Below are 119,952 nucleotides of genomic sequence, written 5' to 3'. Positions count from 1 at the left end.
ATCTGTATTGATATTTACATGACTTGTATATACATCCTCTCTTCTTCCTCTTCCCTATTCTTCCTCCTCCCCAAGTGGGAAAAGCACATCGTATTGATACAAACAATGATGACAACAACTGTGCTGACCACCTGCTATGCCGGGAAATATAAATTTATTTACATGTAGAGTGTATACTATACATAATTTGGCACAATAGTTTAACATGATTTAGTAATGAACAAACGTTATTCAATTTCTATAAAACTGCAGTTAATTTTTGCATACATCTTTATTACCTGGCAAAAAAGAAATGTCCTCCCATGGGAAGAGACACCCTCCTGCTTTTCATCTATTTCTGTCCCCACGTATGCTTTTGCAACTTTTGAAAAATTAACTTATGAAACATTGAGACTATGCTCAGTATTATCAAAGATGGGCGTATGTAAAGATATGCATAAGCTTATACTACCAGCTATATGTTTATGACTTTCTTTCAATAGTCGAAATATATGCTGATCAATGTTATCATATAAAAACGGCACCTTTTCAAATTGACTCTGACAATTCATCATTTTCCTTCTTTTGTAAACAAATAAGCATGATTTGATGCAGAAATAATTCTTTGTTAAATCAGGTAAATCAGGCTTGATATGAATATCTCGGTATTGTCACTCTATATTAAAAAATGTGACCATCCCATTCCAATAACCCAGAATTACTAGTATTCCTCTTCCAGCTATTTTCTACATTCACTTCTGATCTACATTTCCAACTATTTTTTCTTGTTTGCACAGAACGGGAACATATTGTTCTTACCGTCATACCATTTTTGAATTTTGCTGGAGCAACCCTATTTTTGCAATATGTCAAAAAGACCAAGGAGCAGCGTCATAGTATTTTGATGGGGGGGGGGGGTGACAAGATGACTTGAAGGTAATGTCATTTTGTTACATGATCCAGTCCCCTCTGCTTGATACTGTTATTTATTTCCTTCCTTCCTCCATGTCCTCCTTGTCGATGAGGACTAGGGAAAAATGCCCTCACCTTTTACTTCTTTACCATACCAGCTAACTGAACCCCTTTTAAAATAAAGTATCATTAAACAAATTAAACACGAAGATGTAAAAAGAAAAAAAGACCCCACCCCCTTTGTGAAATTTGTAACAACCATAGAAAAAGTATGCAGGTATGTCACATAGTACTTTTTATTGTAAAGAATATGTGGCTGAAATGATGTCGGTTTTATAATATAGGCCTTATTACGACTATGGCAATAAATCATAGTTACATGGAATACGGGGGGGGGCACAGAACATGTTACGTTTTTAGGAAAACATGGAGAAAAGGGGTTCACGAGGATGTTTACACTTTCTAACCGTGACTTTGAATGATTTCCTATGCTGTTGTCGGCGAAAAAATTATTTAAAATTTGAAACAGAAAAATACCATTCACACATTTTTATATGGGAGGGGGAGGGATGGGCAACAAAATTACCCAAACCATCTGCTTTGCACGCTGTATAATCTGGTGTGTGAGTGTGTTCGTGAGTGGGTGTGTGTCAACGTTTAAGGGTACTTGGTCATGTAATTTGGCCTATCTATGACATGTATACAAGGAGCGTGTAGGTGATTTCATTCCATCATATTCATTTTTGCTCATTGGCTTACATACGAAAGCGAACTGAATATGCAGTCATATTTCTAGTGACATATATTACTTTCCAATTAATATTTAGGTGAAAATGATTGATTTCTAGTGATGTAATACTCCCGTGCACAGTTCCTAAATGCCTTATTATTATTAATTCTCATGTAGGATTATCACATATTTGTGGATATTTTCACATCATTAACTTTCAACCTTTTAGATGCTGAACGGTTGATTTGAAGTAACTCACAGTAAACATGGTAAAGCAGACAATATGGAACATCCATGTGAATCAAGAACTGTAAAACCCTTTCATATACACAATGGTATCAGCATATTGCATTTTAACAGGAAAGTGATTTCATTGACGTATATCAAAGGCGGAAATTGGTCTGATCTTACTTACACTGTTCACTACAATAGTTCACTATTAATCGATGGCATTAGGTCATTTATGAGACCCGTCATTTAGACTTTGAATACTAACGAGAATGAAAGTGTTACCTAATAAAAATAATGCCACATGAGGTCATTGAGTCAATTACATACAAAGAAAGTATCCTCTCATGACACGCTATCGGTTTCATTGACAATGCATTTTCATTATTTGTAACACAATTTATGTTTAACCATGGATCTATAGCTCCCTATAGCTCCATTAATTAACGTTGGAAATCAGTGGATTAATGAGCCAAGAAATGAATAGACAGGGCAAGATGTAGCGTATCGGACAGTTTGTTGAAAATTGCGAGCGAGCCAGCCAAAATTTTGATACCTTTATCACAAATATCCAATTTTGTAAAAGATTTTGACATAATGTTCAGAAAATAATATCATATTTCACCTTTCTGTCTTTCATTTCCTCATTATTTTTTCTTGGTCGTGAAAGTTTTTTTTTTTTTTTTTTTTTTTTTTTTTTTGGGGGGGGCGCTATCTTCTTCTTTGAAGCTGGCATTAAGACACAAATCATCATACTCTGTAAGTTATATAAACACACATTTTGCATTTCATGCAGACATCCGAACCTCATGAATGTGAATGTAAGTACAATTCTGAAGGGAGGGTCTACCAAAGAGTAGAAAATTTGATTATTACAAGTAAAGCTTGCGTTTTCCACAATTCTACGAAACTCATTGTCACTACAGAACTCCCAGCCTTTGAGCACACAGTCAGAATTTTCCTTTGACGCACCACTCTGTTTGTTGAATAGTAAATCCATGTATGAAGACCTTTGTCAGTTTCATCTGATGGTATGGCAGGCAGCCAGCTAAACAAATGGCTTTAAGTTACGTTTCATTCAAAATATCAAGATGGAAAACTGCCACTTTGCTTGTTAATAGTACTGTGATTAATCCAAACTATGATAGGGTACTATAATGACGTCCATGCATAGATCTCATCGTTTTCCTTGTTTAAGATAAGTAGGGCAACAACTCCAACGTCCTTACAAGGCTGCTTCTTTTCAGAAAATGCATGCAGATATATTATTGCTTTAGGCTTTTACCAGCGCTAACATTTCTCCAGTCACTAGCTGTCTGGTATTTTCGATCTCCTGATTGTTTTCGCTCCCCAGCGTACTTCCATTCCCCATGCGAATACCTCCGAATACCAGACGGAGATCCCCGATCACTCTTCGTCTCCGATTGATCTCCACCCGAAGACATCCGATCGTTTTTCAATTTTTGATTTGCAGTCGAGAAGCGCTGGTTACTTGCACCTTTCTCACCGGAATATCTCCTGCTGTCTTTGTTCGAATTATATTCGGATGTTCTCGGAAGCGATGATACCGATGTCATTCGTGACATCCTCTGACTGAACGGTATCGATGAGCTTCCACGAGAGTACCTATGGAGTGACCCTGAGGTATTACAATGACACAAACACGTAGCCCACATAGAATAGACACGACGGTTAGCGATGAAAGCAAGAAAGATGTAGAAACCTTGGAGTGAATTCAAGATGATGAAGATATACCAGAGAGCACTGATGTTTGCAAAGCCGGCAATGAATCCAAAGGACCAGGTGAATCCCAAAGAGTGTTGAGATCTTTTATAAAAAGAAAAATAAAATGAATTAATTGTTAACGTTCTTCAAGTTTCCCATTGAAATCACAAGAAGAATAAACGATTTTGAAAGAGATATGGTATGCATAATTACCATGATTGTGATTTAGTACAAAATAAAATCCCTCTTTAAATATCACCCACCGTATTTTCTAGTGTCCACGGCATGTCCTGATCCCTCACCAATGCCAAGGTGTGCTAGAGGACATCGTAATAGCTTTTCCAGCATACTTGCATAAAAATGTGTTGTTAAAGTGAACATTTTGAAAGCTAAACGATTTAGGATAATGCAGTCGAATTAAGCCTATTTCGTACAAGTCTGTATTTTGATCGATTGATATTACATAATATGATGATTTATATGGGTACGGAGATAACAAAGGCAAGTTAGTTTAGATAACCTCGCCCAAGTGTAAGTGTTCCAAAGGTTGCATTCACAAGATATGAAAATGTAGGACTCACCTTTAGATACACACGGAGATCTTTAGCAGAAGCCTTGATGCTCTCGCTTTCGACAACCATACTCCTTCTTACTTTGGATGCGTTCCTGATCCCAGCTACAGTATGAAGAAACAGAATTGTATTGATGATAAGAAATGCACCCAGAGGACATCCAAATGCAATGAGATTGGCCGCATGGTTGACAATCCAACAGACGTTATCATTTCCATAGGAGAAATTAAGATCCTCTCCAACTGTAAAGTGGATAGCCAAGCAACAACCGACAATGATGGATGCAGTTAGTACGGTAAAGAGCAAGTAGGACACGATAGCCCTCGTACTGTTTGTTGATACAGTAAAGCTATCACGCGATGCAAGGGTCCGATTTAGTTCGAAAGCCAGACAAGTGGTTATGGCAAAAACACTTATCCACAAGAAATGTGAAACAGCTGATAGAGACGTACAGAGTTCAGGAACAGATGTCCAAAGTCCACTTATCATCTGCAGAAGCTGTGCCAGGAAAAGGACCACGCACAATACCATGATGAGTTTGTTGCTTACACATCGTCGCATGTGAGGAAAGATGCAATAAGTAGCAAATGTAATCATGAGGGAAAAGAGAGATATGCTTACTCCTACAAAGCTGAGAATCACCTGTGCTTCGTCGTAATCGAATATGCGGACTTCAGTCGTTTGGTTGAGAGTGGCGTTTCGTCCAAAGTTTTCTGGAGCACAGTACTGGACGCTGCCGTTGGAAGTAAGTACGTAGTCATCGAAGCCTAGTATTTGTCCTGTCAAAGTGTTGTTGAGGCTCAAATCGTCTAACGGCGAAAACATACTGGCTGGTTGGGTAATTCGAGAACATGTTCGCAGTTTCATCTGATCACATACTTGGATGTTTAAAGACTTGTTATAATTAATTGAAGAAACCGGAGAACTACTTTGATAGGAAGCTGTGAAAACAGTTTCATATGAATGATAGATCATACCAGTGTTTTCATCTTGTACAATAGTATAGTTTTGCACATGCGATACGTTTGGATTTGTAAGAAGCTTGAGTCCACCTGGACATTCGCTCAAACCTGAAATAGAAATGCATTGCTGGGAAACAGTTAAAGACCAAACGTGATACTCTGAAGCATCATTATATGGAGCGTGTTGAAGGAGTGTTTTATCTGTAAGTTCTTCGAGCTGAGCGAATGTTAGAGACGTTTCTTCAATCTCATAATCCATTCTAAAAGAATTATTGAAAAGAGACAGGCATTTATCCTCGGACATCAAATTAAAATCGTCATTACCACCATTTTTCGATCCATCAAGAGTTGTCAGTTTTCCTGAAGGAAGATTTAACATGTGTTCAATGTAAAGGGTGATATTCCTATCCAGCTCATTTGAGTTACAGTTCATAATATCCAGAGGATTTCTGAGCCCAACTTTAGCTGAAACTGTCATCATAAGATCAGAGTCATATGAACCACAAGTAAGATTTAGGGGAGGAGTTAGCCTGTGACATTCGTTGTCTCGTAGTTCATATCCACTTGGGCAAGATAATGTCAAGCATTGTTGAACGAAAGGATCAAAAACCTCCCAACTCTGGCAGGAAATTTCTACTTCCTTGATGACGTCTGCTGAGTGGACAACCTGAACTCGACTGTTCCTGGAAAAGTCCATGACAATAGATAAGGGCTGAAGAGCATTTCCACTATCGGGATTGAGGATTCCTCGATCCCCACTCAATGTTGGAGTTACCGGCCTCGGGTTTCCTCTCCTTGGGGTGGGTTTTGTTGGCTGTACGGCTTCGGGAGGTGCGGAAGTTGTTGCAGTTTCTGCCAAACAGATATCTCCAACCTTTCCTTGACATTCAGCAGAAGTAATATCGGGACATGTGTCGCACAATTTGCAGTAGGGGTTTTTAAATGTTGTGCCGTTCTCACCTCTGACAAAGTCCTGGTAAGATTGGCACAATGCACTGACACTTTGATCGGAGCCTGTTGGACAATCACTTATGACCTCTGATGTCAAACATTTCCTTACAACAGATGGAGGCGAATCCTTTGGAGGTTTAATGGATGACGTGCATTCACCACTTGCCAACAAGTCCGATAGAGAAGCATTTCCAGATGATACCATGGCTGTTAGGCTCTCGGGGCAAAGCAGTCCCAGCTCCCAAACAGTGATCTCATTCAGATTCAACCCGTTACATAACGCACAATAGACATTTTTGTAAGTGAAAAGTCCGTCAGAAACTGGAAGGTTGTAAAAATCGAAATTTGACTTCTCGTGATAGTCAGATTCGCACTTCGTCTTATCGAGACCGTTTCCTGTGATATCAACAGGACAGTATGACACCATCAAATAATGATTCTTCTCTTTAGGCAGGCTCACACAGGTTATCTGAGATCTATCATACAATCTCGATGTATCTTGAAAAATACTTGGTTTGTTTTCTTCAGAAGCCATCGATCCGCCTGGAGTTCCCTGCTTGCAATAGGAGGTGTAATCTATACAACAGTCCCCGAAGAATTCACAGCCATAATCGCAGCTACATGATGATACAGGTACACCAAATGGGTTACCACAACCAGTTGAGTCACAGGTAGAGCTGGTGCAAACCGGAAAAGTCAACTCATCTCTTGAAATCATGGTCGTCTGACCTATAAAACAAGAAATCATTTGGAGGAAAATAAGGGATGACTTTTGAAGAAATAAATCATATATTATTCTATGAAGCAGAAAAATCAATTTAACCCCCAAATTTTTGAAACATGATTGTGGCAAAACCAGAACTAAGTATTTTAAGTTTTAATATTTTATTATTTACTTAGCCATAAGCAGCGAGGGTGAGTGGGTTCTGACTGTCCCCACAGAAATTTTGAAGACTTACATTTTCTTTTAAAAACTTCACATAATTCTCAAAAGTGTGATCGAAATCCTTCAATTTCACTTAAGAAAAATACAAAAGCGCCTCCATGACAAGCTCGATCACTTCACTCCCTCGTCTGCATTGTTTTTCTTTTAACAGAAAAATAAAAGTATGTATAAAGATTGCCATCTACGTCACGTCTTACTATGCAAATAACATAAACAACTAACGGTGGGGCTTATCAATATCTCGATTACAAAATAAATTGCACTACTACTACTACTACTACTACTACTACTACTACTACTACTACTACTACTACTATTACTACTACTACTATTACTACTACTACTACTATCATGATAGTGATTAAAATAAAATGTTATGATGATAATGACGATGATGGTGATGATAGTAATAACAACAAATAATAATATAATAATAAAAATAATAATATCAATATTAACAAAGTAACAAAAATAATGATGACTAGAATAATAATGACCAGAAACAGTATTTGATTATATTCATGTTAAGTTAAAAGTATAGCGATGCAATAATGGTGATAAACGACAGTATGGATATAAGAATATGAGAAACGGGATAGTGATGATCCCATTACTTTCTCTTTTTTATAATGTTCTTCTTAACTGTGCATTATGAATTCGACTATGTTAAAATTGCTACACTTACCAACTACAGATGTTCGTGTGAGATAATCCATTAATATCCAAACCAATACCCAAACCAGCTTCATGGTGATGTGTCTGCTTTAAACCACAGAGAAAAACAGTAATGTGTCAAGTTGTGAATTGAAAACACTTATAAAGTAAGTAATAACTTAATGGAAGCCTTGTTGCCCGGAAGTGACGTATGTCAGAGACACGGTTATATCTGTGGACGTGGGTTGGTAGCAGTGGTGGACGAATAAAGTTACAGGAAACGTATTGGGTATTTCTACCGGTGTGTTGTTATAACCTTACAGACGCCGGAACCAACAAGAAATAAACTTTGGTCTTACTGCGCAGCTACCAGTCATGTCGATTTAATTCACTTTTGTTTTCTTGCACTTTTCAAGAAGACGAAGTATAATAGAAATTAATATGGATATGAATAAGGCGAGACAAAAAAGAACTTTTATAAGCAGCTGGCGAGAGGAGAGAATAAACTTTAAGACCTTCAATGGATAATGATACATTAAAATTAGTAGCAATATTATAAGCAATTGGACTTCGTTTTATAAGTCGAATAATGGCTTAAAGTCTAAGTAAATTTTCAGACCCAAATGCAAGGCAATTGCTATTTAGTTAACATCTCTTTATTCGGTCAAACATCTGCGGTCCAGAGATATTTCGTTTTTTGTTGACAGATTCACTTGATTCCATGTCATTCATTGACTTCGATTGATTTTACCGCCAAGTTACATTTCACAACATCTCAAGACGACGTTCTCGATGACACCCGTTTATCTAAGTTTGACCATTAGTCATTTCGTTTAATAAATTTTTCTTGGTAATCAATCATTCTACCTACATTTAGATCATAGTTGCCAGTTATCACACCCGGATGACCTAGACCAACTCGAGATGTGATATAACGTCCAAACATACGGTTAGGGCTATGCAAAAGTAAAATATATATCCGTACGGAGGGGAAAATGTACCCAGCAGCGAAATAAAAAGATGACTACCCGCAAGTGCCGAAGACAGTTTTTTTTTAATTTATTTTTTATATGATGATGATGTGAGGCAAAAAACATGAAAAGGAAAATGACTTTTTTTTTGTGGCAGCATGGAGGTGAAATCATTGCTCTCCTATTTTCTCTCTGTTTTTGTTACTTCTGTTGAGTTTTCTTGCTCAAGTTGGCCAACAGGTTATTTGGTCTGATCCACTGATTTGACTGGACAAGCATTTATCTTCATTTTGGTCGCGTTTGGTGAGTTTTGGGCATATACTTTTATGTAACTTTTAACTCTGCAATGCCTGTGGCTATGTTCTGTGATATTCCATGGACACAACACAGGTTGGATATCATGGTCATATGCAAATGGGTTTCACTGCAGATGCTGGAATTCAATTAACATGACAATGAGAAAGTGTATGCTGTATGGAATTCTTTTTATACTACTATTCATCCATTTACTGTCCTTCCCAACAGACTCAAGAAACACTGATTTGCATTTAAATGGATCGTTCAGCACCTTTTTGTTACACAGCAATTTTGAATTTGCATATGGTACAAGGAGAGACTTTCATGAGAATTCATGTTCGAGAAAAGTAATTGGTAAGCGATGTTTGTATTACGCAAACTCTTGTGCAACTTTTCAAATTCGTATATGCTCTGGTGATGTACACCCTAATCCTGGACCAGATAATGAAAACTCAAGCAATATATCTCAACATTATTCTGTCCGAGAAAATTTGAAATGTGTTCTACTCAATGCACGCAGTCTTGGAAACAAACTTTTAGATATACAATGTCTAGCCGTCAATGATAACATTGATATTTTCTGTGTTACAGGAACGTGGTTAGATAACTCAATACATGATGGGGAAATCCTTCATAATTATCAAATTCTCCGAAAAGACAGAAATCGCCATGGCGGTGGGGTTCTTTTTGCTTACCGGGATGATCTTCTGGCCTCCCGTCTTCCACAATATGAAATTCCGGCTGAAAACAATCATACGAAATACTGTGAGATATTGTGGACTCAAATTATACCGGGGAAAAATATGCAAAAAATATTGTTTGGTACTGTGTACCGCCCGCCGTCTTCTCCAGTTTCGAAATTTAGAGATGCTCTCGATTATTCTTTCCAACGCATCTCGCCAAACTTAACCATTATCAAGCCGTCATCTCATCTGGCGATTTTAACCTTCAGCTGACCGTAGGTGGCGTAAATGAGGGTCCTCCTGCTGCGTTGAACCAGGGCACCTCGGATGTTCTCGAACTTACCGCATCGCTTGGCCTTTCTCAGCTTGTTTCATTTCCTACGCGTCGAGGTAGCAATCAGCGAGACTCCATCCTCGATTTAGTTTTCTGTAACGATGATGACCTCATTACAGACGTCACTAGAGGTCTAGGTATTGGTGCCAGCGATCATGATGCAGTCCATTTTGTAATTAATGTTCAAAATCAATTTAAATCGCTTCCGCGTAATTTTCACGCTTTCCATAAAGCAAGTCGTGAAGATTTTCAACGCACACTGGAATGTGTTCCGTGGGATCTTTTCATCAATGAGGATAATATTGAGGAAACTTGGGATAATTTTACACTTGTTCTAAATGCAGTTGTAAAAGATGTCGTTCCCATCACGCAATCCAAAGGAAAACGACGCGCACCATGGATTACTTCTGATATTGTCAAATTATCAAGAAAGAAGAAACGTGCTTATAGAAAAGCAATAAATAACAAAGAAAATGAAGACCTATGGAATAAGTTTAAGCAATTGCGAAAGGAGATGAAACAACTTACAAAAACTGCTTATAATGACTATCTCCAAACATTGGCTATGAATTCTGCTGCACATCCAAAAAGATTTTGGTCGTTTGTAAATACTAAACGCAAAAATCATACTATGACAACATTTATGCATAATGATGTTTTATTAGAATCTCCTACAGATATTGCTCGTGCATTCAATTGTCATTTTCAGGGTAATTTTACTCGCTCAGATAATAACTTACTCAATCTTGATCTTAAAGATTGCCAGTGTCACTCGCACATTGATTCATTATCGAAAATTGAAGTTACTAGTAAGGAAGTAATGCAAGAAATTATTCGTCTAAAGAGTAGCAAGCCACCAGGGCCTGATGGGATATTGCCTAACTTTTTAAAATTTGGTGATGTTTCAATTGTATCAATTCTTACACGTATATTTAATATTAGCATTAAATCAGGGAAAGTTCCCCAATGTTGGAATCAGGCTTTTGTTGTTCCGTTATATAAATCTGGCAAACGTGATGTAATATCAAATTATCGCCCGATTTCTTTATGCTCTGTACCTTGTAAAATGTTAGAGCATATAATTGTAAATAGACTAATCAAACACTCTGTAAAATATGGTATCATACCTGACTCACAGCACGGGTTCTTACCCAAACGTTCTTGTAATACCCAGGCTGCCAGTATGTTTTTTGATTGGGCAAAACTTTTAGATCGTCCTAATCCACCCAGAATTGATGTTATTTTCTTGGATTGGGCGAAAGCTTTTGACAAAGTTGATCATTATTTACTGCTGACCAAATTGCATAATTACGGTATTTGTGGTGGAGTACTTTTTGGGATTAAATCTTTTCTTTTAAACCGTAAACAAAGTGTGTTGTTTGAGGGCGCTAGATCTGACTGGGTACCAGTCAGTTCGGGGGTTCCTCAAGGGTCAGTGATTGGCCCAATCCTTTTTAATTTATACGTTGCTGACTTGCCTGATTTTGTTGATTCACCTATTCGGCAGTATGCCGATGACACTGTAATATATCGTTCAATTATTAATTCAAATGATGTTGCCATTTTACAATCTGATCTGTCCAATATCATTCTATGGTGTCAAAATAATTACATGTCCCTTAACATTTCTAAATGTAAAGTAATGCACATAACCCGATCTAGAAAAATAATTAATGTCACTTATAATATAGATTCTCAACTTCTTGAAAAAGTCAACACTTATCAGTATTTAGGTTTTATCATTTCTTATGATCTTAGTTGGACTCATCATGTAAGAAGTGTTGTCACTAAATGTTCAAGATTATGCGGATTTATACGTAGAGTTGTTATGTCTAGAAATCCGTTAATTTTAAAGAAATTATTTTGTTCACTTTGCCGCCCAATTTTAGAATACGGCATCCCTGTCTGGTTGCCCTACCAAAAGAACCATATTCAATCACTTGAGGCAGTACAAAGACGCTTTACTCGTTTTTGTTTTTCTTTCGAAAGGGCAAATTCTCTATCATATCATGAACGTTTAGTTATTTTGGACCTGCCGCCTTTATATAATAGAATGATTTATCTTTCTGTTTGTTTTGTTGTAAAGAGTTTGCATTGCCTTAATGATATTCCTTGTACCATTTTACCAAAGCCTAGTTTTAGAAGGACTCATTTTCTTACTTTTACTCATGAATTTGCTAGAACCAATTGTTTGAAGTTCACATGCTTGTATATGTTCCCTCGTTTTATGGATACACTCCCCCGTTCTACTTGTGATTTATGTCTTGATGTTTCTGTTTGGCCATTTTTAAATGCTTTACGTAATATTTTGTTTGATATGCCCCCAATTATTAATGCATATTGAAGATTTCAGTTATAATCTAATGGTCTTCAGGCGAATGCCTTAGGCTTGTCCTTTTATATTTTCCTTTCTTTTTATTACATTCTTTTCGTGTACATGCTGACCATTGTGTTTGTATGAATTTTATGACAACAACCAATGAGGAGAGCCTTTATACAGAAATTATTATTTCTTTTAGGTAATCCCCAGGCATTGGTTGTTGTTTATGTTATTGTGTATATTGTATATTGTTAAGTTTCATATGAGAATTTGTTATGTTATTATGTTATGTGTTCCTGGAAATTAAATAAACATAAACATAAACATAAAGTTACATTTGCTGCATTTGAATATAAAAAAATCCGAAATAATCAGAATCTGAAGATGTTATTAAACGGTTACACTTCGTAATTCCGAAGCTTCGTAATTCCGAAGGTTCTTTATTCCGAAGGTTCGTAATTCCGAAACACGTAAATTGCCTATACCTCGATGTTCGTTAATCCGAAAACGAAAAAGGGTTCGTTAATCCGAACATTTGTGGCGTTATTCCGACGGTTCGTTATTCCGAAGGTTCGATAATCCGAAAACGAAATAAGGTTCGTTGTTCCGAAGGTTCGATAATCCGAAAACGAAATAAGGTTCGTTGTTCCGAAGGTTCGATAATCCGAAAACGAAATAAGGTTCGTTGTTCCGAAGGTTCGTTAATCTGAAAACGAAATAAGGTTCGTTAATCCGAAAACGAAATAACGTTCGTTAATCCGAAAACGAAATAAGGTTCGTTAATCCGAAAACAAAATAAGGTTCGTTAATCCGAAAAATGAAAACCGGGAAAGCAGAGGCAGAGGCAAGGGGGAGGGGGGGCGGGGGACACTGTTGCCGTTCAATTGTTATGAGGATGGGAAGGCAAGGGCGGCCGAACGAATTTTCTTTTGGGGGGTAAAGCCAAAAAAGTAAACTCATACGTCAAAATGGACACTTTGGTGAAATTTTCCCCTTAAAGGAAAATGAAACCTTTGGAACATATAGACTTGTGTAGAAACAGAAAAATCAAAGAATAAGAATTAAGAAAGTTTGAGAAAAATCGGACAAATAATGAGAAAGTTATGAGCATTTAAATATTGCAATCACTAATGCTATGGAGATCCTCCTATTGGCAATGCGACAAGGATGTGTGATGTCACTGATGAACAACTTTCCCTTTGGTGGACTATTAAATACCCTCAAAATGTCTCTTTTTGCTTTTTCTTATGATGATACAAACTTCTTTATCCATGATGTATTTAAAAAAAATATGTATTACATGCCCTCATGTAGAAAGAACACATGATCTATGGATAGATGTGATAAAAGAGGCAATTCAAGTGAAATATATACTAAAGTAATGGGGAGAGTTGTTCATCAGTGACATCACACATTATCACACATCCTTGTCGCATTGCCAATGGGAGGATCTCCATAGCATTAGTGATTGCAATATTTAAATGCTCATAACTTTCTCATTTATTTTCCGATTTTTCTCAAACTTTTGTTGTTCTGTTTCTTTGATTTTTCTGTTTTCACACAAGCTATCTTGTTCCAGTGGTTTCATTCTCCTTTAAGATTATCATCTGCTTGAAGTCATTGTGTGTTTGATAGTGATTAAGTAGAGAAAAACCTTTTTTGAAGTGATTTCTTATTATGGCAAGACGTATATTTAGGCTTTATATTTCGGGAGAGAGTGTAATGAGCGTAAAACAAATTCAAAGTTGAAGTTGTAAAACGTTTTTTGGGGTCAATTATTCTTAAAATGGCATAATTGCGAGGTGTTGCGAACGTGAATCACAAGCTAAAACTTTAGGGTATTTCAATAAAAATTGAAAATAAGTTTTTAAAAATCCGAGCAGATTTCTGCTGTCATTAAAAAGATGTGCATCTAACTAAAAAATTAACACGAGCGCAAAACGCAGCTTAAACATACTGACCAGAAAAGGAACCTGTTAAAGAAAGCATTTAGTGACCTCTTTAGGATGCATATTTTACCAATCGAATGAGAGTGCGAAGCGCAAGCTGAAAATTTGCAATATTCCAACCTGAAAACTTAACTTGTATACTTTAAAAAGAGTATTTTATTTCGAAAAAACAAGAAAAACCGCATATTCATTTTTGAAAAAGGAACTTTCCCATTGTGGAAAATATTCATTTCCCTGTTTTTTTATTTCATTTTGGGGGTGCAAGTGCCCCCTGCATCCCTCCCGGCGGATCCAACTTTCGTCAAATAGGGGGGGGGGCAATATTTTTCCTCGATCGGCAGCTTAAAGTTGATTTTTGTTTGTTTCTTTGAAAGGGTAGTCCTAACAGTCAATAATTAGCTTTATAATAAAGTAAATATGTAATAACATGATAAACCCTTTTTAAATATTGCGAGCGCGAGCTATATATATTTTTTTAATATGATGGGCAATATGTTTGTGATCTTCAAAACGAGATGCCTATGTAACTAAATTCAGATAATAACTGCGAGTAAGATCGCAAACAGAAATTTAAAATATATAAGCTCTGACCTCATCTGAAGGGGACATTTAAAGAACTTTTTGCAGTTAGCCATGAAGACGATGCGTGTTTCAACCAGTGACGGCGGAATATATTTTCCTTGGGGGGGGGGGGCAAAGCAAAAAAAGGGGCCAATAGGGGCAATTTGGTGCAAACGTATATTTTCACCATGAGATTATCATCTGTGTAAAGAGGTTGTGTGTTTTGTAGTAATTGAATTGAGCAAAAAAAAATTAAGTGATCACTGATTGATAAATTATATATTTACGTTTCATTTCTGCGAGCGTAGCGAGCAAGCGGTTTGGGGGGAAAGAAATCAAATCTGAAGATGTAAAATTCGCCTTTTTGGTCAATTACTGTTAAAAGGGCATCCTTGTGAGATGTTGCGAGCGAATCACGTGCTCAAACTTTTGGAAATTTCATGTAGGCCTAGAATGATAATAATGATATAGATATTATTTACCCAGGGAAGCCACTTCAGTTCTGAAAACTGTTCTCCCAGCTATTATTATTTTTTTACAAGAATGCTTAGAATGTCCAGTTTTCAGGTTGGAAAATCAGAAAATTTTGGCTTACGTTTCTCGCTCGCATCAAGTATTGTTTATTGAGGAACTCATTCTATTCCTGGTTACAAAAAATATGAAATGTCCAGTTTTCAGGTGGAATATCACAAATTTTAAGCTTGCGGTTCGCGCTCTCATTATTTAGTTCGTGAGATATATATTCTATTCATGAGTCACTAAATGCAGTCCTTAAAAGATTACTTTATATTATATTTCAGTATATAAACAAATTACAGCTCGCCATCGAGTTAATTCTTTAGAAAGATACACATCTTTCTCACGATTAAAAAACTGCTCAGAATGTTTAAGTTCACGTTTTGTTACATGAAATGTCTACTAGTCTGAGCTTGCCATTCGCGCTTTCAACATCTCACAAAGATCATTATTAAGTATTATTTTTATTACCAGCAGAAGCTGTTATTAAAAATGACATCCCCTCCAATACAAATCCTATTATCTAGAGGTTACTCGCACGCGACCAACACACTTGATCCCCTGCATCTTTAAACCATTTGCTTAAGCAGCAATTGCTCAGATAATAATCGAAATTAGCCTATGCTTGATCAGGGCGCCTATTCTTAATGACATACATGCTTTTGGCCACAACACATGCATGTATCATCGATCGTCGTTGCATAATATCGTGTAATCTTGTAATGACAACACCGTTTTTGTTACCAAAATGAATAAATTTTCATTTTCGGAAATACGAACCTTATTCAATTTTCGGATTAACGAACCTTATTTCGTTTTCGGATTAACGAACCTTCGGAATTACGAACCTTATTTCGTTTTCGGATATACGAACCTTATTTCGTTTTCGGATTAACGAACCTTCGGAATTACGAACCTCATTTTGTTTTCGGATTAACGAACCTTCGGAATTACGAACCTTATTTCGTTTTCGGATTGACGAACCTTCGGAATTACGAACCTTCGGAAATACAAACCTTCGGAATAACCGAACCTTCGGAATTACGAAGCTTCGGAATTACGAATGTATGCGCTATTGGTTGGTTAATGCTCATTCCCATGTTCAGGGAGGAATAAATCGTTGTTTCACTTGACAAGGAGGAGGAAAATAGAATATTCCTTATTTCATATAATAAAATATAAAAGAAAGGGTGAGTGGATGACTTCATCAGTCTCCTCATTTGCATACCCACCAGGATGTGCATATAACTATTTTGTGAAATTAAGCGAAACTTTAAACTGTCAGAAGTTTCTTATTATACATCCGATTTTGATGAAATTTTCAGTGTTATATTTGTTGGATTTTTCTCTTTATATTCAAATCAACTTTTTGTTGGGGTGGACTTGTCCTGTAAACTCATCGCCGAAACCCGTATCTGCATGAGATTAAACTGAACTTATGAAACATTTCTGCCAGTTCGGATTTATTTTCGTCACTTTATTCAATATTCAGGTGCTTCGCACCACTTGAGGGCATTCAATATTATATCATTTTTTTAAATTCAAACTAAATTAGAAAATGTGTGTTTTACTTCCAGGTAGTCCTCATACATCTCTCTCTCTCTCGAGTTTACCTCGCTTTCTTACGTGGCCGATGTAGCGGCAGATCTGGCTAGCAGGTATATCGTTCTTTAACGGCAGATATCGTTCTTTACTCAGAACCATATCTGCCGGGTTTGACCGGGGATTTTTAAAATGGAAGGTCCTATATAATTTTGAAGGAAATGGGTACCGTGTGCATGCAGATCGAGAAATGAGGGCAAGAACGATATCTGCCGAAGGAAAAATGGTTTTGAATCCGCCGGAGTTGGAACGCAAGCATTCCTTATTTTACGCCTGTCCAAAACTGTGGAATAACTTGCCAGTCATCATACGGGAATCGTCATCTTTAAATTTATTTGAATAAAATCTTTAAAAAACATCTCAGGTCGATTGACAATAAAGGTTTACGCTGGCACTTACTACTTTGTTAAATTTATGTATTTGAATGTTTGAATACCATTGAAATAATCTCTCTAATTATGCAATGTTTATTATTGATGTTTTCGCAATTCAGCTTTTATTGCATTTTTGCATATGTCATGTTATTTTGAATGTTTTTATCTGTAAATATTTTCTGTTATTATATTATTGTGTATAGGGGCCCCATGGGAGATCAACTGATGTTGAATGGGCTACCCTTTATTGAATAAACAAACAAAAACAACACGATCCGTCGGCAATCTAGGAACACTATCTTCCTATCACCAGATCAGCCGCTACACCGGACACCATTAGCGTAATGACCCACAATTTTGAGGGCACCAGACATGGAGTATGGGGCAATTTTTTTTAATGTTGCAAGCGAATGATAAAAAATGAACTTTTAATACAAAAGTCATTTTTTTTTATATGATTTGACATATTTATCAGCAAATAGTATATTTCATCATTCCTCTTTCCGTTTCTTTCTTTTTCTCTCCCTTTTTCCAAGTCAAGAACTATTATAATTATCATTTCTTTCTTTTTTTCAAAATTTATTTATTTTATTTATTACTTTTTTTTTTGGGGGGGGATCCATGCCCCTATCTCTGGGGCAGTGCCAGACACTAATCTCTCTCCCTGAATAACTTTAAGCTCTAAAGAAGGCATCTGATCATAGGAATTACAAGAGGATTTTTTTATAACAAAAAAGATATTTGCTTATCTGACTAAGAGTCAACGTAAATAATTTTCATTTTTGGATTACTTTATTTATTCATTGTTATTTTGGGGGCCATTTTTATATTTGGCACCAATTAACATGGTGCAAACCTCTTGCCAGCCCACCACTTTAGAAAAGAAAATGGGATAATTCATCTTAGTTCATCCGAACTGTCATACTGGTGAAAACTATTCGAGAAAATCAAATCGAATATTTACCATATATTTCCACCAATTTATTTATAGGGCGAATGCCAATGGGGAAAATTTCTTTATAAGAAACCTCTTTTTACCATTGCCCAAGTGCTCCTCTCTCAAGAACTGTATACGTTAGAAAGCATGAGGACAAAGCAATGCATAGTATGACTCTTTGACAATTCATGTGAACTCATGTATTTAATCAATTGCAGATGCATTTCTTGAAAATGAATAAATAATAAATAACATATTACATTTACATTTCTTTCCTGGTAATGCTGTTAGACATATGATCAGAACAATATAAAGAGACAAAAAGTAAAAAGACAGTAATTATTGTCTTTTACGTTGTCTGGCTTAGTATATGTTGTTCGCAATTTAAATTTTGAGGCATCTTGAGTGTTGTGTCAAACATGCAAATAGGCCTAGTTGTGATATCAAATTCAAAATCTTAAAGTCATCAATAAAGAATTCTGAATACAGAATAATTTACAAAGTAGCATGCTGTATGTGAAGTATGTTGCTATCTTTGGGACCACTACTCTTCCAGGTACAATGTATTGAAAAACTAATGATATAGAAATTCAAATAAAGCTGCATAAGCTGACTTTAATCACCTCCCTCAAAGTATTATTTTAGACCACATTATAAATATATTTTCCTCATTCACATTTATTCTAAATCAAGTCAAAGAAAAAAATCTGTAATCTGAAGAGAGATTTGCTTAATAATAGGCAGAGTTACCGGTACTTATAAATAGCCATTTTAACTACATATAGGATATTTCATAATGAGCAAATTTCCTGTTTTGCATGAATAATAGTGTACAGGTTGATAACAAAAATAACTTCTTGGAGAATATAAATAATCTAAATAATTATAACCAGGTTTTTGCAAAAACAACATATGAACCAATACCAGAGCTGTATCTCTACAAAGTACCAAGTCTGCCCTCATAAATTTTTCTTTTGCATAAATTTCAGTGTTTTTTAAATTTTTGTCGAGCATGATGAAATGCACCCACAGCAAAACCTTAGAGGGAATTGGTACATGAATGCCAAGACATGACCTCATGCATACATGATTAGTTTAGCTCCACTGAAATCAATGTATTATTCTCATTATTCCAAATGTAATGGACCAGCCAATTTACATCAACTTCTATGGGGCTAACTATGCACACATGAGGTCCTATCTTGGGCCCCCATTGACTGATTCCCACCAAATTTGGGTTGTTGATATATTTTTTGCATGCTCCATCCAGGTATGATATATAAAAAAGCTGAAATTCTTTTTTTTTTTAACATCATCACTTCAGAATTCCATACAAAGGTTGATGTAACATGCATTTGGAATCCAATATAATGCCAGTTTCAAAATGTAAACAAAGAATTAATATAGTTTCTTATTTAGCCAGTGAGTAGCAAGATAAAGGCAAAAATTATCAAAGTTTCTATCAAGTTTGCTTCTCATCAAGATGAAAAAAAAAACAGAGGCAAAAGATAGATGGACCTATTATAATGACCGACATTGTAACATAAAATGCATAGGTTAACAAATGCCCACTTACAAATACCTTTCAAGTAATCTCAGCCGAATCAGTATGAGATAAATTTGAGAGATGATGGACATCTTGATTCTTGATGAATGTTTTGGCACACCTGTGTTAGATATACCAAGTGCAATCAAAGCCATCTAAAAATTGCTCTGAGTTCAGGAAAAAGAATGAAATTGAATGATAATCACTATTGTAAAATGTCACATGCTTCCATGTGTGTCTTTATATTTCAGCTACAGTATCCAACAAGAGTGAATATGCTTTTTAAAGATTTTCTGATGATTAATAGTTTTCATTAAAACACTGTTTATGCAACTTTCCTTATGCTTTAAAAGCCAATACCATTTTACAATTTTATGAGCAAATTTGGCAGTTGGCTCATGTTTGAAGCAAACAAGAGATGCAAAGAGACTTTCAATTCAGTATCACATTAGTAGTGTTTTATGAGGCTGGGAATAAGTCTCCTTACATCAACTTCTATTAGTAACATCCCTGCCAATTTAATTTTTTTTCAGATGAGATTATGCAAAGTATGTGATTTCACCTAAATTTCAAACTAGAGTCTTGTGGTTCCACGAGATTCAACATAAGCAGGCTCACCTCATTTTAGGGTGATCCAGATTCTCTTGATTTTCATCTAAAAGCCAACCCTTGATGGTAACTCTACTCTGGATACTGTAAGTGCAAACCTTGCATCACAGCTTTGAGGGTTTGACGGGTTTCCCTGTGCATCTGTTGTTCTAATTCAACAGCCCTCTTGAGTCTCTCAATCTTTTTATTTGCTCTGAAATTCCTCATCCTGAGCATCCTCCGATCTTTCATCAACTTCTCCACCACTTTTGCATTCTTGAGTGCCTTGGCCTTCAAATCCTTCATCTCTTTGAGTTCTTTAAGATCTCTGGCGCTGTTGACATAGCTATGGTCATGGTGATCGGAGGTTGATAGTCTGGGGAGGCTGGTTAACAAAGTGGGGGAAAGGAGAATAAGAAATACATTAGACAATAGACACAAAGAAAAAGATATACATTAGCTGCAAAGAACAATACAGTGCGTATCAAAATAAAGTTTACAGTTTGAAAAAATCCTGTAAAATTATACATTTGTAATATCCTGAAAATTTTTCCACATTTTAACATTGGTACAGATCCATTAAAGCAAATGACGGTATAACTGTCGAAAAATATTTCCGCTTGAGTGAGCAAGAACTTACTTTTGAAAAGTTAGTAAAAAATGATTTGCGCAGAACTTTGAAATAGTTATGCGAATAAAAGTAGACCTTAATCATGAAGAACACACAGAATTTAGCTATTAAAATTGATTTGAAGATATCGTCTACCTTGTTTGACTTGTTTCTTTGCCCAAAACACTTCGAAGAGTGCATTTCGCCCCACCCCACTCCCCCACACACCGAGGCCATCGTGACGATATTTGCTTTACACTGAGCTGTGATTTACATGGAATGGCTTAAGCTTGATTTTCATTTTGTTAATCATTGCTAAGCTTGGGAAAAGTATGGAGAAACAAGTATTAAATGAAAAATGAAATGTTAACCCCCTTTCAATGACAAAAACTTAGTGAAAAAATGCAAATGTCTGTTATAAACTTTTGTTCAGATTCAGTTATGTCCTCAGATCCAGCTGACACAAATAGGGTAAAGGTTGTGCTTACTAAGTGTTGAAATTTCAATTTGGGTGGCAAAATTGTTACAAAATGCTTGAATGTATCCGTTTTATTTCAATTGACTAAAAGTGCAAGGGAAATGTATGAGAAATGTTTTGCAGGGTAAGTTTGATTTCGCCCTTTCCCATTGACACAGCATGAAGACGAGCATTTCTGCACAAACAGATTTCTGCGAGCTTTACAAAAATGGACAGTGCTCGCTCAAGTGCAACATTCTGACAAAACTTTTACTTTCATTGGATAGATGAGACCTAAACCCAAGATTATATGTGAAAAAATTACCCACATGTTGTATATTTTTAATTCTCAGGGCTTTTTCAAAGTGTAAATTTTTTTTTGATACGCATTGAGAACAATATAAGACGTAAAAGCATGAACCATTCAAATTAAACAAGTTCTACATATAACTTACATCCAATGGGTGTGTCTAAGTTGATAAGCTGTAAAATTGAACCATTAACCCAAACTCAGGGACTAGAAAATTGTAATAACTCAAAATCTTAGCTGTATTTCATCAAATCTATTTTTAGATTGTAAAAGCTTACCAGTAGATGTGTTCCAGTGTGTGAAGTAGTAAGTTGCCGCAAAACAAATCTTCTATACTACTTATATTTGAGACCCATAAATCTATTTAGTGTTGCAGCAAGGCTACTCCAATCTCACCATCTTTATATTTTACTAAACTTTTTACCAATGACATCTTAAGTCACTGAAAATGAGAAGCTATGCATCAATGCATATGAGTGACTTTAATCATGCAAATATCAGTATGACAGAACATATTAGAGCTCTTATCAGTTCTTCATGGAATTCTTACCTTCTTGATGGAGTACATTTCACTGTGACATCAACAGTACTTGAACTACCTTGGAGATTCAGTTTAGAGTTACTGGGATGTGTTTTAGCAGTGGCTATTGTAACAACCTGATTGGAATTCAAAGCTTTCTTGTTCATGAAAATTTTCCTTGGTGACACTGTCTTTGAAGCTGATCCTGATCTACTCACTGCGGTATTAGGAGTTTTAGGATTTTTAGAAGTAGGTTTGCTCTTTGCAGTAGACTTCCTTTTCTTTGACTTTGGAGGCTCCTTTACCAGAAGATCCTTTCTGCTTCTTGTTGCCATTCTTTGTGGAGGAGTCACTTTATATCTACTTGGTGGTCTATGACTGTGACTTGTAGGAGAGTTCTGCAATGTGTATGTTTCTTTAGCTGTGGTGTTCACTGCCTTCCTCTCACTTGCAGCTGGCTTTTTAGCCTGTGAGATGTCAATAAAGACAGTACCTGGCCCTGTTTTAACTGATTGAAGCATCGCAGATGGATCTTTGACTGATCCAATACTAGAAGCTATCCTCATTGATGGTTGTTGGGAAGCACTGGCTGCTGATACAATTAGAGTTACTGGGCCACTCTTCTTAGATGGAGGTTTGTCCGCTTTATCTGCCATGTTTTGAGTTCTTCCTTCAGTTAAAAAGATGCCATTCATTGATTCATGCACGATTTCTGGATAACGGACTTGTAGCAGTGCCAGTCATGCTTCAGAGGCAAAATTATCTGAAATCATACAACAAACAACCAATTATTAATCATTCGGATCAACAAAGTGATATTTCATTATAAAATGATTGCATGCCATACTAGTATAACTCGTGTTTTAATCAGCCCGCATTTATAATATTCCCACAAGAAATCGCGATTCAGGCACGGATCCAGGATTGGGGGGGGGGGTGCACAAGCACCCTGTAAAGTTTAGAAATATGCTTGCGCAGCATGCAGGGAAGAAATATCCACCAATATTTCTGATGACCCCCTTTTTGGGGACGGAATGTCTACCAATGTTATGGATGACCTTTTTTTTGCTTGTGAAAAATTTCAGACACATTAGTACCCCATTTAAGTCAGACCCTGGATCCATGCCTGTAATTAGTCATTTCAAACTTTCTGCTCCGATATATGAAACAATAAAAGAAGACCAAATGCAAGCTCATATTTGGTTGGCTTTAACATAAGCATGATTTTTCTCTTCCAAATTCATGACTTGATGTATATGTATAATATCACTTTGATTGAAGAAGGGGTAACAGAGACCAATGCAATGGTCACTGAGTGTTGGCATAAATGTTTAACAGAAATAAAGAAACACAATGGTAAGCTGTGGTCAAAAGTTCGCCAGGTGTGAGCCTGCCTGGCCTGGGTTAGCATTTAGGGAATTAGGTAGACCAAAAGCTTCAGTCTCTGTACATTGGTTGATCCCCTGAAATACGTTGGCACTAGGCCCGTTTCGGATACACGTGTACACGTGTACACGCACGGTCAAGTCAGTGCACGTGTACTAAATTCCATCACCGTGTACACGGTAGCATCTGCATAAACAAGCTCACAGCCTCACATTAAATCTTAGTTCTCAGACACTGCACATGTTTTAATTACTAATATGTCAACATATTTCAATTAATCCAGAGTGAGTTCACTTCCAAAATCGCCAATTTAATCCACATTCTTTCTGGAGACTCACGTTTTTGTACCACGAAATCGGCACGAAATGGGTCTGCTCCGGTCTCAAAAGCTCGAAAGCGTTGCTCAATCACACTCAGAGTCAATTTGAGAATCACCAATTGCGATAGCGATCATCGCTACAACTTACGTGTTATACGCTCGCACACAAGCCTACAAACAAACGCTCTTCAAATTGGCAACATAATAATGAAAATTAATCGATAACTTCAGTTACACTTATTCTGCAGCGATCTGTGCATGCATGTACGGTACAGTATACAAAATGCGCATCCACCGAGCGTCGGCGATAGCTAGGGCCCTGCACTGATTTTCTTTTGCATTCTTTATTAATTTAATGCGCTGCTAAGCCGAGTAAACTTTTAATTTGCACCAATTTTTTGTGGATTGATACTTCAAACTTCTCAGGTAAGCTTTAAAACCGTGACTTACCGTAGGCTATATAGACCCTTTTTATGACATATTGATGCGGGTCCGTGTCGACATGAAAACAGAACTCGCTCTCACAGTGTTTACAACGTGTACACGACCGAAAAACACGCCGTGTACACGTGCATCAAAAATGGACTTTCAAAACGGGCCTAGTTGGCACCACTCACCAATACAGAGACTGAAGTCATGGAGGCCAGTACGTAATGACAATGGTTTACTGAAAGTACTTTTTATAAGAAATAAATAAGATGATTTTATTAAACTCTAGGGCAATTTCATAATATATTCACGTCCGACCGCCTATATGTGGGACCTTCATGACCATTTTTGTCTCTGATTTCTTGTTCTTTAGATAGTCTGTAATGTTCTCAAATTGCCATGACTTGGTCAGTTTATGAAGTAAAGTAAAACTTGAGAAAAATGGGGGTTGGACGTACAAAAACTTGATTACTTAATGGAATTGCCCTCTATCGACCCCCAATCAGGAGTATGAGAGTCTCAACAAGAACACATTTACAATAATGAATTTGCATATAGGAATTTTCACGTTAACTGACATTACATGGCACAATTTTACACACCTTTCATTGTGTGTATCTCTAAGACAGCAAATGATGGGAGTTTGCTTTTGAAAGAGTTAATTATTATCATAATAATTATTCATAATCACGTATTAAATCTTAGTATTTGTTAAATAATAATTTTTATCTATAAATTGTTCTTCAAAACGGAATTTTGTAACATCGCTAATCGAAGGTATGTCATAATGAAGCGGTTCAAGGGTTATACCTAACTAATGTATTTGTCTTTGCTTTGTTGACAAACGAATCGAGGGATCTACACGAGATCGGTCTGGTAAGAAACCTCTCATTTTTGCCATTCAATAGTGAAATAATTTTTGTCCCTTCATACGCATTAGGCGTTTGAAGGTTCAAATATCAATAAAATTCACTTATAAACCGATTTCAACCTCTAATGGATTTCCTAGGGAAATACATCCGGGTGTGGAGGTCTCGCTTATGCATATATGGGATAATGGGAGGCGGTTCAAGCCTTCAAGGCTCCATGATGAAGAAGTATATGTCCAAATATTTAAAAATATCATCATATCATGGAGTCCTCAACTTCCTCAAGGCTAGTCACTCACACTCACAGTCCCACAGACACTGTGACTGATCGTTGCTATTGTTATGTTAAATTTAAAAAAAAAATTTTTTCCATATGATCATACTATTTGGATTTTTTTAAAAATACACTTTCACATAGATCAAGACCCATGCTTCCACTCCTAGAGATGCAAGATCAAGAGTCTTTCATCGATATAGTCGGCAGCCGGCAGTGGAGGTCCAACTGCGGCCCCGTATGCCCCAGGCCCAGCCGCGATGTGGGAGGCGCTCCTGGCCTGCCAACGCCGGCCTTTGCCCTAGCCGATGTCGTTGACCCTGCGCGTTGTTGGAATTGTCTTGAAATAATACCGACATTCTTCAAAACATTAATTTCATTTACAAGTCATGTGAAACATCATTTAATGAAGAGCAGAATTTTGAAATTAAACTATGAATATTAACATCATATCATATACAAAATAACAGAATTCTCACCCAAATATTTCACCATGATCTCTCTTGTATCAGCAATTATGGTGTCTTCAAAGAAGCAAATTAATTGGTAATTTTTATGACAGTATTCAGGTTAAATTGTCAATTCGTCTACTGCCAACCCGGCTGCCAACTCGCCTACTCACCACATGCATGGGCGGAAATCTGTCGCCAAAGGTGGGGGGGGGGGGGGACAAGGGGCTGGAAAATTTGACAAGCAAAAAAAAAAGGTTATCACCCAAAATGTAAGGTCATTTAGTCCCAAATGCATGTAATATTTCGATTGTGAATGATGTATTTTTTCTTCATCATAAAAGACGAAAAATAGTAGGGGGACATTCGATATTGTGTCCCCGGATTGTGTCCTTCTCTACTATTTTTGTTAGGGGGGACACATCCCCCTGGGATTTCCACCCATGATCACATAGTCTACTTTCATTTAGTCTAATGCCATTCCATCCATCAACATTGTCTGACAATTTGGTCCTATAATCATTTGGTCCAATCATCACTTCGTCTAATCACCATTTCTTCTCATAACCACTTCATTTGATTACATTTCCTATTCATTCATTTTGCATTAACACTTAGTCCAATTAGACTAAATGGCTATAGGACCATGTGGATATTAGACAAAATGGTGAGTGGAAAAATTGGCAATTTATGTGGATAGTAGTTAAGCTGATGGTAGACCAAATCATAGTAGCATTGGCATTGGACGGATTGAAAATAAACCATTCTAAAGCTAGTGCACAAGCTGCGAAAATGGTGCATATATGTATATCTATTTCAATGTCACAAAGTCAACACTGCTTTGTAAGGGTTTTGGTAAGTTCTGCCGCTGCACCATTTTCGCATCAACTCTCTTCCATCATAAAATTTCCCTCTGTCAACACATTCATTTCAGGGACTTAATTAACCCAAAGTCACCTGCAACTTCAATATCTGATTCAGGATATTTGGTCATGGTGTTGGTCTATGATTGAAATAAAACAAAGGTGAAATTGAGTTCACCTCAGCAAGATGATCTTGATAAAAAGAGAATTAAAACAAAACAAAAATTAGTATGCAACTATCATCAGATGAAGTATATGAAGGTGTTCTTAAGTTTCGCTTATTTTCACAAAACAGTATGTTGGACTGTATAAAAAATGGGGGAGCTGATGATGTCGCAAGTGCAATTACTATTTCTTTTGTATTCTTCACTGCAGATATCAGTAATCACACATTCCATTATTTAAGGAAATGTTGAATAAAAAAATATTTTGTGTAAGTGATGTAATAGACAGGTACTTACACTTGCAAACAAGAACTTCATTCATTATCAAATTTTGGGGAAAAACAGAAAGGTCTGATGTATCTTGTTGAAAATCCAGAGGCTACAATACATTTTTACAACAGAGATCAAAGAGATGAAAAAAAAACAATCACAGAATTCCATAATTCATATACTTTATTAGGAAAATAATTTGGAATGGTATTGGTGATACATATCTAATACTATAATAAAAAAATACACACACTGTATTGAACTCTGGTAAAAAAAAAATGATTTCATAATTAATGCACTTTGAGAAAATCACTGGACTGGATGCATACAAAAGAGTAACTACATGTAAGATTTGCTTAAATTAGAACCACAATCAATTAAGCTCATTCAAGCATAAGACTAGTAACAGGTTAAAAATGAAATTATTAGTTTTTTATGCTCTTGATCAAGTATATTTTATATTATAATAATAATAATAATTGGCTTTTTATATACCACTTTAACAATCTACGACTGCTCAAAGCACTTCAAAATTATTATTACCCAGTCACTGGATTCATAGTTTTTTTTGCAGCTTGTTAGGTGCTGTCATGATAAACCAAACACAATGACGGTTGTTTCCTACCAATATAATACCTAACTATATAAAACATCTAACCTAAAACAGCACCAAGAAATTAGCCTAGGAAATAAATACTTTAAAGTTTAAACATGTAATTATAATGATGAAAGTATGCGTACAGAGTGAATACCAAATTGAATACTTACATGGAGGAAAGCATCTCAAATGCTATACAGAGAGGATTTGGCACTGTATAAGTTGCATTATAATTATCATTATAGTTACTATTACTATCAAGTAAAATATGGCTTTCCTCAAAAGATGGAAATTTGAAATAACATGTTATTTCCATAAACAGTATATTGTATTAATAATAAATCAATCAATTGTGGAATTAAAGTACTTAACAAAATTTCATCATGTGAAATTGGTGATACATCTCAAATAATTTCTTGAATGCAGAGTGCAGAAGCAGCAGCTTGAGCTAAAGCCAAAAAGATTTCAAAATCAGTTTTCACAAGAGATTTCTACACACAGAAAACTTGAAAATCCTGTATAAAATGTAATTATGTTTTGCAGACGTTTTGGTAGAAAAGGAATGCACTAGCTGTGATTTAAGGTACGGAGTGCTCTTTGCCTTTCATTGCTTCCTACTTCTACCACTATCAATTATCAATATATTGGGTGATTTCAAGTACGGCGTTCGGTGTTGAGAGCGTGAAAAGGCTGCTGAACCAAGCTCCAACACCGAGCTGAGTTCAGAGGAGCAATACTGATCGCATTATCAATAGCCTATGACGTCACGCCTCTGCGCTGCTGATCACCTCAACTTACACAAGACGAAAAGAAATTGCAATAAAATTATAATTACTGCAAGAATCAAATTTTTTCTGTAAAATGTATAAAACTCTAATCATTTGCACTAATCTTAACTGTAAGAGATAATTTTACGGGGATGTTTCATCGTGTTTGCCGCCTATTCGTGAGGTAACAGTTCATTACCACCAACACCGAACTTGAAATCACGATTTTCCCAATCCCTGGGGGTTAGTGGTGCTGAATGGGGAAATTGCACATAGATCGTCAACGCAGTCCTGGGTTCAGCAGACGACATTGAACACCATCCTTCAACATGAACTGCCGGAAATATGTCATATTTTCCAAGGTCAATCCCAACACCAGCCTCATTTCAAGTACGGTGTTGTGGCTGGTGCTGTTACAAATCCAGCACCAGATTTCAACACCATAATAGAAATCACCCATTCTATCTTTTTTTTGTATTTGGGACACTGGCTCACAAAGTTTGCTTATCCAACAATTCTATTACTGGTATAACATTACATCTACTTATTTGATGTTATCATTATTACAGTATTTCAAAATACTTTTAAGTTTCTTCTAAGTTTTTCATGTAAAGATTCTGAGGTATGATTGTCTTGGAAAATTACTTGGGTTTGTGTCAGAAATTAAATCAAATGACAGAATTATAAGGGATTCAAATATAAATTCTGTAATATTAACATTTTATACGATTCTTCAGAGGGTTAGAATATTTCAGACACAAAGGCGGTGCTTCACAAAAGAGAATTTCAAAGTGATTTAAAATTCAAATAAGCTATTTCCCCATATGGCTTAGGCATTCATTTTTCAGTGTGTGTCGGCAGTGCTCAATGCAGAATGTCTTAGTCTGAAATTTCTAACAAGCAGGAAAAAAACTCAGGCAGAGGCGGCTTACAGAGACAGTGTCTCGCTTTACAACTAGTGCTACTCATGCTAGCCAACCTCCGTTGTGCAAGGGTACACAATGGCAACACCTACGGTTGTAACCAGGGCTTCAGATGCATGCATCAATGAAATCGTCAGCTTATTCGCTGATTATCAGAGTGAAATTTTGGAGGGGCTGAGCCTACTGTGTAGGAAATGATTATTATGATCCTTTAGCATCATTTATTTCCTCCCCGTCCCAATAGGGGGGAGTGCATTACTGGACTATGTGAAGTTCAGTAGTATTTATGATGAATAGAGCAATTTGTCACCTCCCATCTCAGATGATCTGGCTATGCAACTCTACAAGGCAGGTGACCCTTCTTCCCCAGAAAGAGACCCTTTCCAAAAGTATGGAGAAATACAGTCCCCTTTCTAATGCTGCTGCTTATGCCACTGTGCCCCAAGTTGAGTGAAAGGTGGGGCAATCTCTCCCCATCCCCCCCCCAAAAAAAAATCTAGAGCTTTATAGAATTCTCAAACCCCCAAAACTACAATGGAGTGTGTTTAAAAGTTTATTGCCATATGTGTACATAAACACAAATCTCATAAGAAATAGTTAAAGGTAAAAAGGATTTAGACTTTATTGTTTGAATGCAACTTATCTGAATGATTGTTTGATTGTAACTGATTTGAATGATTATTGTTTGAATGTTACTGATCTAAATGATTGTTTGAATGGAACAGGTCTGAATGATTTTAATATTGTTTGAATTTAACTGATCTGAAATTGTTTGAATATAACTGCTGTTCCTTCATGGATGCTTATGATATTTGATTGGTTCAGATTGATAACCTTATAATACCTGTTCTTTGATTGCTTTGCTCTATTTACCTAGAAGGATATATGCCTTCTTCATCCTCCTATTTCATAGCCATGAAGGGAAATAGGTCATTTGGATTTTAAATCACTCTGAAATTCTTTTGTGTGAAGCACTGCCTTAGCACCTGGGAGATGCCAACCCTCTTTGACTAGCATTTTATTATTGGTAGAATTCGAGTTATACTTCATTTTATTTGCATAATTTAGGAATTTTTCAATATTGTTTTTTAGACAAGGACTCTATATTTTTTAGATACTGAGAATGTTGTTATTATTCAAATAAAGCAACTTGCCTACAACCAAAAAGGTACATGTTTGTTTGCTGAAGTCAGATGAATTTCAATGTCATGGTTTTCAGGAAGTAAGCTGAAGATTTTCACATTTACAGATTGACTAGCTTCAAATATGGTCAGTCACATGATTCTTAGTCCATCCAGGGTAGTGTTTCTTGAAGCAATAATCAGTTATTTTCACTGACTAATTTGTTCTGAGCCAATAAGATGCAATGGTTTCAGTAGCTTATAACAGTTGCCAGTGAATATCACTTAATATTTGTTTCATGAAATATGCACCATTCGATACATTGAGAAAAATCAGTTTCAGTACATGTACAGTAATTAATGATGTGTCATGAAGCAAGAAAACAAAAAACAACTCTGATCCATCCATAAAGAAACATCATCCAGACAGAAGTCAGTTGTTTGGTCACTCAATTCACCAAGGTAATACTAGTAGTAAGGTGATGCATTACACTCAATGGACTCTGTTAACATTGAAGATCATGTGATTACACACGACACCATTATCAACTCATTGCAGTCTGCTGGGATCCACTGTCACATGATCCAATACAAAGTCAGGTGATAAAAGTTCTGAAGTGATGGATGGGGGCACTGCATGATGGGATTGGAGAGAGTGCTGTGCAGCGAGAAGTCCTGCTCTGAGACAGACATCAGGATCATTGCCTCTCAACATGTTGGCGATAGAAGCTGCTGCAAGGCTGGAAAACAAAACCAGTATAAGAGAGAGTGTTAATTCATCATGAAAGTATTTGCCATTACAAATAACCTATAAAAAATAATAATGATTGAATGTCAGACATTACTGGCTTTTTAAACGCTAGCATGTATCTTTTCCTCTAATTATCTTAAATATTGTGTTTTGTGTTTATACATGTCTTCATGTCTTTTTCAATTTAAACCTTACTTTCATGTGTCATGTCATTTTTGATACATTTTCACACACTTCATGTTATTTTTGACATATTTTTAGTGCCCATCAACATTGAATCCATGCCTCTCAAACTCAATCTTATTACAAATGAATACAACATTCTTACCAATCTCCTGCTCCTGATACTGAGGTGATTTGACCAATATTAGATGAGACTGTGTAGTGCATAGCTGAAAACATACCATCCATCTCAATGTCCTGAAAAAAGGGTGAGAGGTCATTGGATTAGAGACATTGTTACAATGTATTAAGTGCTTTATAAATACTGAGCATTACTATTTTGTTCTCACTTCCATCATCAAAGTCTCACATACTGCTAGGGGGGAATTATATACATGCTTGAAATTGAGGGAAAAAGGGATAGGGCTTTCTGCTTATTACTACAAGATGAAACTGGTATCATACTAATATGTTCAAATCACATTTGGGTAACTGAAAAACATGTGACAAGGTGAGATATAGTTGAACAGGAACCTTGACTGCATAGATGCTTTCTAACTTTTATCTTCTAAAGCACAGTAAAAGAATCAGTGTTAAATGCATCATTACATCAATATTGGTCTATCCTCTAAAAATTGGGAATTCATTCCTGAACATAATGAAGTTTGCTGCATATTTATCAGGACTGCACATTCTATTACAACCTTAACGAACAAAAATGAAACATTGTAAAAAGGAACAATCAAGCTTTTAAAGTCATATATGATGATGGAACAATATGAAATTCATTACCGCTCAAAATTGAGTTGACAGACTTTTTTTAAAAAGTAGTTTAAAATCGTAAAAAGTTGTTCCCATGCCAAGAAACATTGAATTAGAATTCACACTTCATATCAGTATTTAATTACAGTATTTGGACAACATATACCTGTAAACCTTGTTTGGAGATGACAAAGTTCTGATCAGGTTCGGCATTCCGACATATCAAGATACCATCCTCTCCTAGCGTTATGAACAAACAATAGATGTGACGTAACAAGACTCTACTGAGCTGGAGACATTCTCTCACTTTATCTGTGAATGACTGATCATCTGGAAAGAACAAGGAACGAGAAATTCTCTCACTATGGCACACAATTAATGTGAGAAAATACATGGAAAAAAAAAACTTCTTATACAGCAACTGAACATTGTACACATGATACTTGTTTGAAACATCGAGACAAGTTATAATCATACATTCTCTGCATTTACAATGCACATAGTAGGTATCTCTCTTTATGCAGAGCTGCCAACCTGAACAAAAACATTTCAGTATTTTTAAAGCTGAACATCAGTATTTTGGCGAGGAAATCAGTATTTTCAAAGAAGGACAACACATAAAACTGAAACTTGAGAAATCAGTATTTTGCATGAAACTATCAGTATCCTTCTCATTTTTCAGTACTTAATACGGAAAATCCGTACTACTTGGCAGCTCTGTAATATGGTTCAGTTTCAATGAAGGAGTAGTCATTATCCTATAGCACAGTGACATTGCCTATGTAGCAAATATGAAATTTGAGATTTTTACATAAAAAAAATCATAATCATCTTCTAACTGATATTGTTCAAACTTTTTTTGTGTAATTCTCTGATTTTTCTTGTTTATTTCAAAATAACTTTCCAGTTGGTTTGGGATCCCGATCAGCAGCTATAGTAGTATCCATCATTGTCATGCCCATAGGATCATAGTAATATGGATAAATCTGGCACATCATCCACATACCTTGAAAGTTGATAGTTTCTTCTCCTTCTATTGCAGCATACATTTGTCTAAGTTCCTTGAAGTTTGGTGAGGTGTATGTAAGAGACTTCCAGGTATCAGACTGGCAAACTTTCATTGCTTTCATTACACAGGTTGGCTCAAACCATACTGGAAACAACAGCAAAAGAAGTTTTAATCTTCAATTAGGCATAACAAAAGGAATGAAAACAGTTACATTGTGAAGTTTAAAGTAACTTACAACTACTGTACACTGAAATCCAAACCGTGACAAGACTTTTAATCAACACTTCCCTGCGCCAATCCTTGGCTCACAGGTCATTAAAGGAGAATCGAACCCAAATACAAAATTGTTTTTATAAGGAAAAGAAAAATCAGACAAGTTGATAGGTGAAAGTTTGAACAATATTGGACAAACAACAAGAAAGTTATGAATTTTTAAAAGTTGTAAATATTGGTAATCACTATACCCATGGAGACTTCAAATTGGCCGCATATGGGATGGCATAGTGATGTAAGGCAAGGACTATTCCTCCATGTACTCCAATACATATTTTGGCTAAAATGTCATTTTTCCCAAAAGTTTTATTTCAAATTATATTTTTCTTTCATGAGGCCGTAAAACAATATACTACCTGGGTTATATTTAGATTACTGCCCCAGGGGAATGGGTACTTTGGAGAAAACCACAAATCCCTGATAATAAAGTACATGGTCTATGAGAAAGTTGTCCTTGTCCCTTGTCATAATTTACTTACTGAGTTGCCAATTTGAAATCTACATAGTATTAGTGATCTCAATTTTAAAGCAGCTATAACTTTCTTATTTCTTGTCCAATTTCTTTCAAACTTTCACCATTCTGTTTAATTTATTTTTCTCCTTCCTGACACAACATTTTACGGCCAAGGCTGGATTCCCCTTTAAAAAACTTAACAACCCTCTTACATGACTCTCCAGTGTCATTTCCTCACCCTTATAAATTTGAACTAATCTTGAGGTAAAACTTCATTACCAATTTACTATTTCACTTCTCTTATATTGTTATATTGCTGATAAAATTTACCTTAAATAAAAAATTGTAGCTAGCATTTGACCATATTCCTGGATCTTGAGCTTTTATTGCTTTGAATGCATGCACTTTGATACCATGTCTTTATAAGTCTTGAACTGATTTCAATTTTGTTTGGTAAATTTCAGCCATGTTTTCTTGGATCATAATTCATTAATCAATGATTTCAAAACTTTGTAAAAACATGAGTTCTTGCATGAAAGAAGAAAGTACAATAAAGTCAAATTTCTGTCCATCGAAATGTACTTACATGGAACCCTGCTATCAGCACACAACCTAGAGATGAATTCAATGGATTCACTGGGAATGTTACCATCCATGCAAACTACAGGAGCTTCTTGGATTACAGATGCATGCTGGGATATCTGTTTTCAAAGTAAGAGTAATAGAAGCGATCAGAAGGAGTACATAGAAACAGACTTCATTTTGTTATTCAGATTAATTTATAAGTTTTACTACTACAGATATGTGATAAGACTTAAAATCGCAAGAAATTTTTACACTGATTGTACATGAGGGTATTCTATGTATTTTATATACTATATTCTTGCTATGTTTTGATATATAATACAAATATGAAAGGGTCCTAAATAAACTAGCTGGTAAATGTTGAAATTTCAATGCCAATATCAAGTTGTGAACATAATTGGTCACAATTTGTTAGGATACAACCTTACATGTACATAAAAAGACATGGCTCATTAGCATTTCTCTCATGATATGATTTATAGGTTTGTTTTTTGTTCCGTGCAAATACTTTCTACAGATTCACCCTTGGGTTTGTAGACAAATTGTGTGACAGGACTTGGCTTTTTTATTGTTTATAATCCTCCTAAGCAATTCATCAATTATAGAGTCTCAAATCCAAGAACAGTTTTATTCTCACGATCTTGTTGGTCAAATTTAAAATCAAACCATAGCTGATGATTGTGATATCCATCTACATATACATTGAAACAGGTTTCTTTCTTTTTCTCTAGGACGTAATTGAAATAAGATCTTTGATGGAATCCCAGATATGATTGCTATGCATGCAAGAAATGTAAAGACTTACATACTCAGGTGTGATAGTGTCATTGATATCCATATCACCGATTCCTAGTACCACTTCTCCTTTTTTATCCAGCACCACACAGTAGCTTGCTGTATTCACATCGTCTCGTAGTGACACACGGCTGAAATCCTGAAAATAAATTTGAACATCAAATGTTAACCAAAATTTTACATGCTTTGATTTGCAGGTGATGTTGAATGAGCTCAGCAAAGGTGGGTTTTGATAGGGGATACTTTCATTTTCTAAGGAAAAAGAAGATACAGTAATTATAATAAAATAGTCTTATGTAATCGAGGAAAACTCCATTCCAAAGTATGCAAAATTGAGAAAAGAGTTAAGACAAGAGCCAGAGTTAAAGAATGAAAGTTGTCAACAAATAAATAGATTTCAGCTTAGAACTGAAAGTCTGAAATGATGTAACTATTCTTATTTGCAATTATGAATTATTCAAACAGGTGCTGCTGTTGTGAAAAGCCATTCACTGAAGGAGACTCATGTTTGGGGATCCTATTTGCTGGTACCTATACTGGGGGGTGTTTCACAAAGATATAAGTATGACTTAAAGTTGCACTTAAATGTCTAGTTGCGCGCAGTATAAAAGGCATGACAGCATTGGTCAGATCATGCCAAGAGGACGCGCACTACTGCGTATTGATCAATAAGATTGCGCGTTGCATATCATGTACGCGTCGACATTTAAGTGCGACCTAAGTCATACTTAAATCTTTGTGAAACACCCCCCTGGTCACTAATCAGAGAATGACAGAGAGGGGAGAGGCTAAAACAAGCAGACATACTGAGTAGCAACTGACATGTGGATGGTACAGATAATAAAATGATTCAGAAACTTTAACATAGTCAGGAAAAGTAGTATGAAGACTGCAACAAGGCAACTGATAAGCTCTTTAATTGAAATATAATTTCGCTGTTGCGTGCCTATACTGTTCAGAAGTCTGTTGAATCATGGCATCGTAAAGTAAACGTATATTAATATCGTAGCTGTGCGAGATACTGATAATTCATGTAGCAAATTGCCATTAAAAAAAAACACATTTTATTACCATATGACTGCAGTTATTGCGGAGAGCTTGGCCAGCAAAGTCATTTCCAATGGCAGAGAGGAAAATAGGTGAGGCTCCTAGTCTTGTCAAGGCATCTGCAAGATTTCTTCCTACACCTCCATACCCAATCCTAAATGAACCACGATTCGTCTGTCCTCCATACTATGAATAAAAGATAAAATTCATTTCAAAAGCTTCTTATAAAAATTGCCTTTTGAATTGCTAAATTAAAAAAATTCAATTTTTATCAAGACAGATATATTATACCAGTAACGAGTCTGATGTCTGTATGATATTCAGGCTTTTTCAATTAAAAGTGTCAATTTGAAAATGAAAAGCATTTTCTCCACATGGATGCAAAAGAGAAAAGAAGCTAGAGATGAACTACTTCTGAATACTTCCCTGACTGGGGAGAACGAGATAACCCTGAAAGTTACCAAAATTTCCTTAATTTGAATAGACCAACAAAAATAATGTGATTTTCCATTTTTGTTTCCAGATCTAATTTTTAAAAGAAAATGTGAATGATGGATGAGTAAAATAAGCTGAAAAATAAAGAGGGAAATCCACAAGTTAATCACTCTTTGCAAAAAGAAACTTTACCAGAGAAAAATCTGACTTTTTTTTCTTTATACATTGAATTATCTTGACTTCAGTAGTTAATTAACTAAAAAAAAGTAATTCATTCAATTCAATTCAATTCGGTTTATTAGATATAAAACAGAATACAATGCTGTAGTCTGAAGACTAATTGTGCAAAGTTTACATTGAATATTATTTACATTTGAAGAGTGTATATATATATATATTAAATAATAAATGAAAACAAAATGCAATATTGTTGGAATTAGGCATGAAACAGACATGACCTGTTGTCTCAATCATTGTGCATCTCCCGCTATCAAACTGTCAAATACTGTTTTTGCCCTTCTGACCAGCAGGGCCTTCTCAACATGCTCAAGGTTGTGATTTGATGAGCCTGGTTAGATCATGGAGATTTCCCTGGTAAAATCAGGGAATTCCTAGTCAAAATGGTCAAAGGGGGTTGATATGCTAGAAAATGCAGAACACACAGCAGTGCCGCATGCATGCAAACTTGGAATGGGCTGAAAAGCACCACTGTTAAATAATAGACAGTGTATTCGAAACCACTGAAGTGAGACCATTGAAATTTTCACAGAAGTTAGAACATGAGATGAGCTTTCTAGTTTTATACATTTCATTGAGAATAATTCTTATTTTTGGAAGTAATTTAGCCGCATATCAGAGGGACATTTTTGGGGACGCGCAACATGATACAAAGCAGAACAAGTTTACCACAAGCTCTCCTCCATGACATGAAGCTGTATGGTCTACAATACTAGCTCCTATTACTACAGGAGGACTAGCAGATGATGTACATAGATGTCTCCTGACATTTCTTCTACTCCTGTGTCTGACAGCGTAAGTAGAATAGTCTCTCTTTGTAATGTGTGGAATATTAGAAGACAACCGGTTCCCTCTGCGTTTTCTTCTGATGGCAGCCAACTCAAGTGCTATCTTGCTTCCAACTTTTGCATTGTTTTTGACAAGGGCAATATCTGAAGAGGGAATATTAAGGAATCTATTTGTATGTTTGTGACATCATTGGTCACTATAAGTAATGACATCTTACATATCCTGTGTACCCGATCACATTATAGAGATAATACAATGGCTATTGCCAATAATATGAGGTTATAGATATTGGAATGTGATTGTTCTAATCTGTGATAAATTCAACCTTGGATATTCATAACAACATAACATGATTCTTGTAAAATTGTCCCTTCTAGCACTCAGAAAATGCAGAAATACCTGCAAGATAGTCATATATCTAACTTCATGAAATTAATCTCTGGCAAGCAAAGTCTGTGGCTGTACTGAAGACCCTTTTCAATATCCATTACAATGGCCTCGATTTTTGGGGGTACCTTTTTTATTTGTTTATATGTGCTGAATTAAAAAAAATGTGTACAAAATAGAAAAAAGGCCCTGTCCTACAAATATCTAAATAGGCCTGCTATATATCCTCCAAAATAAGGTGTCAGAACTCAGACTTTTATTTTCAATTAAAATAATTTGTTTCATGAGCAAGGTATCTGACAATATCTAACCAATCCACCACACACATACAATACACAATAGTAAGATCACAGCAAAGACTTGCATGTCAAGAAGTCTATAGTGAAAAGGATACTGGCTTCAAGGGATTTTCCTTGTGTTAATGCATTGACTCTGCTCAAGATAAATGGAGTTACTTCTTTCCCTCCGATTCCTTCATTACTGGAAACAAAAAGAGATTATAACATATATTTCATATTAAAAGAGCTGCACAATATCTAAAGTAATTCAACCTGAATCTGGAAAAAATAATCTGATTCACAAATGGTATTCAATGATGGCATTGAATACAAGTATGCAATAGAAAGCATTCCACAGTTCTGTTTGTGCAGATCTGACTACGTTTGTGAACCATCACAATCACTGCACATTTCCTCTATCAAGATATTAAACTGATCTTAGCCTGATAAACTGATCAGTTAACCTCATGATACACCTCTGCTATGCTAGGTTATTGGCTGATTGAAGAAATTGAGAAGCCACTTTTGTAGCATTTATACATTTTTGCAGTAGTGCTCTGGAATATCTTATGAAATCGACATGGATACTGAATGCATTTCTTTCTCAGATTAGAACTGGGATTGAGAAATGCTAACACACAATGGTTTGACCTCTGCATGCTTTGTCTGGTCAGAAGATTCTGGCCCCACTGATTCTTCCTTACTTATAGTAAACTTCAAAGTTCCAAAGAATGAAAATAAGCATAAGAGAACCTATAATTATTAACATTCATATTGACAAATCACAATTTGTGAGTAATTGTGTTGACTTCTCCTTCTTTTGAATTCAAATTTATTCCACAAGCCAACTAGGCTGATAAAAGCAATATTTATACGAGATACACATTTCAATGCATCGCTGTGGAATGTCCTTTAAAGATCAGATTGAGGTACTGCAAGTTCTTTGATTACAAATAAAAACATACTAACTTAGCTTCTGACAAGGCTGTTTGTATGGCACCCTCTATCATTTCACCATCAGCAGCATATTCCTCTGGGATAGGTACTCCAATCAATACACCACTTCCAAGACCAAGGGAAAGGTTCGTATCTGAAACATAAGTATAAGACCATGATTGGAATGTGCAATGCAATTCAGAATGTTGGATTGAGGAAATCAAGTGCAGGAGAAAATCAAGTGTAGCAGATAATAAAACATTCCCATGCTGGATTAAGTAGAGAGTAATGAAATACAAAGATACTTAGCATAACATACTGAGCAGAGGTAACAAATGAAATGCCAGGAGAGAGTTGGATATGACAGAGATAATGCTATGGACACCCCCCCCCCAATGAGCCTGAATCCAAGTAAGCCAACAGTCAATGAACCCCAGCAGGTCCTTTAACAGAAAATGACTGAGTTCTTCAAGGATAACCCTTTGTTCTATGATATGGGGAGAGAGGACTATAAGAATGAAGTGAAAAGGAGACATCTGTTGAGAGAGCTACCAATGTTTCTTGGGTTCAAATGTAAATTTTTAAACCTCTTCAGCCATCAGCTTTTGTTATAATTATCTGCATTGAAATATACACTGTTTGTTACGTATGTGTTCCTGTGCCTTTATAAGTACATTTTATATGCCTATCTTTATCTTTTGTTTTGTGTGCAGCCGAGATAGGTGAAAAAATCTTCAAGCATTTCAGAAACATAAGAATGGACTATCATAAGCTGCCAAGTAGAGACTAAGGGCAAGTCTGGTTTCGGGGCTTCCAAACCCTACACCTTTCTCCAACTGTGGAAGCTCCAGCGAAGTTCTTTTCTGCAGCGATACTACCATGGGAATAAGAAACTTTTGCCTTCCCAAGTCCTTGGTTTAGTAAGCATCTGCATTGGTTCAATTCTTTGCATATCTTGTCTTATTGCTTTTGATTTATTGTCCTTGCTTTCCAAGCTCCAGCTATAAGTCCTGGTCAACCTTGTGTCGGAGAGTAAGCAGGAACTGAATGAGTCTCAGGCTGCGCTTGCTCAGGTATTAACTTCACATAATATTAGTTGTACTACATCTATCTATCTATCTATCTGTCTGTCCGTCCGTCCGTCCGTCCGTCCGTCCGTCCGTCCGTCCCTCCCTCCCTCCCTCCCTCTCTCTCTCTCTCTCTCTATCTATCTATCTATCTATTTATCTTCCACATGTTTCATTATTGAGCAAGGTAAACAAACCAACTCACAATATCAGCTAGGCATATCAACGACCACCATACCTATGAGTTCAGCAGCCTCTCGAGCTGTCCCTATATTACAGGGAGACTTCACTCCACTATGTCTTGTAAAGAATGCTGGGAACTCTGATGAGGATCCATACGTTGCGACTGTTACACCTTGAGTTTCCTGAACGGATGTAAGAGACAGATTCAGAGTGGTGTCATAAAACAAATAACAATATGCAGATATATTTCATAGAATGCCAACAAAAAGAAAACAGACTTGATGAAGAACCCATTATCAACCACCAAACCATTCAGGAAGATGCAGGGTTATATGAGATTAAAAAAACCCAATATGGTAAATAGAAACCAGCCATCATATTACAATCGGCTGGTCTTTCTAACAATCATAATTAAGACCTGTCATTCCCAACAATACAACAGACTTTCTGTGTGTATGTAAGCTGTCCCATGACGGTTCATTGATATTTTTTCTCAACTCTTTACCACAATATAAAGATGATCACACATGCAAACATTTAATGCTACAGTATCTGGGAATACGTGGTACTGAAAAAAAGTTAGGGGTTTTCTTGACAATGTCCAGACTACATTTTAGTAGGAAATAATGAAGAATCCCACTTTATCATGTCAATAAAGAACAATAAAAGATAAAAGTAACAGAAAATGTAGCTACTGTAGAAAGAAGGGTGGTCACTGGATCAGGTTTCATTGTATAGGAGAATGATTAGCAAGGGTATGGTAAATAAGGAACATATCAATTACATGGTGATTGCATGATTTTGAAAGATTCAATACACTGTATCGATTGGAAAGAGAAGACATACCAGATATTCCAAGGTGCGAGGTATATCCAAAATGGATTTGATGCCAGCAGATACGACAGTGACAGGTGTACGTCCAAGCTCCTGTAAATCTGCACTCACATCCATACCTGACAACAAGCAGAAAAGTAAGAATCCCATCACGTTGGGGTTCACAGGCTTCAATTTACATATGCTCTGTATACGATTTTCCCTTGGAAAATCTACTTGTACTAAAGCCAAACTTAATACTTATGCTATACTGGACTAGATTGTCAGAATTTCCTCTAAAAAGTCTATTACATCCACAAACCTAACCTAATGCACAAAAAAGTACACAAATCTAGCAAGGCCAAATGATGCAGGCAGGAGCATATTTTCAGATGCTTCATATGTCGAAAGTAATAAGAACTGCAAACACAAGCACAGGGATTAGTATCGTTAACTTTTGCCTAAAAAAATATATTTTCATTTAATCATTAGGATATCATAAAAATAAGATCTGATATCAACAGACAATGTGTAATACTGAAAGTTGCCCATCACCAATTTGTTGAAAAAATAGATAGATATGAATGTTAATTGAAATAATTATTTATTCACCTTCAGTAATTTACAAAGTGTAGCATTACCAGTTACAAAAGAACTTTCCACAATGACCCTGTCCACATCATATAAATTTGTTATTAAATCAGTAATTACTCTGAACTCCTTGTATTGGCCTGATATTGATATTGTTTCTCAAAACAGTTTTACCTATGAATATTCCAAACAATTTTGATTATGGGACACAAAATTAATAAAGAGATAAATGGCTTAAATTTCACATACTTGTTTCACCTCCTCGATGAACTCCTCCAATACCACCGGTCACAAAAATAGGAATACCAGCTAGATGAGCTGCTATCATAGTTCCAGATACAGTTGTTCCTCCAGAAAATTTCTGCATTTAAAGAAATCATTGAATTAAGTATATGTAAAGTGAGTACCAAAAAACAAAACTGCGTAAAAATAGGTTGGGAATATTGAAAAAAATTAACCAATAATGCATAAACTTTATTTGTGTCTTGCCAACTTGCAAAAACAATAATGAAGATCATTTTATTTAGATGAATGGAAGAAAAGTTTAGTCACATTTAGAATTATAGGAGAAATGTTATGGGCTATATTAAAAATATGCTAAAAACAAATGAACATCGGCCTAAATAAAGAATGGATGGTATAAAAATATAAAAACAAGTTGCAAGTAATGAATAATTACATTACAATAACCCCCTACATCAATATGTGGAATTGATACATCGATATCAGGAGGAATTAGGCTATCGATTTGATGATAGATTTGGTGGTTCTTTCTCCCTATAAGATGAACACATTTACAAACCAGCATATTAGTTACATTAGTATGTGTTGCGCAATGACTGAATGAGCCATAATGAACTCCTCCAATACCACCAGTCACAAAAAAAGGAATACCAGGTACCAGCTACCAACGGACAAAACCATTATGCTCCTGGCCTCCGGTGGTCAGTGATGGATACATAATATTACAAGGAAAGAATAGGTTACCTGACTCAATACCCATGCAAGATCTCGCCTGGATGTCTTGACAGCATGTTGAGTTGTAGCCAAACCCTGTAATTGACTATCTGTGAGGCCTACACAAATCTTTCCATCTAGTACAGCTATTGTAGCTGGAGTAGCACCAGTTTGTATCACAAGTTTCTCCACTTCCTGTGCTGTCCTGTGAATATGAATTATGTGTTTATCAATAGTTATCTAAAGTGTATGATCATACACCATTAATTGCTGCAAATTTACTAGAAAATTATAATCTCATCTCCAGGCTTTGAGCAAATCTATTATTTCTGTCTATTATTTCTGTCAACACCACTGCAAATTGAAAATAGACAAACTTTATTTCACCAGCTTTTGCCCCAAAGCATCTGGTTTTACAAGATGATGCAGCTTGGTTTAACAGCATGTATCTGTTTGATCACACCTAGTATCAAATATCACAAAAAAAGATAGGAAGGAGGCTAATTTTCAGGTCATTGTTACACGTAAAATTTCTAGACTTAAATAATATATACATATACCTTTTACCTGAGGTTATGCGGATGTGGCATACCATGGGTAATGATTGTACTCTCTAAGGCAACTAAAGCTCCATCTTCATTCAATGCTGATTGTACACTAGGATGCACCTGTAGAAAATCTACAAGAATAACAATATTCTAATGAGATTAAATTCATTTCTTTCTTCATATCATTATCCTTAAGTTGTAATCAATTTCCTTCCTTCCTTCATTCATTTATCCATTTGATCATTAATTAATTTAGCATAAATCAATAAATAAATTAATTGACTAATAAATACATAAATCCATATTTTTATCAACTATCAATCAATTCTTTAATCTATCAATTAATTCATTTACGTATCTTTTTATATCTGTTTATCGATTTCCATACTTTTATTTATTCTTTATTTTTCAATTAATTTGTATATTTATATATATAATTATCTATTCATGCATTTTTTTTTTTGGGGGGGGAAGGGAGGTTTGATTACCTGAAATAGACTTTTTTGATGCCCCAATGTGAGCAGAGTGCCTCATATTTAACCAACTCCTCCATGTAATAGATGGCCAACCCAAGAGTCTTGTAAGGAGATGCATGATGACCTACACAGCTATCTTTAATAAAGAAAAAAAAGACAATAAGACAAGAAAGTGAATTCAATAACAAAACAATGGACTGCAATGAGTATAAAAATCTGGATATTACGGCATCATATTAATTTAGAAAAATTGTATAACCTACTCTCATAAATTGGAAATCAAAGGTGTAACATGGATGAGCCAGTATCGTAAGGAATCACACTTTGCCCTATCAAACTCAACTCAGTGTATCAATATTAGGTCAAAGGAAGAGACCACTTTTGGGATACGCATCTCCCGATTTGCTGATTCTATGTGGTGTAAAAGGATATCCTTTGGAACTTTCCAAGCCAGGCTTTTTGTCCCAAAAGCACAATTCAAACTGCCACAGCAAAACCAGGATGCTATCTTTTACAAGAAATACTCTCAGGAAAAGAAAAATCAACAAGATTGTAAAATAATAATTGTAGTTAGGCATCCAAGCTATGGCTAATCAACTTGTTTATATTTCTGTCTTCATTGTATTTTTTGGCAAGACTTCCACTACATGCAGTGATTACATGAACAAGTATCCTTCAATTTATTATATTAAACCATTTCATCTAGTAGCCTCCAAAAGACAGAAACATAATAGTTTGCTTCATCCTAGGAGAGGGGAGGGGGGGGGGGGACACATCAATACTCATACTTTCAAAAAGGAACTTAAAAGAATACATAAACATTCTTTCAACTAAAAGAGTATCCTAACAAGAACTTTACATTTTTCCCCAACAGAAATAATGCCTCAAATATGCCATTCATGAAATACTTTTCAAGTATCCCTTTTCCTGATTTCGGCAATTTTGATACCCTTTTTCATTGTATGTGTTGTAATAGTCTGGTCTGTTAGCAAAATTATGTGGACATGGTGGACAAAAAATGCCACTTGTCAAATATAACCAGCCACCCCAAAACAAAACTGCCAATAAGTCACTAGTGTAGGTTTGTTGTGAATAGCCAAAATAGTAATTTGGTCTAACTTCAAAAAGAAAAAACTAAAATAGCTAATTTGAAAAAAAGAGTTAAAATTTTCTTCTTTTTCATACAGGCAAGATTTCAAATCATGATAAAGATGAATAGAAAGCAAGATAAAATAGTTTCTTTGACACAAGTTTTTCATCAATTAGCATGATCAGCACAGTCCCTGAGGTGAGGTTTGATTTTGGAGCCGGAGGTAATCCCGGTCCATTAAATATAATTATCTTATCCATTGAACATTTGATTAGATTCGTGACAAGCTGTTCACAAGTACCGTACAAATTGGTGACATCAAGAGATTTTCAAAATAACTAATAATGATAATAATATTCCGCATTTATATAGCGCTTAATACATAGGAACGACGTCTCTAAGCGCTTTACAGACATATTATTACCCCGGTCATCGGATCCTTGCATGCCCGCATACAATGTATGCACCTTCTCCACTCCCTGGGGAGCATTCCAACAAGAGTTCCAAGACTCAATTGCTAGGCTTACTACATATAGGCTTTCACATCCTACCGGGTACCCATTTAACACCTGGGTGGAGAGTGGCAAAGTGTGGATTAACGCCTTGCCAAAGGACGCTAGGCCATGGTGGGATTCGAACACACGACCCTCTGATTACAAGGCGAGAGTCAGAACCGCTACACCACGATGCTAGCCCCCCATTTGGCCTCCAGAGAAGAGTCCACATTTTACCGGTGCAACGTCGCGTCTCGCCCCATCATCTCGCGTGTGAAGGATTCATATGCACCTGGTGCACGCGAATCTTTCAAACCCTATTTACTAAAATAACTATATTACATTATATTTTTATAGGCCTAGCTAAGATTTCTAATTGTGCTATGACACATACCAAACCATATGGATCGTTTGTTGACTTCTCTTTGATTTTTTGGTAATAAAATAAAAGCATTTTTTCTTGATCTTCACGTAGATGCCTCTTCATCAGCGTGGATATCAATTTTTGCCGTAAGAGGGCGCGCGATATTATTCATAAGCCGGTTTGTACTGTTTGTTTACAGTTCTCATTCTGCAGCTTGTAACTGCTAGCTGCATTCTAGTCGCTCAGCATTATTTTCTTGCTTGTTCAACCCCCTTCATCATCATATGTCAAAAGATGGCATACTTTACCTATAAGTACAGGTATATACATGAAGTGCAACCTGTTGATTTTTTGGTAATAGGCCTATTTCTTATTATGCGCCGACAACTTAAATCGAGATTGTTCGTTAGGAAATTCGCGTTTCAATTGTTGTTTGCGTGATTTCCACCGCAATACCTTGGACTAACAGACGGAGTGATCTTGGCCGAAATTTGGAGGTAAGCATTATTTACACAATCATTTTTAGTTTTACAAATAGGCCTAATTTCAAGTAAATTTATAAAATTAAGCAAGTTGTTTTTATTTACGTACCGGTATACTATACGAAATATGTTGAAATTTTTGGCGTGTTTCATTCCCTCAAAATCACATTCGTGTGATGAATGAAAATGTCAAAATCCACTATCATGACTATGAAATTACATGCGTTGTGCGACGTTAGTGCGCCCCATCCAGATCCCCGCGACTTCCACACGTTCTCAGTCTGTGCCCCGCCCCCCCCCCCCCGCCCCGATCCTCAAATTTGAGAACATCACACAAGTCAATACGATATGGGACTGTTACAATCGAGCAGCAGCAACAGATAGACTTACAAGTAGGGTCTTACTGATCGATGCCGATGCATCATGAAAACTGAAAACCAGCAAAATATACTAACACACATTTTGAGAAAGTTACTACGATAAAGTACTTGCCGAGTGCCGATAATGAAGTTTAAACTTTAATCTGGAATCCTCTTTTTATTTTTCGTAGGCCTGGCCGCGACTATTCAGAGACGAATAGAGTATCGCCGAAAAGTCCAAATTCAAAAGAAGTTCCACCACACACTGATCTGTTTACCAGAAGCACAGTATCAGATTTGTTTTGCCTGTATTACACAGCTTAATTTACTGCATTGCAGAGTTTAAATCGCGTCGTTGAAAATCAGACAAAATTTTAATTAAAAAAAAGGTCTTACAGAAGTTTTCACTTTTACTGAGAGGGGCTATTCCCCATAAGAAGGGTGCACATTCTATTGGCTATCATTTGGGCTGCAGGGGTGAAAGGGTGTTTTTTCCCCCATAAGAATTTCCAGAGGCAACAATGAAAGCAACAATTTCCCAAGAGAAAATAAAAATCTGAAAAATAAAAAGAATAGTCAAGCTCTCCAATATTTGGAGAGTAAATTGCACCTTAATTCCCTATCACCTCCTTTTCTTTCTTATTCTACCAGACATCTCTCCACTCTTTCTGTCCTTGCATACATATTCTGAAAACAATTGAGCAATGAAGACACAACATTATTCACAACTAAAACTGTGACCCACAAGCAAACAAATGAAAGTTTATTCCAATTGATGTGCTGTAATTTATCTGAGACCCAGGGGCAAATACAGGATTTTCCAAGGGGGGGGGCACATTTTGCGGAAAATTTACATGCACCTCCAAAAGGGGGGGGGGGACACAGGCCAGCTTTGCCACCCCCCCCCCCCCCCCCCGGATCCACCAGTGCTTAGACCTAATTCATCAAGGTGACTGGGTCAACTCCTGGATGACTATTTCTTTCAAAGAGGCAACTACAGTAGAGTTCATATTACTGTAGTGGGTACTTTTTTTACTTTATTTTCAAATACCCTGGAATTATCAACGAGTCCAGGGCTGTCTCCATAGATGCCCTTTCAATGGAGGACTCCATGATTGAAAGGGCATCTAGGGAGACAGCCCTGGACTCTAGTTACTAAGCTATGTTGCATAGATTTATCATTTTTCCAACATGTGTGCATGGCAAGGCTTATTACAATGAATGGTTACCTCTGGATACATTCTACTTGGTACATCAATGACTGACAAGTGATGTCAATACAGCAAAGATCTTTTGTATTTTGTGGATACAGGACCATGCAAGATTGTGAAAATGCAGCCCAAAAATATCCCCCAAATCAATGAAAGAATCATAATGAATAAATTAAAACAATAACAATAACCAAGTAGTAGGTATTGCACATCAAAAGGAATAAACTTGCATTGAAGTTTCATGGACCCTTTGTTTTATCCAGTTCTTGCATTCATATTTATACATATTCCCAGGAAGAAAAGACACATGTACATGAATACATTTTTATCCCATAATCAATATCTTTATATATTTACAATGTACATTGTTTCATAATCATACAATACACCACAGAAAACTTCCTGTGTATTTTACTACAATAAAATGATCTAAGAAAAATACATTATTTGGGTAAATAAATGAATAATTTTGCATAAACTGATAAAACAAAATATATATATGAAAAATCTATGCAGATATGTTTTTACATCCAAACACCAAGATATACTAATGCAATATTTCAATACCAGCATTGCTTGGAAATACTGCATTCTGGGGAATATAGATGATAAAGATATGTTTTTGACCCTCCATTAGAAAAACCTCTTATTTAACTAAACATTTTCAAACTCTTATTTTTTCCCCTTCAAATCAGGAGAGGTAAGAGATCAATGTAATCACCCATTTACAAAATTCTTGTACAAACTCCTGATTTTATCCTCTCCTTCTTTGCTTTATACAGTACTACATCCGTATGAGCTGGAGAATACTATTATTTTGGAGGCTTTACATCTGTAAATTGGCAAGTCTAACATTGATATATACCCACGGAAATCTGCTTCTGCACAAATCAAGTCATTTGATCATAATGGCAATTTTTCTAAAATAGAAATAATATATAATGCTACAAACAAAGAACCTTAAAAATAATCAACAGGGTATTATTTCACATACAACATTTGTCTGAAAAGAGAATGAATAGACTACAAGATAAAGTAACACTTTCAGTATTTAGTATATTGTTTATCACAGAGCTGCAATTGAAATCAATGGAAACCACCGTATCATATCAGGCACACAGACAGTTTTAGTATGTGGCCGTGTACAACAGTTGGGAAAAAAATACAATTTCATTACAAGTTAGGCCTATAGACTTATGATTTGTTAAACTTTACCATAAATAAGATCATATAACAGTAATCCTTGCAATAATGAACTTGCTCTGAATTACAAGGACAGGTACATGGGGGATTATAAGATTAAATTACGTTGTCTAAAAATTTGTTTACATGTAGCAGAAACGAACAAAAGTCAAAATATAATTTCAATGCACAAAATAACATTAAATGTTGAAGTATTTTTAGGGGAACAACTACATGACTATAATTGTTAAGCACAAGTCCCATATCTAGTATGAAAAAGAGGGCTCAACCAATGTAAACTGAAAAAAAAATTGGTCATATAGATCAATTTAATTTGGGATTCACAAGATCAATTACTTCAAATGCTAAATTTAAAGAGTGAAGATTAAGGGATAGGACTCAATACAATCTCCATAAATAATATTTAAAACTAATTTGGTCCAATTATAGACCTTATTCTTCATTCCAATTGTGAACAATTGCAAACATCTGATACAACCTTACTGTTGTAGGTGTCTATTTGATCGAAGAAACCAAACAGAGTGAAACTAGGGAGCTTGGAGGTCCCTGGTGAAACTAATATCATCTAACGCACACTGAATATTACAGTGTGTATACCATCATATCCTGTGTATGAAATGGTACATTTTGGTTAGTACATGTACAGTATGTGTGATGGCACAAATGTTGAATGTTTTAACTCACACAGGCTCACTCACAAGCCGAGTTGATGTAGTACGATGGTAATAATCTACAAGTGTGATTACTTTCAGTTGCATGCCCTGTTTAGCAAGAAGTCAAATATATCTAACAGTGAATATTCAACACAAAAATTGGTGATGCATGAAATCAAACATACCGAACAAAGAGGTATAATGAATCAAAATATACAGGTAATGTCTTGAGCTAGTATACAAACAGCGAAAAGGCATGAGTGCGATGGTGCGAGATTTCGCATGAGGTGAAAGAAATATGCTCTATTCAACGAGGCGTTAACCTAGTTGAATAGAGTGTCTCTTTTACCTAAGACAAAACCTCGCACCATTGCACGAATAAGAATATTTGCTATTTGTGTTGTACAATGCCTCAGAGTTTAGAGAAAATATGAAAAAAGAGAGTTTTTCCCTGTGCTAATCAATGAAAAGGGAGCAAAAATATTGAAAGTGAAAAGTAAAACCCCACAAGCACACATGACCTCGGGCAGCATTGCACATAGAGCCATCAGGCTATACGTGTATTTCACCTTGATTTTTTTACTGGGCGCAATGAATTAAATCGTATTGTGACATCACCTCCTAAAGCCATGCAACGGTACATTTTAGAAGGTAAATTTTGGATGGTACGTGTGTGCAACGGTACGAATGTTTGACATTCAGCCTCTCACTTGCTCGCTTACAAGCTAAGTAGGTGTTGTACAATATTGGTGATTGGTGATTTTTTTTTACCTGATTGCTAAGAAAGCATGAATGCTTGTAAGCAAGCAACCAGAGGACCGACGGCTTAAGGTCCCCTCCGAAGGACCTGGTACTGAGGAGTAATGCCTTACCAAAGGGCACTAGTGCACCAAGTGGGAATCGAACCCGGGTCACAGGAATACGAATCCCCCGCTCTACTGACTGAGCTATCGCGCCTCCATAAATCATTACATATAACTCATCTTGCTTTTAATAGATTTGTCTAATTCTGTTAAAAGTCAAATCTACAAAAATTTGTTTGACTTGGTTAGAATTCAACTTTGAATAACATATAAACAGTACAAAACTCATTCTTGACATTCAAATATAGCTGGCTCACAACTAAAAGCAGGAAGTCATTCTGCAAATTTAAAATATCTCAAATAATAGTCACTAGTATATGCAAACAGCTGAAAAGGGAGAAACAACATGACACAAAAAAATAAATCAATAATGATGAATTACTTTTCTTGCATTTGTTAAGCGTGACATTTCCAATATATTTCAAAGCTTACATTGACATAGCCTGCAAACCAATGTATTGAAGAAATTATACAAATGATTTAAAACAAATATGACATTATTTACAATCAATAAATTACTTTCTTTTATACATCACACATTATGATAATGACAATTCAAAATATGTTGTTTTTTATTTGGAAAATAACATTTGGTCTATGATAGGAAAGCAATCACCTCAAGAAAATTTGTCATTTCACTTAAAATGCTTAATAAAGGAAATTTACCATTTTGTAATTCAGGCAAAGCTAAGCACAATAAACAATGTGGTGTTCCTCTGGCTTTTATCTAAAGCAATTCACACAATTTTCAATTTTGAAAGAATTGAGACTGCAATGCCATGGCAGAAGACAAGCTCATTCCCCAAATCGACCTAGAGCTAAAACATTAATTTAATGCACAGTACTTATGTGTTTGCACAATAAGCATTGTGTACCTAATTAAAGCATACATGATTTGTTTAGGATTCAATACCTAACTCATACACCATTTGTTACCTGTTTACTTTCACAGAAAACATAAAATGCGTAGATGCACAAGCATTGTAAAAATTCCCAAATTATGCACAAACCTGGCAAATGGCAAAAGGTCCGATGACATCTGAACCTTGTTTTAAACAAAAATTGATTAGGGTAACATTGCCATTATAGCAATCATCATAAAAAAAACCTTGATTAGTTACGGAGATATGTTATGGCAGTTTCCACGGTACCAAGGCTCAAAGCACTCTGTGAAATGGGCCCTGGGACGCCATTCCATGATTGCTGTCATCAGTGACATTAACATAATTACAGTGCATCTCAACCAATCAAAACCAAGGATATCACTGAAAACATCACCTCATGGCAACTTTCACAAAACAGTGCCCTGGGCCTCCGTAACATAAAGCTCAGCGATTGATCGTTGGGGCTGAATTTTACCATTGATCAAACAATTGTAGAAATCAGCACCATGATCAATTGTTCAGCTTTGTGAATACGGGTTGCAGATCACACATTTGCACCTACAAAGCAGTGCCCTGGGCCCCCGTAACATAAAGCTTAGCGATCGATCGTTGGGGCTGACTTTCACGATTGATCAAACAATTGTAGAAGTCAGCACCATGATCAATTGTTCAGCTTTGTGAATACGGGTTGCAGGTCACACATTTGCACCTACTAGGAGCATTGCTTTCCGGGTGTTATTTCAAGTAATTCTATGATAATATGATCTAGTTTAAACAGTGAAAAGCTTAGATGCCATGAAGGTCCTAATGTGACAAAGGAGTAAATAGAGAGATGTCTTGGCTCTGTTCCCGAATGGCACTGGTATCCAGAAGCTCCTTATTCAATATGAAAACAAGAGACCATCTGATAGATATCCACAACTGGTATACTTGCTGCAGTAAGCTGCTTCTCAGGATGCAGGACAACTATTATCCACTGTGAGAACTGGTTCACACATATTCTCTTGTGCATTAGTGATATTGGTGATACAGTAGAGCAGCATATCAGATCTGCAGTTACTGTTTGCTTCTCCCTCCTAACTACACTGCCCTCATAAATTGCACAGAATCATCAACATCCAGCCACATGCATGCACTGTCTATGCAAGGTAGTCTGAAAGGGGGCTAAGCACCACATATAATTCACCGTTTAACACAAATGTCAGTACTGACTGAGGGAATATGCTCAGGTTGCGTTTGGATGCTTGCTGCGGTATAACAATGTGAGATCACCACCACTCTTCCAGATAAAATGCTTGATTGTCCGAAGGTCCATGTTGGGATCCAGTACCTAAAAAAGGAATAGAATCCATTAAGTAACAAAGAAAGCTATCATAATTGATGAGTTTAGTTTATATTTATCCATGAAAATTGGCAAAATGAAATAAAAAATTGAATCTAACTTTAATACTATTTTTTATGATTTATTTGAAAGACAGTTCCATATCCAACAATTTTGTTTGCAATTCTTGCCGTTAACTCAGAAAAGAAAAAGAAGCTTCTGAATTTCTGAAGTGAAAGTACAGAGCAAAACGGTATTAAACCAAGCTTACTATAATAACGAACTTAAGGTGAGGTTAAAGTATAGGAGTGTTATTCTGAACATAGGTTTAACTATGGGTAGCCAAATGATCTAAACTTTGTTTGCATTGCAATGCTCCTCAAGTTGTCTGGAATTCTGACTTCCTACTTGATCAACTGAAATATCACTCCCAGAAAAGATTGAATTTCATCACCAGAGATGTTTAATAATTGAACAATTATTTACAATTATTGTAGTAGATTTTCCAAGCACCCATATGAAAAGCTTGCATTCAAACTATGGTTCTGAACCAGCACCAGTCATTCAATATATTGGAATAGGAATGTATATATAAAAAAAGAAACTTACTTGGTCCTGGCATAATAACTCCACTTTCTCTTCAGAGATACTGCTTAGTTCAGAATCCCTGTCGCCTCCCTCTCCGTTCCCGTATCCATTTGTTGCCCCCGCTGGCGGTGATGAAGATGATGTGTACGCTCCCATCACCTTCTCATACACATGCTCTAAAACCTTTCTGGCCTGGAGCATGTCACTTGCTGATAGCCTATCCCTGTAATGAAATAATATGCAGATAGTAAATGCAAATGGGTGAGATAGTACAATTGACCACACATGGTAATAGAGGGAGGAGCATTTTTTTTCCCGATGAGGCAAAGCCAAATTTTAATTGGCGACTCCATCAACATGATGATGGTTGATAAACTGAAGCCTAAAATCATAAACAGCGATTTTGGGAAAAGTGATGTTTAATCAAATTCTACTTGGCAAATCTATCGAGAGGTAACAGCAATAGGAAATTTTATAGTTTATTATCAAGGCATTACAGTTTTGCAGAATCTGTATGAGATTGATATGGTATGAAAATCCCACAATGAGCAGAGGTGTTGTTCTGCAAAGTCTCCCTTCAATATATAGTAAGCATGTATGGATTTTGAAGATGAAATAGGTATTTTTAACTACATCATTGCCTGCAAGCACAGATTCATACTTAAACCAATTAAAGGTCAATAGTAAAGACTAGACACAAAGGACTGAATTCACAAAGGTGGTTTTGAAAACCCACGGTTGAATCCATGGTTTATGCAGATTTCTTGTATAAATGAAGCGTAATTTACCGCGTGTATAAAACATGTCCAATGCTGATGCGCGCTTTGGTCACAGAGCGCTAAATTTATGCCTGTTACCTTGGCTAGATACGCTATTTTATTCATGAGTCCTCTGTTTGAAGAGTGGACTCATGAATAAAAACAGTGGACTCATGAACAGCGTGGATAACCACGGCAGCAGGCGTCCATTTGGCGCACTGTAACAAAAGCCTGCATCAGCATTGGACATATTTTATATACGCGCTCGATGCGCGCTAAATTAAGCGTAATTTATACGGGAAATCTGCATAAACCATGGACTCAACCAAGGGTTTTCGAAACCACCTTTGTGAATTTGGGCATAAAGGCCTGTGCCTGAAGACTATCAGCATACATCCCGTGTCACTAAAAAGCAGTGTGCAATTATTTATTTTCTTATTCATCGGCAATCTACTCTTTATTTGTCAGCAAATAAAATATGGATATCAATACTTACTTTTTCAAGGTTCTGTTTCCAGATGGGTTGTGAGGTTGAAGAAAGAATGATATTTTGTTGAACTTTGGTTGGTTGTGCTGCAAAGAAAAAAAAACGAAAATTGCATGAAATATAGAGCTTTTACGCAGTAAAGTCTTTGAATCTGAAACTGCTGAAGATGAAGTAACTATTTGAGGTTCATAATCATTATAATCCTGTGTTGAAAAAAGGTCAAGAGGATCATTATGATTGAAACTGGTAAAGCTTCCAGAGAGATTGTTTGACAAATCCTTAAGTTGCACACAACTGTTGCAAATGACTGGTGACCTGCCCTTATGCTTATTTTCCAAAATCTGAAGAAAAAAAAAATCTGACAAAATATTTGCATTCAGATGTGCACACAACAAAAATTTCAATCTGCAAAGTTTACTAGTAGTTTAGTTCAATTTTAGCTGATAGGATCAATACGATTGCGAATCTGATTTACCAGTAGCACCCAAGAATAGATCACCAGTCATGTGAAAATTACACAGCTCTAAGAAAACCATCCTGGATTGATGAATATATCACTAAAGCAATGCTTCTGTGAGCTGTATTTGTTTCATCATATGTCCGTATTACTAGTTGACTTTATACAAGGAACATCCGGGGCCCGTAACACAAAGCGTGATTGATCATACATTTGACTTATATTCTTGATAGCAATCAAGCATAAAAACCAGTATGGATCAAGCGTTAACATTTGTGTTACTGGACCCTTCATCCTGTGGTCAGTCAATGGATTGATTTTTTTCAAAATCACACTGGTGGAAAAAAAGAGCCCTGACACAGAGAGAAGGAAGTGATAAATACAAGATCAAATGAGAAGAGAGCCTACCTCTACAGTGACAGAGACCACCCACTGAGGCACATTCTCATTGAGTAGCATCCTCTCTGAATCTCCACAGGCATCTCTGCACAGGAAACGGAAGAGGGTACGACCTCCAACCTCACTGAAGATGACAGGCGTGTGGGCAGAGACACTGAAGTAGCTGTTCCCCTTGTTGATGACGGTGTGAGGTGGGTTTGGAGAGGTCGGCGATGATGAGTTGACCGTCAGGTTAATGTCGTCTGTACTGGTGTCGATGCCATTCACTGTAGAATTATGGTGATCATTTGAGAAACAACTTTTCATAGAAGCATTCAACATTTGTTAAGTTATTTCTTTTATTTTTCATATCTTCACATTAATATGGAAAATATTCATCTTACATTTGTAATGTTGAAACAAACAATGAATTTAATCAGTAATAATCATTAGTCTTCGGTGGACCTACTGAACTAAATTAGGCCTAATGATAAAAGATTATCTCCCAATTCTTGAAAGAGGTTTTGATAATTTAATAAGTTCTTACCATGTCCGTTGATGCTGTCTGGATCATATGCATGTGTTCTTGGCCAGTGCTCCAATAAGGCCTGTAGGACAAGTCCTCCGTAGTTAACTGCACGAGACAAGAAAACAGTGCAAAAAGATATGTTGACATTTAGATAATCCTGTACAAGGACCAGAAACAGAATTTTAAAATCATTAGTAAATTTGAACATGTTAAATATCACATGCAATTTAAAAGAGCTCTATGGACCACTTTATTCAGACATGAAAGTAAATAAGAAGATAAGCCAAAATACAGAACTGTTCAATCAAGTTTTATTGAAGTATGACATTTTGCTTGATCAATATCAATCTATTCATTCAATCTTTTGGGGGACTTGGCCCTTGATGTCTTACAATACAGTAAGGTAAAATGTGCATGGAAGAAGAAATAAGTTCATTACATTAAAAATAAATGGAAAAACACAAAAGCCCGTATTCTGAAGTCAGGTTTAACTTAGACCATGGTTTAACTCTGTGCTAAAATTATGGGGAGCCAAAAGTTCAAAAATTCTGTTTATATTCTATATTTATTACGTTTACTATTTTGTTTCCTTTTGCTTTCACAATGAAGAAAAATACTTCAGTTGTCATTCCCAGACAATTTTGGTGTCATATCAGTTAATATATTGAATGTGTACTGTTAAGGATTTGTGCTCCAATTGGCTCTCCATAGTTAACCCTCAACTTTAAACCAGGGTTTAATGTAAACCAGAGTTCAGAATATGGGCCAAAGAATTTGGGAAAAAGGAAAGTACGAGCCCAAAAAAGTACATGTGGGTATGCTATGGTCTGGTGAATACAACTCTCAATCTTCAAACGAAGGCTTGTCGGTTCGAATCCCAGTGATGGGTCATGGCATGTTTTCCTTCAGCAAGAAATTCATTCACATTCTGCTGTACTCATTCCCACGTGAGGTGAATAGCTAGCTACCTGTCATCATGAATTCCTAGAATGCACTTGGTGCTGGAAGTTAATGCTAATCTTAATCCAGGGTAATAATAGTAATAATCATCAGCATCGATAATCAGTGGAGCATTGTGGCCCAGTGGATTAGTCTTCTGACTTTGAAACAGAGGGTCGTGGGTTCGAATCCCAGCCATGGCGTAATTTCCTTCAGCAAGAAATTTATCCACATTGTGCTGCACTCAATCCTGGTGAGGTGAATGGGTACCCAGGGCCAGCAGGATTAATACCTTGAATTCATGAGTGCTGAAAGTCAGCTTGAGCTAAAGCTGGGGTAATAATAACAACGTGCCTCTGAATAGAATATTTCTATATAGATGGCACAATATAAATGCCTATAATTATTACCGGTATTATCTCTGGAAAAGGGAAACTATAATCATCACTATTTTCTATTATTTTCGAGAGCCTGTCAATATCTACCTTTAATATCAGGAGCATCAGCTGGCCCTAATCCACTATCCTTTGAAGAAACCCATGCAGCAAAACAGTCTGACTCCTCTAAGTGTATGCACAGCATCTGCATAACAACAGATTTATAATTAATTATTACTTTAAATACCTGGCTGATAAATTTTGTCAACTTTCCACTACAAATACTCATACACACAAACTGTCTATTTGCTATATATCATTTGTAATATCAAAAGAATTATTCTAGCTATTATTATGGGGATACTATAATATCTGAATAAAAGCCCACCTTTATTCAGTTAGCCATCCAACATATAGAATACAGTGTTTGAAAATATAATTGTCAACTCATTTTCTGTTGTTGTTTTTTTAACTATACAATTGATCATGATTAAAACATTCTCAAATTTACAAGGGAATACAAATATATTTGTGGAAAAATATTGATCATGAATTGGAACCACAAAGATGTCAAGGCAATGAATCCTGGAGTGGGCTTTTGATGAATAAATTTTCTTCATTCTTTTACAAACTGAAGGATTGACAATGTACTTACTCCTATCTTGAGGTCGACTGCAAACCAATTTGGAACGTAAATCATCTGGAATCTATTCTTTATTTCCACTTCAAAATCTGCATGACCAAGGTCTTCCACTTTCTTGGCCTAAGGAAAAACATAAACAAAGTGATGTGGTTATTTCATACGATTGTTCAGGAATGCTCACCAGTATTGAGTAATGAGGAATACAGTTTCAGCAGAGGTTGTTGGAATGCCAGACCAACCAAGCTCTCACTGAGGTAATAAGCAAAGTGAACAATAACTGAGTTATGGTACAAGATTCACCAACTTTTCATAAATCTGTAACTTACTTATAACTTTACTCGCAACCAGTGGTCTGTTATCAGGGTAATAGGAAATTAATCCCACATGAAAACAACACACACACAAAAGGAATATTTCAATATCAAAAGTATTTCTTATACCAACAGATTCTGTCACTAGTTATGAATAAAGTCATGCAAAAAAGCTTTAAGAAAACCAAACCGGGGGTTCCTGCTTTAACAGAATAACAGAAATACAATGTAAATAATTTGCATCAAAATATGAAATCTATATGAAAAAGATAAAGCTTGTGCAGAAGATGGAATGTATGAATGAGAGATCTAAAGGAAAGTAGAACAAAAGGGAAAAGGAAAAACCTGATTAATTTAAAAAAAAAGGTGCCACAAGTAGACATAATGGGACTGTTTCATTAAAGTGTCGTTGTGGTACATTGCAGAAAGAATTTCATTTTTAGCAGGTCATAAGTGTGCATTAGGGACTTGTCCTTGATTCCCTTAGTTGCGTTTAGCTGCAACTCTTTCTGCAACAGCTCCCAGCTCTGTTAATTTCAATCAAATCCATGGTTTTGATTGTTTGAGAACTACTGGCCTCTAACTGGTTAATGTAAAAAAATGCCAACTCTCTGACAGTGCGAAAAAACATCATAAAATGGTACTTAGAGCATAAACAACATCTAAATTTCTGATGAATAGGCCTACCGGTATTCACTTCTTAGATCATAAACAAGTCAGATTGGCTCCATTTAACCTATCAATTGGATATTTAAAGTTTTGATAAATAAATCTCTTTAACCTTACCATTAAAACATCCCAGAGTGCCACTCTATCGTCGGTGTCTTTTGTCAGGATATGTCTCTTGTCATTGAGTATGTGGTACTGTCTGATGCTTGAACCTCCCTCTATAGTCATCTTTGGTTTAGGGCATTCATTTTCTGTGCCTACGTTGTCATAATCATCCACATTCCTGCCTCCTCTACTTGTTAGGCTCTGTAGGTAGATAAAATAAAATGAATACATTACTTTGTACATTTCCTCTATTGGTGTGTTTCTGAGGAATACTTCAGAAAAAATCCCTCTCTTAACCCCCCCCCCCATTTCACAAAGAATAACTGTAACCATGGTATAATGTAGCACCTATGCATCCTCAATTTATTATTCTTATCAAACTTGTTTATGCATCATACATCTATGAAAGACTTTTCAAACAAATCTAAAAATATCTTTATATTCAATATTGTACAACAGTAAACAGAAATTAAACCAATTTTGTAACAATCAATACCAAATTGTTAATGATGGAAAGACAAGTTGAAATTAAATTTGGTACTTACATGTAGATATGTTAAATTCAGCTGAATTAAAAAAAAATCTCATGAAAAAAAAAACAACAACTGTAAAATGGAAAAACATATTGAAACCCTGCACTGACCCATTGATTGAGTTGAGAGCTGGTGGTAGCCACCCAGATGGCATCTTCCTGTGGTACTAACTCTATCCTCAAGACAGAAGAACTCTCTTCACAGATCAGCTCGCTCGCATCCGGGTTCCTGATGTCTGTCTGGTAAACATAGCAGTCTCGACCACCAGAGTAGAACGTGGTGAAGGATTCATTGGCACGCAATGCCCACACACCTTCCTCATGGATGCGATAGGTGGCTATACAGCGCTGTTGACCCAGAGACCATAGGCGTATTGTACCATCTGAACTGCCAGACAGACACTGGTCAATGACAATTGTTTAAAAACAAAAGAAAAATTGTACAACCTATTTCATCAAATGAAGTACCTTTCCAACATTTGAAATTTTGTTTGTGCAAAACAATTTTTGTTTTCTTTCTTTTGAGAGCCTTTACTGAAAAGGTTTGTCTCATGTACTATATATCTATCACAAAGATGTTACCTTACATTAGAGCATGATATCTCTTGTAGCTTCAAACTTCTAATTTGCAAAGTTGATAAACATTTCAGTAGTTCATTTGAAATGGTAATTAATCTTTTAGTAAGCAGGGCTGGTAGGAGACTAAACAGTCAAATCAAAAGATGGCAATGAAAAATGTGGTCATCAAACAGTAACTTTAGAAGAGAACAAATTCTTCACATTAGTCAAATTCCCTACAAAGAAGCCTAACTTTAATGCTGTTCAAAATTAGGAAAAGGCCATGTGTAATCTCACCTACAGAAAGTTCAATGAACATTTGACTTTAAAATTTGGCAAAATTTAATTAATTTTCAGAGTTGTCCTGTGGCTTCAAGAGGTATACCAATGCTTTTAATTTAGTAATGCCCAAAATGCCCCACCCCCAAACAAATTATTTTAACAACGGTAAGTTTCGCAGAGCCAACTCATTTTCAAACTCAACTCACTGCAGCTAAACCTCTTACTTGTGATTTGAATTTTTTTCACGCTGCCTATTACACTGAAGATACTTAAAAAAAAATCTACATGCATTATGAATTCAAATCCATTGAACATTCATGAATAAGCATACTCTCCCATAAAGATGAAATGAAAACTTTCAAACTCTGAATGATTGACATCAAATTTTAGATACCTGAGTGCCATCTCTGTTAATGACTAATGCCTTGACATTATCTGTGTGTCCTTTCAGCTTCATGATCTTGGCACATGTCTTTGGATCCCATACTCTCAGAACCTACAATGAATCATAAAAAAATAAACCATTTAGTAAGCAGATTTGTAGCAGGGCACAGGGGCTGGTTCATAAAGCTGTTCTTAAAGTTACGTAATAGGGCACACCCAATGAATGTATGCAATGTGGATATTCAGAATCAGTCAGATACAATTGGATAAATATATAAAATTTATCAAGGTTATGGGATTGGAAATGGGGTGGAGATATAAATATCACTAGCTTTTTCCTGTGAACTAGCATACTTGGAGCTGCTAAACATACCATTATTAAAGGTCAGTCCACCCCCAAAAATGATGATTTGAATGAATCAAGAAAAATCAAAGTAGCATAACGCTGAAAATTTCATCAAAATTGGATGTAAAATAAGAAATGGCATTTTAAATTTTTGCTTATTTTTCACAAAACAGTGATATGCACTACTCCTTGACATGTAAATGAGACAGATGATGATGTCCCTCACTCACTATTTCTTTTGTTTTTTATCGAATTATATAATATTTCATTTTTTATAGATTTGACAATAAGGACCAATTTGACTGAACCGTATAGTAGTAAACAATGCTAATTCCACATGTTCAGGGAGGAATTAATCCTTAATTCACTTGGCAATGAGGAAAAAATTAGAATATTTCTTATTTCACGTAATAAAATACAAAAGAAATAGTGAGTGGATGATGTCATCACTCATCAGTCTCCTCATTTGCATAACAACCAGAATGTGCATATAACTGTTTTGTGAAATTAAGCGAAACTTTTAAATGTCATAACTTTCTTATTTTACATCCGATTTTGATGAAATTTTAGTGTAATGCTTTTTGGATTTTTCTCTTGTTATTCAAATCAGCTCTTTGTTGGGGTGGACTTGTGATTTAATAATATCATATTCATTCCAGATAATTAAAAATGTAGCAACAGATTGAAATAATAAAACTTGAATGAAATGTTCACTCCTCCATGTGATACCTTATATACATGTATTTTTAAACTGATTACAAATGAGTTGGTTGATACCTTTTCAGTTGATCCCGATATTATGACTGATCCTGACTGATTCATAGCTAGACTGTAGATAGAATCCTTCTGACCATTCAGAGAAGATGCTAATAGATAAATCAAATCAATGTGCACCATTAATGTTATTTACTTTTGGAAAGTAACAATGAAAATTCAAAAAAAGTAATACAAAACAAAAACAATGTACTCATTCACGGGTAACTTTGCCTAAGTTACATGTAAATCTGTTGGGACCTCAGAATGCTTCTGAAAAATATAATTTAGAAGAGGTAGCACATGTTTAACACAATCTGGTAAAAAATTGCTTCAACTTTGGCAAATATTCTACTTTTATGGATGGAAGGTCAACTTTCACTCAAACCTTAACCATTTTTTTTTAATCATTTTTTTTCTGCCAGTTTTACAATAAACTTTTTTTTGTCAGGGTAAACTTCCCCATTAATAACTTAAAACTGTATATTGCCAATCAGGTTATCTCTCTACATTAAATACTGGTATAGTGTATAAAGAAAAGAAAAGCATACAATTTCATCACTACTAAAGAGGAATGCCAGGAATTGCAGTAAATACTGATTTCATGAGAAAGTCTGTAAAACAAGGCTTAATTGTCAGTATATCATCGAGGATCTAGATCTGGTACAGTTACATAAACTGAACTTTGTGAAATCTTGAAATCTACGCTGAAAAATGTTCACACTAAAGATCACCAACACAGATAAGCACACGTGGGACAGTGTATAATTATTGCCATGAATGTCGTGCCCGATGCTTGACCCGAATCCTGTGCTTATTGGCTGATTTCTCAGCAATTACACAATTTCTTCCAGAATCCGTCGGCACATACGTTTTATTTATACAAACGGACACTTTGGTGGTCATTTCATTGGATTCTGTACGAACTCATTTTGATATCGTTACCAAAACTAGCATTTACCTTTAATTTACAAAACATTGTAACAAGCTCCCGAAAAAATGAAATTCGATAGGGCAAATTTAATATATTTTGATTGAAACAGAACTTAGGTCTAATCTCAATAGAGACTTACTTGTGACTGTATTATTGGTAGCTGTGAGTGCTGTTAATGTGTTCACATCCCAAAGGAAGATCTGTTTGTCCAGACCAGCAGAGGCTACCCACTCTTTATCTTTGGCATATGCTAAAGCTTTCACATAATCCTGAAATAGAATTATAACAAAGACAACATAATCATATAGAAAGAATTTCAGAGTAACTATCCAGTATTTAAGTTTTTAACCCTTAAGAACCAGTTCACAGATAATTTTAGACAATGGCCTTAGAAAGAGGTTTTCCTGATGAATTTCTTTTGTGAGAAGCTCTTCCCACAACATTTCATGAATAAATGAAAGATGGTTTTCACTCTTAATGATCAAAATCAATTCCATTTAGGTTTGTTACTGTTGTAATAATCTAACTTATATATATTATAAACAGAAAACTTTAAGGATTCAAAAACAAAGATTTAAATAAGAAATGGAAAATATTTTTATAAAAATGTGTACACAATTTTCCTCCCTTTTCCTTCCTACTGTTTTCAAAATGTCCATCTTTTAAAGAACTTGAGGATGAAAGTTTTGTATTTTTCTTACCTTGTGCGTTCTTAACGTTGACATACAGAAGCCTTTGTGTGCATTCCATACTTTCACTGTTGTATCTGAAGATGCCGATATCACTGTATAAATCATTAATAAAAAGCATCACTCTCAATAGTCAAATCTATGAGATTACCTTGTCCAAGTTACCAAATCCACACAAAAATCCAGATTGAATCCAAACAGCAAATTTTCTCATATTGAGTTTGATTCTGTTTGTCAATCCTTTTTCTTTGCTTTTCTCTATAGCAGTAGTATATTTAATCACACATTGATTCAAGCCGGAACAAAATTACCCACCCCCACCCAGAGTGGTCTTTCAATCCTTTGATAAAAAAGTCTTTTCAATTCGTATGTTGTTAAGAATACTATAAATCTAAAGACAATTTAAATTGTAGAAGCGTTGTGGCTGAGTCAATAAGTCTTTGGACTTTGACCCACAAGGTCTGGGGTTCAAATCCCACCGCAGCACTAGCATCCTTTGGCAAGGCGTTTATCTACATTTGCCAAACTCGACCCAGGTGTAGTAAATGGGTAGGAATGAATTCCTTGAATGCTCGAAGCGCCCGTTCAGAGTAGCCGTGCTAAAGCCGGGTTAATAGTATGCAGTGCTTAGAAACATTTGTATTAAGCGCTATATAAATGTTGCATATTATTATTATCATTAAATGAATAACATGAGGGTTTATTCTGTTTTACCCTGACCAACCACATCTACAATGTATCATCTTACACTGATGTGCAATCCCAATAGTAGTTAATTGGCTTACAAATAAGAATATGACTTTATCAAATAAGGTAATATGTGGCAGGTTCAAAAATTTCCTTTCAAGATTCAAGATTCATTCAATTCAAGATAATTTATTGTTATGCATAAGAATACACAAAATTCGCTTTCGGGCAATTTGTCAAATTGCTTTGTTTCGCATAAATCTGTTTGATTCAGACTCATCCTTTTTAATATCTACATGTATACATACATGTATATCTGCTGTAAACTGGAATATTTCTGAACCACTGACATAAATGTAGAATTGGCTAATATAGTAATAAACTTGTTACTCACATGTTCTTCCACCGCAACATAAGACTACATCATTCACCCAGTCAGTGTGATGCTCCATGGATTGAACATACTGCTCCTGTAATAATAACGGAAATGGGACACCTGAATAGATTTGTCAGTGATTACCACTGAAACTTGTTATAAGCTACTTAAATCACTGTATCAGACGGGACGAGAACTATCATAACAATTTTTTATTTCTGGCAAGATGCTTTATGAAAACTAGCCCATAATTCCACCGTTAGGTCGAAGTTTACTAGAGTAACTAGAGTAACAAATAATCCACAACACTCTCCCTTCTAGTATGATGTTTTCAGATGGTTTACAGTTCTAGGCAGGTTCTTAAAACTGAAGGGGAGTTTGTTTCGCAGGCTGATAAAGCAGCCTCAAAAGTAAAAGAGAAACATACATTTAGGATAGGAAGAAATATGAAATCAGCTTCTATTGCAAGTGGAGTGGATCTGAAAGTGGAAACCTATCATAATGCAAAACTTTCCTTCAGAAAGCTCTTCATCCATTTAGTGCTGCAATGAACTTAAGTGAGGTAATGAGGAAAGGGTGATGATTCATTCATTCCTTGAAACACAGAGCCATTTACAGCTGTTATACAAAAGACAGGGTAATCATGTAAGTTGCGGTGTTTCATACACATAGTAAAACTTCATTTTCCCCACAACTTAATAATACATGTACCTATGTATCAACAAACTTTCATTACCTGATTCCATACATTCATGTCTTTCATAGGGCTTTAGCCCTCTGCACAAGAGGGATCTGAGGTTAAGGCTATTGCCCCCTTGGACCATAAATCTATCAGTGTAGTGCATTAATGTAATGCACAATGACCACTTTCTTCTTTACCCCTCTTCTCTCGTTCCCCCCTCTCTCTCTATCTCTCTCCTCTGAATTTGTAAGGCCCTGCTGTTTTATTTTTCAATATATTTATGCTCCCCAGAAAAGTTGGGTGTGGTATATTGGGAAGGGAACAATATAGGGCAGAGCAGTGTAGAGATCGTCAGGAGAAGGAAGGGTATTTTCTGTGTATTGGTTTTTCATGATCACTGTCTTCCGTAATATTTTTATTAACATTGTTTGTGCCTGGTCTGCTATTTTGCTGTGCTAACGGATAAAAAGGTCTATAGAACACGGAGTAACTTCACTAATAACAATAACTAAGAAGAATATTGATATAGAGAGTGGACGCTATCCAGCATATGTTACTTCTTCGCCATTTTGTTACTATTACAAGTAAACTGTGAACTGCTTATACTACATATATTATATGAAGGACGCTTTCCAGACGTACATGATTATTGTGGACCCCATCTATTCCAGAACGTTTCCTGAGTTTCTTCTAAATCTTATTAGTTCATGCTTTTATGTATTTTGCTCAACCCTTGGAAGACTTTGAGTGTTTCATCTTCTTCATCCCTGATCTGCTTGTTTTTGTGGAAACCTGTGATTATTTTATCTTCGTTGTGTTTTGTATGTCTACCCTTGGAAATCTTGCTCGCGAGGACAGCTACTGTTAAGACATTATTCTTTATCATCGATTCCATTTTCCGCGGTTAATAGAGTGGCCACTCGCAAGTTACACAGACATTCTTAAGTATTTGGTTATTTTTCTTTGAGTATTAGATATTTAATTTGTGTCATATTTCTTTTTTTATTTTCATTTGTTTACACAAGTGTCAATTTTTTTTGTTGAAACATATATCTCTGTTAATTGAAACATAGTGATAGGATTTTAATAAACCTCTTGTCTCAAGAGCAATACGCATTTATGTTGCGTCTCTTTCAATTATCATCTCGTAGATTCTTATTGGTAGTTCGAACCCGAGGGCTAATTAAACAATACTGATTTAATTTATGACGCCTACATAATTTGGTGGCAGCGGTGGGATTGATATTGAAATAGGACAAGAGGTTTGCTTTTGTATGACAAGTGTTTAGGGTATAGTATAACATATTACACTACAAAGCTTTACTTTGCTTCGATATAATTGTTTTCTAATTGTAGAGATAAAGATAATATTAATTTGCCCAAGTCAAATTCCGTATTTTTTTACCATAAACTTTACTTTTATTAAATTCATCATGTCTCTTCCAACGCCCCAACATCCCGACAGTCGAGCTGACTCAGCCCCCAACCAAATGTTCCCGTTTAGTTATGTGCCCCTCTATATGACCATCCCCACATTCACTGGTGATAACGACGGGGTGGTGTTAAATCAGTGGATCGCCCAAGTCAAGGCTGCTTTCCAGTCTTGGCGGACACCTACAGATCAGCAGGTGGGGGTCATCCTCTACCACCTAGCAGGTTTGGCCAAGAGAGAGATCCTCGTACTGAGCGAAGACCAGCGAAGAACCCCAGAGCAGGTTTTCAAGGCCCTTGACGGTGCTTTTGGGGACAAGGAAACTATCCCCTCTCTTCTGGGCAGGCTACATGGAAGACGCCAGCACAGAGAAGAATCTGTGAGGAGGTATGCGCTTGCATTGCAAGAGATTGGGGGACGGATTAAAACGATTAACAAAGAATATATAAAAGACATGAGTGACCTACTCAGTAGCTGCTTTGTCGAAGGTTTACGGCAAGGCCAAGTGAAGGTTGCGGTGTCACGCTACTGGCGTCAAAACAGAGGTGGGAGTTTTGAAGATCTGAAGGATGAGGCCACAAAGATTGCAGAAGAGGAAGAGAAGGGAAATCAGGATGAGTTTTCCAAGGTGGAGAGTGCTGTCCTAGCTATGGAGAGTGAGAATCCAGCAACCAGGCAGGGGGAGAAGGAAACTCAAGAGCTCCTTCGCAATCTAACCAAGGAGGTTGAAGCACTGCGATTGCGGGTAGACCAGCTGACACCCAATAGGCAACCGCCAAGAGCAGGCCAATCAAACACCCCCAATCGATCACTACTTTGCTATAACTGTGGTAGGGCAGGACATATGAAAAGGGAGTGTAAGGAGCCTCTTAGACCCAGGGCTAGACCAACCCAACAGCAACAGGTTCTTTATCAGGAGTTTGCCCAGCCAACACCCTCCTCATTTAATCCTCATGCACAAGGGTCTTTCGAAAGCTACCAGCAATATCAGCCACAGTACCCACCCCACTTCCACCAGGGAAACTAAATACTTCCGGTTCCAAGGGTCTGATACCGGAAAAAGAATTTAATGACCCTCTCCCCCTCTTGGATCCAACAAAGACACCTCCAAAGAATCGACCCCCTCTCCTGGGTGGACATGTGATGGCCGATGCCGAAATTGAAGGGATGCTCGTTACCTGTCTTCTTGACACCGGCTCTCAGGTCTCCACCATTGGGAAGGATTTCTTGCTTGCCCTAAAGGGCAATGGACACACTCCAGAAAGCATACCCTGGTTGAAGTTAACAGGAGCAAGTGGGATGAGAGTCCCCTACTTAGGCTGTGTGATGCTGAAGATGACAGTTCTTGGACAGGACTTGGGACTTGTTAGCATGTTAGTGGTGGACAAGCCGACCTCGTCTAAGTGCCCCTGCCTTATTGGTACCAACATTATCGACCAGTGTAAAGAGCGGCTATTCAGTCAGGAAGGGAAGGGCTACCTTAGAAGTGAGTCTGCTAGAAAAGATGAGGCGTGGAGCAGAGTCTTGGCTGCGACCACAGAGTCTGATGCTATCAACAATGGTGAGCACATTGTAAGAGTTGCTGGTGGAAAGGTACGGATAAAGGCGGGCCATGAATCGATTGTCCGTGGGTATTGCCATCCTATGAAATCAGCAAGGGAGCTATTGGCTGTCATAGAGCCAATGAAAGAGAACAGACTGCCCAATGGGATAATGACTGCCCGCTCTTTGGTGATGGTTGATGGAGGAATTGTTCCTGTTCGGGTTGCCAACCATAGCCCACGTGACATCATTCTCACGAGATACACACAGCTGGCGATACTCAACACTGTGGAGAGGGGTGCAATCTTTACTAAGCACGATATAGAACTGGAGTATGTGGATGCCGAGACACTGCAGGTGACAATGACCAAAACAAGTCCTCTCCCAGCGAAGTTCCTTTCGGAGATTGATATCTGCCAAGATGGCTTAACTGATGATCAGGTTGCCAAGACCAGTGACTTGCTACAGCGACACGAACATGTTTTCTCAACAGGAAGTGGTGACTACGGTTGCACAAATCTCACCACACACAGTATCCCAACTGGAGATGCCCCACCCCAAAAACAAGCATTCCGGAGAATCCCTCCTCAACAGTATCGAGAAGTCAAAGAACACCTCCGTCAGCTCCTTGACGCAAATATCATCCAAGAGTCATACAGTCCTTGGGCATCACCAATTGTTGTAGTAAGAAAACGTGATGGCAGCATGCGACTGTGTGTTGACTATAGGAGGTTAAATGCCAAAACAAGACATGATGCATTCCCCCTCCCACGTATAGAAGAGTCACTGGATGCCCTCGGTCAGGCCAAGTACTTCTCGACGCTTGATCTTGCCAGTGGATATTGGCAGGTGGAGATGGAGGAAGCAGATAAGCCAAAGACAGCTTTCACTACGCCCATGGGGCTGTTTGAATTCAATAGAATGCCCTTCGGTCTGTCGAATGCCCCAGCCACCTTTCAAAGACTCATGCAACGGTGTCTGGGCGACCTGAACTACGAAACGTTGCTTATCTACTTAGACGATATCATCATCTTTTCCAAAGATTTTGAAGAGCACTTAGGGAATCTAGATGTAGTCTTTTCAAGACTTCATCAGGCTGGTCTTAAGGTGAAACCAAGCAAGTGTCACCTATTCCAACAGAGAGTGAAGTACCTAGGACATGTGATTTCAGCAGAAGGCATTGCAACCGACCCTGATAAATGCAAAGTACTGGAGACATGGCCATGCCCAAACAATGCCAAAGAGACTCGCAGGTTCCTGGGTTTCGCTGGGTATTATCGGCGGTTTGTTAAGAACTTCTCTAAAATCGCTAAACCTCTCTTCGCCCTTGTAGGTCAACCGAAGAAGGGCTCCCGGAAGTCTAGAGGTCCACCTTCACCTTTCATCTGGTCAGATGAATGTCAGGGAGCTTTCGACACCCTCCGTCAATGCCTTGTTTCTGCACCAATCCTTGCCTATCCTGATTTCAATGCACCATTCCGACTCTACACTGATGCTAGCAGCCACGGACTCGGGGCGGTGCTTGCTCAGAATCAGGAGGGCAAGGAGAGGGTAATTGCCTATGCCAGCAGGGGTCTCCGGAGGTCAGAGAGGAACGATGAGAACTACAGTGCGTTCAAGCTCGAACTGTTGGCCCTCAAGTGGGCAGTGACGGAGAAGTTTCGGGATTACCTACTTGGATCTCAAGTAGACGTTTACACCGATCACAATCCCCTCCTCTATCTTCGCAAGGCAGACCTCCGTGCCACCGAGCAGCGTTGGGCTGCAAAGTTAGCCAACTTCAATATCAAGGTCCATTATCGTCCTGGCCATGCTAACCAAAATGCAGATGCCTTATCCCGCTTACCGGTTAGCGAGGACTTCAGTCAAGAGCTGACCCAAAAACAAATGAAGAAAGATGAAGAGCAGGAGGATGGGGAATTATTGAACATACATGCTCAGACTATCACTGGACCTACTCACCGATCCCAATCGCTGTCTCAGAGGGTAGCCAACCTCCAGGCTGGAGACCCTACGACATCCTTCGTCGCCGAACTTGTGAGTAGTAACAGACGCCCATCAGCACAGGTACTCCAGACTGGAAGCAGGTCTTTTCGGAGGTTGATAGGGGAGTGGCCAAAGTTGACAGTCCTCAATGGAATCCTGTATCGCACTTGTTACAATGACAAGGAGAGAATGGAGTATAAACAAATGGTTGTACCACCTGTGGCTAGAAAAGATGTTTTCCAGCACGGACATGAGCAGGCAGCCCATATGGCTGCGGATAGGACTCTCGACGTCCTAAGGAGAGATTGGTACTGGCCATACATGACGACAGAGGTAACTGAATGGTGCCGCCAATGCCCGAACTGCTGCCTGCGGAAGGGAGGGGCCGGCGTTGCCAGAGCCCCATTGGTAAATATATCCACGACTTATCCTCTTGAATTGGTGATGATGGACTATCTGACGCTACAGCGTTCATCGGGAGGGTATGAGAATGTACTGGTCATCACAGACCACTTTACCAAACTAGCCGTAGCAGTCCCAACACGTGACCAGACTGCACGCACTACAGCCTACGCGTTCTGGAAACACTTTGTGATGGTGTATGGTTACCCTCAGCGAGTGCACACGGACCAGGGTGCGAACTTCATGTCCAAGCTAATGAAGGAAATGTGCATTCTATATGGAGCAGCGAAGAGTAACACCACTCCCTACCATCCACAGGGAAACGGCTTGTGTGAAAGATTTAACAGGACATTGATCGGGATGGTTTCTGCCCTCAATGAAGAGAAGAAAGCCAACTGGGCACAGTTTCTTGGAGAACTGATTTTCTCCTACAACAATACCATTCATCGGTCCACTGGATATACACCATTTTTCTTGATGTTCGGTCGGCATGGCCGAATTCCCCTACACTTCAGTACTCCCTCCCTATCGGTGGACCAAACGCCACCATTATCGACAGAATGGGCGAAGGACCACTGCTCGAAGCTGAAGTTCGTCCACAAGTTGGCTCAAGGGAGTGCAGCTCAAGCGGCAGATCGACAAAAGATGCTGTACGACAGAAAAGCAAAAGAGGTACTACTAGCAGATGGTGAACGAGTTCTTCTTCGCAACCATAACCCAAGGAAGGATAAGAAGATCGGTCCCTTCTGGAAACCAAACCCATACATCATAGTCTCACAGCCCAACCCCGATAATCCTGTCTACTGTATCAAGCCAGAAAGAGGAGATGGACCGGAGAAGCTAGTGCACAGAAATGAATTGAAGCCCTGTTGCTTTGAGACTTTTGACCAGGAACAACCAACCCCCAATCAGCCCCTTCACGACGAAGAACCCCTGCCTCTTCAACATGAACCATTCATGCTCTACCCTGTGCTCATCCCTCAAGACACCGTAGCTACATTAACCTCGTCCCCAGATACAGTTTCCCATCAGAGCTCTATTGGACCTCCTCCTGGTGAAGAAGAGGAATCCCTCCCTCAAAAGCCAAACCTTGCTAAGGAAACAGGTATACAAATCACTGAACCATCCCAAATCCCCATACCCCAAGCTAGGACCTCTTCTAGGTCGACCCGAGGTATGCCTCCAGCACGCTATGATGCATCTCTTTACCAAATACATGTAGCCCCATGTGCCAGATCAACCTCTTCAAATGGTGATCGCTGGTTTCACAAACCACTATCTGCCCTTTCCATGGTGTTCTCCCAACCAAAATCCACCCAACCCCCAATTACAAACATAATAGATGTATAAGACTAAACCCAGTCCTGGATGTGTACCTCATTCACAATAGTAAAAGTCTGGAGTACAATTTCTACTATCAGGTTGTTGTCCCTTTTCCTTGTGCTAAAAAAAAATATATCTTGAGTGTTCCTATATGGATTATAATCGTGAGGTTTTTAATCATTATTGTTTGGTGTTAAGTCAGAGTGGTAGAATATCGTGAGACAAACAATAATCTTTGCTCTCTTTGGGCCAAATGGCACTGTATATAAACATGAAATTCTACCTGAAGTTGCGAGTTAAAACATTTTTTACATGTACTGTGCTAACTACATTTGTAGGATTGGTGATGATCCTCGCCATGGGAGTGTAATGTATATCACGTGCGACTTCTTAATGTTTGTTTTAGTTGTAGTGTATATATGTATATTTCAATCATTGCTGTTACTTTTCTATTATTTTTTTCTCTTGTGTAGCCCTGAAAATATTCTGTTAACATTTTTTCTAATGAGCTTAGCTGTGTTTTGCTTTTACTTCTTTGTAAAAAAAAAAAAAAAAAAAAAAAAATCTTTTTTTTTTCTATCATGACAGTGGAAGTCATGATAAAACTTTGCAGGGGTGTGTGTAAGTTGCGGTGTTTCATACACATAGTAAAACTTCATTTTCCCCACAACTTAATAATACATGTACCTATGTATCAACAAACTTTCATTACCTGATTCCATACATTCATGTCTTTCATAGGGCTTTAGCCCTCTGCACAAGAGGGATCTGAGGTTAAGGCTATTGCCCCCTTGGACCATAAATCTATCAGTGTAGTGCATTAATGTAATGCACAATGACCACTTTCTTCTTTACCCCTCTTCTCTCGTTCCCCCCTCTCTCTCTATCTCTCTCCTCTGAATTTGTAAGGCCCTGCTGTTTTATTTTTCAATATATTTATGCTCCCCAGAAAAGTTGGGTGTGGTATATTGGGAAGGGAACAATATAGGGCAGAGCAGTGTAGAGATCGTCAGGAGAAGGAAGGGTATTTTCTGTGTATTGGTTTTTCATGATCACTGTCTTCCGTAATATTTTTATTAACATTGTTTGTGCCTGGTCTGCTATTTTGCTGTGCTAACGGATAAAAAGGTCTATAGAACACGGAGTAACTTCACTAATAACAATAACTAAGAAGAATATTGATATAGAGAGTGGACGCTATCCAGCATATGTTACTTCTTCGCCATTTTGTTACTATTACAAGTAAACTGTGAACTGCTTATACTACATATATTATATGAAGGACGCTTTCCAGACGTACATGATTATTGTGGACCCCATCTATTCCAGAACGTTTCCTGAGTTTCTTCTAAATCTTATTAGTTCATGCTTTTATGTATTTTGCTCAACCCTTGGAAGACTTTGAGTGTTTCATCTTCTTCATCCCTGATCTGCTTGTTTTTGTGGAAACCTGTGATTATTTTATCTTCGTTGTGTTTTGTATGTCTACCCTTGGAAATCTTGCTCGCGAGGACAGCTACTGTTAAGACATTATTCTTTATCATCGATTCCATTTTCCGCGGTTAATAGAGTGGCCACTCGCAAGTTACACAGACATTCTTAAGTATTTGGTTATTTTTCTTTGAGTATTAGATATTTAATTTGTGTCATATTTCTTTTTTTATTTTCATTTGTTTACACAAGTGTCAATTTTTTTGTTGAAACATATATCTCTGTTAATTGAAACATAGTGATAGGATTTTAATAAACCTCTTGTCTCAAGAGCAATACGCATTTATGTTGCGTCTCTTTCAATTATCATCTCGTAGATTCTTATTGGTAGTTCGAACCCGAGGGCTAATTAAACAATACTGATTTAATTTATGACGCCTACAATCATACTGCATAGACCAAATGCCAAAAACCTCCTGATAAAGTAAATGTTAGGTGATATAAGCAAAGACAATTTAGTTACCATTATCAAATATGCATTATGTTAAGCCAATGACGAGCCCATCTGACCAATAAAACTTTCAGTCAATTTTCTTCTTTTTCTACAAAGGACAATCATTATACACTAACAGAAAAATGTCAAATGAAATTTATACCATGCCTAAGAAGTGATGTGCATAACTTGAGTTATATAGAGCACTCAACACCAAAACTTGATTTGTGTCACTTATCGCCTGATTATTGAGAGATATGCATATCCTAAAACTACTACATTATTCTTTAATACTTTCTGAATTTCCTTACCTTTTCATCAGCTAGGTTCCATATTCTGACAATGGAATCCCTGCCTGCTGAGTAGAGTCTGTTTAGGACAGGGTCAAACTGAAGTGCATTGACTCCTGACCTGTGTTTTTTCTCCACTTCATCGCGGATCACATAAGAAACCTTTAAGAACAAAGCAAAAAGGGTCTATTTAGCATTTTACAGTAAAAATATTATCTGTTTTGTCCGACGTGAAATTTGTTGTAGTTCTATACCCGTGCTGTAATATCATGTTAATTTCAAACTGTGGTTAAAGATTTAAAGCTAGTTGAACTGGATGATTATTGGTTAAACCCGCACGGAAAAAAAATGGACACATATTTCAATGTGAGGTCAAGTCATAACTAAAAGGCAAGTCCACTCACCCATATCAAGTGGCTTGTTTTTCAGTCTTACATGTATTTAATGGAAGGCTTTGGTGTGATTGCTACATGTAGTGGCCTTCACCATCTCATCAGCTCAAATTGCATGAAAGATGACTGAGACAAAAATCATGTGTTCTAATGTAAAGTGCATTATGTAGGAAATAAAGTTTATATCTACAATATCTACATGTATCCTCAACTTCTGAAAAAGGAGCAAAATAGAACATCTTTATGTGCTGACCAATACAAAAACAGTGTGGACCTCGCTCAGCTGTATGCCGCAGGCATGTGCGCATGCACGTACATGAATCTCATGTGTAACGTTGTTGCACGCTCGCAAAAATCCATGAAAATCTGTGAAATTCATTATGCAAGCAGCAAGCCTATTTCTTGGTTTCATTCTGCCTTCAGTAATGCTCCTCAGCAATACTTCACAAACACACACAGAAACTTTAACAATTTAAGTTTCGACAACAATAAAAGAATTGGTAAACTTTTGAAAATTAGACCCTAAATTGATCAAGAAATGCAGCCAAACTTGAAATGAGCTTTCAAACTCTTCGAATTATCAACATATTTGAACTAATTCTGAACACATTTTGTAGGATGTTGGTGCTGAATCCGATATCAAAGTCCGTCTGAAATCCAGCCGGATTTGATGCCGCCATATTCACTGAACAGGGGTACAATCATGGAGGGGGAAATACAAAATTCTTCCGTCCTACCACACTCATGGGTGCATTGTTTGTGCTGTGCATATGAAAATCACAGGCACAACAAATGCAACAGCATCATGAGATTAATAGAAATTGGGATATTGTTCAAAGGCTTTAGAGAAATTTTATGAAACTTACTGAACAATATAAAGCCATTTCTTCCACCTCTTTATCCTTTTGTGAATTCTGGTGATTATCTTTTTCTTTATTTTGTAGAGGGCTTTGTTGTGTTCACATGTCAAATTCCAGGCATGTTAAAGTAAGGCACCCTGAATTTCACATAACTCCATTTGACTCGCAACGTGGCATTATTATTCACGAGCCAGCAGTCATCACCACAACACACACTAAACACATGATAATATGTACACAGGCATTATCACTCACCACAAGCAGGTCCCGATTTGAACCTTAAAAAAATAAACTTTTAAAAGTCAAAATTTTCTAATAAAAATGTGGAATCTGTGACATATTTCCAGAGCACACAGTGACTTAAGCTCAGATTTAAGAAGCGAGTTCGCAGAAAAATGAATTGAAGATGAAGAAATCTGTGCCTGTGGTTTTGTTCAGAGTTTGCAAACTTTCTTGGAAATTTAGGATTGACTTCAAAATGGCCAATCCAAAAGTCAAGTGAAAAAAATAAAAAACAGCATTGAATTTGCAAAGATATCAAGTTGACAGCAAACTAGCTGCAGGCCTCCATTCAAAATGGTCATGGGGTCCGAGCATAATGCAGAAGCAAGAGAGTAAACGTCTGCTTAGCTTACTCTCCCAGAGCCAGGGATTGCGTCCCATGTATGTGAGTAGGCCTACCGCGAAAAAAACTGAAATTTTCACCCCAAGATTTCTACTTTCCTTCTATTCTAAGATCTTGCCCTAAATCATGTAAATGGGATACAACTTCATTTCCACAATATTGATTTCATTTTTAAACAAGATTCAAGAATTCATTAAAAAATTGAGAAAAATATGAAAAGATGTAGGTATGTGACAAAAAAATGAAAATCATCAAATATGAATAAATTTGGTATCACTTGAAAGCTCTTAAAAAGACCTTTCAAATGATACCAAGAACTTTAATTTTCATCAAGAAATTATAAAGTTATTCCAGTTTAAGTCGCGCATATTCATCCAAATTTGTGGTCATTGTCTTAATGTAAAGTCAATGGAGTACAGAACCGATTTTTGTGACCATTTTGTGATCATTTTGAACCCAAGTCTTCAACAGGCTCTAACTTCTTTGTTTTTGAGCCCTATGAAGTAATTTAGGTATCAATGGAAAGGTGAGAGAAGGTTCAATTGATGTGTAACAATTCATCTTGTAATTTTTCTTATTATGTGTATAATAATTTCTTCTAATATCAATTTTAATTAATTATGCAAATAACACAAAATTACAATTACTCCCCTCTTTTTTGCCAAATGAAGGTGATCATGATAGATAATTTATATAATTTAGTTGGCATCAAAACAGCATCATGTAGATAATTTCCTAACTGAATTTGTCTAAAGTATTGTTTTTGTAATTTCTAATGTATTTCTTTGTTTTTCTGATATAAATTACAAGCTCTTTTTCAACTTTGTATTGTAATTTTGTATATGTGTATGTACGGGGGTACTTTTTTACGTATAAAAATATTCTTTTGTACTTTGTATGACCAAATAAAAATATGTGTGCTTTTTTCTGATGTATTTGATTGTTTCACCAATTCCTTATGTATTCTATTGTTTTAACAATTTGTTATACATGTATAATATGTAGCTTTTGATTTTAGAGACAATGGACATGTGATTTCATTTTTTTAGGAGGAATGAGTAGCTGAGTGTATGTTTGTAGAATTGTATGCAATTTATTTCAAGTATCAAGAAGGATAAAAATTAAGTTTTAATATATTCTATCAGTTGTCAATGTATTTCTTAGATTTGTATGTACATACATTGTATTACAAAGGCCCTGTTTGAGCTTTCTTTTTTTAAAGAAAAATAAATAAATTCAAATTATTAGTTGAAGCCAAAAGAAAAGGAAAAGAGTGGTCTATTTCTTTCAAAGCAAAACAAAAAACAACCAGGAAAAAATATAACAAAGCTCTAAAATACAACATAACAGACATCAAAGATCCAAACAAACTCTAAAAACAAGAGAAACAAAAGTGACACAAAAACTTATACCAATCCCATATATTTTCAAATTCAAAACACAACCCCCAACTGCACCCATAATGAAAAAAAAGAAAAGTAAATAAAAAAATAATAGTAAAATTGATAATAAAAAACATAAATACAGGAATTGGACCCATCTGGAAATGAAATATTATTTCCTCTTAAGTTTTTATATTTTCTTACAAGAGTGAAAAAATTACAAAAAAAAACAAACATATAGTTCGTGCATTTTAATAGAAATTCTCCTTTCAAAAGCAAATCCAGTCTCCAAATAATGAAACATGACAAAAAAATGAAAAAATAAACAATACAAAAAGTTAAAAAGAAACTAAAAAATATATATATAAAAAAGGAAACAAAAAAAATTCTTTTTAAATAAACATAATTTTTGAATTTTAATTAGAAAGTCAACATTTATGATATTCCCCTTTCAAAAGCAAATCCTGTCTTAAAATAATGATACATGATTGAAAAGTTTCAAAATATATTTTTTTCTACAATATAAAAAAAGAAACACTATAGATTTTGCATTTTAATTTAATAAGTCAACATTAATATTCCACTTCCAAAAGAATCCAGTTTCCAATTGATGAAACATGATTGAACAATCAAAAATCTCGACTCTATAACCCTGGGAGGAAAGAATGTTTTTGTGACAAATATTTAAATCAATATCAGCATAAAAATCTACGGTATGGCACAATATTATCAAGTAAAAACAATACATATCCAGTTCAATGCAGCATGAACGACTCACTATCGACCGCTGCCCTCACCAAGCCCTCCGCATCGGGTACCGGTAGCTTGACTGCCAAAAGACCGACAGGAGCCCACCGCATCGGGCAGCTCGACTGCTGAGAGACCGGCTGTGACAAGGGTAGCTGGCTCCTCTTAATATATCTGAACTGCTCCATGTCAGAATGGTATGATTTTAGATTTTTTGGCAATGTGAATCTATTTAAAATCAATTCTTATACATAATTGGAACTTTCTTCTACTTATCAATAAAAAATTTCGAACATTTACGCGTCCAAAAATTTGATGAACTTTCAAGCTCCGATATCCACACTTTTCAGGCAAGTATCCACATTAAAACTTATATGTACAGAAAGTGCACATCTTCAACTGTCTGTTAAAAGGCACGAGATTGCATCTACTATGTGCGCATGTGCATTAAACCCCATTTTCGATGAGCAGCCCAGACAGAGGCGATGCCACTTGCAGCAAAACCCGCGCGAAAACCGTGCCATCAAAACCAGCGCTCGCGATGCCCCGTATTCGCACATACATAAAAGATTGCCGCGATGTTTACGTCGCCATCTTGTTTTTTGCGAAAGTGACAGGACGCGGAGAAGCCAATGCAGTTCAGCGGAACAACCAAATACAGAGACTGAAGCTTTTGGTCCAGAGCTAATTCATTTGCTTGCCTGCGAGACGTAAACTTGGCTTGGGCCCTATTTTGTCTTTACCCAACGTGTACAAGCATTTGTGGGACTGAACAAAGTTTATGAGAAACCACTTGAAAATATGGGAATTTCACTAGATTCTACCTAAAAACTGTTATCATTATCACTGAGAAAAAACATGGACTAATTATTCCTTGGGTCTTAAATATATTATCTTAAACACCAATTCATATTCGTATAATATACCTGAACTTTTCGCCTAGAATTGCTCGGCTGCCTGTGGTGGACCGCCATTCTTTGAGAGCCCCGACAAGAATGACGTCATATTATTCTACACCAAATGCCTGATTCAGGTGCAGTGTATTGTTCGTGTACGCTACAACTCTACACGAACACCTGAGTTAGGTGCAATGTTGAGCTTAGTGCTTGTGTTAGGGCGGGTTGTTGACATCAGCACAGCACCAAAATGAAAATAAAAAGTTAGTAGACTTCCACCTATCAATAATGTGACTGGATAATTTTTGCAAACTCGGATTAGGTTTTTGTGCGGGGGGGGGGGGGGGCTTTGGGGAAACAGTTTTGGCTATATGTAAAGTTATCCGTCCTCAATCAGGATATTTTAGAACCATGACATTTGCTCCGGCGACGATGGCTCCCGGATGCGCGTACGGCGCGTTTCCGTTTTACACCCTGGCGAAGGTATTTTCCGGAAAAGTAGCCAAAAAGCGACTAGTGAAGAGTCTACGTCTACGTTTGTTTACATTATCTATATCAGATGGGCGCGCGATCCAAAGTCCGCACCGAAGTTGTCCGCACCGAAGTTATCCGCAGAACATACCGTACTTTCAAATGCAGCTGAGCTAATACTTTCCAGGTTCAATACGAATGTTTGCCTTGATCATTTGCCTTGCCGATTTGCTGATGTCTGACTTTCTCTCTATCTGTCTATATATCTATCTCTCAAATTCTATCTCTATCTATGTAACTGCAGTATCTATCTAATAATCTTCTCTGTCTCTCTCATTCTTTATCTAACATCTATCTCAAATTCTCTATCTCTCTCTATCTATCCATCCATCTGTCTGTTTTTCTCTATTTCTCTCTCTCTACCTACCTATGTAACTACAGTATCTATCTGTTAATTTGTCGCTCTTCTCTCTCATTCTTGATCTATCTGACATCTATCTATCTCTCTATCCATCTATCTATCCATCTGTCTGTCTTTCTCTATTTCTCTCTATCTATTTATCTATTTTTTAACTTATCTATCTATCAGTTAATTTGTTAATAATCTTCGTCTCTCTCCCTCTTTATCTATCTATCTATCTCTCATCTATCTATCTCTATCTATACATCTGTCTGTCTTTCTCTATTTCTCTCTATCTATATATCTATCTATGTATCTATCTATCTGTTAATTTGTCTATCTTCTCTGTCTCTCTCATTCTTTATCTTTCTATCTATCTAACATCTATCTATCTGTCTCTCAAATTCTCTATCTCTCTCCCTCTCTAGCATCTGTCTGTTTTTTTTCTCTCTCTCTCTTTGTCCGTCCATATTTTTATCTACAACATCTCTCTCCCTCTCTATCTATCCTCTCTCTCTCTCTCTCCCCCTCTCCCTCTTTATATCGACCTCTGTCTCTCCCCCTCTCTCTATGATCTATCTATCCATCCATCTCTCCCTCTTTCTCTCTCTTTCTATCTATCTATCCACCTCTTTCTCTCTCTCTTTCTATCTATCTATCTATCTATCTGTCTATCTTGTCTCTATCTATATATTTATCAGTCTTCTATATCTATCTTTCGGCAGCTTCTAAGTGTATCAATCCATCAAACTTCAGTTTGTCTTTCCATTATAAGTATCTGTTTATTTTTATTTTGCCTGTCATTCTATTCATTTAGTTAATAATTTATTTTTAGAAAAAAAACTATCATAAACAACGCGACTGCAAAAGCATGTTCGGATTTCACTCCTGACTGCCGCTCTCTCTGTACATGAAGTGCCGAGGAACTCTGTGCTCTGATCAGTAACTGTGCAAATTGCATGCGGTGGACTAGCCTGTGTCGCACGCTGCATGCAACCAGCGACGTGTGTAGACTCTTCACTAGTCGCTTTTTGGCTACTTTTCCGGAAAATGCCTTCGCCAGGGTGTAAAACGGAAACGCGCCTCCCGGATATCTGGACGTTAAGCAAACATACTAAAACCAGCCTCCAAATTATGTAAATATCATTATGCGCAAATAAAAGTGAAGGCGAACTCTAATCAACTCCTAAATGATAAATCTAACCATATATGCCCTCTAAAATATTGAGACCGGATTAAAATGTTGCAGGAGCAAATAGCGCCTCATAACCCAGACCCCTGGCCAAATCCCATCTCCCTCTCTAAGTTCACACTGACCAGAGAAGTGTACGCAGGGTTTTTGAAAGGGGAGGGGCAGGGTGACTGAAATGTTGACAACCTAGCTCCCCTCCCCCAAAAAAAATACATAAAAAGGTTTTCACAACAAATTTAAATCGGTTTGTTCTAAAAAACTGACATGCCCCCCAAAAGTCTTCACATTTTTTTAAGGGGGGGTGGTATATAAAAACAATTAGGGGGTTGATGGAACCCCGGCAAAGGTTGAACCCCTCTACCCGACTGCGTACGCTACTGATGGTGACCGTTTCATTTATTTCATCACGTTTACAAAAGGAAAAGCTACGTGTTTAGGGTCACTTGCAAGGGTATAAAAATGAAATGATTAATATAGGATGTACTTTTTGCCCCAACGCAACAGTCAACACACGTGTTTAGAGTACGATTTGCGCGAGGTGTGTTAGGAGAGGCTGTACTAAACCCAGTGATGTAGGTAAAGGTATAAAAACCGACATCCTTGACATAACAATTAAAATATCACTGAATATCTATATAGATCACTTGTTTAGGGTTCAATTCAGGGAATTGCTTGCCAAGGGTATCGTTTTGTTACCAATACTTGTTAAAGGGGAATCCAACCCAAATAAAAACTTGTTCTTAGAAGACTTAGGGGAATAAGAAAAATCAGACAAGTTGATAGGTGAAAGTTTGAATACTATCTGACAAATAATAAGAAAGTTATGATTTTTTTAAAGTTGTGAATATTGGTAATCCCTAGATCCATGGAGACTGCAAATTGGCCACATATGTGATGTCACAGTGATGTAAGGCAAGGACTACTCTTCCATGTACTCCAATACATAAAATGGCTAATATGTCATTTTTTCAAATGTTTTACTTCAAATTTTATTTTTCTTTCACGAGGACATAAAAAAATATACTACCAAGGTTATATTTAGATTACTGCCCCAGGGGATTGGGCAGTTAGGAGAAAACCACAAATCCCTGATAATTAAGTACATGGCCTATGGGAAAGTTGTCCTTGCCTCTTGTCATAATTTACTTACCCAGTTGCCAATTTGAAATCTACATAATCATAGGGATTTCAATTTTAAAGCAGCCATAACTTTCTTATTGCTGGTCCGATTTCTTTCAAACTTTCACCATTCTGTTTTATCTATTTTTCTCCTTTCCAACACTACATTTTATGACCAAGGCTGGATTCCCCTTTAAGGGTAGGGTCTCACACGCCCGTACTTGTTAAGGGGTGCATTTTCAGAATATGGAAAGTACTTGTTTAGGGTGCTTTTCGAGACCCCTTGGTCGGGCATGCATGGTATCCACTCGTCAGTATAAGTGCCCCCTCCCCTCCAGAGCTGGAATCCTTTCCCCCCCCCCCCCTTCGCCCTAGTTTAAGCCACTGACACTAATCTCACACGACCTAAAGGCATGGTCACACCGCCCGAGCGTTGTTGGAGCGGTCGTGGAGCGGAGAGAAAAAAATCATCACCGCTCGCTTCCGTTTACAATTTTCGATTTCGATTGTTGTTTTTTTGTTTTCGATTGCTGTTTTCGATTTCCCCCAATTTTGAGAGCGAAATTCGATCCTCTCTCCCTACCGCTCCACGACCTCTCCAACAACGCTCGGGCGGTGTGACCAACATGCCTTAAATAAATAAATCGAGCACAAAGCGCGAGCTGAAGTTTTTATCCTACTAATGTGCGTGTTCTGGGGGGGGGGGGGGGCTCAGAGCCCGGGACTCTGGGTAGGCGAAAAGAGGGAATTAAGGGGGGGGCGTCGCCGAATTGATGTTCGACGAAGGAGGGGGGGGGGCGCCAACTTGGTGTCCGCCGACCAAAGGTGGAGGCGCCGAATTGATTTTTTACTTAGGGACACCGAATTGATGTTCGACATGGGGGGGGGGGCGCCGAATTAATGTTCAACATAAGGGTGCCGAACTGATGTTCAACTTAGGGGGAGGGGGCGCCGAATAGATGTCCGACCCAGGGGCTCCAAATCGATTTTGACATTGGGGGCACCGAACTTATGTTCGATTTAGGGGGGTGCCGAGTTTAAATTCTACATAGGGTGCCGAATTGATTTTCAATCTAGGGGGTGCCAAATTAAAGTTCAGTATAGGGGTACCGGATTGATGTTCCACCTACGGGGGTGCCGTATTGATGTTCGACATATAGGGGCACCGAATTGATGTTCAACTTTGGGGAGGGACGCCGAATTGAAGTTCGAAATATGGGTCGCCGAACTGATGTTCGACTTAAGGGCGCCGAAATGATGTTCAAGATAGGGGTGCCAAATTGATGTTCAGCCAATATGGGGAGGGGGCGCCGAATAGATTTTAGACCTAAGGGCACTGAATTTATGTTTGTCCTGGGGCGCCAAATTCACATGGGGAGGCGAAAAGTTCAAGGGGCGCCAAAATTTGGTCGGGCCCCAGGGTGCAAAATACTGGATACGCGCCTGATACCGATCATACAATGGATCATTCCAAAGATTCTTTGTATGAATTCATTAAGAGGATTTATGCGTCTCTCTTAAAAAAAATCATGTGCACTATCGAATAGGCATATACAGTACGATCGCCAAGATCTATAGCTAAAATTTTGGGAGACCTAAAACAATGACAGTTGACAACTATTTTTTTGTGATCCTTAATCCTCATCATAAATTATGAAAACACAAAAACTGACATCTAAAGATTGCGATCTAATTGAATTTCTGCATATCATCTATCTTTTTCTGAGCAAATATTGATGTTTGATACGTTGTTTAATTCACACTGAAACTAAAACCCAATTAAAAGACAGAAACGGGACACATCAATGAATAAAAACTACTCAATTTCAATCTTTGATGGTTGTGTGATATACAAGCTATGGGGCTTACCTATGACCGCAGAACTACATAGTGGATACTGATTTAGGGGGCCCGCCAAGCGAACATGGCAAAGGGGATGATGGGGCTGAACATAGTATACATAAAATCACAATTTGCCCGGGTAATAACGCGAGGGTCACTTACTAGCTCATCAAATACATCTCTCCTTTATAATATCTTATTTTTCAGATATTTTCATATTCAATTCAAATTCATATAATGTTATTTATCTATAAAACAAAGATTGCACACGTCTGACTTATAATTTATGATTTTCATACAGATCGAGCATACTGATCTTATGATTTTCATTACAGATCGAGCATACTGATCTTAAACAAATAGGAGTAATGCCGAAAATTTGTTAAACAAATTATAATCTCCTCCTATAAAAGCCTCTTAATTTACTATCTATTGTCCACGGCGGACGGCATTTGAATAGTAATGAGTCAGAAAGAAGAGGATCGAGGGTATTTGAATTCCAGTTCATCGTGGCTTAACCGTGAACCAGAATAGCCTGGTGGTTGAGTCGCTGCCCGGCAAGCAGTAGATGGCAGGTTCGAATCCCACTGGTTCCAATTTTTTCTGACTTATGATTTATGATTTTCATACAGATCGAGCATACTGATCTTATGATTTTCATTACAGATCGAGCATACTGATCTTAAACAAATAGGAGTAATGCCGAAAATTTGTTAAACAAAATAATCTTCACTTGCAGCCCAAGTCTTTGCTGTCAAAATAAATATGCAATATTTTTTCTTTCGACGGTGTCATCCCCACTGGATAATATATTATCGTTCATTCATCCATTCCATTAGGTATTGTGAAAGATCTAAGGACACGGCCTATTACATTTTACAGAATTTGCGGTTTCATAACATTTTCTGACTTGAACTTCCTCCCAGCAAAGAAAAACATTTTTAAAAGATATCCTCTAAATAATGCATGGTGTATCATAACCCTTAAAAGAGATTAAGTTATGAATCTCACCTTTTTTTCGATATCACATTTGCAGTGAATAAGTAATCAAAATTAGGTATTAATAATAATGATAATAATAATAATGATAATGATAATAATGATAATAATAATAATTATGATAATAATAATAATAATAATAATATATTTACCCAGGGAAGCCACTTCAGTTCGGAAAACTATTCTCCCGGCGGGTTGAGTGAAGCGCAGTGTGGATAAATTTCTTGCTGAAGGAAATTACGCTATGGCTGGGATTTGAACCCACGACCCTCTGTTTCAAAGTCAGAAGACTAATCCGCTGGGCCACAACGCTCCACGGCAGTGGCGTAGCTACGGGGGGGCTGGGGGGGCACGTGCCCCCCCTGAGATTTGGGGTGCCCCCCCAGGTGCCCCCCCCAGAAAAAATTGGCAGAGAAAAAAGAAGAAAAGAAAAAAGGGAGAAAAGAAAGAAGAAAAAAAAGGAAAAGAAGAAAGACAGAAGAAAAAATAAGAGGAAAATAAGAGGAGGAAGACGAGTGAATGAAATAATGTGAGGGGAAGACTTGCAATAAAAAAAAATCTTTTCATGTTACTATATAAAATTTTTGCTGGCGCTTCGCGCCATAATTGCCTGTTCGATTGGATTCAGATTTTGCTCAATAGGCTGATGTGGAGCAAGTTTTGAAGTCAATATGCAAAACATATTTTAGCTCGGACATCGAGCTTTCATTATTATTTTTTTTCATTTACAAATTTAAGTGCTCTGTAAAATGTCCGTTTTATGGTCTACATATCAGCATTTTAAGCTCACGCTGCGTGGTCACATTGTTTGATTTGCCAAGTTCATATTGTCTACGTGTATTCCATAATGTTCCATTAACAAATGTATTCAGAATGCCCAGATTTTAGGTCTAAATATAAAACATGCGCAATAGCGTGCATGTTCTTTATTTCAAATGTACTTAAATTATCCAGTTTTACATCAGAATATCAATAATTGTATGCTCACGCTTCACGATCGCATTATTAATGACACCCAATTGACATGATTGACTATATCCTATTTGTGACTTACAAATTGTTTAGTTACATACCTATCCATTAATAAATACAAAAAGTGCTTAGAATTACCTTTTTTTTGTTAGGTCGGAATGTAAAAAAATTTGCTCGCGCTTCGCGCTCGCATCATTGAAATATATACCGTCTTCGTGGGTAACTGTAAGCAGTCCTTTACAGGTAGCTTTTCCCTTTTAATGCTAGAACAGTTGATAAAAATTTCTGTTCGCGCTTGGGGGTACATACGAATCTTGTTCAGGGTCACACATAACATTGCCCAGAAAATTAAATTTCAGGAAAAAATACATTAAAAGTTAAAAAAATCGCTGGCGCTTCGCGCTCGCACTTTTTATAAGGCTTATGAGATTATTTTATGTTTATGCTGTTTTATAAGAATAAAACTAACAAGTGACTGATATAGGTGAAGATAATTTCGGGCCCCGTCCCCTATTGGCGAAAGTCGGATCCACCTTGTGGACACGCACACCGGAAAAAATGGCCGGTGCCCCCCCTGAAAAAGCAAGGACCCCCTGTGCCCCCCTGGGGAAAAAATCCTAGCTACGCCACTGCTCCACGGTCCGATTTTTGAATCAGTGATTTTGCTCCAAAATCATTTGCAAATAGTCAAATTTGGATCCGATCAATCCACATGACATAATAATGCAACGGAAAGTGAGAACCTTCCAACTCAAGAATGAATATTAGCTTGGTGTCACCACTGGCAAGGGATTGAAATAATTTATTTTCATGAAAGCTATAACTTTATTTGGAACCTGTGTGTTACTGATTATATTCATGCGCAGGTTTAATTATCATTACTCATTATTTATTACCATTCATTTAATTTCATGCAGAAGTTTAGCCTAAATGATTAATGACTCTCTGAGAATGCATTGACCTATGCATATACGATTACAGTGAGCTAATAAAGCAAATTGACATTAAACTAAAATGTTACCGCATAACTAAATAATGTATTTGAAAAACAATTCTGCATGTTAATTTCACAAACCACAAATCCCAACTCCGAATCCTATAACTTTTATATATATATATAAATCCTTCTGTGAATAAACAGGAAGCAAATATGCAAAATAAAATCCGGATATTGATAATGTGCAGACCTCATATTCCATGTTTTGGGGACCTACAGCAAAGTTGCTATGTCACAGAACCTGGTAACTGGTTAGCATGAATTGAAGGTTGATCACTTTTAGTTTCGTTTTAGCTCCAGGAGGATCGGTTAAAAGATATCAAATAAAAGCAATTTTATTTTCGGATTGAAACGATTGATATAGCCTGAATTATAGTCCATTAAAATTGAGAGATAACATTTCGTGCATATTTACACCAACATTCAACATGATGAATAAAACACATGAAAGTTCATATGTTCTTAATGACTACATTCAACGAGTTATCATTGCTGTTATGTTCATAGTGATATGTATCGTCGGGATGATTGGAAACTCGATTGTAATCCTTGCTATCATCGTCTCTCGCAAGCTACGATCGACAACTAACTGGTTTGTGCTCAATCTAGCATGTGCTGACTTTCTGTCAAGTACTTCTCTTCCTTTCCACGTTGTAACTATGTTGGATAAGACAGACAGCGCTTTCCCAAACTGGTTTTGCACCTTAATATCCGTCATCAGACTCACTTGCTTATCCGTAAGCATGATCATGTTGGCAATGATTGGATTTACCCGTTGGTTTCTCATCACAAAGCCACTCTATAAATTCAAGAAAGTCTACCGACCTCGTAATCTAAAACTCACGATGACTTTTTCTTGGATATACTCCGCATTGTGGGTCGTCATTCCACACTTTGCAGGTCTGGGAACGCTTGGGTTCTCATTCCAATTTAAAATTTGCCAATGGGACTCTTCTACCGATCCATTCAAAGATTTCTACGCTCTTCTAGGGGGCTTTGGTGTCTTTTTCATGTTTGCACTTGTTATCATCAACTACCTATTGATTTATCGTTTCGTGGCCAGACACGGCAGGAAGATGAAAGCACTCATGATGGGACACACCCGCAGAGAACCAGCCCATGATGTTTCCATGGACAACGTTCAAGATCATGGAACCCCTTCGCCACCAATGACCGACGATCAAGATACACAAATGACCCAACAATCGCAAAGTGATGGGATGGTAGACTCAACTAATTCTGCCGCAACGAGAGCTGAAAAGCACGAGAATAAGAATCATGCAGTGATCAAGAAACAGTCAGTGGTTGTTACCAAGAGGCTCGCTGTCATCGTTTTTGTTTTCTTCATCTCTTTCATGCCATTCGGTATCAGCATTCTGGTGGCTCCGTGGCGTCCAGTGGTTCCCTGGACATTGCCCATCTTCTATATCAGCAACTGTATCAATCCCCTGATCTATGCCGGGACGATGCCCACCTTCCGGGAAGTTATGAGGTTCATCATCAAATGTCGCTGGACCAGCATTCCAGCTTCTATTTTCTAATAAGTCCAATTATGGAAAGGAGAATTTAACGACAGGTTAGATCTTCATGATCTTGTTTATTTCCCCCATGTTCTTAGAAGCGCTCCATTAACCTGTGGTCATCATTGGTGGCACCAAGGGCAACCATGGTGAACAAAGATCCCAACTGAGAGGGATATGGGGAAAATAATGAGGGGTCTTATAAATTGTACATTTTAATTATTACAAACCATTAATAGGTACTCGTTCCTCAAGTGTCTCGCAATTTATACAGCGAATAAGTCGTTTACTATATTTTGGTTTGACTTTGTAGTACCAACCGAAAAAGGCCCATTTGCATGTATCTTTTGATTCATAAGCACCTTTTCACATTTTAACAGTGTTTTAAGTCATTAGTCTAAAAATGTGTCCTCGCCTACAGACTGTCACCATGCATATATATATTTGACTTGTAAATACTATAAATAAATATCGTCTTTTTTCGTCATCAGTATTGTAAATAGGGCGTACAAAAAGTGTGTTCCTAAGAATCACTTTGGTAAAATATATAGTTCAAACTGTTGACGATTTTTTGAATTTTCAGAAGACACATGTCGACAGTGTAATTCTACCCCATGATTGACTTGACGGTCAAATTTTTTGTCGACGAAAAATTAGATATTAGACAGCGGATCCCTATGGACTTGATAAGTAGGCCTATAGCTACTTGCCAAATGCAAATGTCGTGATCTCCCGTTTTACATGTATAATGATTTTCTTTGTCGACAATGACTTTTGTGATTTAATGTATTAAGATGTACTTTGTTTAATGTAGTATTGTAAGAAATGTCCCTCATGCCAAATATTTTTTTTTTGCATATTTGCATCTTTTAGATGAATGCTTGGAACCCCTTTTGGTGCAACTTTTGCACCCAGACCCATTTCCACCTTCAAGTCTGCAGCACATGCAGTGGACTTCATTTTTGGAACATTTCATGATGCAGAGTTATACCCTTCAGGGAATGTGTGAAAAAGTATCTTTTAAGCTAAAGAAAAACAATGAATACAAAACTCCTGCACTACCTTTTAAAGCGAAACTGGCATTGGCCGCGTGCAAACAAAATATTAAAGTCTGTACTTTTATGTATTAAAATCTAACCCTTTTCATTTACTAGCATTGCCATTTTTCTTTCTTCTGTGCAATTTCATTTCGTCAAATCACCATGATCACCATCTCTTTTTTTCGAATTCTAGTTCTGTTAATATCATGGCCCTTGGAAGCGGGATGTCGAAGCCCCCCCCCCCCGATTTATCTTGGTGGTGCTGCGTGTGTTTTTTTCCATAGGCAGCACCCCCTGGAAATCTGGTAGAAATGTAACCAAAACGATCTATACTTTTTAAAAACCTAAACCCTTTTTTGTAGTCAAATTTAAACCACCACCCCCTTAAAAATATTTCCCAGGGCCCTGTTTAACATGCCTACATTCAAGGGGACTCCTATCCTCTGATGGATCTTCTTTGGATGCTCCGGGCTGAGAATAATATGATTTTAAAAGATAAAGAAAAATCAGAAAAACACTGAAAATTGGATCAAAATCGGACAGGAATAACAATGTTACGGCATTTTAAAGATTTGCATTATGCCGGTGAACAATTTTAGGCACGTCTTCATGAATATTCAATGCGCAACATGATGATATCATATCCCCACTTTTTCTTTTGTATTTTATTATATTAAATTAGGTTTATTCAATTTCTTTTCTATCAAGAGCTGAAAAAAATGCGATAGGTATATTCATTGCTGCAACTTATTTCATTATGAAGGAGACACATTATTCACACATGTCTGAAAAAATGAAACAATTATGATTTCATGTAATAACATAAGAAAAATAAAAATGGAGATGTGTCATCATCAGCCCACTTAATTAATATTCATGATGACGTGCATATAATTATTTTCGTAAAATATTGCTAGACTTTAAAATTTAATAACTCCGTTATTTGTTATCGATTTTAATGATTTTTTTTCAGCATTTAGCTATGTGAATTTTACTTTATTTATTTAGATACAATGTTTTGAGCCCGGAGCACCCCTTTAACGGAGAATATAATAAAACAACAACAACAGATCTTCCGATTTCAAAGTTTTGCCAAAGTTCTTCTTTTCCGTTAATCTTATTTTCCTCAAATCACATTTATATAACAAAATTTGAATAACTTTGTCAAGAAGCAGCCTTAATTGATTAAATTACATTATCATCTTGTATAGAAACATGTTTGATAGGGGAAGGCGGGATAAGTTGAGCATAGGGGCAAGTTGAGCCACCATGCAGCCCCAGGCCAATAATGAACGAGTCAGACATCGTGGTGGTGTCATGTATTGATGTCTCATTGCATAATACCTAACCCCACCACATTGTTTTCAACTTTTTTAGAGGGAAAAATACACATTTCATCAAAAAAGTAAAAAAGGGTGTGAAATAGATAAGTGCTTTTTACCCACACACGTCTTTAAATACAATAAAGACATAAGATAACATTGTTAGTCCAGGTATCTAATTCTTGTCATAGTCTTTAACATGATGGATCCAAAAGAAATGTGTGGATGCGAAATTATCGCATCAAGTATATATGAATATATATAAATATATATAGTAAAATATATAACTATAATAACATCTAAAAAAAACTTAGAAAAGCCATCGATATGCAGGCAGAAAGGAGCAAATTTACATGACTGTTCTTTTCCTTTTAGAGGATGTTAGTATTTATAGAGAATCAGCGAGTGAAAAGACATTAAATAAAAAAATGACATGCTGGTTCTTCCCCCATACATTTTGTACATAATTTTGTAGCTCAACTTACCCAAGAAGGTGGCTCAACTTACCCCAAAGATGGGGCTAGTTGAGTCATTTGACATCTCTTTTTAAAATGTGACAATGATTTTTAGTGCGGGGGTAGGAAGTTATACATAGGTGAAAAATATTTCTGAAGAATTAGATTTTAAGGCAAGGTACATATTTCTACAAGTTTTATAATCATATCAATTGTAACATTCAAAAAGCATAAAGGTCACAACTTATATACCCCGCCTTCCCCTACTCTTGATTATGTTTTTTATAATATATATATATATATATATATTAATGAAGCAAAGTGGTAATGCATTGTACTTAGTTCCAACTGAGTTTATTTTGAACTCCAAATTTTCGACGTTTTAACATACGTCTTCTCCCGGGCGTCTTCTTCAGGGATCCATACAAGAAAGCTCGCCAGAAATAAACTCAGTTGGAACTAAGTACAATGCATTACCACTTTGCTTCATTAATATCATCTATGTCCAACACGCGGAACGTAATATCGTTATACAAAAGACCCTGAAGTTTAATTTAGTGTACTATAGGTGACTTTAATAATGATAGAATTCTCTTCTTAATCATATTTTATGTAATCAGACGAGGAGAGAGAGAGAAACACCCACACACCTACAGACAAATAAGGAGGATAAGAGAGGATAGGAGTAAAATGATGTATATAGATGATGTCTCATATTGCAAAGTAATGACAAACACCTGCATGTTATACATTCATTTCCATTTATGCCAAAAAGTACTTTTCAACAAATTTGAATTTAAATACGTTGAACGGGAGTTCCGTGATTTAAAGCCTGAGAATGAAACAATAATTGTCGATTCCTTTCAACTCATTAAGGATTCACGTCGCACAATTTCTCTCTCTCTCGTCATGGACCTACACTGCATGGCGTTAAATTTTGAGCGCCACTTGTTTGCTATACATGCAGTCATATAGATCGGAGAGAATGACGATACTGAGAGGAGACTTATGACTTGGAAGAATTCTTTAATAACAGGTGAGAAATTGAGATATCGTGAGTGAACAGATGTATGCTCTACCTATGTCCCAATTGGACATTTATAAGTATTTTGATAATTAGAGCGAATATTAATGGACCGGGAAGGGGTGAGGTTCGTGTGAGTGGTATATGAGTTAGCAACGATTTGTTTGATGTATGGACTACTAGTATGGCAAATAAAATTCTGCACCCCAAAATAAAGGGATATGTTGGTAAACCGTTAGTATGCATTAGGCCTACCCAAAGTTATTCGAATCTAAATATCAAAAGCTAATCTGCCTATACTCCACTGACCCCACCCCTCGCAATAATGTGCCCACCCGCATTTGGTGCACTTATCATTGAGACAAATAAGGAATTAATTAAATCGTTTTTTTTTATATAAAAAAATTCATTGACGGGTTAAAATGGAAAGGGTCACGCGAACATGCAGGGCCACAGGTTTGGGAAAGGATACACAAGAAGAAAGACGTAATAACCATCTGATTATAATTTTCTTCTATAGCCCCAAAATTTCGGCTCAGTCCCCCACCCCCCCCCCCCACTTTCAAAACTGTTCTGCGTCCCTGATCTATGAGAAAAAAAAATAAAACTGACACTGAATACCAATGCTATTTAATAGCATGGCTTGTCAAGTCGTAATCTTCAGTGCGTGTTACGTAGAGGACATTATCTACTATACCCAGGCTTCAACAGTAAACGCTGCTGGGAACAAATTCCTACCGGGAACCAATTAATTTACCTAACTTGGGTCGAATATGCACTGTTAGAAATTTTATCCTTAAAATAAAAGAAGTTCCTGCAGCAGAGTCTCGAGAACACCTATAATCTTACCAGATTGCGTAATCTTACAGGACATTATATTGGTATTTGGTGTATGGAACCTTACAAATTTCCTTTAAGAAAACACCCTTTTCCCCCTTTTTTAAACAGACCTGTTCTGTTAAATTGCAGAATTATTCCTGTTCTATGAATTTACAGAACGATTTTGTTATTGCTTTCTGCAAAATCTTTGTTTCTTCCTGTAACATTCGTTTTTTTTTAAACGGTGTGGCAAATCTGGATAGTGTTGTCAAAGGGCGTTCATACTGGGGTGGGATTCAAACCAGAATCCCACATGTGGTCCATAGTCCAGATACATATCCTAAAATAACCATGACACGCATGATATACAGTTAGTATCATCAACGTCATCGACGTATGGCATGGATAGGAGTGTCTTCAACCAATAAATTGCAATATAATCTACAGTGTTTCCTCTTTTTACAATAGGTTTTGACAGTCATCATTTCAACGTAGTGGAAATGCGCATATAGGCCTGAAATCCCGGATATGGCAAGTACTATCGCCCCTCATCAGAATAGCTCTGAAAGTCTTGCAACTGAAGGTGGAAGTGATGGACAACTATACGTTCTTGAAAACCCAGTGCTTCGAATCATTATTGGTACACTCTTTGTAGTGATATCTATCGTGGGCGCCATAGGAAACTTGCTTATAATCTCATCAATAGCTCTCTCTAGGAAACTAAGAAGTGCCACCAACTGCTTTATCGGAAACCTAGCCGTTGCTGATTTACTCTCGTGCTTAAGCCTACCATTTAACGCGGTTGCCATGTTCAGTATGTCCGGCTGGCCTCTACCGGGTTGGATCTGCGCTCTTGTCTCCACAGTTGTCCTGAACTGTCTAGCAGCGAGTGTACTGACACTAGCCTTCATTGCTTTCAATCGTTGGTACTTGCTGGGAAGATCAAAAGAGATATTCCAGAAGTTGTATACTCCAAGAAAAACGGGTTTGATGATTGTATTCTCATGGTTGTACCCTTTTGTTCTAATTCTGGCCCCTCATTTCAGCGGGTTCATATCTATTGGATATTCTGAAGAATATAAAATATGTGCTCTGGACACTGGAAGTAAATATGCAGATTACTACAGCATGATGGGTGGACTTTTGGTAATCCTTCCAGCTTTTGTAGCACTTTTTGTAATCTATATCAAAATATACCGTCTTGTGACCAAACATGAGGAAACTATGCAAGCTACGATGGGTAGAGATATTTCAGACCATATCAACAGCACGGTTCCTGTTAATAGAGGGATTAGAGGATCTAACATTTCCATCTCTCCACCCGATAGTTCATTGCCTGGGATAGATCCTGGTGAAAAGAACACTCCAGTATTTCTAAGTCGGCAAGACGCTCCACCAGAGCGATTACAGAGTGGCAAATCTCTGGAAGTTCCATTTGATTTACAAAACAAGAACCTATGTGACAAGAATTTAGACAGCGCATCTACATCTACTGGCGCACCAGCAATCGCTTTGAAATTACACCGAGTCACACCATGTACAGACCTTCAGTTAGAGCAGGTTCAGCAAGGATTGCTACATAAGTCACCCAGACAGAAAAGGTTGCACAACAAAAGTCACATCCTGCCCATGGAGAAAAAGAGACAAAATATGAACAATAAAACGGTGAAAATAACCAAGAAACTAGCCATTATCGTCGTCGTTTTCGTCGTTTGCACCCTTCCTTTTGGCATAGGGACGTTGGTTCCTCCAAGTAGACCGGCCGTACCTTGGAATTATCTTCTGCTCTTTTTCAATAGTTGCCTCAATCCGATCATCTATGCCAGGACCATGAGGTCTTTCCGCAATGTCATGGGGTGCATAGCACGATGCAGTTTCTATAGTATTAAAGACCCAACAGAATTCGCCCGATTTTTAAGACGTTAGTTCAGATAATCTGTATGTGCGTACCCTTTAAGTGAAGGGTCTTTTATTAAAGGAGAATGAAACCATTGGAACAAGATAGCTTGTGTGAAAACAGAAAAATCAAAGAAACAGATCAATAAAAGTTTGAGAAAAATCGGACAAATAATGAGAAAGTTACGAGCATTTGAATATTGCGATCACTAATGCTATGGAGATAGCAAATTGGCAATGCGACAAAGATGTGTGATGTCACTTGTGAACAACTCTCCCCATTACTTCAGTAAATATTTCACTAGAATTGCCTCTTTTATCACATCTATCCATAGATCATGTGTTCTTTCTACATGAGGGCATGTAATACATATTTTTTAAGAATACATCATGGATAAAAAGTTTGTATCATCATAAGAAAAAGCAAAAAGAGACATTTTGAGGGTATTTTATAGTCCACCAAAGGGAAAGTTGTTCATCAGTGACATCACACATTCTTGTCGCATTGCCAAAGGGAGGATCTCCATAGCATTAGTGATTGCAATATTTAAATGCTCATAACTTTCTCATTATTTGTCCGATTTTTCTCAAACTTTCTTTATTCTTATTCTTTGATTTTTCTGTTTCTACACAAGCCTATTTGTTCCAAAGCTTTCATTCCCCTTTAAGAAATCTAAATTTGCACAATTTCCTTGGTAATGTCATGTTATACTCTAAAAATTCCAAACATTGGCGACATGCATGCACTTCAATTTTGATTTTACAGTATTCTAATATTTTGTAATAATTTCAAACAAACATCAATAATGTTGTGTCTATTGGTAGTATAAAGAAATAAATGATGAATGAATAAAGAAAATAAATCACCTAATAGATAATGAATTGCTTCATTCCAATGAACAAACTAATGTTCTTTTTATCATACGAAACAATGTCTATTAGATATTGTGCCTGGCATAGATTTATGTAAAGTTTAGGATGCACTGAATCATAGTGTTTAGGCAAAACAAAATATCGGCTGATATTTCAATTTCAATGACGCAAATAGTATGATAATTTATGATTAGCCTCGTTCTTGAGTTGAAGAGTATCGTGGTTGATTTATGTATTGATAATTGTGATGGTAAAGCGGCTGATGAGAATGAAAAGTAGTCAACATTTGTCAATAAACATGCAAAAAGATGTAAAAAATACAATTTGTTGGCAAGATCAGCCATCCACTTTAAAAACCATTCCACGGCCTAGGAAAATATGACCGCGTTTGGAGTGTAGAGAGAATATCATTCTCTTTTTGTAGACCTATGATATGGAGCATAAATCGACAAAAGTGAATTGTGCTTCAGATGCAGATTTTGATTTACAAAATATCATATTAACTTCACTTGAAGTAAACTGCATTGGAAATCTGATTTAGGACCCAGAACATATAGTATAAATATAATCATTTTCAGCATTTCATAACAATAAACATAATGATAACATTATGATTAACATAGTATCGTTCTAAGTCAGATATAAATAATACATGGAAAATTTTCTCTTGAAAATGTTGAAACATGTATATAAACTATAAAAAATACATAGAGTATCGAAAATTAAAATGTGGGAGACCTCCATCTTAAGCTTGCATGGAGCTTGAAATTGATGGAGCCCTCGAAAGGAAAAGGGAGAGAAAAACAGACTTTATACAGTGAAATAAATACAGTGCATGTTAGATTCATGCTTATGAACAGCCTTATTTTTTAATACCCCCAAAACTGTGTCTAATGCCTAATTCAGATCAACAAAAATTGCTTCAGTGACTAATCCGTTGTTCATGCCTCTAAGAATGTGATCAGTAACATGTATCACTTCAGTTCGGGTTGAGTGATGCGGTCTAAAAACGAGATATGTCAGTGGTTATTCTTTCGTTGATCAATTGTTTAATTTCAAAATTGCTTGCCTGATTTGGAAGCAGTTACTTATTTTGGGCCCTTCACAAATATGTGAACGTGTGTGGGTATGGTGTTTGTGGGAGAGGTGATGTGTTGTTTATGCATTATGTGTGGGTGGTTAATTGTGTCGGTATGTGTGTTTGGGTTGATATGTGCGTGTGTGTGCGCGAGAAAGGTTATGTGTAGGAGTGGAGGTGTGAGAGAGTTATGGGTTTTGTGTGTATGGATGGAATAATGGGTAGGTGTCTTGTGTTCACACAATTACCATTTTCACACTTTGTTTGATTCCTATATTACCCAGCAATTTGGCGCAACAGAGATTTTACGACCTTTTAGTGATTGCCTCGTAGTCAGTCATTCATGCAAAGTCGTAGGCATACCAAAAACTAAAAGACCTATACTTACATCGATTAGGGAATTCTTCGGGGCTCTCCTGGCCATTATTCAACGTCACCTCAATCATAAATTGTCATTCTTGAATGATTTCAAAATAATTTACTTAGGTCTACAAGAGATAAACTATAAGCATGAATTATAAGGGATGAGGCTAATAGGTATATCGAACGGTCGTAACTCCTATTATCAAGACTGAGTGTAGCATATTGAGATCATTCTAAATACAAACTTCAGTTTTGAAGAACACATATCTGGTGTATATTACAAAAGATATGCTTTATTTGAACTCTGAGGAACAACCAAAGAAATTGAAAAGTAAAACACGGATTATTGTCAATAGCTTTCAAAATGAATCTGATTAAATGCCTGGATATAGTAGAAGTTTAGGGAAACACAATATGGGCAGTATCAAACCAACCGAAAGTAGAATATGACAACAAATAATTACACCAACGAACCGGTGACAGCAAATCAAGTTTGCTGACGTCGATTAAATCAATCAAAGTTTAGACGAAACTTAAGTCAATACATGAAATTTGTTAGCTCATATCTCAAAAAAATGTATATATAATTATTGAACATGTTAAATCACAACATTTATAAACAATGCATATATAGGTACTTTGCGTTCGAGATCAGTAAAAGCCAGTGATTAATTATTGATGTAAATTACAAACATTAACGGCCCTAATATTGAGCCTTGGAGCACTCCAATGGTAACCGGACAAATGAAGACATAAATTCATCTATTTCCATGATTTTAGTCAATTGTGCTCTATTTGTGAAATACAATCTAAACCACTGCATCTCACGACCTTTGAAACCAGCATGATATAATTTTTCTAATATTATGACGGTCAACTGTGTCTAATGCTTTCTTCAGATCAACAAAAAATGCCCCAGTGACGAATCCGTCGTTCATGCCTCTAAGAATGTGATCAGTAACATGTATCACTTCAGTTCGGGTTGAGTGATGCGGTCTAAAAACCAGATTGCTCTCGTAACAATATTTACCTTCTTTGGAGAAATTTTTAGATCTGATTATGAACTGCACTTTCTCATATACAGCATGAACGACAGATATAGGTCTGTAGTTTCCGATGTCTTCTTATTCACCACACTTATGAACTGGAGAAACTTGCTATTTTCCATTTATCAGGAAACGTGTAGCTAACAAAGCATTTATAGTTTACTTTAGTTTATTCTTCATTTAAGAATCACACCCGTCAAAACCGACGACCGGCCTAAGAAGGCCTATGAGTGATGACATCAAAATGTATGAAAGTCACACACAATTACATGAAAAGTAAATCATAAGGTATTCACAAAGTAAACTTAATATTTCAGGTATGAATAATAGCACCTCATTAAAAAAATAGGTGGAAGTCAAATATTATTTCTTGAATATATCATTTCTTACGAACAATGAGAATTTCATATTCGCATATCTGGCTATTGAGCAGCAGTCAGTGATTTCAAAATAATAGGACATGCAGATTTTAGAAGCCTGTGTGATATTCCATCGATTCCTGTGGCTCTATCAGATTTCATAGCTTTATTACCTTTTGCATGCCATGCTCACTAGTGGTTAAAAAGTAAAATTATCCCCTAGATTTTCAAGATCGTCATCAAATATCGAATGATCGATTTCGTCATCCTTAAATCAAGTTTCTTTCCAATATGAAGAAAGCATTCACTAAACTCATGTGCCAAAAGTTGATTGGTATGTTGTATCGGTAAAGTGCTTAGACGTTCGATCGACATAGATAGCGCTTCTTTTGTTATTTCCCACAATTTTGTTGGATTGCCGTTATTTTATTTAATTCCATTTGAATAATATTGCCTCTTCGTGCATTTAGCCATCATTGTTATTTACAGCATTCCATGCCTTTTTGACAGCTTTTTAATGTTCAAAACTTGTTACTTTTGGGGGCTTTTGCACGCAATATATCTCTCTGCCTTCCGAGTTGAAATATTGCTCTAGTAACCCCTGGTGCATTGCGTATATTGCTACATCGAAATATTGTGTACGGTGCATGCTATAATGTAAGCTACAGAGAACATTATTCTCCCAAGCCTCCCAAGCTTCGTTTACAGTACTACTTAATTAATTAGTAAGTTTCCGACAACTTTTTGAGTTTGAGTAAGTCTGGCAAATTAAGTATTCCAAATATCAGGCCCATGATGTCTGAGTGTTTTTTTTTTCAATTCAATTCGATTTATTTCATTCAAAGTTAAATTTTATTTGTTAATTGTATCCTCCGATGATTTAAGTGACTGTAATTGTGAAAAGTTCGTGTTGGACATAAATGCAAGTTGTTACTGTATGAATAGAAGTCTGTAATTACGGGAGGAAGCATTTTGTAGTGATATTTAAACATGATAATAGTTATATGTATAGTAATTATAAAAAAAATTCATCCAAATCCTCTCGTGGCTGAATCCTCCTCCCTGCAAAATCTCGTGAATAGTGAGATTTTATTTCTCTAAGAATAAACTACTTTATCATCAAGTCAAATTAAATATCATTGCACGATTGGATAGAGGAAATGTTTCTCTTTCATATTGGTCTTTTTGTACAAAATATTTTGATAATAAGTAAATTTCAGGCCTGAAAATGTGCCCCAGAACTGAATTTACTCCCTCCGTTTTCTTCTGCAAATTGTGCAAAACTTTATTTTTAGCCTCAAAGATATCTATATCACCACAAAGCTAATCTCCTGTACTTTTTCATAATGTCACTCTTGATATACCGCACTTACTCCTTGACCGATTTTGATGACATTTTCAGTGTTGTATTTGTCTGATTTTTCGTCATCTGTTCAAATCATATTATTTTCAGCCTGGAGTACCACTTTAAATCAGTTGTCAATCCAGATGTTTTAATTCTTTGGAGGACAAAATTTGAATAAACACAATTTCATACAATAAACAAAAGACAAGTGGGGATGTGACACTGTTAATTTACTCTTTGAATATTCATTAAGATATGCATAGACCATGCGTAGACTTTCTCACCTAAATAATGCAAATCCTTAAGATGTATATTCCTTGTCCGATTTTGATGAAATTTTCAGTATTTTATTTGTCTGATTTTTCTTTCTCTGTTCAAGCCATATTATATTCAGCCTTAAGTATCTATTTAAACAAGATGAAACGATTACAGTATACTCCTTCTTAATAATAAGTTGTTCCTATTGAAGTGTTCAATGAATTAGTCTAGATTTGTCTGATTTATCTTTATGTAAATCATATGATTTTTTCACATGGTTTACCCCCTTTAAAATGGTTTACGCTGTTATATGCCCACGTCGCTGAGATCCCCGTACGTCGATCGCTGAGTGAAAACTCGCTAATTGATCATGTCAATGCATCACCAGCTATGGCCTGTCTTTAAGATCTGAATACATCCGACATAACCGATGATACAGATTCCACTTCATGAAAATGGCCAAAAGTACCTGGTCTAACCGTGAAAAACAATATATACCGTAATGAAATATTCTATCTTTGGAAAATTATTACATTTCTTTGGCTATGATAAAGATGACCACTAAATAGTCTGAAAAAGTGATACACTTGAGCAACCAACTTTATAGGCACCCGAGCTAACCACATTAACGAAATCGACTTAAGCATGCGATTGGATCGGGTATGTTTTTAAGGCGACAACGGATGATGGCCAGCATCACCTTGCGGAACTCTGGCATTGTTCTAGCGTATATCAGAGGGTTGATGCAACTATTCAGTGACAGCATCAAACCGGTCCAAGGGATACCAGGATCGCTTGGAGGAACAACAACGCTTACGCCGAACGGGAGAAGGCAAATGAAGAAGGCTAAAACAACGATGGCAAGTCTTTTCGTTACCGTGACATTGTATTTGTTCAGTCGTGGTTGTGTCTTCTTTTCAGATGCCTTTGGGTTAAAGAAACTTGGACGCTTCTCATTAACTTTCGGTTCTTCTGGATACCGTTTTGAAAGATCTCCAGGAATTTCAGGTGACGGGTTCTTTTTGAAATTCTCTTCATTGGCTATAGCTTTGTCATCCTTTGATGATTCGTCCAGGTCTTTCTCTGTTGTTTGTGATATGTCCATGTTTAATGTCGAACAGCTTTGTTTGGTTGCGTTGTCGGGTGAGAGGTTGCTTTGTGCAACCGATGAAACTTCCGATGAGCTCCTTTCTGTTTGGACATTTGGAGACTCGGGTACGCCTGCCTTTTTGAGCTGGGCCATATTTTTACCCTGTTTGGAAACGAAGAGATAGATCCGAATGTAAATCACAACTATGGCAATGAATACAGGAATAATGCCAGCTGCCCCTGCTATGAGGCTGTATAGGTCCGAGTTAGGAAGTGATGTATCTTGTGAGCATGATTTGTACTCGTAAGAATATCCCAGTCGACCCAATCCTGCAAAGTGAGGCACCAGGACCAAAAGAGCTGGGTAAAGCCAAGCACTGAGTACCATCAAGCATATGTTCCGGGTTGTGTAGAGCTTCTGGAAGCTTCCCATTAACTTGGTCAGCAAGAACCAGCGGTTATAGGCAATGAGAGACATGGTCATGACGCTTGCGCCTAGACATATCAGACTCACGGCAGAAATGGCAGCACAGATCCAACCAGGCATAGGCCAACCATCACGGCTTAGTACTGCGACAATATGAAAAGGTAGAGAGAGACAGGTTAGAAGGTCTGAGCAACCCAGGTTAACGACGAACCAGTTGGTGGATGAACGAAGTTTACGAGAAAGGATTACAGCAGTGATGACGAGAGTGTTGCCGATGGATCCAACCACAAAGACGATACAAAGGATGGTGGCTATAGCAATGCGTTGGTTGTAATCTTCAAACACGAACAGGTCTGAATTCCTACTCCCGTTCATGACTTTTGTCTTGGTTTGAGTTGTTGAAGTTATATCTTTATTTAGTATGTCGTCATCCATCTTCTGTTGTATCAAGTTCTAAAAAATCACAATTAGAGAAATGCATTATCAGTTCAAATATCCTCACTGTAAGCATGGACCTATTGTGTGGCGGCAGTTGAGGGGATTGATTTTTGTTGGGTTCTCTTTTTTATTCCCCTAAATTTCAAGTAATGTTTTCATTGTACATCATATAAAATAGACATAGGTATAGGGTTTGTAACATGATAATGATAACATTCTAAATCATAAAGCGTTTTAGACTAATGTTTCAAAGTGCAATTTATACAAATGTGAAAAAGGAATTCTTTGCAATCATAAGATAAGAATAACCTAATGAAAACACATAATCAATAAGAAACAACTTGAAAGAGAAGAATACATATGAACGCAACTACGAAGAATCAAATACATTGACGGGTAGATTGCAAAGCAAATGAAAACCGATACCACGGATACCTTATACCACAGGTTCATGCAGATGTTTTGTTTGAGTTTTGTTGATTTCAGTAAGATTAGAGTGAATTATTTGTCTTACATTAATATCCATCTCAGAATCAGTAGCGTACGCAAGGGGGGGGGGGGTATTACAGATTAACTCTATTTTTTTTATACCCACAACTCCCCTCCCTAAATGTTTGGTGAAGACTTTTTTTTTTTTGCTTTTCAACATTTCATTCAGCTTCAACCCCCTTTCAAATATCCTGCGTACGCTACTGTTCAGGATTAAAATGTACGAAATTTATTAACAATATTAATCAACGTAAAGGTTGTAACCAGTGTGCTCAGTGTTTTGACCTTCCTCTACACACCCACACACGTGTGCGCACCTACACCCTCACACACACATCTCCATCACTAATACAGGCTCCAACAACAACACTACCACATCCCAAACATGAAAAAAAAATTAATGTCTCCTTCACACATGGCACTGTCATTTAATCTGTAGCAAATTGCAACTTTTACTATTATTCGACCAGTGCCTCCGCCCCGCCCTTTTTGAGAGGCATAACAATTTTGTTATAGGGGAATATGTCGTGCATACACACCGTAGGACCCTCTCCTTTTTTTACTTGCTTGTCTTATTTTTCCTGGAACAAAAAGACGTAGGCTACATTTTGTAGTGAAAACCATTTTTTATGCCTGTTCAAGTTTTCCTGACATAAATCACCATAAAAGTCCCCCACCCTTTATGGAAATCCTGGATCCTTCCCTGAAATAAGCTGTTATTGCTCTGAGGCTGGGAGGAGGTGATTAGAAGATATTTATTTCATATCAATTTTGACACGATTGTCTGAGCAGCCTCGAGCAATATGAATGAATGAACTTCATTGACCCTCCTTGAAAAAGTAACATATAACAATATACATGTATAATTTATTGTATGCTAACGCATATGTCCAAAACGTTTAAAAGCAACAAATATCGATAATTAAAGGAAATTAATATAAAGACAATGTAGACGATGAGACCTTTGGAAGCCAGGCTTGTTATACGGTCATTCAGTATTGAAACAATATACTTCATTTGTTTGTTTAAAGCAAAAACTTGATTCTAGCTAAACTGGTTGATAATACTTAAAAAAAATACGTTGTACTAAGGTTATACAAGGATATACATACGTGGTTAAAAACTATTTACAGAAGAATAATGGATATGTTGAAAAAAAAAATAGGTATAAAAAATAGATAGATAGATAGACAAATAGATATATAGAATAACGGGGGAGCACGAAGTTACAAGATAGAAAATGGCAAGAGATAAGAGATTTATAACAAAAACTATAATTGAAATGACTACTAGTACTTAATGATAGGAGTACATGTACCAGTTGGTCGAGACATTTTACAGAATTTATATTGCTAATCACATAATTCTGCATGTATTTAAAAGGAAAACAATTATACATCATAAATGTACTTATTCAAGAATGAAAGTTTCAATTTCCTTTTAAAAACAATATCTAGCAGTTTATAGAAACAGATAGGTCGAGGTGAATTTTCTAGCTGTTCATTTCTTTTTCATTAATCTTTTGCTGTGATGACATTCATTCATCACGACACATATCTCATAATAACCACGTAAAAGTCTTAATAAGAAGAAAATCAATAAGATAATGATCTGATGACATGTCTTCGTTAGATTGGTCCGAGTATCCATGATCATTCATTTTCCTCATTATCATGAATTCCAAGCTCTCATTGTTGGCTATATTGATGGATTGATTCACCCAATATTATTCCGTTGTCAGTTGTAGATTAAATGTAGATACGAATTGATATCCTTTGACATATATTACATTGTTTTGTTTATAATGTTCAGAGTAAAATCATGACCAACCTACAACACATCAAGAGACATGTTAAAATGAATTGATGCCAATTCGGAATTCTACATTTGATTTGAAGTAAATTTCTTTATCGATTTTTTTGTTATACATCAGCCAATCCAGTTAGAAATACAAAAGCAAATAGAGGGTGAATTTCACTGACAACTGTTATATGAAGTTGCTAAATCAATGCCAGTGCATCTAATTGGCTCAAAACAAGGGCCTACCATTTGCCTCGCATGGTGCTAACCATTTCTCCTTTAACCAAGACTCAAATAATTAATTGGTATTTCTTCCATGGGTACTTACATGGTATAGAAATTAGCAGCTGGTTAAAGCAGAAGATCTTTGATTAGGTGAAGATACAGAAAGCACTTCCTGTAGTTGTAGGTGGTTCCTCTTGCATTATCAAACATGACTTGTACTACATAAGGTGTACGTGACCAGGAAAATAATTGCATGGGCGAGATAGAATAAGAATGGAAAGAAAAGAATATTTCAGAGACACAGAGGGAGAGAGAGGGAAAACCCAATGTGCTGTCTAGTATTACAAAGGCAACAAATGATTCATTGAACCGATCGATAAAATATGAATAATAACATTTTAATGTCATTCTCCAGTATTGACAGAGTTTCTTTTAAAACGTGTGTACACCCTCGCATAAATCAATAGAGTGTGAATCTGTCATAATATTAAAGTTTGTTTGAAATATCTTATCTGATGAAGGTTTGAATGCTTAACATGAAATTGTCAATATGACAATCGTGATGTTTTTAACTGCACTATGAATATGCAAAAAAATTCTTTGTTACATCTGAATGAGAGAAGCTTGTGAAATAATTTTCATGAGATTCGGGTACTTTTGCCGTCTTGACCATGATTCTAGTTTTACTGCAATCTCTGAAACATGGTTCAAACTTTATCCTCATTTTGATTCAAAATGTCGGTATAAGAAGAGGACTAGTAGAGACTTTTCGCTTCAAGACCCACGACGGCCAAGAACATAGAAAACATATTGCCCTTCATGACAAAGCACAACCAAGAAGTCTTTGTCGACAAAACAAAAAAAAATCAGTTTCGTTCTGGACTCTAGATAGACGACATATTTGCCATTTTTTATCAGCTCCGAAACTAAGGACGAAACTGCTGTTCTAGTGGTTAACCAATTTTCGACAAAGACCTCCCAGCATTAAACTGGCATTTTATAGATCATCCAAAATTCTCTTATGGGATTTCTTTCCCTGATGCAGTATGAGTGTTTTCATTGTGGTAACTATGTAATTCATGCATACTATTATAAGCAAAAAACAAAATAAAAGCACATGTATAGAATGTATACAAACTGGGGAGTGTAACGTAAAATATTTATAGTTAGGCTATATTGAACAACTGACCGTATATCATTATGGTTTATTTCTGAAAAGTAAAGTATGTTGAATAAATCGGTCTATATTCAATCATCAGTCGATATTCTTTATTCAATAATTTGATTTTTTTTCTTGTCAATTTGTTTTCTTCCGCCCCCCCTAATTTCGGGTGGACCCCCCTTAATTTTTTTTTTGTTTTGCTTGCCTGTCATTTTTTTTTAAATCTTGTGTTCATCCTTAATTTTCAGGTGGACCCCCCTAAATTTTGGGGATAGGGAACAATCGGGAGCAATTGGGAGCAATAACCTTTTTATCCCCCCTAAATTTCTTGGCTTCCGCCGCCAATGCGTACAACCATGAAAGGTACATACCCATCAGCACCCCAGCTTCAAATCCCAGGGCCGTGATCAACGAGGCGTAGTATTCATAAAACAGACCCTCATTGCAAAAAAGACTCGCCTCCCATTTCCCTGCTTGATGGAGGCTAAATACGAGTACATGTATTATAGATTTACGGAAGTTATAAATGCATTGCCGAACCTGGGTATAACATTGTTATTAAAAAAAAATTAAATTGCAACATACAATATACAAATTGGGACAAAATATTTAAACACAATCGTTCGTGACAACATTCTCTCTTAGATATTTCCCGCCCACCACCTCTCTTTGTTTCTCCACCCCTCTATTGTCTACTCTTCCCTTTTTTTTAAAGGTAAACCTCTACCGTGAAGCTTTCTATCAAAAGAGACAACCAGCCAGAAAAGAATGTTATACAAAGAGGAATGAAAAGGGTGCAGTTTCATTTTGTTTCTGATCAATTGAATGACGAAAATATTTGCCCTTTGATTCCATTTTAAAAGTCTTCTCGGTACATTCACCCTAAAAATTTGAATGTTAAATCAACGTAAACAGCATTGTTAGGCCGATGATATAAATGCTATGATAAACGCCGAACCATGAAATCCACTGCAGGTAAATTGAACAATCAAAAGTAAGACGCATGAAAAGGACCTCATATAGCTTTTTGTTTGTTTTGTTTTAAGGATAAAAAACATTACTTTAGGCGGGAAAAGATGTCAGTGGAATGACAACTTCCATGACTATTATAATTCTTAATAGAGATTATGCTACAGATAAAATAATTAATAACAACAAAAATATTCATCCACAACCTACTAAAATCATAAGTAAAGGAAGTCTTGTGTGCGGTAAAGGACAATGAAACCATTAAAGGGGAAGTTCACCCTGACAAAAAGTTTATTGTAAAAATAGCAGAAAATATAATAAAAAATATTGACGAAGGTTTGAGAAAAATTCATCAAATAATTAAAAAGTTATTAGAATTTCAATTATTTGATTTGTGACGTCATATGCGAGCAGCATTCCTACATAGCGAATGGTAAAAAATCAATGAAATGTCATTTTCTCAGAAAATTAAAAATGGTTTTCACTGTACCTATTGTATATCAATAGACAAATCATTTCACACCCGATCATGAATAGAAAACATAATTAAGTCATCAGGAACCATAAAAAATTTGAAATTCATGCATTTTATATTACATAACACATGAAGCAGCTGCTCGTTTATGACGTCACAAATCCAAAACTTTGAACTCCAATAACTTTCTTATTCTTTAACGGATTTTCCTCAAACCTTCACCAATAATTTTTACTATTTTTTCTGCTATTTTTACAACAAAGTTTTCTTTAGGGTGAACTTCCCCTTTAAAGCAAATTAGCTCGTGTAAAAGCATGAAAATCAAAAAAGGATCAATTAAAGTGATTGATTAACATTGGTTTGACTTTTAAAAAATCTGAGCTAGAAGGTCACACTTGTCACCTGTGTCTGTGATATGATCCAAAAATGAAGCCCAGAAAAAATTGCGTTCGAAAAGGATTATTTAATGCTTCAAAAATTGAAATATAAAGTGACCGGAAACACCATCTTAATTTCATCCCATACACTTATGTGTACTATTTAGGTGTCTATAAGACGCCTATTTACAAAATCGGGGTTTGCCTTGTAGTTTTAGCTTTTCATTCTCAATAATGGTTGTTTTCAGGGTTTATTAGTTCTAATTCATGCACTTGTACACATGTTTCATCTTGGTTTGAGAATTTTTTAAATCGGCTGCTCACAAAGTTAAACAATACCTTTAAGCTGAGTCAGAACTGGTCAAGAACAACATATGTCATGATCACTAGTGCTAATCTTGGAACGATTTTTAATAGGGGTTTGGAAAAAAATAAGCAAAAATAAAAGGGGGGGGGGTCGCAGCAAAATTAGTGATTTCAGTGTTCGTGAACGTCGTAACATACGAATCTGATTTCCAGGGGTTCGTGCTGCCTATGTTATATATATACGCAGTACCTTCAATAAGAATCTGGCTTGTGTCATCACATCGTATTGTCGCGTCGGGTCGGGTATTCACGAAGCCGGACGATTTGAGAAAAGCTAGGTCCCTAAATTTCCGAAAATGAGTTATAGTCCAATTACTGATCATTCCAGAAAAGTGCATCCTTATTTCCCGAAAGGTCAGGTCAAGTTTACCCGATGTTTTGTAAAAATTATAGTAAAATTCTCGAGTGATCGGGTAAACTGGACCCGACGATTCGGGAATTTAGGTGGCCCTCACATTTTCACGAATTGCCCGACCGACGTGCAAGCGCAAAAGGGACCCAATTGTCATTTCCAGGAGAAAGCGAGAAGAACAAACACGTTTGGAAGTGTTTTTTTAACTTTATAGGTGCAAGAATGCACCCATCAAAAGAAAGTGCTTCTTTTTTTTCTCAGTGTACATAATAAGCTCATGAATGATACACTCTAAAAAATGAAGTGCTAATTCAGCTCTTAAAGAGCGTGTATAGTGACTGCACGTCGGAGTGCTGATTTGTCTAGTTCAAATTTGAACGAGAAAAATCAGCACTCCGAAGTGCAGTCACTATACACGCTCTTTAAGAGCTGAATTAGCACTTCATTTTTTAGAGTGTAGGTCCCATTATATTCCTCCTATTGAAATTGAGTTATATAACTATATATTTACTCTATACATCTATTTGTAATTTAATAAATATATGCATTATTGTTGTCGGATTTGTATATAGCGCATATTACATTATAAATAAAGACTCTATGCCCTTCCAAAATGACTTGGATATTATTACCCCGGCTATAGTTCATGCAGCCTTTCAGCGATCAGGGCATTTCAAGGAATAAATTTCTGCCAGGTACCCATTTACTTCGCTTTGATAAATTTCTTGCTGAAGGATACTACGTCATGGGCTTTGAACCTACGACCCTCTGTTTCAAAGTCCAGAGACAAATCCACTGGGCCACAATGCTCCACCTATGTGAAATAAATGTCAAACAATGATAGGCCTAATGAAAATGAAATAAATGAAATATGCCTACAATAAGTAAAAAAAAAATACCACTATTACCTCTCTATAGGCCCTACCACCATTTCTGTCGAATAGTATATGTTTTTAACTGTGCATCTTGAAATTCTACATTTATTCAATTAAGGGATAAGGACATAGTCTACACTTTATGTACAGACATTGAATGTATTACAAAAATCCTATTCCATAAAAATAATCGCTGGTTGAAATTAACTGAGATGAACATAGAACTGACGGACTAGCGCAGTAAGTGAGCGAAATAAAATCCACATGGTTTTCCTAAGCTGAGAACAACCTACAGACGATTCTCATTGTGGCATTCATGTATTCTGTTCGGAGTTAGACAATGTCACAAATGACCTCTAATATTCAACGATTTTTTTTATGGAGAAGTCTGTTTTAGGCCTACTTATTTACATCAGACACTCACAAAACAACAAGAAGGTCTCGAAAATCGCCTTCGTCTCTCTATTTCTTTCTCTCACTATGATAATTTCATTTGTACTACTTATTATTTGTAATTATTAATATTGTATCATAATCACTTTGTCTTTGATTACTGTCACTCATTCGTTAAAACTTTTACATTCTGTAGAGTTTCCGTCCCCCAATATTGTTGTATACTCGTTTAGCTAAATAACTGAAACTAAGTTACAGGGCTTGCCCCTCATTCCAGCATGGCTTTTCTTGGTCACGAAGCCGGACGATTTGAGAAAAGCTAGGTCCCTAAATTTCCGAAAAGTTAGAGTCCAATTACTGATCATTCCAGAAAAGGGCATCCTTATTTCCCGAAAGGTCAGGTCCAGTTAACCCGATGTTTTGTAAAAAAATATTTGTCTTAAATTACTGTCACTCATTCGTTAAAACTTTTATATTCTGTAGAGTTTCCGTCCCCCAATATTGTTGTATACTCGTTTAGCTAAATAACTGAAACTAAGTTACAGGGCTTGCCCCTCATTCCAGCATGGCTTTTCTTGGTTCATTTACTTATCAGGCAAAATCATTATAGTTTACCTCAATTCAGTTTGTGATTTTCTATTTTATGTACATATATCATGAATGATATTTAATTGTTTGTGATATTCTGTTGTATACTTTGATTGTATTTTGTTAAAGGCAAAGTGAATAAAACTCTCTAAATCTGGATATTTCAATAACCGATTTGAAAAGTGAATATCTCAATACCTGGATATCATTGAATACTTTACGAGCACATAGAAACGAGCTATTCTATTCATCCGCTTTTTTCAATCAATGAAGCTCAAAAATTAGAAAAGTCTAAAGTGAGTGCTGTCTCTGGCGAAATAGTCCGCTAGGAATATATCAGAAGAATCTAGATTTTGTTACAAATGATATATATTTGCAAGTACTCAATTTTTGTCTCCATATATTAGCATATTAATAACTCTCAAAACTTTTAAGGACGTTTAGATGACTGCTATGCACTTACAATCAAAATGGCACTTTTTTTTAATGAAGAAGAGGAGAAAGAATATAAAAAGTAGAAGAAGAGGAGGAGGGGGAGGGGGAAGAGGAGGAGATGAATTAATTAAATCAGCATGCATGCAGTGCCCTTGATTCTGGACAAACGGCAATACAGTTGCAATTTTTCGCCAGCCCTAAAACTTAGGAACAAATAGTTGTTCCGAGTCACAAATTTTAGACAAAGAACCAACTCCCATGTTCTTTGTCATTTGACGGACATATTCAATACATTTACTTTTTTTTTAAATCCCCACACATCGCTTATAACATGAGCGAAATGCTTTTGGTGTTTTCCCTATCATTTTGCTCAGTTAACCTTACCATATCACATGCACCCACGATCCTGAAATTTTTTCTAAATTAAATATAAATTTGAGACATAACTGTTAAAAATGCCGACTGACACCAAGCGCATTCAAGGACCAGATGAGTCACAAAGCACCTTTTTATATAAGAAACGGACTGATAAACTGCATCAACCGGTAAGTAGAGATCGAGAATCGCTGGCTTTCTCACGTCGCCGCGTCGCGGAACCGCTCATCTTCATTGGCCGTGACTGCCTGCGTGGGTAACCATCGGAGTCGTGGTGAATTTTCAGTGCAGTTGCAGTTCGCCGCGCCGCAAAAACTAAACTTAAAGGAGAATGAAACCATTGGAACAAGATAGCTTGTGTGAAAACAGAAAAATCAGAGAAACAGATCAACAAAAGTTTGAGAAAAATCAGACAAATAATGAGAAAGTTATGAGCATTTGAATATTACGATCACTAATGCTATGGAGATAGCAAATTGGCAATGCGACAAAGATGTGTGATGTCACTTATGAACAACTCTCCCCATTACTTTAGTATATATTTCACTTGAATTGCTTCATTTATCACATCTATCCATAGATCATGTGTTCATTCTACATGAGGGCATGTAATACATATTTTTTTAGAATACATCATGGACATGGATAGAGAGTTTGTATCATCATAAGAAAAAGCAAAAATAGACATTTTGAGTGTATTTTATAGTCCACCAAAGGGAAAGTTGTTCATCAGTGACACCACACATCCTTGTCGCATTGCCAATGGGAGGATCTCCATAGCATTAGTGATTGCAATATTCAAATGCTCATAACTTTCTCATTATTTGTCCGATTTTTCTCAAACTTTCTTTATTCTTATTCTTTGATTTTTCTGTTTCTACACAATCCTATTTGTTCCAAAGGTTCCATTCCCCTTTAAACTTTAAAAGAAACATCCGTTGTCAAACGTTTTGATAATGATAAAATTTAAGAAATTACAGGGAAGCCATTTGCAGATTTCAAGCACTCTCTGCAATCATGGCAATGTTGGACTCGGAATGAAAAAAAGAGCTAAGACTGAGTCTTCAGACTAGAGTAAGAATTCAAGTTGATCATGAACATCATGAATTTGATGAAATGAATAATTTTTTAAAGTCCAAGGCCAAGTAGACCAAAAGCTTCAGTCTCTGTTTTTGGTTGTTGTTCTGCTGAACTGCATTAGCTTCTCTCACCAACATGACTGAAGTCAATGGAGGCCGTTCGTAAACGTTAGCAGTAATGTTAGATCTAATATTCGGCGGAAAACCGATTTTCGGATCGTTTTTGTACATTTACAAAGAAGAAATTACACCCAACTTGACAAGGAAGTATATAACATTAAGAAATTTAATACTTAGACCGCAGTTACTGCTAATTCCCTGCAAATGATGATAAAAACATAGTCATCCTCGATCCTTTCGTTGGTCATTGTAAATTGCCATCTTGCATGACATCATCCTTACAGTACATGTCATTACCAGTCGCCATATATCGTGATTTATGCAGCTGTGTTGCGCTTCTTGAAACTTGTCGCTCACATATATCGAAAAGTTTAATCGGATAGCCTTGATAAAAGCCTAACTCAACAAACAAAAGAGAAAAAAAGGAAGAAAAAAAGAGGAAAGAAAAGCGAAAAAGAAGAGAAAAAAAAGAAAAAAAAAATAAGAGGGAAAAAGAATAGAAGATTAATAAGAAGAAAAGAAAAATAACAAGAAAAGGAAAAAGAAGGGAAAATAAGAGAAAAAAAGAAAAGAAAAGAAAAGGAAGGGAAAAGAAAACAAATAAAAGGAAAAGAGAGAGAAGAAAAACAGGAATGGAAAAGGAAAAAAAAGCTATTGAAAATGAACGAAAGCTGTGGCAAAAATAGTCAATCCTGACTGGTTGCCAACCAAGGAAAGAAGAAGAAGAGGGCAGCAACACTGTACACTCCTTACTGTAGGTTAGTGGCCAAAAATAGGTTTTATGCTGGCCTCGCATTGTGTTTTCTTCCTGGAGGAGCCGTGGAAACATGTCTCATTGACAGACCATCAACTCGGCTGCCAGAAAATGTGAAGTTATCACTAATACTCTTATTGCGTATATAGGCTTCACTTCAGAAAATATTAAAAAAAAAGAAATTAACGATTCTTACCAGACTGATCGCTTAATTGCAGCTACAAAAATGCTCCCACACTTCATAACACAGTGGCATGACCTTTGACTCGCTTCGCGATGATGTAGGGACGATGAACTTGGTTAGGAGGCGCTGTTTGTAGCATAAGAAATTATTATTAAACAAAATAATTATTTGCATACAATTCACAGTTTAGTATTGTTAATTTTTACATAATTACTTACAACTGAAATGTGAATTTATGCAAATAATCATTTGTTGTAGTACTTGTATGGATTCAACCTGGACAACCTGGACTTGTTATAAATGTAAGATATGTATGTGCGGCAGTTGAGACCCCCATTTTCAGTTTCATTTTTAATTGATTCGGAGACTGCTGATTTGTTCATTGGGCAGAAACATCATGCCCAATTTCATGCATACTCATGCAATGCTCCTAAACACTGAATTTGTGCTGTCCCAGAGTATTGCATCTTTAGCAGTTGTTGATCCTAGAGCGGTTCCAGAGACCCCCATTTTAAGACCAAACTTTAGTTCCAGAGCCCCCTAATGGGCCCTACACGTATTTTCATTTTTGGTGCGACAAATAGGTATCATGTTGTAATTTGAGCCCCCCCCCCCCCCGCCCCCGGCTGTACAATCTTGTCATTTCTAGCTAGAAATTGGCATTTGATACCTTAATGTTTCTCTTTGATTTCTTAATTACCCAAGCTTCTAGAGGAAGGAAAGCGACAAGATGGAAGATCACCTGAAGAAATAAGACCAATATGTAAGTATTTGTTATTTATGATGTTTGTACTTAAGAAGCTTGGAAATTTTCAGAATATCCAATCGATAGATAAAGCATAGTTGATATTAATTGTCTTCTGGTCAGAAAAAAGTTGACCATCCCTCCCTGATTATCGTTAGAAACTGACATCACGTAGTTAATTCTGAGTATCTTGTATTTTCCTACTTCTTGTAATGTTTTCTTAAGGTCACATACAGTATTGTGTAAACACTTACATTGTCTTCCCACCTACCATTTTCCTCCTCATCTTTGATTTTCAGTTCTCAAAGCTGGGGTTGTTAGTCAAGCGAAAGGATCATGTTATATTGAAATGAAGAACACCAAGGTCATATGTGCAGTGTATGGACCAAGAGAGGTACCAAGGAGAGATGGGTTTGTCATCAATGGTCAGCTTCGGTGTGAGTTTAAATTTGCTACCTTTGCCAGTGAAGTGAGGCAAGGCCATTTAACTACATCCACAGAGAAGGACCTGGCATTACAGGTGCAGCAAGCCTTGGAACCAGCAGTTTGCTTGGTAAGCTTCTTTCAGTCAATGATAAGAGTGTGATTATGCCAATGTCTTTCAGCTTAGGGTGTTTATTGGTAATACATGTAGTGGTACCAATTAAAGGCCACTGCACACCTTACGACCCGACTGGTCGGCGACTGGCTTGCGACTGAGAGAGGGGAGATGAATCGCAAGGCAGTCATAAGCCTTGACACCGCACACCTTGCGATCCGATCTGCGACTCACGCTTGCACTTTTTGCTTTTTTGCATATCAACTGAGAAATTGCGCTTACTTATGCGTATGCGCGTTGTTTATCATAATACGCATTATGCAACTCTGCTGTCTGATTGGCTGGAGGTTGAATTGAGCTTGTGATCCAGTCATAAGGATTCGACATGTCAAATCCTTCGATTTTCCTTGCGACTTGTCTCTGACCGGTCTGCGACACTCAAGCTGACAAGAACTGTGACGTCACATCTCCCCTTACCCAGTCGCAAGCCAGTCAGCGACCGGTCGGGTCGTAAGATGTGCGGTGGCCTTAACATGTGCAGGAAGTATATAGGCATAGGAGATGTATGTGACTGCCTATGTGTAGTAGGTTTAGGTATACTTTGTATGATAATATTCAGACAGCATTTGTCATCTACTTTGGAAAATTGGTCAATTTTGATTGCTCACTCTGTTTTCAGTGAGCATCACAAGGAGTAGCTTCCAACTTGTGAATTTTGTAATGACCATTTAACTGGTCTTCTAAGGAGTCAAAATGTAGTCATTAGGGGTCATTATTTTTAATGCCCTAATTGTGTTGAGTGACATTTTTTATACTGAATAAAAAGTGTACATAATCATGACCTACTGGGGAAGGCTAGAACTGGTGAAAATTGTCAGTGTTTTTAAGTTTTGGAAAATTCCCCAAAGTACAAATCACCATTCAAATTCATTACTAGATTGTATCAATATTAATGCTTTAAAAAAATTTTGCTTTGAGTATATAAAATAAGAATATGATATGAGCTGGATAAATTCGAGATTGCACCTGAGAATGTAATTTAATCAAGAGCCCACTCAAAATGAGATACATACATCATATGTATTGGTAAAGGACAAATTATAATGTGCATCAGGAAGGAAGAAGGTAGATGAGGGAGACTGCATTTTTTTTCTTTGGTTTTACAGCACAAGATTCCCAAGTCCCAAGTGGATATTTTCATCACAGTACTCGAAAACGATGGAAGTGGTAAGTTAACCCCTGTTGCCTTAAACCCTGGATTCACTTTAGATTTACCTTATTGAGCTTATGTTTTTCAAGTTGGTCATAAATAAAACAACTCCATGTTGAGAATATAGTCACGATAGCCACTGGACGCCACCAGACATTTTCTGCCATAGGCAGTACATACATCCCAATGGGATGATGGAGATGTGCTGTCTTAACTGTTAATTCTTGATTATATTACTTGAACTTTTAATGAACAAATCTCAATATTGACATTTAATGGTTTCATAGTAAATTGTGATAACCAAACATACACCCATAGCAATGATGAACTCTATTTTGTTATTTCATGCAGTTCTTTCAGCAGCCATTACCTGTGCATCTGTTGCTGTTGCTAATGCTGGTATTGAGATGTATGATCTTGTCATCGGGAGTTCAGTGGTACGTCTCAAAGCAAATAATCAGTGATTTTCATTGACTTATTTTTGCTTATCCAATCAGATTCAAGGGCTTTAGAAGCATATTTCAATTATCAGTGAAAATTGCTGACTAGTAGGTCACTTGGAGGTCATTATTTGCATGAATTATCTTGATATCTTGAAAACTCATAGGCTTGAATTCACAAAGGTGGTTTTGAAAACCCACGGTTGAGTCCATGGTTTATGCAGATTTCCTGTATGAATTACATTTAATTTAGCGCGTATCGGGCTCATGTATAAAACATGTCCAATGCTGATGCGCGCATTTGTCACAGTGCGCCAAATTGGCACCTGTTACCACGTTTATATGTGCTATTTTATTCATGAGTCCACTGTTTGAAGAGTGTTTTATACACGCGCCTGATACGCGCTAAATTAAGCATAATTTATACAGGAAATCTGCATAAACCATGGACTCAACCTTGGGTTTTCAAAACCACCTTTGTGAATTCGGGCCTTAAAGTATTTGATGCATCAACCTCAAATTTGCCCTGCATATATGAGCACAGATGATCAAGTCTCTGTAACACAAAGGTTTGCAATCGATCACTTGAATTCATGATCATAATAAATGGATCTTGTAAAGTGCATATCACATTATAATATAACGTCTCTGTGCTCCGTAAGAGCTGGAATCTTGTTACTGTGGACTTAGCCTGGCAGACTTTTATATCACACAAGCATTTCAAGTAATTAATTCTTGCCAGGTACCCATTAACCGTACCTTGGTTTGGTGCAGTACAATATGGATCCATTTCTTGCAGAAGGTAACTTACTTGGATTTGATTCAGCGATCCTCTGTTTTAAAGTTCTAATTATGAGCCAAACAGAATTATTGTTGTCTAATACATTGGAAATATTTTTGTTTGATACTGACTGAATAATATTTTTAGGGAAAATTGCCATAGAGGTTATTGAAAACATGAAAATGGTTAATTCTTGTTATACTCTTGTAAAAAGAAATAATCATTCTTTGAGGCTAAAATTTTGAAAATTGGATATGTTATTTAACTTTATTTCTATATGATGTGATTATTATTTCAGAGACAGTCAGGAGAAAAACTTCTGCTTGATCCAACAGCATTTGATGAAGCTGCTGACTCCACGGCTACAGATGACCCACAGGCTATCATCACTGTCGGATTCCTACCTTCTATCAATCAAGTCTCATGTCTGGTTCAGAAAGGACAGCTCCTGAGTGAAGAATCCATCAAGGTAAGTCATTGAGGGGTTTCTACCTTCTATCAATCAAGACTCTGGTTCAGAAGGACAGCTCCAGAGTGAAGAATCCATCAAGGTTTTCAATAGGGGTTTCTACATTTCATCAATCAAGTCTCATGTCTTGTTGAGAAAGGACAGCTCCAAAGTGAAGAATCCATCAAGGTAAGTCATTGAGGGTTTCTACCTTCTATCAATCAAGAGACTCTGGTTCAGAAAGGACAGCTCCAGAGTGAAGAATCCATCAAGGTAAGTCAGTGAGAATTTCTTCCTTCTATCAATCAAGTCTCATGTCTTGTTGAGAAAGAACAGCTCAAGAGTGAAGAATCCAAGGTAAGTCAGTGAGAATTTCTTCCTTCTATCAATCAAGACTCTCTGGTTCAGAAAGGACAGCTCCAGAGTAAAGAATCCATCAAGGTATTCAATAATGGTTTCTACCTTCTATCAATCAAGACTCTCTCTGGTTCAGGAAGGACAGCTCCAGAGTGAAGAATCCATCAAGGTAAGTCAGTGAGGATTTCTACCTCCTATCATTAAGTCTCATGTCTGGTTCAGAAATGACAGCTCCAGAGTAACAAATCCATCAAGGTAATTCACTGAGGATATCTACCTGCTATCAATCAAGTCTCATGTCTGGTTCAGAAAGGACAGCTCCAGAGTAAAGAATCCATCAAGGTAAGTCAGTGAGGGTTTCTATCTTCTATCAATCAAGTCTCATGTCTGGTTCAGAAAGGATAGCTCCAGAGTGAAGAATCCATCAAGGTAAGTCAGTGAGGGTTTCTACCTCTGGAGACTTTAGAGGGAAGTCATTTACCATTTGTTCTGTCTATCATTCAAGACTCCTCTGGTTCAGAAAGAAAAGTTCTAAAATGTAGACCTAAAATGTAAATTTAAATGTATTTCAGTTGATTGTAATTGTTCACATAGTATTCTATAGAAATTACAGTTACAATGAATTTGAAAATCAATAGCATTTTAAGTCACTGGAATTTGATACCTCTTTATTGTAACATTTATGTGACTAATGTTTATGTTTTCTTAATTTCCTTTTTTTTTATAGGCATTGCAGCATTGTATAGAGACATGTCAGCGTATCTACCCGGTTGTGTATGAGTGCTTGAAGAAATCTGTCAAGAAACTGAAGACATCTGTAGGGTCACCTTCCCCTGTAGATGAAGTTCCTGTGTCATGACGTTGATAGATCCAGTGATCAGTGGACCCTAACAAATCATTGACCTCTAGCTTGAACAGACTCTTTTACACAACTGAGCGATGATGGTTATTTCAGCCTAGCTGACCCCTGGGAGTAGGCTGTAAGGAACAAACTCAAAAGACATTTAAAGGCATATTGCCACAGTGACAATGAATAGCATCAGCTTTAGACCCAAACTACTCAAACAGTTCCTGGTTCCCCACCCAGAATGCAACATCTTATTCAGGTAATCTTATACCCAATATAATCCAACCATGTTTGTGAAAACATTATTTTCATTATTATTACCACAGATGTGCTGGTACGGTACAAAATAATTATTGGCTCCAGGGCCCAGGGGGCTGTTTCATAAAGATGTTGAGAGCGACTTTAAGAACGACTTGTGATCCTTTCTTATGCGCTAAAACCATCTCCAATGAATATACCTTTTACCACAAGAAAGGATCGCCAGTAGTTCTTTAAAGTCACTCTCAACTTACGAACAGCTTTATGAAACACCCAACAGAGGTTCTATTTTCCAAATAAAGGGCAAATGGCCATCATGACTTCTACCCAATTCCACATTATATTTTACATCATTTGTAACATATTGAGGTATACAGTGTATCAAAACTGATTTACATCACAGGAGTTCATCGGAGGATGCCCACTGTGCAATTGACCTTGAAGGAAAATCACATTTTAGACCCACTTGTATCCTATCAATTTGGTCTGTTTGCTACTTGGTCCAACCATCACTTCGCCTATTAATCACATGGGATAATTGTCATTCAGTCTAATTTCCACTTTTACTTTCTTTTT

The 119,952-nt window shown here is 36.7% G+C and overlaps 7 protein-coding genes and 1 pseudogene across 10 annotated transcripts; 3 read left to right on the top strand and 5 right to left on the bottom strand.

The window, feature by feature from the left end:
- Window positions 1–2,526: 2,526 nt before the first annotated feature.
- Window positions 2,527–7,967, bottom strand: LOC121423666 (annotated as a pseudogene).
- An 11,235-nt stretch (window positions 7,968–19,202) lies between these two features.
- Window positions 19,203–26,097, bottom strand: LOC121423654. 2 transcript variants are annotated; one of them, XM_041619072.1, is made up of 3 exons: window positions 25,991–26,097; window positions 22,265–22,997; window positions 19,203–20,722 (listed from the first exon to the last, which is right to left on the bottom strand). In XM_041619072.1, exons 2-3 carry the CDS (start codon window positions 22,927–22,929, stop codon window positions 20,431–20,433), a joined length of 957 nt encoding a protein of 318 aa, XP_041475006.1. In that variant the 5' UTR covers window positions 22,930–22,997; window positions 25,991–26,097; the 3' UTR covers window positions 19,203–20,430. The 2 variants fall into 2 exon arrangements, with proteins under 2 accessions (XP_041475006.1, XP_041475015.1); XM_041619081.1 differs by having other exon boundaries at window positions 26,004–26,044.
- A 1,325-nt stretch (window positions 26,098–27,422) lies between these two features.
- LOC121423634 (pseudouridine-metabolizing bifunctional protein C1861.05-like) lies at window positions 27,423–47,207 on the bottom strand. 3 transcript variants are annotated; one of them, XM_041619045.1, is made up of 17 exons: window positions 47,124–47,207; window positions 44,214–44,337; window positions 43,745–43,856; window positions 43,208–43,382; window positions 42,470–42,581; window positions 41,663–41,769; window positions 40,872–40,998; window positions 39,600–39,720; window positions 38,747–38,832; window positions 37,846–38,108; window positions 36,529–36,690; window positions 35,468–35,596; window positions 34,664–34,778; window positions 33,348–33,494; window positions 32,508–32,671; window positions 31,746–31,837; window positions 27,423–31,406 (listed from the first exon to the last, which is right to left on the bottom strand). In XM_041619045.1, the coding sequence occupies exons 2-17, from the start codon at window positions 44,317–44,319 to the stop codon at window positions 31,217–31,219; spliced, it is 2,208 nt and encodes a 735-aa protein (XP_041474979.1). In that variant the 5' UTR covers window positions 44,320–44,337; window positions 47,124–47,207; the 3' UTR covers window positions 27,423–31,216. The 3 variants fall into 3 exon arrangements, with proteins under 3 accessions (XP_041474979.1, XP_041474996.1, XP_041474987.1); XM_041619062.1 differs by having other exon boundaries at window positions 43,738–43,856; window positions 47,091–47,143; XM_041619053.1 differs by having other exon boundaries at window positions 47,091–47,143.
- A 3,838-nt stretch (window positions 47,208–51,045) lies between these two features.
- LOC121423628 (WD repeat-containing protein 48-like) lies at window positions 51,046–79,515 on the bottom strand. The gene is made up of 16 exons (XM_041619033.1): window positions 79,421–79,515; window positions 74,510–74,650; window positions 64,926–65,001; window positions 63,857–63,939; window positions 63,295–63,424; window positions 62,246–62,334; window positions 61,133–61,234; window positions 60,010–60,300; window positions 59,379–59,567; window positions 58,294–58,401; window positions 57,747–57,843; window positions 56,341–56,427; window positions 55,824–56,080; window positions 54,968–55,044; window positions 53,735–53,936; window positions 51,046–53,134 (listed from the first exon to the last, which is right to left on the bottom strand). The coding sequence occupies exons 1-16, from the start codon at window positions 79,466–79,468 to the stop codon at window positions 53,030–53,032; spliced, it is 2,082 nt and encodes a 693-aa protein (XP_041474967.1). The 5' UTR covers window positions 79,469–79,515; the 3' UTR covers window positions 51,046–53,029.
- An 8,391-nt stretch (window positions 79,516–87,906) lies between these two features.
- LOC121406554 (alpha-1B adrenergic receptor-like) lies at window positions 87,907–89,168 on the top strand. The gene has a single exon (XM_041597565.1). The coding sequence runs from the start codon at window positions 87,907–87,909 to the stop codon at window positions 88,921–88,923; it is 1,017 nt and encodes a 338-aa protein (XP_041453499.1). The 3' UTR covers window positions 88,924–89,168.
- A 4,922-nt stretch (window positions 89,169–94,090) lies between these two features.
- On the top strand, window positions 94,091–95,488 carry LOC121431916 (alpha-1B adrenergic receptor-like). Its single transcript, XM_041629698.1, has one exon. It carries the CDS (start codon window positions 94,091–94,093, stop codon window positions 95,486–95,488), a length of 1,398 nt encoding a protein of 465 aa, XP_041485632.1.
- Window positions 95,489–101,330: 5,842 nt separating this feature from the next.
- LOC121406553 (probable G-protein coupled receptor No18) lies at window positions 101,331–102,742 on the bottom strand. Its single transcript, XM_041597564.1, has one exon. The coding sequence runs from the start codon at window positions 102,729–102,731 to the stop codon at window positions 101,406–101,408; it is 1,326 nt and encodes a 441-aa protein (XP_041453498.1). The 5' UTR covers window positions 102,732–102,742; the 3' UTR covers window positions 101,331–101,405.
- An 8,917-nt stretch (window positions 102,743–111,659) lies between these two features.
- Window positions 111,660–119,471, top strand: LOC121423624 (exosome complex component MTR3-like). The gene is made up of 7 exons (XM_041619017.1): window positions 111,660–111,785; window positions 114,458–114,515; window positions 114,797–115,050; window positions 116,202–116,262; window positions 116,597–116,682; window positions 117,765–117,935; window positions 118,999–119,471. The coding sequence occupies exons 1-7, from the start codon at window positions 111,696–111,698 to the stop codon at window positions 119,128–119,130; spliced, it is 852 nt and encodes a 283-aa protein (XP_041474951.1). The 5' UTR covers window positions 111,660–111,695; the 3' UTR covers window positions 119,131–119,471.
- Window positions 119,472–119,952: the final 481 nt, after the last annotated feature.

The sequence above is a fragment of the Lytechinus variegatus genome, chromosome 1 (assembly GCF_018143015.1).
Source record: "Lytechinus variegatus isolate NC3 chromosome 1, Lvar_3.0, whole genome shotgun sequence".
Taxonomy (NCBI): domain Eukaryota; kingdom Metazoa; phylum Echinodermata; class Echinoidea; order Temnopleuroida; family Toxopneustidae; genus Lytechinus; species Lytechinus variegatus.
The sequence above is the reverse complement of the archived record's forward strand: the minus strand, read 5'-3'. Positions and strand labels throughout refer to the sequence as shown.

Coding starts and splice junctions, on each gene's coding strand:
- LOC121406554 (XM_041597565.1), top strand. CDS start 87,907: ATGATTGGAAACTCGATTGTAATCCTTGCTATCATCGTCTCTCGCAAG.
- LOC121423634 (XM_041619045.1), bottom strand. CDS start 44,319: ATGCATCTCCTTACAAGACTCTTGGGTTGGCCATCTATTACATGGAGG. Junction 40,999..41,662: donor CTCGCACCTTGGAATATCTG/GTATGTCTTCTC, acceptor ACATCCGTTCAG/GAAACTCAAGGTGTAACAGT. Junction 31,838..32,507: donor TCTCCAAACAAGGTTTACAG/GTATATGTTGTC, acceptor CCCTTTTTTCAG/GACATTGAGATGGATGGTAT.
- LOC121423624 (XM_041619017.1), top strand. CDS start 111,696: ATGCCGACTGACACCAAGCGCATTCAAGGACCAGATGAGTCACAAAGC. Junction 111,786..114,457: donor CTGATAAACTGCATCAACCG/GTAAGTAGAGAT, acceptor TAATTACCCAAG/CTTCTAGAGGAAGGAAAGCG. Junction 115,051..116,201: donor TGGAACCAGCAGTTTGCTTG/GTAAGCTTCTTT, acceptor TTGGTTTTACAG/CACAAGATTCCCAAGTCCCA.
- LOC121423628 (XM_041619033.1), bottom strand. CDS start 79,468: ATGGCGGTCCACCACAGGCAGCCGAGCAATTCTAGGCGAAAAGTTCAG. Junction 74,651..79,420: donor ATTCTAGGCGAAAAGTTCAG/GTATATTATACG, acceptor TTGTTCTTAAAG/GTTTCTTATGTGATCCGCGA. Junction 59,568..60,009: donor GCTCTCAACTCAATCAATGG/GTCAGTGCAGGG, acceptor ATCTACCTACAG/AGCCTAACAAGTAGAGGAGG.
- LOC121406553 (XM_041597564.1), bottom strand. CDS start 102,731: ATGGATGACGACATACTAAATAAAGATATAACTTCAACAACTCAAACC.
- LOC121431916 (XM_041629698.1), top strand. CDS start 94,091: ATGGCAAGTACTATCGCCCCTCATCAGAATAGCTCTGAAAGTCTTGCA.
- LOC121423654 (XM_041619072.1), bottom strand. CDS start 22,929: ATGAATGGCATCTTTTTAACTGAAGGAAGAACTCAAAACATGGCAGAT. Junction 20,723..22,264: donor AAATGTACTCCATCAAGAAG/GTAAGAATTCCA, acceptor TTTGTTAACCAG/CCTCCCCAGACTATCAACCT.